At 38.5% G+C, this 144,179-nt stretch overlaps 2 protein-coding genes and 1 pseudogene across 2 annotated transcripts; 1 reads left to right on the top strand and 2 right to left on the bottom strand.

Annotated features, from left to right (window-relative positions):
• Positions 1 to 34,231: 34,231 nt before the first annotated feature.
• On the bottom strand, positions 34,232 to 35,575 carry LOC122004457 (probable receptor-like protein kinase At5g20050). The gene has a single exon (XM_042559343.1). It carries the CDS (start codon positions 35,573 to 35,575, stop codon positions 34,232 to 34,234), a length of 1,344 nt encoding a protein of 447 aa, XP_042415277.1.
• Positions 35,576 to 37,276: 1,701 nt separating this feature from the next.
• Positions 37,277 to 110,979, bottom strand: LOC122004456 (annotated as a pseudogene).
• Positions 110,980 to 112,897: 1,918 nt separating this feature from the next.
• On the top strand, positions 112,898 to 133,886 carry LOC122006063 (ADAMTS-like protein 2). Its single transcript, XM_042561391.1, has 6 exons — positions 112,898 to 113,074; positions 129,258 to 129,416; positions 130,685 to 130,852; positions 131,800 to 131,954; positions 133,044 to 133,210; positions 133,566 to 133,886. Exons 1-6 carry the CDS (start codon positions 112,936 to 112,938, stop codon positions 133,618 to 133,620), a joined length of 843 nt encoding a protein of 280 aa, XP_042417325.1. The 5' UTR covers positions 112,898 to 112,935; the 3' UTR covers positions 133,621 to 133,886.
• Positions 133,887 to 144,179: the final 10,293 nt, after the last annotated feature.

Below are 144,179 nucleotides of genomic sequence, written 5' to 3'. Positions count from 1 at the left end.
ACAAAATGTGCTAAGTAAAGTAATCAAAAAAAAATTGACAATAGGATAATTTTTAGGATTATTTGGGGAAGTTAAAAAAATTATAATCATAAAAGCTTTTCAAAGTGTTTTCAACATAGGTTAAAATACGTCCAAAAATTGTTAAAATACGTTCAAAATAGTTTTGAAAACACTTATCATTTCAAAATGATAAAATATAGAGAACAATTATTAAGAAGCTTAAAAGTGAAAAATAAATTTTGCAAGAGACTTTTCTAAAGCGTTTTCAAAGACATCTTTTAAAGTATATTTCAAAAATTGGAATAGGTTTCAAATTGATTGTTTAAAGACATCTTAAAACAGATTTTAAAACACTCTATATCAGAATTTTCAGAAGGCTAATAAAGTTGAAATTTTCAAAATCTACTAATCTTGTTTAAAAAAAACTTTAAGAGTTTTGAGCATGGAAAAAAAACTATAAAAAAAATTCCAAAAATTTTTTTTGAAAATGCTAGGTTTTGCAACAATGAAACTTTTTCAAGAATAAAAAGCATTTTCCAAGAATAAAATTTATAATACTAAGTGTTGCAACAATTTGTAAAACTTTTCAAAAACATTTTTAAAAACATTTTTTTAAAAAAAATAGTTTAAAGTAGTTTTAAAAAAATTGAAACAGTTGTCAAATTTATTTTTCAAAACCTATGAATTAAGAAATAACAGAGTTTTTCAATACATATTTTCAAAGGTGGATTTATGAAAAGTATAAGTGTGATTTGAAGACAATTTTTTAAAATATTTTAAAAATCAATCCTCCCCTTGAACCTGATATTATTTCAAAATAATCTAATCAACTATAAATTGTCCTTAACTATCTAACTGTTTGTTACTAACTAACTATCAAAAGATAGTAGTATTCACTTGGTTAGTCAGGTTAAGTCTTTTTATCCAGTTAGTATTTGACCAAACTGAATTACTTAACCTGATCACTATAAATTTAGTATTTAATACCCAGACTTATATTGATGCACTGATATAAGCATCTTAAGTTCGAGCAATCTACCTATGCATCTCACCCCTTTCTAAATTTGGCAATGCACAAACAAGGTAGCCCTAATGTATTGGTGAGATGCTCAAGTCCTAAATCCATAGGAACATACTTTCTATAGATTTGATCTAGACTAAGGCTAAAATTAATTTTAAAAATTCTAAAAATAAAGGAATTTTGAGAAAAATGTAAGAAAAAAAATTTTACCCTAGAATTTACAAATTATTTGAAAAATAATTTTAAAAATAGTGGTCCTAGTCTATTAAACACAGTCCTAATTATCTACATAAGTTGCTAAATTCACTTTCAGAGAGGGGTTTGATGAATATGTCAACTAAGTTTGACTTGGACTCAATGTACTTGAGTTCAATGTCGCCTTTAGTGACATGATCCCTGATAAAGTGGTATCTAATTTCGATATGTTTGGTTCTTGAATGATACACATGATTTTTTGTTAAATTAATTGAGCTAATATTGTCAATTAGTACTTTTGTATTTGTAAAGTTTAAATTAAAATCTTTTAGAGTATGCATCATCCATAATAATTGTGCAACACATACTCCTATTGCTATATATTCTGCCTCAGTAGTAGATAAGGCAACACAATGTTGCTTTCTACTAAACCAGCTAACAAGTGATGGTCCAAGTAATTGGTATCCACCACTTGTACTCTTACAGTCTAATTTACATCTAGCATAATCTGAGTCAGAGTAACCTATAAGTTCAAAGTTGAGTGTTCTAGGATACCAAATTCCTACATTCGATGTTCCTTTTAGATATCTGAAAATTCCTTTTACGTTAGTTAAGTGAGATTCTTTAGTACAGGTTTGGTATCTAGCACACATACCAACCATAAATAAAATATCAGTTCGACTTGCGGTTAAGTATAAAAGACTACCTATCGCACTTCTATAGTATTTTAGGTCTACGGGTTTTTCATTTGGGTCATTATCTAAGGTTGTGTTAGTTGCCATTGGTGTTTTTATGTCCTTGGTGTTTTTCATTCCAAATTTTTAAGTAATTCCTTGATATACTTTTGTTGGTAAACATAATTTCCTTCATTAGTTTATTTAATTTGTAAACCTAAAAAATAAGTTAGTTTACCTACTAAACTTATTTTAAACTCTTGTTCCATTAAGGTTATAAATTCTTGTAAAAATTCTGAATTGGTTGAACTAAAGATTATGTCATCTACATATACTTGGGCTATAAAAAATGTCCTAGTTGATTGATTTTACAAATAAAGTTGGATTAATTTATCCTTGGTTGAATCCTTTGAAAATTAGGTAGGAGGTCAACCTTTCATATCAGACCCTAGGTGGTTGTTTAAGACCATACAAGGCTTTCTTAAGTTTAAAGACATGGTCAGGATGATCTAGACTTTCAAACCTAGGTGGTTGACCCACATAAACTTCTTCTTTTATTAGTCCATTTAAAAAGACCAATTTAACATCCATTTAATAAATCTTAAATTCTTTATAGGTTGCATAGCTAAATAGCATTCTAATAGACTCAAGTCTAGCTACTGGGGCATTTGTTTCATCATAGTCAAGTCCTTCTACTTGACTAAACCCTTTAGCCACTACTCTAGCCTTGTTTCTAATAATTTCTCCATTTTTACTTAGTTTATTTCTGAATACCCATTTTGTTTCTATTACCTTTCTATTGTTAGGTGGTGGTACTAAGTCCCAGACTTCGTTTCTTTCAAATTAGGCTAGTTCTTTCTACATGGCTATGATCCAGTCTAGGTCAAGTAAAGATTCTTCTATCATTTTGGGTTCAATTTTTGAGATCAAAGATATTTGACTTAAATTTCTAAAGGATGATCTAGTATGAACTCTTAGGTCTGGGTCACCAATTATTTGGTCAATTGGATTATTTGAGTTAACTCTTACAGTTCTAGTAGGTTCATTTACTTGAGGTTGATCTTCTTCTTCATATTCATGACTTAGGTTTTCACTGGCTCCCCCTTAATTACTGTTACCTCAAACAAAATCAATTGTTTGAATCTGGGTTTATTCTAAGTTTTGATTGGTCTCTTCAAATTTTACATTTGAGGTTTCTTCAATTCTTAGTGTAACTTTGTTATATACTCTGTATCCTCTACTATTTAATGAGTAGCGTACAAAGATTATATTTTCTACTTTTGAGATAAATTTTCCTAAGTATTCTCTTGTGTTTAGTATGTAGGCTAGGCATCTAAATACTTTAAAGTATTTAATATTAGGTTGTTTATTATAATAGAGTTCAAATGATTTTATTATAAGTTTTATTTATTGTAGTTCTGTTTTGTACATAGCAAGTTGTGCTAACAGCTTCTGCCCAAAAATATTTTGATAGTTTATACTCATTTAGCATTGTCCTAGAGGCTTCAAGTAGAGTTCTATTCTTTCTTTCTACTATTCCATTTTGTTAGGGTATTTTAGGGCATGAAAATTTATGAAGATAACCATTTTCAAGGAAGAATTGATTAAATTTGTGATTCCTAAATTCACCTTCATTATCACTTCTGATTCTTTTAATTTTTCTATCTTTTTCATTTTCAATTTGTTTGTAAAAATTACTAAAGACTTCAAATGTTTCATCCTTATTTTTTAAAAATTTTACCCAGATGAATCTAGAGTAATCATCTATTATTACTAGGCAATAAAGGCTCCCATTTATTGATTTGATTCCATAGGAGTCAAATAGGTCCATGTGCAATAGTTCTAGTATAAAATTTGTTTGAAGTGATTAGTTGATTTATGACTTGACTTTGTTTGTTTTCCTTGTTGACAGACATTACAAATTGTTGAGTCTAAGTTTGGTAACTTTCTTAAGCCTTTAACTAATCTGTTTAATTTACGTAGATTTCTAAAGTTTGTGTGTGACATTCTTCTATGTCATAACTAGGTTTCTTCTTTTTGTGTCAAGTGACACTTGAGTGAGGAAGCAGTTAAGTTGATTGCATAGATATTATCCTTCCTAAACCCTGTTAGTTTTATGGTAGGGTTATCTATGTGCTGAATTAAGCATTCATAGGATAGGAACCTAACCTTATATCCAAAATCACACAATTGGCTAATGCTAAGAAGATTGTATTTGAGATTTTCAACAAGTAATACTTCTTAACAATAAAATTAATTTTGAGTTCAATATTACCTATCCCAATTACCTTAAGTTTGTCGTTGTTTCCAAAGGCAACTGTTCCTAAGCTTTTGTATATTAATTGAATGAATTTGGTGTGATCCCTAATCATATGTTTGGAACAACCACTATCCAATATCCACTTAGTTTCCTATAACATGTAGGAGTTAAAATCAATTTAGATTAAGCTTGATTTGAAATTCGATTAGGGTAAATAAGTTAAGTTTAATTTTAAATTTTAGGTTTAAGTTAATTTTTTTTATTTTAGGTTTAATTTTAATTTTTAAAGTTTAGGTTTAATTTAAGTTTAAGTTTAATTTTTGATTTTAGGTCCTTAGTCATCTCACCCGATCTACGTTTTCGATCAGGGAATCCTATAATTTTGTGAGATGGGTTAAGTTTAATTTCAATGTTTGGTTTAACTTTGTGTTAGATTCAGGTTTAGCTTTGGGTTCAATAAACAGGTATTCTTTGGATAAACTTCTAGACTATGGTGAGTCACTTGGACATCATTAGAGTAACCATGTCTTCGAGGTTTTCCAAATAGTCTCATCCACTGAACTTAGTATAAAACCTTGGTCTAACTAGTTATGATTCATAAGGGGTAGCTTCAATTAGTTCCACTAAGCCAATTGTACTAGGTCGAAGTCATATCTTCCAAGACATGCATAGACGGAGTTTTCCTAACCTACTATCATCTAAAACTTCACCAGTGCATTTGTCAAGTTAAACTATTGTCCCTATTTTAGCTAGGCCTAATTACCCAGTCAAGTAAGTTATTATTTTGGAGGTGCCAACTAATTTGGAACCTCCCCCTGAATTGTTGAGTTTGATTTTTTAAGTTTTGGGTTTGTGTCGATTACTTTTATCATTATAGTGGACTTGATGGTAATTTGATTTGTTTGATTTTATTTTATCTTCTAGATTTAGGTTTGATTTTGTTTTGTTTTTAGGTTTAGAATTTAGTTTTAAAGATTTATTTTGGTTTGAATTTAAGGTTTTAATTGGATTTCATTCTTAGGTACATAATATTGGTTAATTCCTACTCGCATGATTAGGCACACTTTTGGAACTCAAGCTTTAGTTTGGGTCTTATTTTGATTAACTAAGGATATAAAGGATTTGTTGGTTGAGCTGGACTTGTATCCGAGTCCAGACTTGTTGTACACAGCTCTTTGTGACCCAAGTATCATGTCAAGGTACTTGGATCTAGTTGTAAATTTTTGTAGTAATTCTTTTAGTTCAATTATTTTATTTTTCAGTCTGAAATTATCCTCCTCAAGTTTTACAACTTGAGTTGGGATTTCAGCTTGAATTGGTTCAGTTGTTGAACTTGATTTTAATTGTTCATTAAGTTTGTTATTTTCTTTTATTAGTTAGTTTATGTAATTTTCAGAGTTAGTTAATTTCTTATTTGAACATGTAATAATTTTAAAAAATCTTTTGCTTAAAGTAAGGTATACCTCATCGGAACCTTCGGAAATGAATGTGTACTTGTAGCTCGATTCGATTTTGGACCTGTCTTCCGATTCGTTCTCTTATTCTAATTCGTAAGCCATCAGTGCGAGGTAGTTGGTGTGCTTCAGTTCTCCACCGTCTGATTCATCTCCGGATGATTCGTCCCACATCACTTTGAGGACCTTCTTTTTCTTCATATTCAGGCAGTCGTTCTTGTAATGCTCCTTTTTGTTGCACTCGAAACATGTAACATTCGTTTTGTTGCTATTTAATGTTGAGTTGATCTTCTGCATACCCCTTTTTTAGACATTCTTCTTTCTCCTGGTGAACATTTTTCTTACCAAGTTTACCAGGTGTTCTTCATCATCTGAGTCTTGGTCAGTCTCAACTTTTGATTTTGGTTTGGTTCTGGTCTTCTCTTTTGGCATTCCTGTAATAAGAGCAATACCTTTCTCGGTTTTGGCGTTAGTCTGTTCGTGTAGCTCTAATTCATAAAATAATTCATCTAATTTTAATTTAGACAAGTTCCTCGAAATCTTATAAGCATCCACAATGGATGCCCACAGTGCATTTCGAGAAAACGCGTTTAGCGAATACCTTATTAAGTCTCGATTCTCCATTTGATGGCTGATTGTATGAAGCCCATTTAGGATATCTTTTATCTTTACATGTAGTTGACTCGCAGATTCTCCTTCCTGCATTTTTATATTAAATAATTTATTCAAATAAAGGCCCCATTTTGTTACCTTTGCATCGTTGGTTCTCTCGTGCAATTCGATGAGTTTATCCCACAACTCCTTCGCATTTTTGTGTCGGCCAATGCGGTTTAGTTCTTTCTTCATTAGCCCACACTGGATTGTGTTGAGAGCCTTGAAGTCGATCTGAGCCTTTTTCTTCATTTCCATATTCCAATGTTCCAGGTCCATTGGAATTCTGGCATTGTCGACGGGAGCCTTGTAGCCTCTGGTGATGCTAAACCACTAGTCAAAGTTGGTCTTCAGGTATACCTCCATCTGCTTCTTCCAGTAATGGAAGTTGTCACCATTGAAGAGGGGAGGACGAACGGTGTTGTATCCCTCATTTTGAGCCATGAATCTTGCACACAAAGAGAAAAAGAGAAAGGAGGTCCCAAGACTTGGTCTTGGATTAGCAGTGTTTGAGATACAAAAAAAATAGAAGAACTAGAGAGGTGTTGCACCAACTTCGAGTTAAAACCAAACGAGCGAAAAAGTTTATCTGAATAGGTAAAGTTTTACCAATTCAGATAGAAAAAAACTGAAAACGTTTTCCCCCGGCTTGATTGGTGGTTGCACCAATTCAGAGCAGAACCTTCTCTGATACCACTTGTTGGATTGATACGCACATGAGATGGGGGGTGCATCATGTGGTTTTCAAAAACTTGTTTTCTCATTTTTAAAATCGTGAGTGTGAACGCATCAGAAAGTAAATAAGATATCAAAAACAAAAACCACAAGAAAACACAGTCAGTTTACTTGGTTTGGAGCCTTCGGCGACTCCTACTCCAAGACCCAGGTCCCACGGACCTACCGATGGGTAATCCAGTAAAAACCTCTTTTGGGACCTCCGAAAGAGGGAACCGAGTACAAAAAAGGATTAGAACAAGTGCAACACACTGCACTTATCCTTTCGCAGAAATTAAGTACACAAACAAAATTCATTACTGACACTTAAGGATCGAAATGGGAGCGCTCGTGTGTCGTTGTTGGTCTACTGGCCTAGATCAGAAGTCCTCGGAACAGTCGTCAGGCGTAGTAACTTTGCAGCAGAGTCGTAGCAGATGCCTGGAGCAGTCAGAAGTTCAAACGGATGCATAGTAGCTCGTATATCAGTGTACTTTCAAAGCCTTCTCGAGACTGCCTTAAATAGGGCTTGGAAGACACCTTCCATAGCTATTGAAGGCACCTTCAACCTGGTAAATTTGATCTTGAGCAGCCCAGCGCTTATCCGAGACTACATCCAAAATTTATCTTGTAGAAGGCACCTTCAGACACTGTTCATCCGAAGGCAAATTTTCTCCTTTGTCCTGCAAAACAATGTTAGTCCAAATAATCTACAACACAAGGACAATAATAATTCATAAAGAGTAGTAATTAGTTCCTGTCCTCCCGGGACCAGGAACTAGTCAAGTTCTCAGTTAGAGATCTCATATTGATCTAAACTGGACCGACGCCTACTGTCCCTCAACAGGGACGCGTCCTCATAAGGTCACTCTCCTCAGTGACTTACCTTAATTTACCAATTTGCCAGACATTAGGTCAGCCCGTCGACCTGTCTGGACTTCATGTCAGCTATCCGATCGACCCGTTGACCTAGCTAGACTTCTCGCCAAATATCTGGTGACCTATCTAGACTTTGTACCAACTATCCGGTTGGCCCATTGACCTAGCTGGATTTCCTGCCAGATATTTGGTCATCCCATCGACCTATCTGGACTTCTCCTGCACACTTAATTAAGTAGTTAGATCACAACAAAATCTAACTCAACTTACTTGTCATTCATCAAAATCCGAATTAGACCGTTAGTGCAAAATGCACCAACACAAACTATGAGGTAAGTGAGGTAGGTGCACTATCTCTCAAGTAGTCTTTTAAATTTATTAAAATACTTTAAAAGAATATAGTATAATTAAAAAAAGACAATGCTAAGTTAAAATTAAACTTAGTAAATTCATACCCTTAGATATGTTTAATAATTTAAATATAAAAAATTAAAAATTAAAAGTATAAATAGAAAATTTAAAAAATGACCATGCATGTTCAAATAATTTTTAAAAATTAAAATTTAAATGTTATGGTAGAATCAACTAGTACATTAGAAATCACTAGGGGCATATCAGGAAAATCATAAAGGATTATGTACCATCAAAATTTTTTATTAACCAAGTAGGACATAATTTATTTTAAGTTCTTAAATCTTTCTTAGGTTATTAACAAATTTTTTTATACATGACTAAATTATCTTAAAATTGAATTTATCTTATTAGCCAAATTAATTAAATATGCATGCCAGAAATTTAATTTACTAGATTTACTCTAATCGATAAAATCAATTATTTTCATCAACTTTCGAATCAAATTTTCTTCTTAAAAGTTTATTTATACAAAATGAAAATATTATCTACAAAGAAAAAAAATCAAAATTTTTTAACAATTAAGTTATTTTCTATGAATTTTCTTGATGAAAATCATATTTTATAAACTAAAAATAGTATTACAGACTTATTTTTGAAAACTTTTTTTTTTATAAAATATGATATCCTTTATCAAAATAAAACTTTTCAATATTTTTCAAATATTATCTGAATAATTACAAATTATTTTCTAAAAAATAAATCTTTAATATTAAAAATTTAACAAAATAGAAATTTAGAAACTTTGGTTTTCATAGTATTAAACTATTACATATCCAAGAAAATTAGCAAAAATTTTAGAGTTGAAAATATATTTTTCAAATTTTATTTAAAAATTAGGTTGTTCTACTAAAATAAATCAGTTCTGTTCAATTAGATAATGTTTTGCTGTGAAAATTTTTTACCGATATAGATTATTTTGTTTAAGTTTGAAAAAAAAAGTTAAGATTTTTCAAAATTGAAAAATAATTTTTAAATTATTTTTGTCAAAATAGACGATTAATTAGTAAAAATAGAGTATTTTTTAAAAATTATTTCTAAAAAATTTTAGCCTACTGGTAATTCTTATTATGTATCATTAGAAAAACATTTAAAACTTTTCTAAATGTTTGTTTTATTTTTTCTTAAATTTTTAATGTGATCAAAGGGGGATAAATAGGTACAACTTAAGGAGGAGTAAGGATATTTTTAGAATTTTTATCCTTCTACTAATTTTACAAAATTCTTAGTTAATTCATTATATTGCAATTTTGTAATTTACTTTATTTAATTATGTTATTACATTATAGTTTAACCCTAACTTTAACTTGGTTAGTTACACATCAAAAAAGAGGAGATTGTAAGTACCTCGTGATAGTTTTGATGTAGTCAACAAGATTAAGTTAAGTCATATTTGTGTTTAATACCTTGTGTCTGAGTGCACAGGAACTTAGAAGTACAAGAAATCGAGCAAAAAATGCAGCGGGTGAGAAAGATGGCACGAGAAAGGAACCGACAAGTTCGGTGCATCTGAGGGACAAGAAGCTGTGGAAGAGTACACCGACAGACGAGAATGATGTGCGCAGCACTTCTGAGGGATGAGAAGTTAGAATAGTTAGAATGGAAGTCTACTCGAAGAAAAGGCCGAAAGATGGGTTCAGGTGAGCCCAATTCCAGATGGACGAAATCACTCATATGAAGTTGCTGGAGTCTGCCAGCGGCTACTGGAGGAAGGCACCTTCCAGCACCTTGAAGGTGTCTTTAGATGATCGTTAGCCGAAGATAAAGTTTTATCATCAGTGATAAAACTTGTCTTGTTGAAGGCGCCTTGGACCACCTTGAAGGCACCTTCAAACTTTTCCAAACATTTCCCAAGAGCTATAAAAAGGCCCTTGGACTTGGGAATTAAAACACAACTTGAACAACAACTACTATAATCTTTCCTAGACTTTTTCTTGAGCTGTCAACGTCTATAAAAGACTACTCTGCCTTCAATGAAGGAGTGTTTCAAGTAGAGTTTTTTGAATGTCTTGGATTAGCAATCACCTAGGTTATAACCAAGTAAATCCAACCTTCTTACTTTCTTTCTTTAGTTGTTCATTTTTATGCACTTCATTTTGCTTATTGTAATTGTATTATCTAACTAAGTTAAAAGAACAAGAAAGGAGTTATTTTTATTTTGCAGGCAATTCGCCCCCCTCTTGCTAGCTGGATGGAACCTACACTAATATCTTGTCTTGGGTGCTACGATCACGATGTGAGACTTCCTCAATCATAACTTGCCTTTCATGACCATAACCATGATGATCATCTATTGGATCTAAGCCTCTAATACCAACTGACGCAGGGGAGAAAACTCTGACTGCAACGTTTGAATAGAAGTTGCAAAGAAAGAGTAGGAAGAAGGGGATTCGCCAACAAAGAGGATCTACCTCTAGGTTTAAATGAAAATAATTTTTTATTTCAAATCAAAACCAAACTCAACATGTTTGACATGGTCCTAACCCTTGTTTAAATGACCTAAGAAATAAGAAAAATTTGCAATAGAAAAAATAAAAAGCAAATGAAAACTAATCTAAAAAAAGATAAAATTGAAATTAACTTTTAAAAAAACTAATCCTAAAAAATTTATAAAAAATAAATGGAAAAGTTAAAAGATAAAATCTAGAGTTTTGGCGACTCAGTTAGCCGATTCCATCTTGTCTTGACTTCAAATAGAGTGCAACTACATCAAGAGGTCACGAGCTAATCATCTTCCTTATCAGTAGTCTTGATCATCCTTCTTCGAGATCCAAAAGAGAGGTTAGTAGCCTCATTTTCTTCTCATCATAGCTCTAAGGGAAACATAGTCATATCAAAGGACATAAATTGGTTATATTACTGGATGCTCCTGCATCATCCTTCCTCTGGTGCTGCCTCGATAAGATCAGCGTTGGCAATTCTGTGCGCCTCCAGTTCTGCCATAGTAAGTTTCATCACCTTGTTCAGCGATGCACTCATCATCGTGTCATCTGTATAAAATAACAAGCCTTCAATTAAATATCAAAACTTGTGATGATGAGAGTTCTTACCAAACAAAGCATCGAGAGGAGCTTATCTTGGGCTTAGTTCGAACATATGCAATAGTCCTTCCTCGATTATGCATTGTTGCTAAACTACAAGGCCAGTATGTGCGGTGCGCTAAAGTAGCTCGACTTCAAGTGGTAGTCTTTCAAAGCTGAGGGTGGGGCAATTCTCGCTACCAGTGAGTTGACGAAGAAATGGAAGTTGGGGGTTTAATAGAGAAGAATTAGGGTTTCCATCCTTTGTGGGATGAAGGAAGCTCTTTAATCAAGTTAATCCCAGATCGGGAGGAAAAGAAGAAGACCACATCCTTCATCTTCTTTGGGTAAAAGAAAAAAAATGAAAGAAGCAAGGAGAAAGTGAATACGATACAAACGAAAAAGGATTACCACCCTTGTCAAGATGCAGAAGGAGTTGGGGCTAAGTTGTGATATGAAATACAAAAATACTATGATACTTCAATGAAGAAAACTAGGATAAGGATGTTGGAGTGTATACTGAGAGCCTAAGCTTTGTAAACATTCATTATGAATAAAGAATCACATTTGGTCTAATTATATACATTTGTTTGTAGTTGTTCATTTAATTTATATTGTAGATAACATAGTATGTGGTGTCACATACAGAAGATGATGTTATCGGTACCTTATAAATTATAAACAGTAGCTCACGACCAGAATGGAAAGGAACAAACCATTAGAAAGTCGTAGTGTAATTAGGTATTAGTTTATCTTGACTATATAATTACACTAGTACACTCAGAGTGTATTGAGTAGGACCATTTGAGGTCGTTCCTTTTATACTGACTTTATAAAGGAACAAAGACCTTAGTTATTATGGAAGTGTGTGCTCTTAATCCTAATATAATAACAAGCACATATGTTTGATATTTATTTCTTTAATTTATCAATGGGTGAGATTTAGTTCGATGAATCAATAAACCCGATAAATTGGGAAATGGTATCACTCATAGTGTGTGTTGTTGATTATAGAAGGAAACTGTGTCCTAGTGATACTAGGTTGATAATGTCCTCAAGAGGAGCTCATAAAGATTGTCATGTTAAACCTTGCAGTGGACTTAGTCCGACATGATAATAAGGTTGAGTGGTACTACTCTTGGACTTAGATATTAATTAAATGAGTTGTCAGTAACTCACTTAATTAGTGGACATTCGATATCTTAAACACAGGGAGACTAACACACTCATAATAAGAAGGAGCCCAAAATGTAATTTGGGATTGGTGCGGTAGTTCAATGATAGTTCTCTAGTGGAATGAATTATCATTGATAAAATTAAGTTGTGTGTTCGGGGCGAACACGGGATGCTTAATTTTATCGGGAGACCAAAACCAATTCCTCCTCTCGGTCTCTATCGTAGCCTCTTATTTATAGAGTACTATACCCACCTATACCCACCTTCTACACCCACCCAAAGGGGGCCGGCCAAGCTAGCTTGGGAATCAAGCTAGGGCCGGCCTAGGTATGATTTTGGGTGGCCGGCCCTAGCTTGAACCCAAGCTAGTAGGGCCGGCCAAATAAAATTAAAAAAGAATTTTAATTTTAATTTTTATTATTATGTGGAAGATATATTTTAAAGAGAATTAAAATTAAAATATCTCTCTTATAAAAAATCTACAAAAGATTAAAGAAAGAGATTAGATCTCTTTCCTTATTTGTAGATTGGAGAGATGTTTTATTTTCTCTTTAAAATTATTCACATGTTAATAAAATTAAAATTATAGATATTTCCTTTTATTAACCATGAAGAGATTTTAAAGAGAAATTTTATTTTTTAAAATTTCCGGAAACAAATTAGGAAGTTTTAATTGTTGATTGAAACTTGTCCTATTTGCCTTCCAATGATGTGGCCGGCCATCACAAATTAATTGGGGAAATTTTATTTTATTTCTCTCAATTAAATCATGACAAGGAAATTAAGGAAAATTTATTTCCTAATTTGCCTAGGCCAAGGAATATAAAAGAAGGGGTGAGGGTGCCTTCACAAAAAACAACCTCTATTGTTTTCTCTCCCTCTTTCCTTGGTGTTGTGGCCGGCCATTACCCTCTCCCTCTCTTCCTCTTGTGGTGGCCGAACCTCTCCCTCTCCCTTGGAGTTCTTGTGGTGGCCGGATACTACTCGGAGAAGAAGAAGAAGAAGGAGAGAAAGCTAGCATCTCTTGGAGCTTGGTTAGTATTTTGTTTTCCTCCTTGGTGAAGTTTCCCTTTGTGGCCGAACCTTGCTTGGGAGAAGAAGGTGGTTGGTGGTTTCTCATCTTGGAAGATCGTTGCCCACACAACGTCCGAGGTTAGAAGAGGAATACGGTAGAAGATCAAGAGGTTTTTCTACAAGGTATAACTAGTAATTTCTATTTCCGCATCATGCTAGTTATTTATGGAAATAATACCAAATACAAGAGGCTTACGTTCTAGTATTTCGAATATGATTTTTCGAAGTTGTGTTCTTTTGTTTCTTTCTTTTCCTTGTGATTTGATTGTTCTCTTTGGTTAACCTAAAGTTATTTTAGGAAATTAAATATTAGCTTTCTATTAAAGGTTTTGTCTAGTCGGTGGTGGTTGCTCCCATATCCAAGAAGGCCATGTGCCTCGCCACGTCAGTACTGGGAACCTTTTATGGAAATTGATATTTAATGGAATTAATAACTTAAGGAGACTTGGGTCGAACGTGTTAAGTTCCGCAGGAGATCCAAGTCAAAACCTAAAAGAACAAATAGATTAAGTTTTGGATCAAACGTGTTAAGTTCCGCAGGAGATCCAAAATTTAATTTAAAAGAACACATGGTAGCTAGGAAAAGGTTCAGACCTTTGTACAAATTTTTGTACAGTGGAACCTATAGGCTTTCCGAGTAGCAACCAACAATTGGTATCAGAGCTAGGGTTTTGCCTCTGTGTATTTGGTATTTAGTTTAATTATGCACATGTCATACATAATTTAGGCAGGATAATAGTAGGATGTGCTAACTTTGTGGATGCAGGATCCAACTATTATGGCTTTTAGTTAATTATGTGTGTGATTGGACCCTTGGACATGTCAAGGGCAATTTATATGTGTGTGCATGATTGTATTAAAATACAGCAGGAGCTGTATTTAGTTTTATTAGGATTTTATTTTGATCTAGATACATGTACATTCCTTTTATGGAATATAGGATCAAAATGTAAATTCTATTTATGTCATGGATCGAATCTTGCAAAGCGTGGAACCTTCTAAGGACCGAGGCGCAGTGGAACTCGGAGCAAGATGGATGCGACAGTCCAGTGGCGGTGGCCAAATATGGCAGCAGCTTGGATGACAACACACGGAGGACAATTAAAGATAAAAGCCATAATAGTTGAAAATTAGATGTTCTATTTATTGCTTTTATATTGTGCGGTGTGTGCATGTTAGTTTACAAGTTTAGTAGGCTAGCATAGTTAAAATTCCTCATTTATAAATAACTAAGTGGGAGAGGGATTTTTAAGTAAATCCCATGGTCTCCATTACTGGTTTGTAAGTGATGCAAACAAGCTTGCGCGTTGGCTCTGAGTGCCTTCCTCCATAACGGATGAGCTTGTTTGCGGATCACTAGAACAGACTTCCATTTTGGATGACTATAGGAAGTTAATTAAGAGCGTGTGATCTTCCCCAACGGAAGGGGCATAATCTTATTAATGGACTTAGTGTCAAGTAATGGTGTACACTTAGACACATCTAATAGTATCCTCCCCAACGAAGTCACTGCTATTATTTGTGTGACCAAATAATACCAACTATTAATTTTATTTGTCAAAAAGTTAGGTTGACAAGATAATAAAATTAATGGGTTAAAACCCTCCTTTTACGAATGTTGAATTTGTATACGTCCACACTAACGTGGCATACAAAATTCACGGTGTTTTAAGGTGTTGGTTAATTTAAAATAGTATTGTTTGAGGAATCAATATTATTCTAAATTTAGAGTTCTGACCAAAAGTTATTTGTGATTCTTAGGATGACTTTCAACCCACTGTCCATCATACTTCAACAAAATAGACTTACTGGACCAAATTACATAGATTGGAAAAGAAACCTGGACATTGTTCTTACTGCTGAAAGCTATAAATTTGTCTGATTGAGCATTGTCCTGATGCACCCACTGGTGAATCTACCCAAGAGGAGATTGAATATCATAGGAAATGGGTAAAAGCATATGAGATGGCGCGGTGTTACATTTTGGCTTCAATGTCAAATGTATTGCAACATCAGCATCAAGATTTACCAACAGCTTATGATATTATAAACAATCTCAAGGAACTCTTTGGTCATCAGGATAGGGCTTCTAGACAAGAAGCTATGAGAAAGATAATGACAGCCACCATGCAAGAGGGTACTCCTGTAAGGGATCATATCCTAAACATGATGGCTTATCTGAACGAAATACAGATCCTTGGAGGAGAAATTGATGGGGAAACCCAGATCGATATGATCCTCCAAACCCTACCTAGAAGTTTTGAGCAGTTCTGCCTGAACTATAATATGAATAAAAGGATCTATTCATTCGGGGAACTCCTGACAGAACTTCAAGCAGCAGAAGGGTTATTTCGTCACAATGCTCAAATTCACTATGTTGAAAATGGTTCTACTTCTAAACCGAAAGGTAAGAAGAAGAAGAAACAAAATGGTTCAGCAAAGAAAGTGAATAAATCTCAGAGTACGGGATTTAAAGCTGGAATGAAGAAGCCGAAGGGCAAGTGCTTCATCTGCAAGCAGGCAGGACATTGGAAGGCGGACTGTCCTCGTAAGAACCAAAACAAAGGTATATCTCATACTCTAGTTGTTGAAACATGTTTAGCGGTGTTATCTACCAGCACCTGGTGTGTAGATACGGGAGCCACTGATCATGTCTGCAATTCCTTGCAGGGGTTCCAGGAAACCCGACGACTATCTGAAGGGGAGATTACTGTCTACATGGGCAATGCTACTAAGGTGGCAGCTGTTGCAGTGGGAGACGTCTACTTATCTTTTAGTAGAAATAGAAATTTGGTTTTAAGAAATTGTCTTTATGTACCCAGTTTTAGAAAGAATTTAATTTCAGTTTCTAAACTGTTTTTAGATGGATATTCAGTTTCTTTCAGTAACGATGTAGTTATTAAAAGAAATAAAGTGATTATCTGTTCTGGTGCATTAGTTGGCAATTTGTATATTTTAAATCCAAATTCTTCCACAAAGCAAAACATGGAAATTTATAATTCATCTTCTAATTCTAATAAGAGAAAAGAACCTTCAGAAATGAATCAAGCATATCTTTGGCATCTAAGGCTTGGTCATATTAACTTAAGTAGGATTCAGAGGCTTATAGCCGATGGACTTTAAGTTCATTAGAGTTGGAAAATTTTCCAACTTGTGAATCTTGCTTAGAAGGTAAAATGACCAAGAGGTCGTTCAAGGCCAAGGGTATAGAGCCAAAGAAGTGTTAGAGTTGGTTCACTCGATTTATGTGGTCCTATGTCCGTCCGTGCAAGAGGAGGTTTTGAATATTTTGTCTCTTTCATGACGATTATTCAAGATATGGATACATTTACCTAATGCGCCGAAGTCCGAGTGCTTTGATAAGTTCAAAGAATACAAGGTCGATGTGGAGAAACGACTAGGTAAAAGTATCAAGACACTACTCGATCGTGGTGGCGAATACCTCTTAGGAGAGTTTAGGAATTACTTATCGAGGTCGGGATTCAATCCCAATTATCTGCACCGAACACCCCAACAGAATGGTGTAGCGTAACGAAGGAATAGGACTCTTATGGAGATGGTTAGATCAATGATGAGTTATTCGATTACAAATTCATTTTGGGATATGCTCTGGAAACAGAACATTCCGAACTTAGTACCTTCTAAATCAGTTTCTTCTACTCCCATAGAATTATGGAATGGGCGAAAACCCAGTCTAAGACATATTCGGATATGGGGTAGTCCAACACATGTGCTGAAACCAGATGTTGATAAGTTAGAATCTCGTACAGAAGTTCGCGTGTTTGTAGGATATCCCAAAGGAACGAAGGTGGTTTATTTTATAGTCCTAAGACCGAAGGTCATTGTTAGCACCAATGCCCGCTTTTAGAAGAGGACTATATAATGGATCACAAGCCCAAGAGTAAAATTGTTTTAGAAGAACTTAGAGAGGACATGTCTACTTCAGTATCAACAAGACAAGATGAAGTACCACAAGAGACGCAACACGTGTCACACATGATACACAACCACGAGACTGTGTCGTAGTGGGAGGGTTGTCAAGCAAAAGATTCATGTTTTGGGAGAGTCTTGGACTTGATCCCTGTAAACATGAACCCGATCCCATATGATGAAGCACTCCAAGATATAGATGCAGATCTTGGCAAAAGGCAATGAATTCAAATAGAGTCTATGTACTCTAATAAGGTCTGGGAGCTTGTAGAACCACCTGATGGTGTAAAAGCCGTTGGATGCAAGTGGATCTACAAAAGGAAAAGAGGGACAGACGGGAAGGTAGAAACCTTCAAAGCTAGGCTTGTTGCGAAAGGGTACACTCAGAAAGAGGGAATCGATTATGAGGAAACCTTTTCACCGGTAGCCATGCTTAAGTCTATCCGGATACTCTTATCCATTGCTGCTCATATGGATTATGAGATTTGGCAAATGGATGTCAAGACAGCTTTCCTTAATGGAAGTCTTGAAGAGAACATCCATATGAAGCAACCAGAAGGATTTATTGAAAAAGGCAAAGAGCATCTAGTGTGCAAGCTCAATCGGTCCATTTATGGACTGAAGCAAGCTTCAAGGTCTTGGAACATCCGGTTTAATGAAGTAATCCAGTCATATGGATTTATTCAAAGTCCGGATGAGTCTTGTGTATATAAGAAGTGTAACGGAAACGTGGTGGTATTTCTTGTACTATACGTAGATGATATTTTGTTAGTTGGCAACAATGTCAAGGTATTATCAGACGTAAGGGTATGGTTGTCCAAACAATTTGATATGAAGGACTTAGGAGAATGTGCACATATTCTTGGGATCAAAGTTATAAGGGATCGCAAGAAAAGAATGTTGTGTCTGTCCCAAGCTTCATATATAGATACAATCCTTGCTCGTTTTAGCATGCAAGACTCCAAGAAAGGTTTCTTACCTTTTAGACATGGAGTAGCTCTATCTAAAGAGATGTCTCCAAAGACATCAAAAGAGATAGAGGACATGAAAGCGGTTTTCGGTTGAGGGAAGCCTAATGTATGCAATGTTATGCGAGACCGATATCTGCTTTCCGTAGGCATGGTCAGATATCGAGTAACCTGGACAAGGACATTGGGAGGTAAAGCATATATTAAAGTACCTGAGAAGGACTAGGGATTATATGCTAGTTTACCAAGCAGATGATTTGCTCCCTGTGGGTTACACGGATTCAGATTTCCAATCAGATAGGGATAACAGTAAGTCTACATCAGGCTATGTGTTTACTTTAGGAGGTGGAGCCATTTCATGGAGGAGTGTTAAGCAGAAATGCGTTTCGGACTCAACCATGGAAGCTGAGTATGTAGCAGCCTCTGAGGCAGCTAAAGAAGCAGTATGGCTCAGGAACTTTCTAATGGACTTAGATGTGATTCCTGGTTTGCCCAAGATCATCACAATTTATTGTGATAATAGCGGTGCAGTTGCAAACTCGAAGGAACCACGAGCTCATAAGGCGAGTAAACATATTGAGCGCAAGTACCACCTGATACGAGATATCGTGAAGCGAGGAGAAGTTGTCATCGCCAAGATTGCATCAGCGGATAACCTGGCAGATCCTTTCACTAAGGCCCTTCCGGCGAAAGCTTTCGATCGGCATGTGGAGGGAATGGGAATCAGATGTATGGTAGAAGATATGGCAGCTTAGTCATTAGTATAAGTGGGAGATTGTTGGAGTGTATACTGAGAGCCTAAGCTTTGTAAACATTCATTATGAATAAAGAATCACATTTGGTCTAATTATATACATTTGTTTGTAGTTGTTCATTTAATTTATATTGTAGATAACATAGTATGTGGTGTCACATATAGAAGATGATGTTATCAGTACCTTATAAATTATAAACAGTAGCTCACGACCAGAATGGAAAGGAACAAACCATTAGAAAGTCGTAGTGTAATTAGGTATTAGTTTATCTTGACTATATAATTACACTAGTACACTCAGAGTGTATTGAGTAGGACCATTTGAGGTCGTTCCTTTTATACTGACTTTATAAAGGAACAAAGACCTTAGTTATTATGGAAGTGTGTGCTCTTAATCCTAATATAATAACAAGCACATATGTTTGATATTTATTTCTTTAATTTATCAATGGGTGAGATTTAGTTCGATGAATCAATAAACCCGATAAATTGGGAAATGGTATCACTCATAGTGTGTGTTGTTGATTATAGAAGGAAACTGTGTCCTAGTGATACTAGGTTGATAATGTCCTCAAGAGGAGCTCATAAAGATTGTCATGTTAACACCTGCAGGTGGACTTAGTCCGACATGATAATAAGGTTGCGTGGTACTACTCTTGGACTTAGATATTAATTAAATGAGTTGTCGAACTCACTTAATTAGTGGACATTCGATATCTTAAACACAGGAGACTAACACACTCATAATAAGAAGGAGCCCAAAAATGTAATTTGGGATTGGTGCGGTAGTTCAATGATAGTTCTCTAGTGGAATGAATTATCATTGATAAAATTAAGTTGTGTGTTCGGGGCGAACACGGGATGCTTAATTTTATCGGGAGACCAAAACCAATTCCTCCTCTCGGTCCCTATCGTAGCCTCTTATTTATAGAGTACTATACCCACCTATACCCACCTTCTACACCCACCAATAGGGGGCCGGCCAAGCTAGCTTGGGAATCAAGCTAGGGCCGGCCTAGGTATGATTTTGGGTGGCCGGCCCTAGCTTGAACCCAAGCTAGTAGGGCCGGCCAAATAAAATTAAAAAAGAATTTTAATTTTAATTTTTATTATTATGTGGAAGATATATTTTAAAGAGAATTAAAATTAAAATATCTCTCTTATAAAAAATCTACAAAAGATTAAAGAAAGAGATTAGATCTCTTTCCTTATTTGTAGATTGGAGAGATGTTTTATTTTCTCTTTAAAATTATTCACATGTTAATAAAATTAAAATTATAGATATTTCCTTTTATTAACCATGAAGAGATTTTAAAGAGAAATTTTATTTTTTAAAATTTCCAGAAACAAATTAGGAAGTTTTAATTGTTGATTGAAACTTGTCCTATTTGCCTTCCAATGATGTGGCCGGCCATCACAAATTAATTGGGGAAATTTTATTTTATTTCTCTCAATTAAATCATGACAAGGAAATTAAGGAAAATTTATTTCCTAATTTGCCTAGGCCAAGGAATATAAAAGAAGGGGTGAGGGTGCCTTCACAAAAAACAACCTCTATTGTTTTCTCTCCCTCTTTCCTTGGTGTTGTGGCCGGCCATTACCCTCTCCCTCTCTTCCTCTTGTGGTGGCCGAACCTCTCCCTCTCCCTTGGAGTTCTTGTGGTGGCCGGATACTACTCGGAGAAGAAGAAGAAGAAGGAGAGAAAGCTAGCATCTCTTGGAGCTTGGTTAGTATTTTGTTTTTCCTCCTTGGTGAAGTTTCCCTTTGTGGCCGAACCTTGCTTGGAGGAGAAGAAGGTGGTTGGTGGTTTCTCATCTTGGAAGATCGTTGCCCACACAACGTCTGAGGTTAGAAGAGGAATACGGTAGAAGATCAAGAGGTTTTTTCTACAAGGTATAACTAGTAATTTCTATTTCCGCATCATGCTAGTTATTTATGGAAATAATACCAAATACAAGAGGCTTACGTTCTAGTATTTCGAATATGATTTTTCGAAGTTGTGTTCTTTTGTTTCTTTCTTTTCCTTGTGATTTGATTGTTCTCTTTGGTTAACCTAAAGTTATTTTAGGAAATTAAATATTAGCTTTCTATTAAAGGTTTTGTCTAGTCGGTGGTGGTTGCTCCCATATCCAAGAAGGCCATGTGCCTCGCCACGTCAGTACTGGGAACCTTTTATGGAAATTGATATTTAATGGAATTAATAACTTAAGGAGACTTGGGTCGAACGTGTTAAGTTCCGCAGGAGATCCAAGTCAAAACCTAAAAGAACAAATAGATTAAGTTTTGGATCAAACGTGTTAAGTTCCGCAGGAGATCCAAAATTTAATTTAAAAGAACACATGGTAGCTAGGAAAAGGTTCAGACCTTTGTACAAAATTTTTGTACAGTGGAACCTATAGGCTTTCCGAGTAGCAACCAACAAAGGAAGCATAGCCCACTCAACATGTGGCTTTCAAAGGTCATAAAACCTGAAAGAGGATGGTCTGGCTGGTCATTGCTGTTTAAAAGCCCTAATAGATGATCGGCTGAAATTTCATAAACCGTCTTCAATCAATCCAAGGATGCATCAGTGAAACTTGAGGCAGTGGATCTATACCAAGGAGCAGAAGAGGATTCTCCGACCATGAAGTGTGCTACCACAGATTGGTGAAAAGAAGAATCATAAAGACAAACTGAAACAACTTATTGGGTGAGAAGGAAAGCTAGAGGATGAAGAAGACAAAGAACGGCTGATCCTATCCGAACGTTGAATCGATGGATGTTGGGCACGTGGCGCTCTCCGAACCGGTGGCGTGGGTCTCTGACTGGCCGTATGGAGCTCCGGCAAACCTATAAAGAAGTCGGGCCGGGAAGGGGTTCCCGGCGACGACCCTCCGACGCTCAAGTCAGGCAAGAGGAAACTATGAAGTGGCTTCGAAGACAAAAGATCGCGTGATTGCCTACCTCCGGCGAAGTCTGAGAGCTCTTATATAGAGCTGCGAAGAGGCTTATGCATACATACCGAGGCGAACACGTGTCCTTTCACCATACCTCAGTATGGGCTTGTCAGAGGAGCTTGCCTGACACCATACTGCTACAGTTCGAGCACGTCTCTGATGGGACAGCAAAACCTTCCATCGTCGGATTCTGCGTATGGCCTGGTCGTCGAACATGCCTGTTGTCAGAAGATGTTCCCCAATGTCCCCTTGTCCTTGTCCTTGTCTCTTTTTCCCCGAGCCGAGCGTCCATCCGCTCTGCAGGCATCGGTCCGACCGGGCATGGATATCGGTCCGACCGACAAGTTTCCACTCCCTCGCGTGCTCAGCTGAGACTGTTCCTTCACATCATTGCTGCTTTACGCCTTGGCCGAGCGGGTTTCCCGCTCGGCCAAGCGACCCTGTTTACTATGAGCGTCGGAAACCTGACTCCCCGTCGGGTTGTCTTTGATTCTGTACTAACCCGTTCGGCCAGTCGACCCACCCCTTTTCCGATCGGCCGGGCCTCGTGCTGGCCCCTTTTGACTTTTGACCTCCACGTGGGGTTGACTCCCCTCCAGAGGGGGTCCCCCGACCTTACCACCGGATCAACGGCGAATGTAGAATCAGCAGTTGTGTGTAGAGATGTTATTATCTAACCTAACATATCTTAACTCGCTCAATGAGAATCGTTAGATTTCTATTATTGCAAGAGCAGGATAAATTTCTCACTATAGGATCAAACGCATGGAACAAATAAAATCCAGGTAATCATTACCTGGTAAGAGGCACTCCATTTTCTCTGTCAAGGATCACATCACATTAAAGGGATATAATCTCGGAGACACATTGGTTCATTCTAAGCTCAAAAATCAAGGCAGATGGCACATGTAGCATGCTTAAATGGAGTGACTACATTTAAAGATATAATGACTGAGACGTACTAACATTTAATGCGTAATCTCTTCAGAAATATGTAAATGGATCTATCACGTGATTTAAATAGTCAAGATAGTTGGAATTATTCTGATCACACAATAGTCCAGTCAGTCGGACTCTTGCCTCCTTCAACTAGACTTGAAAGAGAGATTCATGATCCGTAGGTGATTAGTGGACACCACGTGATAAAAAAAGCTTGATAAACTTGCTAAAGCAATTCCAACAAAGGGGAAGTTGAGTCACCTCCCAACTCCCAGGCCCCTAGCTCTTGGCCTGCCGACTCCCAAGCCCCCGGCTCTCGAGCCTCCCGCTCCCGGGCCTCCCGACTCCTTGGTCTCCTATCTCCTTGTGACTCGACGTGGAATGCAGGGTCATTTCAGGAAAAGGATAATTATCACATAAATCTGATATTATTTTAGGAAAAAGATAATGGCATAAATAAGTCTTGCATTATTTTAGGAATTAAATGATAATAACATGAAGATTGGGGTATGAGAAAAAAGTTTGTTGTCTTTTTATAAAAAATAGTCCTTTCCAGCATCCAAGGTATATATACACATACCTCCATATATCAAACGCCTAATATTCATTTGATTCTTCTTCATTTTCTAATTTGAGTGTCGGAGTGGCTATACCGAGAAGCTCTAACGGTCACTCTAACCCTTTTTTCTTCTTGCTTGTTTTCATCCAAGTTTCTAAAATCACACTATTATCCTTGTTGTCATTTAGCGATTGACAATTAAGTTGACGATAAAATTAACTCATCCATAATTCACTTGTTGATATTCACGGGCAAGATCAGTGATCATATCATAGTATAATTAAACAATGAGTTAGATTTTATAATATTAATAGAATCAGACCTAAAATATTTCCACTTAATGTATTAATATCTAAATTATTATGATTCATTTTAATATAGAAAATTATTGTACTTTTTTATACAAAATATTAATAATAATAATGTATAGTTATTTTCATACCAATGAAATATATATAATAGTATTTATGTATTTTAAAAATATTTACTAATACAACTAAATAACTATTTATTGTTTTTTATATATCCTCAGTCTCATTTATTTGTAATGAAATTTTATAACATAACTTTAATTCTAAATAAATATATTACAAATAAATTTTTTTATCACCCTTCCCTTCGTGTTAGCAAGGTAAAAAGAGAACTTTTTATTATATTTTTCACATTTATTTAATTACATTTAGTTTTTAAATTAGATGTTTTGGATGAAATGTTTGTTATGCATTTTAATATTTTAATTTATTTAAAAATTCTTATTATTTTGATCGTGCTAATATTACTAATATTGTACAAAATACTAAAGATAATTTATATGATATTTATAAATATTATAGTTTAAAATATAAATTATAAGGCAGTGTATCTGAAATAGGATATTAATAGCACTTATAATTTAAAACTCATAAAAACATAACTTTTATTAAGATAAGAGACAAAAGGTCTCTAAAGAGCCTCAAGTTCTAAATAAAAATTTAAAAATTATTTTACAACTTCCAGATGGAAGCCCTAGAAGACTTAAAGTTATCACCTCTTCTCGATCATAGAAAAAATAAATTTTAGCTCGTGTAATATCAACTATTATCGTAGAACAAACATTTAATTCTAATGGTAATATATTGAATTAACCACCATCTATTTTATCTCTTAATTCTTTGGATGCAGAAGTATTACTTGGTGATTGCAACTTTCTGATGACTAAATAGAAGAGCTTGATATAGAAGGAAATAACACTAAGAGAATGACAAATGAAAGTAAGTATACTTTCTAAGATAATAATGGTAAAAAAAATTTAAAAAAAAATATTGTCAATTTTGACTGTCCTATATCTTAAATAAATACATAAGTAATTTAAATAAAAAAACCTTTTTCTTTTATTTTTATTTTCAAAATCTAAAAATATTTTTAAAAACAAAAATAATAATTCTGAACCGCTCATAAATAAGGTGAATAAATATTAAAAAATTTCAATATATCGTACATATCATACCTAGTGGCATAGCCAAGATTTTCAATTAAAGAGGATGAATTCAATAAATTTAAAAGAAATAATACAATACAAAATATATAATAAAAGTCATATATTAACCTCATATATTTTTATAATATCACTCTCGGAGATTTTATACTTTAAAAATGTTAAATAATAATCTCATTATTAATAATATCAAATACCTCTCGCTCAATATATGATATCAAATAATCATTTACCGTATCATCTCTCAGCTGATTACAAAATGATGTTTTGATTATTTTTATTGTTGAAAACACTCTCTACAATTATAAGTGCAATAGGTAATTAATAATAATGTTAATTTCAAAAGTAAATATATCAAAGGATATAGACGATGTTTTTTCAATTGAACTATCCTTTTAGCAAGTTAGTTAATCCCCACAACATCAGAGAATTGATTGTTACTCCGCATATGAACAGTAAAATTAACAAGTTAGTGCGTAAGATGCATTAACTCCATCAGAAAAAAAAATGGATGGATATAAAAACTATGCAAACTGAAGTAATTTTCTCTTATCGATCATAAGAAGAAAATGAATTTGATGGATGAATACAAACCATACATAACAACTCCGTGTTTATCTCGTTAAAATGACTATTCAACTCTTGATGCAAATCAATCCCTTTATAAAATATTTCAACATGATAATCAGGGCATAATTTGTAAAAGCATAAAAATAATCTGTATTACTTCATGTGAGCGATTGTCGCGAGAACCAATGACCGAATCGCATGCCGACGGCTGTGTTTCGTGCTACCAACAATGTCGGAAAGAATTGGTGACTACTACTGACCATGTGTTTACCATGTAAAAATGATCATAAACACTAGCGACCAAGTCAGAAGGATAGCCATCGGTGTCCTTAGCCGGTCGGCTAACGCTAGAAACAGGGTTGGAAGATCGATAGTTGATTATTGTAGCCAGTGTTACCGTGCTCGTGGGTGTGGCTTCAGCGGAAGAAGTAGGCGTGCTTCGGTGTTGGGTAGAAGACGTGAGCAAAGTTTTGTTTATTGTTTGAAAAAATCAAACAGCATAAAAAACGACGTTCAGAGAAATAAAAATAAAAATGAAACTTTAGATTTTGTGAAAAGTAAAAGAACATTTGTTATTGTTGCACTGTTGAATGCATATTAATAAAATATAATTTGTTTTAACGTTTTTTTTTACATGTTAAAAGCAAACGAAACTTTTTTTTTTTTATTGTATGACCCATCAATTAATTAATTGAGCTAAGTTTTAATTAATTAATTGATTTGATTTAAAATGAATCTGGCTCACTAAACTAATATAGTTAATTAGTTTAACAAGATTAATTTTGATCTAATTAGATCGAGTGTTTAAATCATTAATTAATTTAACTATATCAGTTTGATCAAACTAAAATCAATTTGAACTGGTTTGATTAAAAGGGTCTAGGCTAATTATATAATTAGGCTAGTTTGATTTATTAGGTTGGATCTTTTTCAAATTTGATCAAATGAGCTAGATTTATTCTAATACGTCAGATTTGATCAAAATTGGGTCAGATTAGCTAATGGATCAAATTTAATTAAATGAGCTTAGATTAAACAATAATAAAATATAGATACAAAAGATCTCTGTCTAATTAGATTAGTTATAATGAAGATAATGGACTAAGCTCAGGATTTGGATTCCAAATCGACCGGTCTAATGGATTAGTCGACTTAGACTCCTGAAAATCGAGAAGATTTATTTTTCTTGATTAATAACGTTGGTTCTATGTAAGCCAGTTTTGTACTGGTTAATTGGTTTTATATTGACTTATTTAATTTCAATTTACAGATGGCATGAACGATTACCACCTTGACTCATCATGAAGTGCGAAGGAATGAGCTATGGGAGCAGATTAAGGATATAGAATATAACTCTATTTATGGAGTCTACGGACACATTGGACAGCTCAATAGATTATTCTGGAAACTCGAGCGGAAAGAGTATCAGTCCTGGACAATTACAGGATCTGGGCTTTGATGCGTTCATTGTTGGTGTATCCCAAGGTGGTAGCGAACTATGTATGGGGGTGTAGAATGCGTCACATATTCAGAGTTATGTGAGGAACTGCTTCACCATATGAATGAAGAGAATCCTGAAGTGTCCAAAGAGGATCCTAAAGAGTTTGAGGAAGATCCAGAAGAGGATATAATTGTGGATCCAATGGAGAATCCTGAAGTTGGTCTACCTAAGATTGCCCTAGATGAGTCCAGGTTCAACGGGATTTAGTTGATCACTGCACTAGTGTTTGTCCTAGTGGGAGTAGTGTTAGCCTATCTATTTTTTAAAGTTCTGTTGTTGTTACTGTCATTATATACGAATAGTATTAGTCCATTTGGTTTTAAGCCAGGTAATAATTTTTGTCGTTATATACGAATAAAGTTATTTTATAAAAAGTTATGTGTTAACAAACTTGAAAATGATTAATTCATTTCATGATTAGTGCATGTTTAATTAAATGATTAGTTTATTTGTTAGGATATGTGTAATAGTATTGATCAATGTTAATTTGATTGGTCATACGAATGATGAGTGAAAATATAGTTATCACTTGATTTTGTAAACCAATTCAAATTAACATTCAGTCAATCATATATTGCACACATATGAATTACAATAAATACTAAATAATATGTTTATTTATATTATATTATGGCAATTAAAAATATCATAGCTGATCTCAATAAGGAAGAGAAATTTAATGGGGATAACTATAAAATCTGGCACCTCAAGATACAATATATACTTGAGTAACAAAAAGTTCTGGAAGCTGTAAATTAGGTTATAGTAGAACCTGTAGATGGTCCCGTTGCACAGAACAGACGAGATCTTGATGCCTATAAGGCATGGAAGAAAAAAGACTTCACTGCTAAGGGCATATTGATTAGTTCAATAGTTGATGACCTAGCTTTTGAGTATGAGTCATATCTTATGGCTCATGTAGTCTGGGTAGCCCTTAAGGAGAAATACAGTGGACTAAGTTTGAGCAAGTTTCGATAGCTAACGATCAAGTTTGATAGCTACAAAAAGTGTCTAAATGTTTCAATGGTTCAACACCTCAGGGAGATGTCAAATATGATTTAGGAGCTTAAAATTGTTAGTCATGAGTTAACCAATGAACAACAGGTTCAAGCAGTTATTCGTTCCCTTCCAGATTATTAGGAGACCATGAAGTAGGCCCTAACTCACAGTGAGAATATTAAGACTTTCATTGATATCTCACGTTATGTAAAATTCGAAGAGGAGAGAGTAGAATCTGTAAGGATTTCTATACTGGCCTATGTGGTTGTCGGTTCTATTGGATCATTTGGATCCAAGAAAAGGAAATGGTTTAAGAAGGGGAAGGGAAAGAAAAAAGTAGCTGCTAATGTGGGGTAGGCCCAATCAAGAAGAAAGGAAATAAGATTGGAGTGAAACCTAAAAGCAAGTTGACTTGCTTTAACTATGGCAAAAAGGGTCACTTCACTCAAAAGTACACTAAGCCAAAAAAGGTAAATCAAAGTGTGTCTTCTTTGCCTGAGTATTTTGTTGCTAGTTCAGTGTTATTAGTTGATTTTTATCCTTTGTGGATTAAAAATTCTGGAGCAACCAATCATGTAGCTCGGGAGCGGGTTACATTTGTAGAGTATTGTTGGGTACCAGCTGGCAATAAATGGATCTATATAGCAAATGATATAAGACTTGAAGTCAAAGGAGTCGGCACTTGCAAACTCAACCTCTATGGTGGCAGTGTTTTGTTTCTACATGGTATCCTATATACTCCTGAAATTTGATGGAATCTTATTTCTGTTACATATCTTCTTGATTTAGAGTATTGTATTAATTTTTATAGCCAATGTGTTGAACTTAAGATTGACTCAATGTAAATCGGATATAGTTTTTTATCAAATAGTTTTATGGTTCTTGATGTAGAACCATATGTTAATTGTGTAATTGAATGTTGTTTTTCAAATATTATTTTAACTAGTGATAGAGGTATAACTGATAAGGTTTGACATATTAGATTAGGACATATAGGACAAGAACGTATAAATCAGTTAGCTAGAGAGGGTCTATTGGACACTCGGGCTAAGATTCACTTGTCTATATGTGAGCATTGTCTTGTTAAAAAAGTAACTAGGAAACCATTTAGTAGGGCTATTAAATCTAAATCACCATTGCAATTAATTTATTTAGATATTTATGGTCCAATGAATGTGAAGGCTAGACGTAGAGTTTCATATTTCATTACATTTATTGATGATTTCTCTCATTTTGGTCATGTGTATTTGATTTCTCATAAATCTGAAGTATTGGATTGCATCATTTGTTATATAAACGAAGTTGAGAATCAAACGGTAAGTAAAGTTAAGACTTTATGCACCGACCGTAAAGGAGAATGTTTGTCTGATATGTTTAAAATAATATATAATGATAGAGGAATTATTAGACAACTGACAATCCCTGAAACTCCACGGTAAAATAGGATAACTAAAATAAGAAATAGGACTCTTCTTGAAATGGTTAGGTCTATAACGATGCAGGCTAATTTACCGATCTCCTATTGGGGAGATACATTATTAACTATGACTTCAAAGACCCTAGAGGTCAGCTACTTACGTTCATGATAATTCTCACAAGTATGGAAAACTGTAACCTAGAAGTAAGAAATGTATCTTTATTAGATATTATGAGACCTCCAAAGGTTATGTTTTCATAGGTGAGCAACTAGATAGAATCATCTCTGAAATATATTCGAGAGATGCTACTTTTCTCAAAACAGAGTTCCCAACCAGAGGTGATGTTGATAAAAGTGTTCATCTTTTTGAGGAGGATAAGAAATTATCAACAAGAGAGGTGTTAAAAGGGATGTTTGAGTCTAGTCAACCAAGTAAGAGTGATTTGCCAAGTTATGGGTTAACTTCTCAATAGCCCAACTTACGAAAAAGTGTTCATAAAATCAAACCTAAAAATAAATTTGATATTGAGAATGAGGCATTGATGGCACTCCCAGTTGACGATGATGAACCTCAATCTATTGAGGAAGCATTGGGATGTAGAGTTAGAGAAAAGTGAAAAGCTACAATGGTTGAAGAGATAGAGTCTATGAATCATAATCATGTGTGAAACTTAGTCGATCTTCCTCCGGGCTGAAGGGTTATTGGGAATAAGTGGATTCTCAAAATAAAGAGGAAAGCTAATTGATCAATTAACAGATACAAAGCTAGTTTGGTTGCAAAAGGATTTATCTAATTGGAGGGTATTGAATTTGAAGAAATATTTTCTCTCGTAGTAAAATTTATGTCAATACGAGTTATTTTAGCATTTGTGGCACATTATGACTTGGAATTACATCAGATAGATGTAAAAATCGCTTTCCTTAATGGTGAGTCTGACGAGGAAATCTATATGGTTCAGCCATAAGATTTCATTGCTGAATGCCAAGAGGAGAAAGTATGTAAACTTAAAAAATTTATATATAGGCTAAAGCAAGCGTCAAGATAATTAGAGCCGTCAATTTGGGTTGGGTTCGTCAGGTTGGACTGCCCCGCCCCGCCAAACAATTTAAGCGGGTTTGGTTAGAATTTTATCAACCCAAGCCTGCCATGGGTCGACCAGCGCGAGTCGGCCCGCGACCCGCGCGGGTCGGCCCGCGATGGACTTGGGTTGGCCTGAAGGTTGAGAAACATATGTAAGCTAAGTTTTTTGCCAATTTATTATCTTTCTTTGTTATAATTTTGAAATAAAAATAATACTTTTCATCCCACATAACTACTCGTTTGTGTTCATTTATATTTAAAATATATGTTTATAAATATATTTGGTTGATGAAACATTTATGAAGTAAAACATTGAAATTATGAAACATTTTTTGAATATTTTTTTTTAAAAAATGATGGGCTCACAGGTTGGCCCGCCAAACCCGCAACTCGCCTTGGATTGGGTTGGGTTGTAAATTTTCCAACCCGCCAAGTTGACGGGTCGGCCCACCCCGCCCTGCCAAATGGTTGACCCGCCACGGGCTGACCTGTCCCGCCATGGGTTGGCCCATTTGACAGCTCTAAAGATAATGGAACATAAGATTTAACAAAGTCATTTTATCCTATGTTTTCGAGATGATCAATGAGGATCATTGTATTTTCTTGAAAAGAGAAAAAGGAAAGTATGTCATTTTATCATTATATGCTGATGATATGCTAATAGCAGGAAATGGCATAGGGTATATTAATGAATTCAAGAAGTGACTGTCATCACAATTTGATACAACGGATATGGGAGAAGCTGAGTACATCTTAGGGGTGAAGATCATTAGAGATTATTCTAAAATACATTTGGATCTGTCACAAGAGTCTTATATAAATAAGATGTTACATTACTTCAGCATGTCTAATTGTAATGTAGAACATATACCCATTGTGAAAGGTATTATTTTGAGTAAGAGTGTGTGTCCTAAAATTCCTGAGGAAATAACTAAGATGAATAAAAAACCATATGTCAGTGATATTAGTAGTTTAATGTACACTATGTTGTGTACACATCCCGATATCAGTTATGTTGTTGGCTTAGTCAGTTACTTCCAGTTAAACCCAGGATCGAAATACTGAAATGCGGTAAAAGGATATTCATATATATAAAATCAACAATCAATTATTGTCTTTGTTTTTAAGGATCAGATATAAGTCTAAAAGGTTATTCAGATGCAAATTAAGCTGGGGACTTGGATGAGAGAACATCTACATCAGGCTATGTGTTATTGCTGAATGGTGACATCATCTCATGAAACAACAAGAAATAGTCTTGTGTAATTTTATCAACTATGGAAGCTAAATATGTGGTCAGTTCAGCGGCTGTACAAGAAGTAGTCTAATTGAGAAGGTTTCTGAAACATCTAAAGATTACTAAGGACAGTGTGCAAGAAGCAGTTAAGCTACAATAGCTTTTTTCAAGTATCCTAAATATCACAGCAGAAACAAACATATATCTATAAAATATAACTTTGTGAGGGATATTATGGCTAAAAGAAAGATAGTTCTTGAGTATGTCCCTACACGTGTTATGCTTGCAGATCCTTTTGCTAAGCCAATGACTAGAGAGTCATTTAAAGAGCATGTAAAGTCTTTGAGACTTCGTAGAATATAATAATATTGTAATAACAATCAGATACTATGATTTAATTATGTGATTTACCATAATTTATTCAGTGTATATGTTATTTTTGTTACATTCATATAAGATCTCGGTGAGCATGTTGACAAGTTGTAATTAATCCACTCACATTGGCAATCATCTCTATTTATTAGGTATAAATAGAGGTAAGACCGTTACTTATGAGACATCTTATGTAGTTGTGAATAGAGACATATTCATAAGTTAATGTCGCCTTGATAATTGTGTCAAGATGAGATCATTTATGTATTAATAATAATCGAAGTAAATCAACCCACCATTTACTGAACTTGTTGAAGGCCAGATTAGAATTCATATGTTGAATTCAAGATTAGACATTAGGTATGTCTAGATTAAAATCTGTACAATGTTAGATTTGAGAAAAACATGCGCTCTTTTCAGTAAAGAGAATAACATGGTAGCATGTGATTCATACCACATATGCTATAGCGACAATAAGCGTAGTAGGAGAATGGATCCCTATTTCTCTACTATGTGAGACCTTTGAGATTATAAGTTAATCTCAATTTTATCCTAAGTGACTATTTAGTCATTTACTTAAAGTTTTAATCGGTTACTGGTACTTTAGCATGTATCCTATAACTATGGATGACTCGGTCTATGGAACATAACTAGGAAAGCGGCTGATTAGAATGAATAGATTCTAGCTAAAAAAAAAAATTAAATAGATTTGCATCTTTTGATGTTATTCACTAGTCGACCCATTTCTGTTATGTATAGAAACGATTGTGAATATTGAATATGGAACATGCTCTTAACATAATAATCATTTTGAGGGATTAGATATGTTCATATTGATGCAAATGAAGATTATTTAATTTGGGTAAATAGTAAGACATAGATATCTCTAACATAATGGTTGTGTGCCACTAGGAGATTAGATATTTCTTGGATAACAGATATGTACCGCGTAAAAGAGAGACTATATATCATTATGAGAATGTCTCTAATTCATTTGGGAGAGCGACTAAGTATAACAACTTTGTTAGCACTGATTGCTTAGAGAGCGGTTATGTAAGATATAACAATCTTCTTAGCGACTATCATTCAGTGTACTTGCTGTCGCACGAACCATTTTCTCTAAATATAGATTGAATGTTTTGATATGGTATTTGTGATTAAACTCTTATATAGTTTATGTGACTTTTTTAATCTTTGTAACTAACTAGTCTTAATGACTTACCTTCGATAAGTGGGAGATGTAGGAAATGGGAATGTGGGCATGCCCACGTTGCACACTTTCTTTAGGACAAAATGTCCCTTTTATCTAATCAAGAGAATTAAGAACATGAGATCTTAATTAAGAAGGTGAATCAGGGGAATTATACGAATTTTTTTATACATCTTGCTGGCCCTAATAATAAATTGTGAACCCAATCTAATGAACAGTTTAAATTATAAATCATAATTACATTTGAAAGTTAAGATTAAAGATAGATATTTTTTAACTATCAATAATCAACCTTGTTGAACCATTAATTCTGAATGATCTACTACCTAATTAATTAATATATTTTGGTAAAAGGAAAATTTCGAGTGTAACAAAAGTATCAAATTATCATCAATATACTCATGATTCGATTTATAATTATAACATATTTATAAAGATTTTTTTTTAAATAAAGTGTGTAACTATAAGATATTAGATTCATAAAATTTTTGTAAGATCAAATAGATACTCAATTTTTTTTTTTTAAGGAAGATATATTATTATTTAAATGTTTTTACCTAGACGTACTGTATAATAATAATAATAATAATAATAATAATAAATAATAATAATAATAATAATAAATTAAAAAATATATGAGGTTACCAAAACTGTCAAACCATGACGAAATAAGAATTTGTTTAAACATGAAATTTTAGAAAAAAAATAATAATAAATCAAAATTTGAGATAGATCGGCAAGTGGAAGCAGCGTTGCTATCGACCGGACAAAGAGACTTCGATAGAGCCCGGGGCCGACGACGGCGGCCCCAGATCCAGCAGTCCGGCGGCGGCAGCGGCGGCGCGTCTGTCGTCGGTAGCCTCTGCGTCGAGCACGCTGTGCTCCAAGATGTTGTAGATCAGCATCTCGCTCTGTGGTGGTGGTTCGTCGACGTCGATACGCCCCTCGAGCATGTCCACCACCCGCGCCATGCTCGGCCGCTCCTCCGCCTTGTCCCGGATGCACCACAGTGCGACGTGGACCATCGTCCGCAGCTCCGCCTCCGGTGGCGACTCCCCCTCTCTATTGAGCCTTTCGTCGAGCACCTCCAACGCTTTCCCCTGCCAAGCCTTCTCGTGCACGATCTTGGGGAAGTAAGACCATTTCTTATCCTCCGTCGCCTGGATGGCTCGACGGCCGCCGACAATCTCTAGCAGCACCATTCCGTAGCTGTAGATGTCGGATTTGTCGGTCACGCCGGAGCCGATGAGCCACTCGGGCGCGAGGTAGCCGCGGGTGCCGCGTACGGTGGTCACCACGCGGCTCTCGTCCTTGCCCATCAATTTCGAAAGGCCGAAATCGGCGACTAGGGCACGGAAGCCCTCGTCGAGTAGGATGTTCTCCGGCTTAACGTCGAGGTGGAGGACGCGCGCGCGGCAGTCGTGGTGGAGGTAGCTTAGGGCTTTGGCCACGTCGATGGCCACGCGATGGCGCATCGGCCATGGGAGGCAGCGGCCGTTGGCCGCGTCGGCGGCGGCGTCGCGGGAGGGGAAAATCCACCGATCTAGCGATCCGTTGGCGACGAACTCGTAGACGAGGAATCGGGGACCGGGCGTCACGCAGTACCCGAGGAGGCGGACGAGGTTGCGGTGGTGGATGCTGGCGATGGCGGCGACCTCGGTGCGGAACTCTTTGTCCCCGCGCTCCGCAATCGCGTCGATGCGCTTGACCGCGACGGCGGTGCCGTCGTCGAGGACGCCGCGGAAGACGGAGGCGGACGAGCCGCGGCCAAGGAGACAGCGGAAGCCGTCGGTGGCGGCGGCGAGGGATTCGAGGCGGAACTTGATGGGGAGGCCGGCGACCTTGCGGAGGAAACTATACTCGACGCGGTGCTCCTCGCGGTCGGCGATGGAGCGGCGGGCGAAGGAGAGCTGGCGGTGGGAGAGATCGGTGTAGAGCGAAAGGACCCAAGCGAGGACGCCGAGTACGGCGACGAAGGCCACGGCGAGGACGACGAAGAAGGCGACGGTGTGACCGAAGCGGAACAAGAGGACAAGAAGGGGCACCAACAGAGAGAGGACGGTGGCCGCCGCAACGGCCTTCGCTCGCCGTGCCTCCATCAAACTAGAATTGAATCAGAAGACGATGAAGAGGAGCCGCCATGGATTGAAGTGAGATGAAGCTTAAAGTCGGCTTGATTGAAACAGGTTTGACTCGAATACTAGTAAACTATTTCAGTGCGCTGATTTTTTCCTACTAATTCTAGAGAGATGGATAGTTTTTCCTTATTAGCCTTTCAGACAACACTCCATGTCAAAGGTGGAAGTAGTTCCTAAGTTGCCTAACTGGATATACTACCGGAATTAATTTTTGACTCTTTGTATTCTAGGTATTTGATAATCGATTATAAATTGATTCTATTATTTTTTTTCTTTACATAATCTAAGACGGATTATGAAAAACATTTGAGATAAGCGTAAAGTAAAGCCGACTATTGAGAGAATGGACAAGTTCAAATCAGATTAGTTGAGAAATGAAGTGACTCTAAACTTTTGCGTTTATATGGCAGGATTAGGTAGACATAGTTTTCAATCGTTTAATGCTTGTTAGATGGATATAGATATGCACTTGTTAAATTATTAGCTTTGTCATTTATTGCTTAGAATCAATCGAACTATGCCTTGGGGTGACGGCCAAATTTTATAAATCATCAAAAAGCATCTTTAATAATTTGTATAACCATTTTAATAAAATTTAAATAATTTTGATAATAAAAATATTTTAATATAATAGTAATATATATAATAACTTTAATTAAAATTAAACAAATAATTTTTAGATTATAATAATTATCGAATAACTTCTACACGTTATTACTATAACAATTATCGAGCTCTCAATTCAAGCTTGGCTTAAACTTGATTCAAGCTTGACTTGAATTTAGTTCAAGTTTGGCATGAACTTAGTTCAAGTTTGGTTCAAGTATGATTCGTTTAGATATTATCGAGCTCTTAATTTAATATTTTTTTATTGCTTGAAATTTTTACTTGTTTGATTGATTATTGAGCTTGACAATTTAAATTTATTTATTTAATTAATTTTATTATTTATTTATCATATTGATTAGAAATTTATTAATGAACATGATTTATTAACATTGTTTATGAACATTAATAAGCTAAATACATATGTGTTCAAATTTATTTATTTAGTTTAACGGAATATTTAAGTTTGTTTATTTAATTGATCTTGTATGTATTGAATAAATATAAATAAGTTTTTATAAAATTAATACTAAATTTATTCACAAATATTTGATTTATTTACCATCCTAACTGAAATAAAGAGTATTTTGGATATAAAATATATGTTGAGATAACCATTTAACTTTTTTTGAAAGAGAAATGTCCTTTTGATTTGCAAAATTTGAAATGCTCATTTGATTTTTGCCCTATTAGAAATGATAATTCTGTAAAAATTAAAATATTTCTGCGGCCAAACATGAATTATTTATTCCATAGGAAACTCATGGAATATGATACATCTCCAAGAGAGCCAACACACTAGCAAAACCGTTTGTGCTCAAGGAAACAGGGAAAACCCTTCTCCCAGGCGTTAGCACGGAGAACTAGTCCAATGATATGAAAGGCGTCAAAACCAACACAGAATGTTATCCACAGCTTGTGTCGCACATCTAAGTAGAAAACCCCTTGAATCGACTAACGAAAGAAAACGTTGGATCTTCCTCTTAAAACAGCAGACTACGGGGGCTCACTCGGTCGAGCTGGCTAATTATGAAGAAGTACCTTGCACTGGAGCTTCTAATTGAGCGGATCGTTGTCGTCGTCTGGAAGAGGCTGAGCGGTAGCTGCTGCAAGCTCGGGTTCACGTCTGAAGAAAATGCAACAGTTCTATCAGACAGACAAATTCCATTAAGCATCTATTAACTCATAGAATGTCCACACATCTAATGAACTTTTTATCCAGATCATCTACATGCTATATTCCAATTAACACGTTTGAATAGAAAGATGAACTTGCAGCACTAATTCCCACAAAATCATGATTCCCCATTCATGAAATAATTATTGTTTCTCTTATTCTATTTTCCAAATAATTTATACTATTACTCTATTCAACTGTCTATATGTTGATCTGGTGTGCCAGTGACGCCAATTGGGCTTCGGCAGCTCAGGAAGGTCAAATATGCCTAATGAGGGGAATAGATCGAGGGTTGAATAAACATATGCAGCCTAGCAGACCTAGCAACTTGATGAATCGATTGGACCAAACCAAACTGCTGGGCCAAATAGTCTTGAACATGGCAATTTGGCCAAACAGATTAATCGACGGAGACAAAAACTGACCTACATAGGTTGCCCGAATTTGTCAGAATGCATTGTAGGCCAACTAGTTGATTGATCAAGTCGCAAAAAGTGATTACATTCATCCCGGCGCCCCTATCAGTTTACCCCAGGACCAGTTCATGGTAAATGAGTGGCAAGTGTGAGGTGAAATACGGGTTGTAGGAATTTAAGCTCCGCCAATCCCGAGGTTCGACACCGGCCTCATGTGAAAAACTACCAACCACTTACCAACTCAGTTATCTGGGAGCAACTAGTGGATTGATCAAGATTGATAAGGTGGGGGTCAGTCAAATCCAGAGAGCATTATTAAAGAATTAGTTGGCCAATTTAACAGGAGATCAATGTAGATCCATCACAGGCAGACGATGCTACTAGCTACATGAATCGGGCAAAATATATTTCATGTATATATATTGTATCATTGTGAAAATTATTCATTGTTTATTTATGATAACATTCCTATGAACCAAATATATAAGCAAAATCATTTTATTCTATTTCACTAATCAAACAAAGAACATTTATACATAAACTTCTATTCCTTGATCATTCCAGTCACGCGGAATATTTATTATCTATTCTTTCCCAAGAACCAACCGCACCTAAGTGTACTTATAAAATAAGCGTGTAACTAATCATCATAGTAAATGGTCCATGAAATCTCTAAAATATGGAAACTAAGATAGCAATAGGAGCCGATAACCCCATATAGTGAATTGAAGAAAAAAACAATCTAGAAGCAGAAACATATATATTTGCACTTTCTGTTGCTGTGCAGCCAAGTCGATTTGAACTTCTGGAGGTGCCAGTGCAGGCGATTCAACAAAGTGAAGGTTAGGGTCCCTGTCATGGCATTTCTCATTGTTATTATTATTTATAATTGCAGAAATGAATTATCTCCTACATACCCTGCAAGTTTTCTGGCAAGATAAAGGAATGACTTCTCGAAATTCTAGTTACTCTTTGCTGAGATTTCATAATATTGGAGGCTCTTCATCCTGTGGAAGGTAACTTGCTTGGCTTTAACTTGCCTGTTCTTCACATCAACCTTGTTGCCACAAAGAACAATAGGAATATTCTCACAAACCCTGGTTTCATCCAAGTAACAGAATTATTAGATATTCCAAAATGCCCCAATATGCATATTTAGTTCAATGCATTCTACAAAGCAACCTACAGATGTCACGATGCCATGTTGGGGCATTCTTGTAAGTTAACCTCGCAGTTACATCGAACATGATAATGACACAATGACCATTGATGCTGCAAACAAAGATAGCCAAACAAGATAAGAAAAAACAGCAGTTCTGTATAAACATTTAATCCGAGACAAACAAAATGTGGGGAAAATGGGTATTGCTAAGAAACGATATGTTCCATCTTGAAACAAGGACTGTTTCTCACACACACACACAGGTATTACTATTCATTGTTTTTCAACGTTGAAACTTCATCTATTTTCCAAAATCCCATTTAAGCAGTTTGTTTTAGTAAATGCACTCGACACGTACAACAAGCTCATCATATATGATAGAGAACAAATAAAGTTATACGTCAAAATGTTGATCTATGAAGCACCATACTCAAGTTACGAACAAAAGGAAAACCCTGTCTAATAAACACTATTGACTACTGATGCGGTGATGATGAGGGATTCCATCTCGTTATCACGGTGGAGGTCAATAGAGATCAAAGTCAAGACGGTTAACGGACGGATGGGTCTTGGCCGGTCGGGCAAGGCATATTTCGACCGTGGGTTAAGCACTGACCCATCGTCTCCGGCACGAAGTAATCAAACCGACGCTCAAGGGACGCATAGAAGCCGAGCCGAGCGGCTCCCCCACTCAGTCAGACAGCGGACGACACGAACCGAGGACTTTCAACCGAGTGGCTCTCCCGCTCGGCGAGACAGTGGGCTTCCAGTCGAGCGGTCATCCCACTCAGCCCAGCAACAGATAACACTTGGACATAGGACTTTCAGCCGAGCGGCTATCCCGCTTGGTGCGGCAGCAGACGCAAGGATATCAGCCCTGACCGAGAGGTCATTCCGCTCGTCCAAGCAACAGACACAGCAGGATATCCTTCGACATCCTTTTGGGAGCTAGTGCCGCTGACAAGCGGAATGGTCAGACAGAGGATCGTACGGCGGAAGCTTCTACTGTCACTTTAAAGATATGCTCGGCCCGTTAAGGTACTGTGTTAGAGATACTTTACTGGCATGTCTCTTCAGGAAAAGTTCGGAATAACGTGTCTGCTTTCAAAAGCGTGCACACATACTACAGGAGCCCTATATAAAAGGGGGTCCAAGCATCGGCGGAGGTATGCTCGCAATTTCTACTGTTGCGCTACAGTTCTCTTTACTTACTGTTTCGCCGGAGACTAACTTGAGCGTCGGAGGGCTATCGCGGGGGACCACTTCCCTGGCTTGGCACTGACGCTGCTTGTATTATAGGTAGGAGTGAAGTCCACCGAAGGTCAACAAAAACACCACGTCCCCAGCATCCGTCTCTTTCACTTTCGGACAGGATCAACTACAATAAAAATTTCTAACCATGTAAAGATCTTCACTCTTAAATAAATTGTGCATATTAATAAGAAAGCCAATTGATCCCGTCCGGAAGCTAAGTCAGACAGAAGCAAGCGATGCTGGAGTCGGTGTTGACGGAAAGTCACTATGAAGCTTAGTCCTCCTAACACCCGTCGGGAGAGTTGATCCCAATGAATGATGAGGGGTGATGATGAAGATGGAGAAGCGAGGACTCTGCGCACACTCAGACAAACCCACGAGTCGTTAGAGACTGGAAACCAGGGAAAAAGTCCCCGAGTCAGACCCTCCGACGCTCAAGTACTTTTTCCTCAGAACTACAGAGAAAAAACGAAAAGTAAGAAATGAGTGTGTAATGACGAGTGAGCGTACCTGCGTAAATGACAAAGCATTCCTTTTTATACTGCCCCGGGTGTTTCTGGAGTCTGACGGGTGTCAGGGAATGTCGGATGTCAGGCTTTATCTGGCGGTGAATGACACGTGGCATCTTCCCATAGGCCAGCAGAAGAACCGAAGGGGTAATGAGCCTCGACTGTTGGCATATTCTCTGACACTCTGATTATTCTCTGACAGGTGGTTACGATTCCCTTGTTTACTTGTCGTGTAGTGCATTGTCTCCTCAGTCCGTGATCGCTAAGCTAGGTCTTTGCACTTGCTGACCCCAATCTGGTATCGCATCCAGACCTGTACATTTAACCTTGTTCTATGCATCTCATATTGCAAACTCCCGACCAGCCTTGCCTCTTATTGCACTACGTATCGCGCCCTGTATGCCTTAGTTCGGTTCTTTTATCCCGCCTTCAAAGCTATACGTCTGTCTGACTCTGTCTGACCTGACCTGTATGCCTCCATCCAACTCTGCTTATCCTGGGCCTACCTCCGACCTGTACACTCTTGTCCCTATATCTTGTGCTCCAAGATTATTAGTCCCGACCTGTATCCTTGGTTAACACCTCCCGACCTGTACGCTTGTCCATGTATCCTGTGTCGCAAGGCTATAAGTCCTGCATCCAACTCTGCTTATCCTTGATTGGCATATCCCGACCTGTACGCTTCATAGATCCATGTATCCTGAGCCATGAGGCTATAAGTCCTGACCTGTACCCTTGGCTGGCACATCCCGACCTGTACTTTCATCGATCCATGTATCCTGAGCCATAAGGCTATAAGTCCTGACCTGTACCCTTGGCTGGCACATCCCGACCTGTACGCTTCATCGATCCATATATCCTGAGCTATAAGGTTATAAATCCTGACATGTATCCTTGGCTGGCACATCCCGACCTATACGCTTCATCGATCCATGTATCCTAAGCCATGAGGCTATAAGTCCTGACCTGTATCCTTGGCTGGCGCATCCCGACCTATACGCTTCATCATCTATGTATCTTGAGCCATGAGGCTATAAGTCCTGACCTGTACCCTTGGCTGACATATCCTGACCTGTACGCTTCATCGATCCATGTATCCTGAGTCATAAGACTATAAGTCCTGACCTGTATCCTTGGTTGACGCATCCTGACATATACGCTTCATCGATCCATGTATCCTGAGCCATGAGGCTATAAGTCCTGACCTGTATCCTATATCCCGGCCTCGGAGTTCCCACTTGACACATAGCCCTAGCCCCGGACCCCTACTTGCGTCTGACCCCGCCCCTCCTGTAATCGGGCCCTTTCATCTACACGTAGACCAGATTCTGGACCTTCACGTGGGTCAGACTTTTGACCACCACGTAGGCTTAACTTCTGACCGGCACGTAAGCTTGACTTCTGACCGCTACGAGAGCTTGACTTTTGACCATACCGCGGTCTTGACTTCCGACCACGTCATCTCTCCGACCCCACGATCACGCACCGTATCACAAGCCTCCCCCTCAAGTCTAGTCGAAGGAGGCTCTAGTCCGACTGACTAGACTCACTGTTAGTTAGAGCTCTAGAGCCAATCATTTGATGATTGTATGGACTCATTGTATCATATTCTTGTATATTAATAAAGGCATTTGGATTTTGGTTATTATACTTACTTGTATTGGTGCCAAATAAACTAAGTATAATAATGTCCTTGAGTAGATGGTTCTCACCTATATTAATCGATTAGTTGAACCAATAGTGAGATGATATAGGGAACACTACTCTTAATTATTCCTAGTCGAGTATTAACATTCAGGGACAATGTTAATGCAATAAGACTAGCATGTAGGTCAACACGATGACTTGATCTCACAAGTCATGGATATAGAGATATCAAGTTGACACATGGGTATACATTAGAGAATGTATACTGAATGACCCGCCATGAGAAAGTATCATGGATCGTTATATGAGTGTCATATACTTTCTCATGTGGCTATTAGTATAACTATTAGTCCTTAGACCTGAAGTCACCATGGATCCCCTACATAAGGAGTTATGTACTTTGGTTTCGTCAAACGTCACCCGTAACTGGGTGGACTATAAAGGCGATTATTGGGTATGTAACGAATTATGCAGAGGGATGTGAGTGATGTAGATGGGATCTATCCCTCCTATATGACGGGAGTGACATCGATATTCTTGATAGAGTAAGACCACGAAGTGTATGGTCATACCCAAATGAGTCAATATGAGATATTGAGCTCATTTGATTGAGTGAGTCTACTTGGAGTTCAAGATTTAGATTGGTCAGAGGATGACACGGTCTATGCCTCACATTGATCAATCTAGATGTCTAGGATAGAAGGACACTTGTCATATATTGTGAGGAGTCACAATTAATAGTCACAAGGTGATGTTGGATCTCAACATTCTTGTAACTTGGGTAGCAATGATGTATTGCTAGATGCCGCTCATTGCTTATGTTTCTAAAGGAGTTTAGAAACATTGCCAACGTTACAAGAACCTATTAGGTCACACACAAAGAACAAGTGGATGGAGATTAGGTTCATATGATGAACCAATTGGATTAGGTTCATATGATGCACCAAAGATTAGATTCAAATTAGACTTATTGAGTTAGACTCAATTAGATTCAATTGTTGAATGAGTCTAATTTAAATTTGATTCATTGAGTCAATTTATATTAATGAATTGAGATTCATTAAATTGAAATTGACTTGAATCAAAGGTTGGATTTAACTCAACAAGGAAGAAATTGGTCAATTTTGACTTGACCAAATGGAAGTTGAAACATCAAGTTTGACTTGATGCATTGCCACATCATGTAGGTTGACTCATCCTACATGGCATGACACATCCTTGCCACATCATCACCACCTCATAATGGTGTGCCACCTCATGGAGGTTACACACCCATACCACTTAATGTGGCCGGCCACATTAAATGAGGGGGTTACATTGTGTGGCCGGCCACACAAATATGAGGAGGGGTTTTGATTTTGTGGTAATAATGTGTGCATTCATTCCATCTTCTTCCTTGATCTTTTCCTCTTGGTTTTGTTGCTGTTGTCGTGAGCTTCCAAGGGAGGAAAAGGTGGTTGAGTGAATTCCAAGAGCAAAGGAAGAGTGAAGGTCACAAAGGAGGGATACTACATCTTGAGTGTATGACATTCCTTTTTTTGCATCCTCTTTTTCTTCCTTTCCAATCCCATTCGAGAGCTCTAGAAAGTGCTAGCACACTTGGGGCTCTCTTCTCCATCCTTTGAGTGTGAGAGACACTCCTTGTTCGTGTGGATATCATTAGAGGAGTGTCTACGTTGACACTCTCGAGATCCGGCGTACCGTTGGACGAGCAGGATTTGCGAGAGCACGCTTCAAGGGTAAAATTCTTAACATGTAGATCTAGGAGTAGATCTAAAGTTTTTGAAACTCGTACTTGTAATTCATTCGGTTTTTCCTTGCACGGATCTACGGCTTTGGGTGATTCGGGGTTTCCGCGACGCGAAAAACCCAACAGTGGTATCAGAGCCACGTGCAAGGCTTGTACGAGTTTAATTTTTTGGTTTTATGAAAACTAAAGTTTCTGTAATTTTCTGTAAAATTATGATTTTTGGGTTTTTATGAGTATTTTTCTCGAGTAATCGAAGCACAAGTGTTTAGACGCTTGTAGGCTTCGACTACCGGGAAGATTTTTCCAAAACGGTGATGTTTCGACCCAAATCCGTTTGGGACAGCGAGTGAAGGCGCTGTAGGATCGCTTAGGAGCAACTCACGATGGTTAGATCGTGGGTAGGGGCACTTCCCCTAACCCCGCAAGGGGATTTGCTTCGCGATTGCGCCCGAAATTGCTAATCGGGACCGCCGGGAAAATTCTTCTCAAAGGTTTCGTCCCAAATTGTTTTGGGACAGCGGGCTAAGGCACTGTAGGATCGCAAAGAAACCCTCGCGATGGTTAGATCGCGGGTAGGGGCGGTGCCCCTGGCCCCGCAAGGGGATCCGTTCCGCGATTGCGCCCGAAACCGCTAAACGAGACCGCCGGAAAATTTTACTCGTAAAAATTGTAAAAATTAATTTTAAAATTATAGAAAATTATGAAGATATATAATTTTGAATTATATATTAATTTTGTGATAGTCATGGCCCAAAAACCCAATATGATTGGATTGTGTTGTAATTCATAATACGACATGCGTGTTGTTATGTGTTTGCGTGTGTTGTATGTTTTATTTTTCCGCGACCTGCGCGTCGTGCCTTTCTCATATATTCTGGTTGTAAATTAGATTTAGACTCGAATGTAACTCGAGTTTCAAATTGTAATGTACAAATTGGAGCGGTGGAGGGTCCACACGAGACGGAGTTCCGAGGCGGGCACGAGCAACACAAGGTGGTCAAAGGGAGGAGCTTGGAGAAGTTGTTGACCATTCAATCTTCTCATTGGCTTGAGAAGATCGTAGTAGGGCCATGACTAAATCACAAATAGATTAATTAGTTAATTGCTTATGTATATGATGCATGTTTAATAAGTAATTAATTAATTAGTGTCTTACGATTAGATTAGATCTAAGTCGTGCACATGATGCACCCTTGCGATTAGATTAGATCTAAGTCGTGCACAAGATGCATCCTTTTCGATTAGATTAGATCTCGATCGAACCAACTCTAAATGCCTAACCGTGCTGTGATACCTATCACTACCTCGATCACATGTATTGTTGAATCTGCCAAAGCAGAGCAATACATATTATCTTGGTAGGGTACGGAGGGACAATCTTGGTCCCGCCTATCAACGCATGGGTGAATACAAACTCAATTAGATTGAGTATTCCTAGTTGCTCGGTTAGATCGAGTCAACTATAGGCATTCTTCCAACGGTTGGAAAAGATAGGTCAAAATCACATCTATATTAACTCTCGGGCGTATTAGCCAAAGCTAACTCGAGTTTTAATATAAATGCGGATATTGATCTTATAAACAAGAGTTGCATAGAGATGTAATTGGTAATCGTTACCTACCGATCATACTAAGCCTTGGGCGTATTAGCCAAAGCTAACTCAAGGGTTAGTATGATGTAGATCTTGTCCCATAAGAAGTATAGAATTCAGTGGGAGCATCATTTAATTAAAGGTCTAATTAAATGATTTTAAAAGAATATGATATTTATTTTTGCAAATTTTCTGTTGTAGATAACCATGACGTCGAATACTAACTCTTTCTCCCTGCGTTCTATCATTAAGAAGGACAAGCTCAACGGAGCAAATTTCCTGGACTGGTACAGGAACCTGAGACACTACAACAAAAACTGCAAACGACAACACCCATACGACAACGATTTTAAGAGAAAGTGTTGCATATTTGCTCAAAGACAACGGTTTTGGCCAAAACCGTTGTCTTTGAACTCCCCATTAAATATAAAAGACAACGGTTTTGGCAAAACTGTTGTCATTGAGAAATTTTTTTTTAAAACGACAACACTTTTTACAACGGTTTTATAAACCGTTGTCTTTATCCGCGTTTTTAGCGGCTACGACAACAGTTTTGAAAAAAACCGTTGTAATTTAATTTGGTAATTTTCCCCCTCGCTGTTTTCCTTTCCCTCGCTGTTTTCTTTTCGGGGCCGTGTTTTCCTTCGCGCTCCCGACCCTAAGGGAAGTTTCTTTCCCTCTCCTCATCCAATCTCTTCACGCCTCCCCTGGATCTTCCTCCACGACGGTGCGCTCCTCTCGTTTCCTGGTGAGCAGGTTTCTGAGTTCGACGAGGCCCTTTGACCTTCCATTGCTGCTTCTTTCGCTCGTGGAACCTTTTGATCGGACGAGGTGTATTTCTTCGGCAAAGGTTGCACTCCTAGTCCGTCGATTCATAACCTAGGTCTTGTCTTCTTTGGATTTGTGCTAGAGCCATAGTCAAGGTAGATTCATAACCTAGGTCTTGTCTTCGTTCATAAATGTTGTCTCAAAATTAAAACCTACTTTTGATTCCACTAAGCTTGTATCTGCAAGCTCAACATTCTCTTTTCTTCTTATTTTTAGCCTTTTGATTTGTTTCATCATGCCATTTGGCTGCTCATATGTCAAAGTTTGTGGTGTTTGATCTCTGAAGGTGTTGGTTTTAAGCATCGATTTTTGTTTGTTATTCACTTGTATTGGTCGAAATAGTGTGTTCGGATAGGTTTTCTAGGTCTTGCACGGCTTGCCACTTGATGGACGGAGATGGAATTTGGGGGAACAGAAAATTGGTAGAAGGGAAATGAAGAAAGTCCTTCCTTTTTGTTTTGATTACTAATTGAAGTTTATAGTTGTTTCGCACATTGCCCGTTTGATTGTTCTTCCCATTTCCATGAGCTTCTTGGCTTTTTGTTCTGTTCCATGTGAACGGAGTTGGTTTCTTGTGGTAATTGCTCAATGCACTTTTAATTTTGTTTCCTTTGACTCTTTAGACATATGTTGACACTTTTGTATGTTAATGCTCATTTTTAGGTTTTTTTTCTTATCTACTGCAAGTTTATGTTTTTTACATCCTTTACAACTGCACATTGAATTATAGCTTGTTCTCTTATTGAATTTAATAATCTGAAGTTCATTATTTTTTCCTCATTATTTTAATAATTAATTAATGTCATCTTTATTATTTATGCTCATTTAATTTTCTGCCGGAATATTTTTTTTTAAAAAAATTAGATTAGATCAAGACACATGTATTATTTAACATAAACGCAAACATTAGATTAGATCAAGAGTTGAGATAATAACATGACCAAATAAGTTGAGAGGCATGGTAACAACTAGGGTGAGGGTTTGTTAGCCAATAATCTTTCTAATTGATCCTCTTGTATATATGTACACCCAAGATTTGTTAATATCACCATTTATTTATTAATTAGTTCTCACAAAATCACACAACACATTTCTGATTTTTTGGTTTATGTCGTGTATTACTCTATTACCTTGAATGTTTTATTATAGTATTTGGTACTTGAGATTGTGTTTTGAACTTGTTATATGATGTATAGTTGTTTGAAGGTAGGTTTTGACGCGTTTCGGGCTGATAGTTATAAAAAATGGACAAAGATTGGATGTCAAAGAATAGGTTATCACATGAATATGAGGTTGGGGTAGAGTCTTTCTTGCAATTTGCATTACAAAATGCTACTGATCCGAATGAAATACCTTGCCCATGTTCAAGATGTGGTAATCTGCAGAAGAGAAATGTTGACATTATAAGGGCACATTTGTGTTGTAATGGTATAGATTTAACATACCATAAATGGATTTGGCATGGTGAAAAGACTGAATACAATAACTCAATGAAAGATGAACAGAAATCTTTTGGCGATGAACCTATTGATATGGTACATGCTGCATTTGATAGTTATGCAGAGAATCCAAACCAATTTCATAAGCTACTTGAAGATGCTGATAAACCTTTATATCCGGGGTGTGCCAAATTTACAAAGTTATCTGCACTTGTGAAATTGTATAACTTGAAGGCAAAATATAGTTGGAGTGACAAAAGTTTCACAGATTTACTAAGTTTGTTTGGAGAAATGCTTCCTGATGATAATGAATTGCCTTCATCATTGTATGATGCAAAGAAAAGCTTATGTGCATTAGGGATGCATTATATGAAAATTCATGCTTGCCCTAATGATTGTATCTTATACCAGAAGGAGCATGAGAATTTGACTAATTGTCCTATATGTGGGATGTCTAGGTGGAAGTTGGGTAAAAAAGGTATGATAAATGGAGTTCCAGCAAAGGTCCTCTGGTACTTCCCGCCTATTCCAAGATTTCAAAGATTATTTCGGAACAAGGAGATATGTAAGGATTTAACTTGGCATGCTGATAAAAGAGTACTTGACGGTTACTTGCGTCATCCGGCTGATGCGCCCGCTTGGAAAGTAGTGGATCACAAGTGGCCAGATTTTGCTGCTGAACCTAGAAATCTTAGATTGGCCTTATCAGCAGACGGGATCAATCCCCATAGTTTGATGAGTTCTGCATATAGTTGTTGGCCAGTTGTGATGATCACTTACAACCTTCCTCCATGGTTGTGTATGAAGAGAAAATTTATGATGCTGACTTTGTTGATTTCAGGTCCCAAACAACCGGGAAATGATATTGACATTTACTTAGCACCTTTGATCGATGACTTAAAAAGATTATGGGATATAGGTGTTGATGCATATGATGGATGTCGAGAAGAGAAATTCTTACTTAGGGCTGTCTTACTATGGACAATCAATGATTTTCCTGCATATGGGAACATGTCAGGTTGTGTTGTGAAAGGATATTGTGCATGTCCTATTTGTGGTGAAGAAACATATTCGACAAGGTTGAAGCATAGTAGAAAAATGAGTTATACAGGCCATAGAAGATTTCTTCCTACAAATCATCCTTATCGAAGGCAAAAAAAAGCATTTAATGGGAACGCAGAGCTTAACCCTGCACCGAAACCATTAACTGGCCATGAAATTTTGGATCGAGTTGAAAGAATTAATTATCGTTCGGGAAAAGCAAATGGGAAGGTTAAGTTAAAGCAAGGTGAAACTGTATCATGCTGGAAAAAGAAATCTATATTCTTTGAACTTGATTATTGGAAACATCTACATGTTCGGCATGTTCTTGATGTAATGCATATTGAAAAAAATGTATGTGAAAGTCTGATCGGTACTTTGCTTGACATTCCTGGAAAATCAAAGGATGGAGTAGCTGCAAGATTAGACCTTGTGGAGATGAATTTGAGGATTGATTTGGCACCAAAGATGGGGGAGAAGAAAACCTTTTTGCCAGCGGCTTGTTATACACTAAGTAAGGATGAGAAAAGAAAACTTTGCAAATCTTTGTTTGGAATAAAGGTCCCCACAGGATATTCATCCAATGTTAAAAATCTGGTGTCGATGAAAGACTTGAAACTTATTGGCCTTAAGTCACATGACTATCACACTTTGATGCAACAATTACTTTCAGTCGCCATCCGTGATGTCTTGCCTAAACATGTTAGAGATACTATCACTAGATTTTGTGGCTTCTTCAACGTGCTATGTAATAAAGTGATAGATGTCTCGAAGTTGAATGATTTGCAAAGAGAGATTGTGACAGTGTTGTGTTTGCTTGAAAAATATTTTTCCCCATCTTTTTTTGATATAATGATTCATTTAACTGTTCATCTTGTACGGGAGGTCAAATTGTGTGGACCGGTTTGGTATAGGCAAATGTACCCATTTGAAAGATTCATGAAGATCTTGAAAGGGTATGTGCGAAATCACAATCGTCCTGAAGGGTGTATAGCCGAATGTTATATTGCTGAAGAGGCTGTGGAATTTTGCTCGGATTACATGTCTAGTGTGCATACAATTGGGATCCCATCAAGGTATCAGCAAGTACAACTTACTAGGCCTCTATCTAGCTCAATATTACACTCAACTTGTCATGATGAGTTGCATCAAGCACATCGTTATGTCTTGGAAAATGATGTTGACGTTGATCCTTATATCGAGTAATTCTCTTACTTATTTATATTTATTGCACTGTTCTAACATTCTACTAATTAACTTATTAGTATTCCATTAGTTAACTTATCCCTAATCTGTTCATTAGGGAGCACATGGAATTTTTGAACTCAAGCTTTCCTCATAAAGCCAAATCCAAAAAGTGGCTACAAGATGAGCATAACCGGACGTTTATTGGGTGGTTACGTGATCGTGTGAGAGCAGTTGGCAATTCCAGCTCTCAAATATCAGAAAGATTGAAGTGGATAGCGCGTGGACCTAGCAATCAAGTGTTGAAGTACTCTAGTTATTTGATTGATGGAGTTACGTATCATACAAAAGAGCGCGATGATACACGAGCTATTCAAAACTCCGGAGTAAGCTTAGTTGCACAGACAATGCAAGTTGCTAGTGCGAAGGACAAAAATCCAATTGTGTCAGACATGACTTTCTATGGAGTTATTCAAGAAATTTGGGAACTCGATTATCACAATTTTCAAGTTCCGATGTTTAAATGTAATTGGGTTGAGAATAATACTGGTATTAAAGTTGATGACCTTGGTTTCACGTTGGTAAACCTCAACAGAATTGGATTTAAATCTGACTCTTTTATCTTAGGGAGTCAAGCAAAGCAGATATTCTACATTGAAGATCCTCAAGATCCTGCCTGGCATGTTGTACTTGCCACTCCTACTAGGGATCACATGGAATACATAAATGGTGATGAGTTAGAAAATGCTACAATCCACTATCCAAGTTTCACAGGAGGGTTTATATCAATGGAATCAATGGACGTTGACGCCATAGATGAAAATGAACCATCATGCGTTCGTGAAGACTGTGATGGGACATGGATTGACAATAATTAAGTGTAATCTATTGTTTAACATGTGTGTAAATTTTATTTGTTGATCTATTTTGTTAACATATTTATTCTTATTGTAATATAACTATCATTTGTCTTCATTCTCGCTTTATTTTCTCTATAAATTAAATGCCTAACAGGTTGCTGCCTTTTGCAGGAAATAGGGTTCTCATCAGAATTTGGATGTGGACAATATGGCCGCTAATGCAAAGAGATTACTGAGGATTCAGAAGGCTAAAGAAAGTTCTTCTTATTCTGCCACTAACAATAGTTGCGAGGGTCAATCTTCAATGAAATCTACAGAAACGGAGTCAACTAGAACATCGAGGGGGCGTACACGTTTGGATAGGCTTGTTAGGCTAAGGGTCCAAGGAATTAAAAAGGATGTTAGCTTCAATAAAATTGGACAGCCAGTTGGAGAATTTACGGGTGAAATGCAAAGCTACATTGGCGTTCTCGTGCGAGAAAAGATCTCAATAACTTACAAATCATGGAAGCAGGTGCCAAATGATGTTAAAGAGTTAATATGGGAATCGGTGAATGTAAGTTAGAATGCTTTGAGAACTTAAATGAGCGATAGAATGGTTATGCTATATTTAACGTTCTTGTTAATTTTTTATGTGTTTTTACAGCTGACGTACAATATTGACCCAACTTGGAGGAAAGGATGTTTAAATTCAACAAATAATAAATGGCGTCAATATAAAGCTTTTCTCACTCAAAAGTTTGTTTTCAGCAAGCTAGATAAACCTGATGAGTTGAAAGATCCCCCGATTGGCTATGGTATTTCACAAGAGGATTGGAGTTCCTTTGTAATAACTCGCATGTCTCCCGACTTCAAGGTAAGATTCATAATTGATTTTAATTTTTAGAAGATAGTCCTAATGGTCCTTAACTGATGTTCTACAATAGGATCTTTATTTAACATAGTGTGATTCATTTATTCGCTGTCAGTTTTAAAATTTCCAGTTCTCCACCTTCTGAAAAAACCCATACTAGGGGGTTTTTATCTTATGCAAATCTACTCGATGCTAGGGTTCATACTTTTACTCCTTTCTGAAATCTTTACTTTTGTGATAACATAAAGTCGAAGAAACAAGCAATATGTTTTTGATAATGGCTTAGATAACATTATCTCTCTTTTATTTGCTTTGTTTCTTAATAGAAGAGAGAAGTATTGTTATAACAATACTTCTAACAGATAACATTAATTGTTTCCTTGTGTAATTCTAAGACTAAGGGTTCTCTAACTGTTTGTTTCCTTGAACCTTCCATAGATTGCTATTTTTTCTCTACACCACAGACAATTTGCATTAAAGTTCATATATATATATATTTTGAATGTTGATAGTGAACTTAATTGATTTTAATTTTTAAGTAGAGAGTAAGTGATGAACAAAAGAATAGAAGAAGGCAGAATGTATACCCTCATCGACTGTCCCGTAAAGGATATGCACGTTTCGCTGACGAAATTGTGAGTATGTTGAAGCTGGTGGTTTATTTTGAATCTGATTTTGTAGGAACAGGGCGTGATTCATTTTTTTTTGTAGGCATCTGATTATGTAATGATGATGATATAAATCAAGCTATTGTTTGGAAGAGAGGACGAGCCAATAAGGAGGGTGAATTTGAAGGCGATGATCTCAAAATTACAGCAAAAAAGATTGTATGTGATACATGAAAAATAACTATTTTTTATTGATTAATTTTGTTGTTAGTAACTATTTTGTTTGTCTGGGCATGTTAGGATGATTACGTTCAACAAAAAAAGGAGAGGACGCTGCGCTTTGAAGGGGCTAGGAAAGATTTCCTCACAAACGCACTAGATTCTGAAGAACATGCTGGGCGTGTTAGGGGGATTGGAGGTCATATTACTCCAACAATCTATTTTAATGTTTCCAAAATCTGGAATACTACTCTGCAGGATGGTGACTTAATCCTTCATCATCAAAAGGAGTTGTTAGATGCAAAGAAGCTAATCTCAGAACAAAGTGCACGGATAGTAGAACAAGATACACGCATACAGAAACTTGAAGAAATGTTCAAAAAGGGTGGATGCGACTTTGAGTTTGAGGAGAAAGGTAGTTGCTCGGTGAAGTTGCCTACCACGAGTGAGGATAAGATCAAACCAGAGAAGAGTAAAATTTTGAATGATGAGGACATGCAAGTTTTAAGCAAGACTGAGTTTTTGCAGGTATATATGTATTTAATTGTGGATACTTAATATTATTTTCAATAATGAGTCCATCAATGTGTGACATGATTGATTGTCTTCTAGGGTATGCCAGTTGCACTGTCACTGGAATCAAAGTCCAATATTGTGGCCTATGGTACAGTTATTCATGCCAATGGGGATGGAAAATTACTTCATGGTGTCCTGTTACCCATGAATTGCATGCGCGTCTCGATTGATGAGGTTGTGGAGAATTCAGCAAGGTTGCCCTTTCCCATTCCAAATGAATGTGACACCATTGGTGGTGCAATTGGGACCCATGTTGCTTGGCCTGCACGTTGGGTAGTGATGAAAAATGAGGTAACTTTCTGACTCATTCGGCCACCACATTGTGAGTACAAATTTAATTCTTCAGTGGGAATTTTTGAGGAATCATTTCAGCAACCACAAATTTCCAGCTTCTGATTTGGTTACATGTATGGTTTTCTGATTTTTTACTCATTTGCTTGGCATAGTTGTTTAGCTGGATTTTTCCAACCAAACCTTCTTAGCTTTTGATTGAAGGTTGTACGTATTTGTTGGATACAATTTAGTAATACAAGATATATAAGAGCTAGCACACACATGTAATCTGTACATTGAGGTTACATGCATGAACAAGAACATTGATGGTTTTTGAATCCCAATTAAAGGGTTGTTCAGAAAGATGCTGAACATAAGAGATAAAACTTTCTACTAACATATTTACATTTGCAATTTGTAGAAGCCTCAAAGGAAGAAAAGTGTTGCAAAAAGAAGTAATCCTGTCTTGCCATCAAATGTGCCACGGTCCTTACATTTATTGTACTGTTACTCTATGCGTGTTTTGGATAGCCCCGAAAAAACTATATCAATTGTTTTTGATCCTGATTTCTTTGACCATGAGTATGAACTGCTAGTGAACATTGAAGACATCACACCTATTTATGAGTTGGAGCCAATATCTGCTAATTGTCTGGTTGCTTACATGTGGTAAGTTTTCACATCACTCATTTTCTTCATTTTATTTGTATTAACAGGCTAACATTTTTTTGCTTGAATGGAAGGTTTCTCTTCAAAAAGATGAAAAAAGAAAACAAGGTCGATAAGTTCAGATTTGTGGATCCACAAACACTTCCAGTAATGCCATATGTATCTAAACTTGACAAAAATGAAAAGACTGAATACTTGAATAACTGGGCAAGTGTGTTGGCTGATAGGCTGAGTGGTGCAACAAAAAATCAGCTAGTTTTGGCACCTCACAATGTTGGGTAAATAAATATTACAATTTCATTTTTAATAGATTTATTTCAACAATTCTATTGAATTTATGCATTGACTATCTGTTTTGTACATAGTTGTCATTGGATTTTGACTGTCATCGACCCTTATGTGGAGATGGTTTATTTGTTCGATTCACTTAATCATCGCAATCGTTATGAGGACTGGAAATATGTAGTGGATATGTGAGTACATATTTGTTTTTTAATTAAGCATTTAATTTAATTTTGAGGAATTTGTCAACTCTTGTTGTACAAAGGAGCTTGAAATTGTTCAATTCGAACAAGCAAAGGAAAGGGAAAAAGAAGCCTATGTGGGAAGTCGTAAAGGTTTGTATATTTTATAGACACACATATGTTTACTTGTGATTAATTTAAAACTATTTAATTGTGCATTATTCGTTGATAACTTTTTGTTAACATAGGGTCCTCGACAACCTGATGCTAAACAATGTGGGTTTTATGTGATGAAATTTATGAGAGAAATTATTGAAGGAAATGCTACCGGCGAGATGGATTCACTTAGCTCAATGGTAATATTTGACATATTCTCAATTTTCTCGATCAATCCCCATATTTGACTTTGCTTCTTCATTACTGATTTTTTTATTAAATTAATCTGGGTTTGTTAACAGTTCAAGAAAACAATTTACTCCAACGAAGAAATTGACGAAGTGCGATCCGAATGGGCGGATTGCGTACTAGACTATATTCATTACTAGGTATAAATTTCTAGACTTCAAAAGATGGTTGAACACTTTATTTGTGACTCCATGACTTATTGATTGTCATTCCTTACTGCCAATAATTCTGCATTTCTACCATGAGCATAATTAGTTGACATTTTCCTTATTTATTGCCTCTCTTTGTGGTCCAAAATTAATATGGCTGGGTTGTGTGAGTAGCTTATTTAGTTGTGAAAACAATTGCTTCTTATTTGTATTCTCCTTATGGTTTTCGTCTATATGTCATGACTTCATCTTGTTTTTCCTCCTATAATTTATTATTGTTTCTTGTTTACAAGCGCGAATGACAATTATGATGCTTCATCAAGCACAACTATGTTAATCTATATGCATGTTAGTGATTCCTTGAGAATAATGAAATGAAGAGCTTGTAAAGGCATTTCGTGTATGATTCATAGTATATTGATATACAAAACATCTATATACTGTAGTTTGATTTCTTAATAGTTTGCTCTATATACTTTTGCATGGACGAGCAGTGTAAATTGCCTATGCATTGCAATGAGTTTGCAGCTATTTTTTCCAGTTAGATTTTCTTGTTTTGCTCTTTATACTGCAGTTGCAGTTAGATTTTCTCTTTGTATTGATGAAATGGGAATGAAAAATCTATTTTTCCCAGCTGGAATGTAGTGAATATTATAGCTCTTAATCTACACTTATTTGATTGACACTTTGGTTCTTTTAGGTGTCGTATGTAATTATTAAAGCTGTGCGTATGTGATTTCTATTTTGAGGAATTTGTGGAATTGTTTTACCTCTACAAACAATTCACCCTACCATAACTCATCATGATGATCCAATTCTTTTGGTTCAAGTTTTAATTGGATAGGCTTTGCATGTTTTTTACTTTCACTTATGCTTTTGTGATGGGTTTGTTTATTGCAGATCAATTTGCAGCTCCTGGCAACTTGTGACTTGCAAAATGGAAAAGCATATTGTGCCTACCAAGTCTCAAAGGTAATGCAGTTTGGAAAATGGCACAGAAAATTGCATGAATATTTTGTTTCAAGATGTTAATGGATGTAATGCGCTTTGCATGGATTCTATTGATCTTGCATGATAGTTCACTTAAATAATGTTAGCTGCATGTAGTGCTAATTATTTAGTAAACTATGCTAAGCTAGATATCACTGCTCCTAGAAACTTTGGCAGAAATCAACTCCTATGCCACAACAACAATATCTTAGTTCAGTTTCTAAAGGTAATAATACCTTTTCACTATATACATTCTCTGGTACATTTTATGCTGGTTTTAAACTTGCACTATGTTTCATGAAATCATGACCACTATTATAAAGGGTAACTTAAATTTACTCTTTAATAAGGTGCATGGTTTCGATAGTTAGAAACGATGTTTGCCTCACTACTGCATTGCTATGATGTGGAAGTTTAATTCATAATTATAGACACAAAATAATGGTTATATCACATTTGCATACATCTATGGTTGTGGATAGTTCTGATTTCCATTGCTACAAGCTCACTATCTTCCTTCTTCATTCTACTACCACTGTTAGGAGTAATATCTTATCAATGCAGATGATATTTAGTGATCACCAACCAATGCCAAAATCCACTGTCAGTTAAATCTAGGCGTATGAGTGATACTAATCTTTTTTTTTATCATCTTTTTTAGTTGCTAGTTAAATACAATAATAAATTTTTGTAAAATTTTTAAGAGAGACATAGATGACATCATGATAGGTTCCTCATGCATCAGAACTTCCCTAGCAAAAGTCTGAGTTCTCTATTTTTACTTATTAGCATTGTTCATTTTTCTCTTGCAGGTCTGCCAATTCGTGAGACGGCTTGAGTTTTTTTGATGCAAGATGTGAGCTTTGTTAGATGTAGCTTGCCTTGCTATCTTGTAAATTAAAATCCATATGGACAACAGCAAAGGAGAAACATGTGATTTAGTGTAATGGAAAACATGTGTATTTTGATGAGTAACAACTCATTTTGTATATTTTTGTATATGTGGCTACAAGATGAATTATATATGGATGTTTATTTTGGATTTAATGTAGTAAATATTTAGTTTTGTATTGGTGGTTTGCTTATAGTAAAATAAGATTGGTTGTTTGGTATTAATGAACATTAAAGACAACAGTTAAAAATGTTGTAAAAACTAGGTAAACCACAACGAATTGTTTTTGTAAAAAGTGCTAAAAGACAACGGTTTTATCCGTTGTAAAATATATTAAAACTGTTGTTAAAAAAAACAAAACATGTCAAATATTATCTACCACAACAGTGTATATCTGTTGTAAAACGTATCTACCACAACGGTTTATTTCTGTTGTTGAAATTATCTACCACAACGGTTTTAAAACGTTGTCGTATCCTTCGTAGCCAAATTTTGGGCATATAAACAACAACGGATAAAAACCGTTGTCAAATATGTACAAAGACAACGGATTCAAAACCGTTGTCGTAGGGTAATACATTCTACAACACCCTCAGTTACAACGGTTTTTTTACCCTACGACAACGGATAATATCCGTTGTCGTTTGCAGTTTTTGTTGTAGTGAGAATAGTTCTCACTCAGGAACGTAAACTGTACGTTCTGGAGCAGCCCATTCCGGAGGCTCCTCCTGCCACTGCCACGCGAGTTGACCGGGATGCTTACAAGAAGCATCAAGATGACGCATTAGATGTGTCCTGTCTAATGCTCGCAACCATGAACTCTGAGCTTCAGAAGCAACATGAGTTGATGTGTGCTTACGATATGGTTGAACATCTTCGTCAACTATATCAAGGACAAGCAGGGCACTGGAAGAGGAACTTCACAGGAGACCTAGAAGATCTTAACAAGAAGAGAAATAAGATTTCTACTTCAGGTATAAATGTTATAGAAGTCAACCTCTCTATTTCTTCGTCGTGGGTATTAGATACCGGATGTGCTTCGCACATTTGTACTAATGTACAAGCACTAAGAAATAGCAGAGCATTGACAAAGGGCGAGATAGACCTACGAGTAGGCAATGGAGCACGGGTTGCTGCTGTTGCTGTAGGGACTTATTTTCTATCTCTGCCCTCTGGGCTTATACTAGAGTTAGACGATTGTTGTTATGTGCCTGCATTGACTAAGAACATTATATCAGTTTCTTGTTTAGACAAGAAAGGATTCTCGTTTATAATAAAGAACAAATGTTGTTCTGTCTATTTAAACGATATGTTCTATTGTAGTGCACATCTGATGAACGGACTCTACATTCTAGACCTTGAGAGCTCTATCTATAACGTTAGTACCAAGAGGTTCAAATCGAACGATATGAACCACACCTATCTCTGGCACTGTCGCTTAGGTCATATAAATGACAAGCGCTTATCCCAGCTCCATAAGGATGGTATGCTGGACTCATTTGATTTTGAATCATATGAGATATGCGAGTCATGCCTACGAGGCAAGATGACCAAGACTCCCTTTAGTGGGCACAGCGAGAGAGCGACTGATTTGTTAGGACTCATACATAGTGATGTATGTGACCCTTTCAATGTCGCTGCTAGAGGCGGTTATAGATACTTCATCACATTTACTGATGACTTCAGTAGATACGGTTATGTGTACTTGATGACACATAAGTCCGAATCCTTTGAAAAGTTCAAAGAATTCAAGAATGAAGTATAGAACCAGCTTGGCAAGAGTATTAAGATACTTCGATCAGATCGAGGTGGTGAATACTTAAGCCATGAGTTTCGTGACTACCTAACTGAGTGTGGGATTCTATCCCAACTCACTCCTCCTGGAACACCACAGTGGAATGGTGTGTCCGAAAGGAGGAATCGTACCTTATTAGATATGGTACGATCTATGATGAGTCACACAAATCTTCCGACATATCTATGGGGATATGCTCTAGACACGGCAGCTTTCATTCTCAACCGAGTTCCATCCAAGGCCGTGATAAAGACACCATATAGGATATGGACTGGGAGAGATGCCCAGGTGTCTTTCATGAGGATTTGTGGCTGTGAGGCTTACATACGATGTCAAGTCTCAGACAAATTAGGACCCAAATCCGACAAGTGCTATTTCATCGGATATCCCAAGGAAACTAAGGGATATTACTTCTACATTCCCAGTCAGCACAAGGTAGTTGTGGCAAAGACCGGGGTCTTTCTAGAAAGGGACTTTGTTTCTAGAAAGACTAGTGGGAGCGCGTTCGATCTTGAAGAAGTTCAAGATGCGAACAATAGCACTGATCCCTCGATGGAAATTGAACTGGAACCACAAAGTGTTGTGGATGATGTTGTTCCACAAGGAGTTGAGGAACAACAACCGGTTCAAGTAGACATACCTCTTCGCAGGTCTGATAGGGTACGTCGTCAGCCTGAGAGATACTCATTTCTCTTGTCTGACCATGATGACGTTATGCTCATAGAGGATGAGCCTACCACCTATCAGGAAACTATGATGAGACCAGATTCCGAGAAATGGCTAGAGGCCATGAGATCCGAAATGGAATCCATGTACAACAACCAAGTATGGACTTTGGTTGATCCACCTGAAGGGGTAAAACCCATTGGGTGTAAGTAGGTCTTTAAGAGAAAGACTGACATGGATGGACTTATCTATAAGGGTCGCTTAGTAGCTAAAGGTTTCAAGCAGATTCATGGTATTGACTATGATGAGACCTTTTCTCCAATAGCGATGTTTAAGTCCATTCGGATCATGCTTGCTATTGCAGCCTACCATGACTATGAGATATGGCAGATGGATGTCAAAACCGTGTTTCTGAATGGAAACCTGCTCGAGGATGTGTACATGACACAACCTGAGGGTTTTGTAGATCCACAGCATACTAGCAGAGTATGCAAGCTGCATAGGTCCATTTATGGACTAAAGCAAGCTTCTCGGAGCTGGAATCTTCGATTCGATGATGCAATCAAACAGTTTGGTTTCATCAAGAACGAAGATGAGCCTTGTGTCTACAAGAAGGTTGTAGGGGATATAGTTGTCTTCCTCATATTGTATGTGGATGACATACTACTCATTGGGAAGGACATCCCTATGCTTCAGTCTGTCAAGACCTGGCTAGGGAGTTGTTTCTTAATGAAGGACTTAGGTGAGGCATCCCGCATTCTAGGTGTTGATACAGTCTGACCTGGCTGTTGTTTTGATGTTGACACGGATTTAAGTTTGTATCAGATGTTAATTAAACTCGGTTTGATTAATGATCAAGGTTGATCAAGTGGAAGGGAAAAGTCCAAGTTGGAAACTTGGCACGCGAAGTCGGAGAGGGCTCGGTAGCTCGTTCTCCAGACTAGGTCGGAGAGGGCTCGGTAGCTCGTTCTCTGGACCGGACGAAGTCGGAGAGGGCTCGGTAGCTCGTTCTCTGGACTAGGTCAGAGAGGGCTCGGTAGCTCATTCTCTGGACTTGACGAAGTCGGAGAGGGCTCGGTAGCTCGTTCTCCGGACTAGGTCAGAGAGGGCTCGGTAGCTCATTCTCTAGACCTGACGAAGTCGGAGAGGGCTCGGTAGCTCGTTCTCCGGACTAGGTCAGAGAGGGCTAGGTAGCTCGTTCTCTGGACCATACTAGGTCAGAGAGGGCTCGGGAGCTCGTTCTCTGAACCGGACTAGGTCAGAGAGGGCTCAGGAGCTCGTTCTCTGGACCAGATTAGGTCAGAGAGGGCTCGGTAGCTTGTTCTCGGACCAATCCTAGTATCACATAGCGCTTGGATCGGCCAATGCACCGATCCAAAGGATATTGGATGACCGATCGGTCCGCACCGATCTAGTAAGACTATTCTCCGATCGGCCGGTGACCGATCGAAACACTCGAGCACATCGAGTAATCGATCGGTCAGACCGATCAGAAACACTCGAGCACATCGAGTGTAATCTATGCGTAGACCGATCGGGAGAAAATGCCGCAGTAATAGGGTGGTGGATCGGTCTGGACCGATCCATCAATCTGATCGGTCGCCACGACCGATCAGACCATCCTCAGACCGATCAGGCTGTTGTTTGATCGGTCCAAGGATCTGTGATCGGTCAGCTGACCGATCCACAGTTAAGATCATTGTGCATGCGCTTTCTCTGATATTTTCTGATTCACACTTCTTTTTGCCCATATCTGTTTAACCTTCTGCTGTAAGTCTTTTGGAGATACAGGTTGCAGGTACCATATCAGTGCTTAGTTTCAAATTAAGCCTCATCAAAGGAATGAGACAAAGGATCTTTCCACTGCTTTCTCTGCGTCAAATGCATTTGAAGCAGCAACGGCTACAGGTTGCGATTGGCTGTGTTTCTGGCAGTGATCAGGCGGCGATTGGCTTAACTCCTGGTGATTGGTTTGAGCTCAGAGGCACCAGTGAAGACCGTGGTTCTATTGGTGTGAGCTCAGAGAATCAGAAGAGGAAGAGAAGCGATTGGCGACGCCGTAGCTTGCAGCAGGGATTCGGTGCAGGTTGGCAGCGATCCGGTGCAGGCTGATCGAATGCAGAGACATAAGAAGCAGTGTATGCTGGAGAGAAGCAGAGAACGTGAAGCAAGAAAAACGCTGTGTGTTTCGGTTGAGAGCTTGCTGTGTTCTTGGACTCTGTCTTCATCATCTTCGTGGCTGTGAGCTTACTTCGATTTTCTTTGAGCCACTGTGATCTGTAAGTCTTGTGTGCTTCATTTTAAATCTGTTCGAAGACTTTGTTGAGAGGTTTCTCCACCGAGAAGGAGAGCTTCATTAGCCGGAGTCATCCGGGGTGTGATCTACCGAAGATCAAGGACTCGTCCACCTTACGGACACGCCAAGGAGTAGGGGCAAGTTATCCCCGAACCTCGTAAATCTGTGTGTTAGTGTGCTTATTTCCTCTTTGTTTTAGTTTCCTAATTCCGCTGTGCTAACAAGTTTCTTTGTAGAAATTTGTGTTTAAGTTTTTAAGAGGCTATTCACCCCCCCATCTAGCCATCTAAGATCCCAACAAGTGGTATCAGAGTCTGGTGCTCTTCATCTGGACTAACATCCTAAGGAGCAAGAAGATGGCCATGAAGGAAGGATTCAGCACCAACAGACCACCCTTCTTCGATGGAGCAGATTTCCAGTATTGGAAGAGCCGCATGGAGTATTACCTCAAGACTGATATCTCCATGTGGTTCTCGGTCAAGGAAGGATTCACACCACCGAAGGACGAAGAAGATAAGGAACTCGATTCATCAAGGTGGTCTACCGAACAAACTCGTAAAGGGCAAGCCGATGCCAAGGCGGTAGTCACCTTACAATGTGGGATTGCCAAGGACCAACTCGTCAAGGTAGGTCCATTCTCGAGTGCAAAAGATTTATGGAACAAGCTTATCGAGCTCCAAGAAGGAACTCGAGATTCTCGGATAGCCAAGAGGGACCTATTCTTGAATCAACTACAAAATCTCACCATGAAGGAAAATGAAATGGTAAGTGAACTACATGGGAGGTTCAAAGAGATCATCAATGGTCTCCATTCCGTGGATGAACGCGTGGAGAATCGCGATCTTGTAAGGTACGCTCTAAAAGCCTTTCCGAGGAGTGCCTTGTGGTCATCTATGGTAGATGCCTACAAGGTCTCTAAGGATCTTTCAATTATAAAGTTAGATGAATTCTTTTGTGAAATGAAACTTCATGAACTTGCTAACAAAGGTCAAAAGGAGAAAGGTATAGCTTTGGTTGCAGGAGAAAAGAGCAAGGATGGGAGAAGAAAGAAAGAAAAGAAGAAGGAGAAAGAGATTCCTTTATCTTCATCCTCCTCCGAGTCCGATGATGAAGGTGGATCATCATCAAGCGAGATGGCAAATTTTGTGAGGAGGATCATGAGAAGAAGTAGGAGATACAAAGGTAAAACTGTAGATCAAAATATTGATAAGTCTAACGTTACTTGCTATGAGTGTAGCAAGAAAGGACACTATCGGAGCGAGTGTCCAAAGCTAAAAAAGAAGGAGGAAAGAGCCAAGAAGAAGAAAGCTCTCAAGGCCACTTGGGATGAATCTTCCTCAAGCTCATCGGAGGAGGAAGAGAAGAAGGAGAAGAGTACTCGGCAACTGACACTCATGGCAAGGGAGGAGTCCGAGTCCGAGAGTGATGGGGACGCAAGCACTTCAGCCGCGGCTTCATCATCTTCGGATGATGAAGAGGTAACCTCTTCTCACTTAGAAAAATGCTATAAGACTATTACACATTTGTCTACCTTGCTTAAAAAATCAAAAACAGAAAATAAATCATTAAAAGAAGAAGTAGAAAACTTGAGGGCCCTTAGGGAAGATGAGGTTGATGACCTACATCTAGAGGTCCTTGAGGATGAGAACAAGGCCTTGAAGGGTGAGGTTGAGAAACTCAAGAAAATGCTTGAAAAATTCTCAACTAGCTCTAAGACCCTAGACATGATTCTAAATGCCCAAAAGGCGGTCTACAACAAGGCTGGATTAGGATACCAACCTAAGGAGTCTAGCTTTATTTCTTTAGTGTCAAGAACCCAATTTCATAGATCGTATGTTTCTAGGGTTCATGAGACTAGGAAGAAGGTAACAAAGGCATGGGTGCCTAAGTCTTTCATTGTAGATGCATTAGGTCCCAAGATTTGGGTACCTAAAACATCTATCTTTCGTGTCTTGTAGGCATTGGTAAAGGGGGAGCGTCTATCAACTTGGTTTGTTGATAGTGGATGCTCCAAGCACATGACCGGGGACAAGTCACTATTTTCTACCATTCAAAACAAAAATAGAGGTAATGTGTCATTTGGTAACAATGGTAGTCTTAAGGTTATAGGAGTTGGAGACATTCATATATCTGAATATCTCCAAATCAAGAATGTCCTTCTAGTCAAGGGGATGACTTTTAATCTCCTAAGTGGCAGTCAATTGTGTGATACGGGTTACACAATTGAGTTTCATTCAAGTCAATGTCTAGTCAAAAATATTGACACACTTGACACGGTACTAGTAGGCACAAGGGTAGATAACATTTATCAAGTTTCTTTTAAAAGTGCTACTAATGCTCTTGCTAAGTGTTTCATGTCAAAAGAAGAAGAATCGTGGCTTTGGCATAGGAGGTTGGCTCATGTGAACATGAAGAATATCCGGAAGCTGGTCAACAAAGGGTTAGTGCGAGGCTTACCAAGCATCAAGTACCAAAAGACCAAATTGTGTGATGCATGTCAGAAGGGTAAGCAAACTAAAGTGCCTCATAAAGGTAAAAGAGCTGTAAGTACAACTACTGCCTTAGACTTATTACATATGGATTTGTTTGATTGCAGTAGTATTATTTCATTAAATGGAAGTAGATACTGTTTAGTGATTATTGATGACTTTACTAGGTATACATGGACTTTCTTTTTGAAAACTAAGGATCAAACCATAGATATTTTTACTTCCTTTTGTAGAAGAACTGAAAATGAAAAATCAACAACAATTAAAACCATTAGAAGTGATCATGGTGGGGAATTTCAAAATCATAGGTTTTTAGAATTCTGTCAAGAAAAGGGATATAGGCATGAGTTCTCTACTCCAAGGACCCCACAGCAAAATGGAGTTGTGGAGAGAAAGAACCGAGTCTTACAAGAGGCTGCACGAAGTATGCTCAATGAGTACTCACTACCGAGTTACTTATGGGCTGAAGCTGTAAATACAGCTTGCTATGTGCAAAATCGAATCCTGATACATAGGTTTTTAGGGAAGACTCCCCATGAACTTTGGTTTGGAAAACCCCCTACAATTAAACATCTTAGGGTGTTTGGTTGTAAGGTGTTTATCTTGAACACCAAGGACCATCTTGGAAAATTTTCGGCCAAGGCTGATGAAGGGATACTGGTCGGGTACTCACTCACCAGCAAAGTCTATCGAGTCTACAACAATAGGACTAAATTGATTGAAGAGTCCTCTGATGTAGCTTCTGAAGAAATCCCTAACTTAAATGATCAATCAAGGGATGTAGGAGAAATTCAATTTGACCCTGATGACTCTGATGATGATGAGCAAAGGCAACAAAGAACTCAATCTGATCCTTTGCCTGATATTGAGTCCTTGCCTGTGCCTAGTGAGACCATTCATGAGGCACCACCAACACCAAGACAATCTAGGATAGCCACTAGTCATCCCTAAGACCAAATTGTGGGAGACATCCAACAAGGGGTTAGGACTAGGTCATTCTTTAGAAATGAGTCTAATGAGGTCGCCTTGATCTCAGAAATTGAACCAAAAATAGTTGATGAGGCATTGCACGATCCTGATTGGATCATAGCTATGCAAGATGAGTTAGGTCAATTTGAAAGGAGCCAAGTGTGGGACTTAGTTCCTAGACCTAAGAAGACCACCATTATTGGAACTAAATGGGTCTTCAAAAATAAGTTAAACCAAAAGGGAGAAGTCGTAAGAAACAAGGCGAGACTTGTAGCCAAGGGCTATAGTCAAGTCGAAGGCCTCGATTATGATGAGACTTATGCTCCCGTGACACGATTAGAGTCCATTCGTTTAATGCTAGCTTTTGCTGCACATAGAGGTTTTAAGCTCTATCAAATGGACGTTAAATCGGCCTTCTTAAACGGATTCATCCAAGAAGAGGTCTATGTTGAACAACCACCAGGGTTTGTGAATACCGAAGCTCCAAACCACGTGTACAAGCTCAAGAAAGCTCTTTATGGGCTTAAACAAGCACCTCTAGCTTGGTACGAAAGGTTGTCAACTTACCTACTAGAAAAGGGTTTTGTGAGAGGTCAAATAGATCCAACACTATTTCTGCGTAGAGATGGTGAAAATATTTTTGTAGCCCAAGTGTATGTCGATGACATAATTTGTGGCTCAAATAACAAGGGATATTTGAATGAATTTATCACTCACATGGAAAGTGAGTTTGAGATGAGTCTAGTAGGAGAATTGACATTCTTCCTTGGACTTGAAATCAAACAAACTCGAGATGGAATTTATGTCCATCAGACGAAATACACTCAAGAGATGCTCAAAAAATTCAAAATGAGTGACTCTAAGGAAGTATCCACTCCAATGGCGACAAACACTCGTCTTGACAATGATTAGAGTGGGAAACCAGTTGATCTAACGCAATATAGAAGCATGATCGGTAGTCTTCTATATCTCACAGCTAGTCGACCGGACATACTTTTTGCTGTGGGCATGTGCGCTAGATATCAAGTTTGTGCCAAGGAATCTCATTTAACTGCAGTTAAGAGAATTCTAAGATATCTCAAGGGCACAATTAGAGTGGGTCTTTGGTACCCTCGTACTGAGTCTTTTAACTTGATAGGTTATACCGACTCCGATTATGCTGGGTGCAAATTGGATCGGAAAAGCACTAGTGGGGGTTGCCAATTCTTAGGATCATTATTGGTTAGTTGGTCAAGTCGGAAGCAACATTGTGTTGCTCTCTCCACGACCGAGGCTGAATATATTGTCATGGGAGAGAGTGTATCACAATTGTTGTGGATGATTCACACTCTAGAAGATTATGGACTTTCATATAAGGGAGTGCAAGTGTTGTGTGACAACATTAGCACAATAAACCTAACGAAAAATCCAGTCCATCATTCTAGGACCAAACACATTGAAGTGTGTCATCACTTCATTAGAGATCACGTAGCTAGGGGAGACATTGCACTCACATATGTTGAGTCAAAGTCAAACCTAGCCGATATTTTCACCAAACCTCTTCCGGAAAATGAATTTAGTCATTTAAGGAGGGAATTGGGAATGTGTTTGGCTCAATAAGTCATTTTGACCACGTCATGATCAATAAGGACCATTAAAATGACAAGAGAAATTGGGAAATTAATTTGGGCAACTTGGGGACATCTCACACAAACTATAAGGTTTAACAAAATATTTTTGTTTGCTAGAAATAGGGTGAGATGCTAGGATCAACCAAATTATTCAAAATGTATCATGCATCCCTTGAATAATTAGGTTGAAGAGACATAAATTAAGTATGGGGAAGACCATTACATAATTCATGTGTATTTGGTTCCTAGATCTTACTCATATATTCCAACCAAGGAATCTTGGTTGGGCTTTTACCTAGAAATTATCTAATTATGATTGATGGTTGATGTGTTGATTGATATTATTGTTTGATTCATTTCATGACTTTGATTGATAATAAGATAGGTTGTTAAAGGAAATAATAGCAACTTGGATATATTTTGACAAACTTGTAACTACTCATAACAAGGATATATTTTGAACCGATAGCCTGAGTCAGATTTATTACCTTGGTTCACTATAGATCATAGTTTCAGCAAACAAACAAAACAAACTTCTCTGGTTTTGAAACTTTGAGATTCAACACATTTGTTATGAAGTGTCTGAAACTTTCGAGCTCTAAATAATTCTAAATCATTAGAGCTCATCATTAGGAAATATTCATTGGTATCACTGAATATAATCTGTGGGCTCTTGAGATCCTAGGTTCTGAACTTGGAAGTTGTTGAACCAAGTTTCAGAACTTTCGATACTAATTTCTGAGACTAAAATCACTGATTATCAGACACTGATCGGTCCAGGGACCGATCAGGATGATGCCTGATCGGTCTCCACGACCGATCAGGAGAGTTCCAGACTCATTTGACCTCTGTTCGATACCTGATCGGTCTCCACGATCGATCAGGACATTCCCTGACCACAGAAGGCTCACTGATCGATCCAGGGATCGATCAAGAGACACTGGCACGCATCGACCTTACTGATCCACATCTGATCGGTCCAGGGACCGATCAGGAAGCTCCCTGATCGGTCTCCACGACCGATCAGGACACTCCCTGACCGATCAGGACGTTCCCTGATCGGTCAGGATTTCTCCTGATCGGACAGTCGTCCGATCTTATGATCTGATCACCCTTTTTAACTTTCCCTAACCCCTTCGTCCTCTCATTTCACGCCGAAAACCCTAGCCGAACCACTCCTCAGTCCCGACTCTTCTCTCCATCTTCTCCGAAAGCCTCAAATGGCGCCCAGGTAACTCCTTTTTCCTTCCCGAAATCTGTTCATTGTTGGCATTTTGGGTTCATTTCTCACTGAATCTCTGTATATTGTCTCTTGTCTTGGTTCTTGATTGTTTGGGGTTCCCGTGCACTCTCACTTGTCCCGATCATGTCCCATTTTTGGCCTATTTAGGAAGAAATCAGCCGGTGAGGGTACTTCTAAGTCATCTACTGAGAAATCCAAGTCCCAGGCACCCTCCCGACCTCAACCTTCCTCTTCTTCGAGATTCCCGAACCGACAGTTTGAACAAGCGTTTCAACATAGGACATTCAAGATACTCCCATGTCGATCTGTGGATCGAAAGTACATGGATGAGTTTTGTCCCTCTGTATCCGAAACCCTGGCATATTATAAACTTGACTCGTTAGTCTACCTAGAAAGGGACATCAACTGTGACCTAGTATCTGAATTCTACAACAATCTTCATCAGACCAGTGATGGTACTTATAAAACTAGAGTCGCTAAGCGAACTATCGATTTCTCCATCGTAGAATTCTTTGGGTATCTAGGTTGCCGAAGGTGTTCAGGAGATCCTTTTCCCATTTATCCTAATTTACCAGAACAATTACCTCCTCCACTTGATGTATCACCTGACACTATCTATGAGTATTTCTTTGGACACCCTAGACCGGATGGACTGGATGAGTTGGATGTCGAGTTTCCTACTTTTGCAGCTCTGAGACTATCTCCTCCCGACTATATTCTTTTTAAGATAGTCACAAACTGTCTTCTTCCAATCACATCCAAACCTCTAGCAGAGATCCGACCATACCACTGCCTGATGCTTTATGGTTTGCGTCGGCGTCTCGATTTTGATATCATGTCAAGCATCTATTCTTCGATCATCTCATATACTCAGCCTAGCAGCTCCACTGTTTATATGCCTTATGGGCATATAATTACAGATTGGCTCGAGACCCTTCAGATTGATGTCTCTAAGGGTAGGATAGTGAAGATGGTCAAACAGGATTGCAGACTTGGGAAATGGGCATTTTCCAAGTCCGGTATCTTGGGACAGAATGGGACTGTTCGATGGAAGGATGGGAGGGGTCTGGGAGAGTTACCACGGGCACTTCCTCGACAGGTTGCTGCTCCTCCTCTTGCTGCTGATGAGGCCGATCCTGATCTGCGCTGGCAGATCGCTGAGCTAGAGAGCCGCTTCGATCAGCACGATGAGCTGTTGTCTGCTGAGCTCCATGGACTGCGTGTTCGGATCGACCAGCGCTACGATGACTTACGCAGTCAGCAGTTGGTGATGCAACTACCCACCTCCGCAGCATTTCTCGGGTCATCCACCTTCGAGCTCCAGCATGCCGCCTCAGGGTTACGTGCCTCCCGCAGATGATGATGAGGTTCCTCCTGTTGAGGACATTGATTGATACATTCTGTTTGTCACTTTGGCTGTCTGTGTTTTGGATGCTATTTTGTTGGATATTTTTGTATGACCTGGATACATTCTTTATGTGTCATTTCCTATTGGCTATTGATATGCTGTTCATATGCTTTGTCTTGATTGCCTCTTATTTCTTTATTACTGTCTCATAATACACTTAGAGGGAATTCTAGGTGCATTAAGAAAAAGACAGTATGGGTTAAGGGGGAGTCTTTTGAGTCGTATCACCCCATTCGCACCTTTTCAGTGTTTGACAAAGGGGGAGAGGATATCTAAGTTTAGAGATGTATGAAGGTTTGATTTTAGGGGAGGAGATAACGGGGAGGATCTTGATTCCCGTTATTGACTTCCTTACATCGTGGTGTATTCATCTTAGGTGGAGAATCTTGATTCCCCTAAAATTATGAAAATAAGAACATTTCTGATCTAAACTTAAATCGTGTTGTCAAACAACAAAAATGGGGAGATTGTTGATACAGTCTGACCTGGCTGTTGTTTTGATGTTGACACGGATTTAAGTTTGTATCAGATGTTAATTAAACTCGGTTTGATTAATGATCAAGGTTGATCAAGTGGAAGGGAAAAGTCCAAGTTGGAAACTTGGCACGCGAAGTCGGAGAGGGCTCGGTAGCTCGTTCTCCAGACTAGGTCAGAGAGGGCTCGGTAGCTCGTTCTCTGGACCGGACGAAGTCGGAGAGGGCTCGGTAGCTCGTTCTCCGGACTAGGTTAGAGAGGGCTCGAGAGGGCTCGGTAGCTCGTTCTCCGGACTAGGTCAGAGAGGGCTCGGTAGCTCGTTCTCTGGACCATACTAGGTCAGAGAGGGCTCGGGAGCTCGTTCTCTGAACCGGACTAGGTCAGAGAGGGCTCGGGAGCTCGTTCTCTGGACCAGATTAGGTCAGAGATGGCTCGGTAGCTCGTTCTCGGACCAATCCTAGTATCACATAGGCGTTGGATCGGTCAACAGACCGATCCAGTGATACTTTGGATGACTGATCGGTCCGCAGACCGATCTAGTAAGACTAAATTCTCTGATCGGTCTAGTGACCGATCAGGAAACACTCAGTAGCACACTGAGTGCAATCTAATCGGTCTGTAGACCGATCAGGAGAAAATGCCGCAGAAGAAAAAGGGTGGTGGATCGGTCTATAGACCGATCCACATCCAATCTGATCGGTCGCCACGACCGATCAGACCATCCTCAGACCGATCAGGCTGTTGTCTGATCGGTCCAAGGATCTGTGATCGGTCTGCTGACCGATCCACAGTTAAGATCATTGTGCATGCGTTTTCTCTTATATTTTCTGATTCGCACTTCTTTTTGCCCATATCTATTTAACCTTCTGCTGTGAGTCTTTTGGAGATACAGGTTGCAGGTACCATATCAGTGCTTAGTTTCAAATTAAGCCTCATCAAAGGAATGAGACAAAGGATCTTTCCACTGCTTTCTCTGCGTCAAATGCATTTGAAGCAGCAACGGCTACAGGTTGCGATTGGCTGTGTTTCTGGCAGTGATCAGGCAGTGATTGGCTTAACTCCTGGTGATTGGTTCGAGCTCAGAGGCACCAATGAAGACCGTGGTTCTATTGGTGTGAGCTCAGAGAATCAGAAGAGGAAGAGAAGCGATTGGCGACGCCGTAGCTTGCAGCAGGGATTCGGTGCAGGTTGGCAGCGATCCGGTGCAGGCTGATCGAATGTAGAGACATAAGAAGCAGTGTATGCTGGAGAGAAGCAGAGAACGTGAAGCAAGAAAAACGCTGTGTGTTTCGGTTGAGAGCTTGCTGTGTTCTTGGACTCTGTCTTCATCATCTTCGTGGCTGTGAGCTTACTTCGATTTTCTTTGAGCCACTGTGATCTGTAAGTCTTGTGTGCTTCATTTTAAATCTGTTTGAAGACTTTGTTGAGAGGTTTCTTCACCGAGAAGGAGAGCTTCATTAGCCGGAGTCATCCGGGGTGTGATCTACCGAAGATCAAGGACTCGTTCACCTTACGGACACGCCGAGGAGTAGGGGCAAGTTATCCCCGAACCTCGTAAATCTGTGTGTTAGTGTGCTTGTTTCCTCTTTGTTTTAGTTTCCTAATTCCGCTGTGCTAACAAGTTTCTTTGTAGAAATTTGTGTTTAAGTTTTTAAGAGGCTATTCACCCCCCCCTCTAGCCATCTAAGATCCCAACACTAGGGATACAGATCTATAGAGATAGATCTAAGAGATTGCTTGGTCTAAGTCAGAGTACATATATTGACAAGGTACTCCTTCGGTTTGCCATGCAAAACTCCAAGAAGGGATTTCTGCCGATGTCACATGGCATGAGTCTTTCGAAGACTCAAGGTCCCTCTTCTAGAGAGGAGAGAAACCGCATGGATCAGATCCCTTATGCCTCAGCTATAGGATCGATCATGTACGCCATGCTATGTACTCGACCTGATGTCTCGTATGCTTTGAGCATGACGAGCAGATACCAGTCAGATCCAGGTGAAAGTCACTGGATAGCGGTCAAGAATATTCTTAAGTATTTGAGAAGGACTAAAGAATATTTCTTGATATATGGAGGCAGTGATGGGCTAGATGTAAAGGGTTACAGTGATGCTAGCTTCCAGACCGACCAGGATGACTATAGATCGCAGTCGGGGTTCGTATTTTGCATTAATGGTGGTGTCCGGAAGAGTTCAAGCAGATACGAGGTGATTCTACAACAAGTCGAGTATATTGCCGCATCGAGGCAAAAAGGAGGCGCTGATCCGCAAGTTCATCACTGAACTTGGGGTGGTTCCTAGCATCGCTGACCTAGTTGAGCTCTATTGTGACAACAATGGAGCTATAGCACAGGCGAAGGAACCTCGCTTACACCAGCGGACCAAGCACATACTACGGCGCTTCCATCTCATTCGAGAGATTATCGATAGAGGAGATGTGAAGATTTGCAGAGTACCTACAGAGGCTAACATCGCAGATCCCTTGACCAAGGCTTTGGCACAGAGAAAGCATGATGGTCACACTAGGTCATTAGGCCTTAGAGCCAATACTGATTGGCACTAGTGCTAGTGGAAGATTGTTAGTTAGAGCCCTAGAGCCAATCATTTGATGATTGTATGGACTCATTGTATCATATTCTTGTATATTAATAAAGGCATTTGGATTTTGGTTATTATACTTACTTGTATTGGTGCCAAATAAACTAAGTATAATAATGTCCTTGAGTAGATGGTTCTCACCTATATCAATCGGTTAGTTGAACCGATAGTGAGATGATATAGGGAACACTACTCTTAGTCATTCCTAGTCGAGTATTAACATTCAGGGACAATGTTAATGCAATAAGACTAGCATGTAGGTCAACACGATGACTTGATCTCACAAGTCATGGATATAGAGATATCAAGTTGACACATGGGTATACATTAGAGAATGTATACTGAATGACCCGCCATGAGAAAGTATCATGGATCGTTATATGAGTGTCATATACTTTCTCATGTGGCTATTAGTATAACTATTAGTCCTTAGACCTGAAGTCACCATGGATCCCTACATAAGGAGTTATGTACTTTGGTTTCGTCAAACGTCACCCGTAACTGGGTGGACTATAAAGGCGATTATTGGGTATGTAACGAATTATGCAGAGGGATGTGAGTGATGTAGATGGGATCTATCTCTCCTATATGACGGGAGTGACATCGATATTCTTGATAGAGTAAGACCACGAAGTGTATGCCATACCCAAATGAGTCAATATGAGATATTGAGCTCATTTGATTGAGTGAGTCTACTTGGAGTTCAAGATTTAGATTGGTCAGAGGATGACACGGTCTATGCCTCACATTGATCAATCTAGATGTCTAGGATAGAAGGACACTTGTCATATATTGTGAGGAGTCACAATTAATAGTCACAAGGTGATGTTGGATCTCAACATTCTTGTAACTTGGGTAGCAATGATGTATTGCTAGATGCCGCTCATTGCTTATGTTTCTAAAGGAGTTTAGAAATATTGCCAACGTTACAAGAACCTATTGGGTCACACACAAAGAACAAGTGGATGGAGATTAGGTTCATATGATGAACCAATTGGATTAGGTTCATATGATGCACCAAAGATTGGATTCAAATTAGACTTATTGAGTTAGACTCAATTAGATTCAATTGTTGAATGAGTCTAATTTAAATTTGATTCATTGAGTCAATTTATATTAATGAATTGAGATTCATTGAATTGAAATTGACTTGAATCAAAGGTTGGATTTAACTCAACAAGGAAGAAATTGGTCAATTTTGACTTGACCAAATGGAAGTTGAAACATCAAGTTTGACTTGATGCATTGCCACATCATGTAGGTTGACTCATCCTACATGGCATGACACATCCTTGCCACATCATCACCACCTCATAATGGTGTGCCACCTCATGGAGGTTACACACCCATACCACTTAATGTGGCCGGCCACATTAAATGAGGGGGTTACATTGTGTGGCCGACCACACAAATGTGAGGAGGGGTTTTGATTTTGTGGTAATAATGTGTGCATTCATTCCATCTTCTTCCTTGATCTTTTCCTCTTGGTTTTGCTGCTGTTGCCGTGAGCTTCCAAGGGAGGAAAAGGTGGTTGAGTGAATTCCAAGAGCAAAGGAAGAGTGAAGATCACAAAGGAGGGATACTACATCTTGAGTGTATGACATTCCTTTTTTTGCATCCTCTTTTTCTTCCTTTCCAATCCCATTCGAGAGCTCTAGAAAGTGCTAGCACACTTGGGGCTCTCTTCTCCATCCTTTGAGTGTGAGAGACACTCCTTGTTCGTGTGGATATCATTAGAGGAGTGTCTACGTTGACACTCTCGAGATCCGGCGTACCGTTGGACGAGCAGGATTTGCGAGGGCACGCTTCAAGGGTAAAATTCTTAACATGTAGATCTAGGAGTAGATCTAAAGTTTTTGAAACTCGTACTTGTATTTCATTCGGTTTTTCCTTGCACGGATCTACGGCTTTGGGTGATTCAGGGTTTCCGCGACGCGAAAAGCGGTTTTCGCGGCCCGAAAAACCCAACACTCACGTCGTGTAGTTTCCTGACCTAGTCTTCACACTTGACCTGGCATTTGCATCTCTCTACTTGCGGGCCCATCTCCTGAAATCTCATTCGACATTCATTGCCTTCCCTAAAAGATTGGCGGGATTTTATGGTGTGTATTGACTCTTAGGTTTTTGATAACATCCCTTTCTCATAAATGTTGTACATCTTCCCAAGCATCAGTCCATGTTCCGAGGTAATCCCTTCACCTTCTTCTCCCTTATAAGATGATTGTGTATACTTCCACTGTCACACATACTGCCACTCTCCCTTTTTCCAGTTATCCCCTTCAGACTTATAGAGCACGACGAGCTATCTTCTTTACATCACCAGCTTGCTCTTAAAGAAAAAGCCCTGCATGAGATGATACTAAACAGGGATCTTCAGACTTCTCTCCGTAGGGAGATGGAAGAGCTCTGGCAGGCGGCCAAGTATAAAACTCGGGCTGAGGCAGTTCTCAAGATGAAGGCTCATGTGGACTTCCAGACTCAGATCCATCATATCATTTATTTGAAGATGAAACACAAGGACGAGGTGGCCTTCCTGAAGGAGGAGAGCCGGTTAAAGGACGAGACCATTGGCTAACTGCAAAAGTCCCTTAAACTTGTTGAGAAGGACCTAGCCCAAGCAAGGGCTCATTTAGAAAGCAGGGGTCAGGCTTCTGAATCTAGTAGCAATGTAAACCCCTAAAAAATGTTCACCCTTTTAACGAAATAAAATATGTTTCTTGGATTCTGTTTATTATGGTGTAGCACCATGTCCCCTTACTCTGCCTGCGTTCCTCTAACATTTCTAGCAAAAATAATAAGGATAATTTGCATACGTCGCCTTCTTCTTACCTCTCACCAGAAGATCAAAAGGCTTGAGAAGCTAAGACGCTTGAGAATATACCTGCTAGTTTTCATATTTAGCAAAAATAATTGAAATATGGCTTACCAACCGGTTAGGCACGAGAATATGTCTTGTTGTATTTTGTCAAGGCGAATGTAAAGGGTACCGACCGGGAGAGTCGTTTGCATTGACCTGGATGGTCGTTGGGCGTGAGAGCATAGCACACTTATAACTCGCACTGGGGCGAGAGTCTAGGACAGCCGACCAGGAGGCCATTGGGCATGAGAGTCGTGCTTACTTATAACTCGCACTGAGGCGAGAGTCTGGGACAGCCGACCAGGAAGGTCGTTGGACATGAGAGCAATGCTCACTTATAACTCGCACTGAGACGAGAGTCAGGGACAGCCGACCGGGAAGGTCGTTGGGCGTGAGAGTCGTGCTCACTTATAACTCGCAATGAGGCGAGAGTCTGGGACAGCCGATCGGAAAGGTCGTTGGCGTGAGAGTCATGCTAACTTATAACTCGCACTGAGGCGAGAGTCTGGGACAGCCGACCGGGAAGGTCGTTGGGCGTGAGAGTCGTGCTCACTTATAACTCGCACTGAGACGAGAGTCTGGGACAGCCGACCGAGAAGGTCGTTGGGCGTGAGAGTCGCGCTCACTTATAACTTGCACTGAAGCGAGAGTCTGGGACAACCGACCGGGAAGGTCGTTGGGCGTGAGAGTCATGCTCACTTATAACTCGCACTGAGGCGAGAGTCTGGGACAGTCGACCGGGAAGGTTGTTGGGCATGAGAGCCGTGCTCACTTATAACTCGTACTGAGGCGAGAGTCTGGGACATCCGACCAAGAAGGTCATTGGGCGTGAGAGTCGTGCTCACTTATAACTCGCACTGAGGTGAGAGTCTGGGACAGCCGATCGGGAAGGTCATTGGCGTAAGAGTCATGCTCACTTATAACTCGCACTGAGACGAGAGTCTGGGACAGCCGACCGGGAAGGTCGTTGGGCGTGAGATCCGTGCTCACTTATAACTCGCACTGAGACGAGAGTCTGGGACAGCCGACCGGGAAGGTCGTTGGGCGTGAGAGTCATGCTCACTTATAACTCGCACTGAGGCGAGAGTCTGAGACAGCCGACCGGGAAGGTTGTTGGGCATGAGAGTCGTGCTCACTTATAACTCGTACTGAGGCAGAGTCTGGGACAGCCGACCAAGAAGGTCGTTGGGCATGAGAGTCGTGCTCACTTATAACTCGCACTGAGGCGAGAGTCTGGGACAGCCGATCGGAAAGGTCATTGGCGTGAGAGTCATGCTCACTTATAACTCGCACTAAGGCGAGAGTCTGGGATAGCCGACCGAGAAAGTCGTTGGGCGTGAGAGCCGTGCTCACTTATAACTCGCACTGAGACGAGAGTCTGGGACAGCCGACCGGGAAGGTCGTTGGGCGTGAGATCCGTGCTCACTTATAACTCGCACTGAGACGAGAGTCTGGGACAGCCGACCGGGAAGGTCGTTGGGCATGAGAGTCGTGCTCACTTATAACTCGCACTGAGGTGAGAGTATGAGACAACCGACCGGGAAGGTCGTTGGGCGTGAGAGCCGTGCTCAATTATAACTTGCACTGAGGCGAGAGTCTGGGACAGCCGACCGAGAAGGTCGTTGGGTGTGAGAGCCGTCCGTGCTCACTTATAACTTGCACTGAGGCAAGAGTCTGGGACAACCAACCGGGAAGGTCGTTGGGCGTGAGAGTCATGCTCACTTATAACTCGCACTGAGGCGAGAGTCTGGGACAGCCTGTTGGAACCCCAAGGTTGTTTTGGTGTGATCAACAAGTTAAGTTAGGTCCTGTGTGTTTTTAACCTTGTGTCTAAGTGTGCAGGAGTTTAGGAACACAGGTAGTCGAGCGGAAGATACAGCTAGTGAGAAGGACGACAGTCCGAGGGACGAAGTGCTGCGGAAGAGTACACCGGCGGACGAGAAGGAAGCGTGCGGTTGTTCTGAGGGACGAAGGTCGTAGCGGAAGATTGCTCGGGGAGCAAGAGACGCAGCTAGCGAGAAGGACGGCACGCGGTGCGTCCGAGGGACAAAGACTGTGGATGAGTACGCCGGCGGACGAGAAGGAAACACGCGGCGATTCAGAGGGACGAGAAGCCGGAGGGAAGCCCGCTTGAGAAGACCAGAGCTTGGGTTCGAGTGAGCCCTATTCCGGATATTAGAGATCACCCTGTTGGTGCGGGAAGCATCCGACGATCGAACCTAAGTTTTGATAATGGCAAAGGATTCAAAGTTAAGGTGCTTTGTTATCTAACAGCTTTTGCTGAGTGTTTCAGGAAAGTCCTAACTGCGGTTAGGCAAGGTAAAACCCTAGGGGCTGGTAACCCTAGGTCATAGGGGGTGGTAACCCTATGCGGAAAGCCTTGGCAGGTCGATGGCTTCAGGCAAAAGTCCTAGGGGGTGGTAACCCTAGGTGGAAAGTCCTGGTGTCGCGAACCAGGTGAAAGTCTGAATCGCCGAAGCGGATGTTCGTGAGAAAGTCCGAAGCATCGAGTGCCGAGCAAAGTCCAATGATCCGGAGGATCGTCGGCAATGTAAATCTCACGAGTGGAGTAGGTGAGGCGCGTTCCCGTAGAGGGAATAAGGCGTCGGGTCGACCTAGGGTTTCGGTAGGAAACCCGAAGTAGTTCGAATGCTGTCAAAACTTTTATTATTATCATTCATTATGTTTCTATGCTAACTTTGTTTTGCGGGTATGTGTTTGGGACTAACACATTTTGCGAGAACAAGGGCAAGTTACAACTCGGATGAACAGTGTCGAGGCGCCTCCATGGAGCTTGGAGGCGCCTCGAGTACAGACTGGAGGCGCCTTGAATGGAGTTCAAGGCGCCTTGGACCGGAGGTTGAAGGCGCCTTGGATAGGCTGAAGGCGCCTTGAACCAGATAGAGTTCGACTTGGTCCGTGCTGATCCACGCGGGTGACTCGGCTCGTTCAAGGCGCCTTGGTGAACAGTATAAGGCGCCTTGAACCCCCTTTATAAGGGGTCTCGACCAGCAGCTTCAAGATACAACTTCCAAGTTGCTCACGAGACGATTCCAAAGTGCTGTTGCGAGACATCGACGACCCGGAGCTCTGAATCTTCAGATTATGATATTGTCATCGGTATAACTGTATTCTTTTTAATACTTAACTATAATACTTGTACTCTTGTCGAGCTTATAGTTGTTGCCCACGGAAAGCGATCAAGGATCGCGGGCCTTCGAGTAGGAGTCGTCACAGGGTAAAATCCTTGTCTCTGTGTGTTATTTTATTCCGCTGCATTAACTCTTACGTTTACGATTCCGATAATCGAACGATTATAGCCACGAGCGCTATTCACCCCCTCTAGCGCGTCTCGATCCAACAATTGGTATCGCGGAGTCGTTTTGAATTGGTGCAACCACCTTTCAAAACAAATTTTTCATGATTTTTTTTCGGAGTCGAATTAGAATTTAGCCCTATAGCTATATTCTAATTTTTGTTTCCCTCGAATCGACTTTTGCTCGAAGTAGGTGCAACACCACTCGAGTTCGCTTTTTATTATTCTTTATTCCAGCACTACTAATCGAAGACTTAGTCTTGGAACATATTCTGTTGTTTTCGTGTGTTACATATTATAAATGGCCCAACAAGAGGGTTTCAGCACTGTACGTCCCCCGCTATTCTCCGGAGAGGATTTTGGCTACTGGAAGGGAAGAATGGAAACGTATCTAAAGATACAATTCGAAACGTGGATGATCATAAAGACGGGACTGAAACTGCCAATCGATGACGACGGCAAAACTACACCCTGCGAGAAGTGGGACGCTTCTCTAATAAAAAAGGTGGAAACCGACGCCAAAGCTACCTGCACCCTCCAGTGTGGTCTTACCAAGGAAGAACTCAACAGAGTTGGCCCGTTCTCCTCTGCAAAGGAGCTCTAGGAAAAGCTCATCGAACTCCATGAAGGCACTGACGACACTAAGGTAAGTAAAAGAGATCTTTTACTTAATAAATTATATAATCTAAAAATGCAGGAAGGTGAAACGGCGAGTTCTCTTCACGTGAGAATACAAGACATCCTTAACTCTCTTCACGGAATTGGCCAGAAGATAGAAAATGGGGACGTAATAAGGTATGCCCTAAACTCGTTTCCAAGGAATACATTGTGGGCATCAATGGTAGATGCCTACAAAGTTTCCAAGGATTTATCTTCTTTAAAACTAGATGAACTTTTTAGTGAATTTGAACTTCATGAGCAGACTAATGCACAGCCAACCGAGAAAGGTATTGCGTTGGTTGCAGGTACAAGCCGAACCCGGGAACCGAGACCACGACGGAGAACCGAACCAGCATCGGAAGTTGAACCAGATTCTGACAATGAAGAAGGTGACATTACAACCGAGCTGGTAAACCTCGTGAAGAAGCTCTACAAGACGAAAGGATTCGACAAAAGAGATCTAAAGAAGGCAGTAAAATCAAAGGAAGGCCCACAAAATACAAAGATGAAGTTTGAAGTTACATGCTACGGGTGTAACCAAAAAGGGCACATCAAATCCAACTGCCCTAACCTGAAGGAGGTTAAAAAGCAAAGAAGGAAAAAGGTCCTTAAGGCAACATGGGACGAATCTTCATCGGAGGACGACGACGACGAGCTCGAACAAACGAGTCTACTCGCATTAATGGCCCGGGACCAAGTCGTCGAATACGGATGCGAGAGCGAGTCTGAGGCAGAGTCTGAGCAAAGCCACGGATCCGTATCCGTTTCCGAAGGACCAGCTGTAAGTATCTTCCGGTTGAACATTTTAGTTAGCTATTTATTGCGCAAATTAGCTAAGTCAAACCTGAAAGTTAAGTCACTTCTAAAGGAAGTAAGTGTCCTTAAAGAAGTGGCTAACACCAAACCCTTACCTGACCAGAGTCAGACTGAATTTCCAACTCAAGTTCAAAAACTTGAGGAAGAAAATTCAAGTCTAACAAATCAGGTTAAAGATTTAGAAAATACCTTAGAATGGTTTACTTTGGGCTCCAAGAATTTGGACTTGATTCTTGGGACACAAAGAGTCGTCTACAACAGAACTGGGCTGGGATACAAAAGTAAATATAGATCTTATTTATCATTAATAAACAAACAAAGTATTAAATCAGTCCAAGCATGGGTCTCCAAGTCTAACTTGGTCAATCAAGTTGGACTTAGCCAATACTGGGTTCCGAAGGATCAAATATACTACCTCGATAGACCATATCGAGGCCATGATCCAGGGGGAGCAAAAAGAAAAACAATCCTAAAAATTTAAAATTCAAAATTCGAAATTGAAATTAAAATTCAAAATTCGAAATTGAAATTAAAATTAAATTCAAAATTTAAAATTAAATTCAAAATTCAAAATTAAAATCAAAATTCAAAATTCAAAATTGAAATTAAAAATAAAATTCAAAATTCGAAATTAAAATTAAATTCTAAATTCTAAATTGAAATTAAAAATTAAAATCAAAATTCAAAATTAAATTATAAATTTAAAATTCAAAATTAAAATCAACTTCAAAATTTAAAATTAAATTCAAGATTTGAAATTAAATTAAAACTCAAAATAAAGATGGAGGATCCAGACTCGCTGGCACCCCCAACTAAACTACCCGGCAGGGTAACTGAACCTAATCTACCCGAAGTGGGTAAAACAAGAGTAGATTACTCGGCAGGGTAATTAAGGTTAGATTAAAAGGCAAGGATTAACTTGACCCACAGTACTAGTGAAGTTTTGGATGATAGTACGTTAGGGAAACTTGGGCATCGCATGTCTAGGAAGATATGGCTTCGACCTAGTGGAACTGACCGAAGCTACCCTTAAATGGATCCTAACTAGTTAGACCAAGGTTTAGTACTAAGCTCAATGGGTAGGACTATTTGGAAAACCTCGAAGTCATGATTACTTTAATGAGTTCCTTGTGACTCACCATAGCCCAGAAGTTTATCCAAAGAATACTTACTTGTTGAACCCAAAGCTAAACCTGAATCTAACACAAAGTTAACCCAAACCTTAAAATTGAATTATAATTCATCTCACAACAATTATATGATTACCTGATTGAAAATTTAGGTCGGGTGAGATGATTAAGAAATTTAAAATTTAAAAAAAAAACTTCAATTTCAAAATTATTTTAAAAACTTAAATTTCAAAATTATTTTAAAAAACTTAAATTTCAAAATTATTTTAAAAAACTTAAATTTCAAAATTATTTTAAAAACTTAAATTTCAAAATTATTTTAAAAACTTAAATTTCAAAATTATTTTAAAAACTTAAATTTCAAAATTATTTTAAAAAACTTAAATTTCAAAATTATTTTAAAAACTTAAATTTCAAAATTATTTTAAAAACTTAAATTTCAAAATTATTTTAAAACTTAAATTTCAAAATTATTTTAAAACTTAAATTTCAAAATTATTTTAAAACTTAAATTTCAAAATTATTTTAAAAACTTAAATTTCAAAATTATTTTAAAAACTTAAATTTCAAAATTATTTTAAAAACTTAAATTTCAAAATTATTTTAAAAACTTCAATTTCAAAATTATTTTAAAAACTTAAATTTCAAAATTATTTTAAAAAAAAAAACTTCAATTTCAAAATTATTTAAAAAAAAAAAAAACTTAAATTTCAAAATTATTTTAAAAAACTTAAATTTCAAAATTATTTTAAAAACTTAAATTTCAAAATTATTTTAAAAACTTAAATTTCAAAATTATTTTAAAACTTAAATTTCAAAATTATTTTAAAACTTAAATTTCAAAATTATTTTAAAAACTTAAATTTCAAAATTATTTTAAAACTTAAATTTCAAAATTATTCTAACTCAATTTCAAAATTATTTTAAAACTCAATTTCAAACTCAATTTCAAAAAATGTTAAAACTAAACTTCGAAATGAAATTAAACTTCAAAATTATTTCTAAACTAAATTTCAAAAATCTTTCAAAATTTATCTCTAACAAGTTTACTTCAATTTAACTATCGTGAAATCCATTAAAACAATTCAACCACGTCCTATGTAGAAATTGGATCAATGGATGTTGGATAGTGGCTGCTCCAGACACATGACTGGAGATAAATTGAAGTTTACTAAACTCACGTACAAGAACTTAGGATCAGTTGCATTCGGTAACGAAGGTCAACTTTGTTAGGATCTCTTCGTACGGCTAGAGAGGGGGGGTGTGAATAGCCGACCCCAAATCACTCGTTTCTTCCTACAAAACGTGTTAGCGCAGCGGAAAATACAAAGAAACGAAAGAGAAGAAAACCAAACCTTAACACAAGGATGTAACGAGGTTCGGAGATTAGGGCTCCTACTCCTCGGCGTGTCCGTAAGGTGGACGAGTCCAGTCAATCCGTCGGTGGATGAGTCCCCGGAGAACCGGCTAATACAATATACTCCTTGTGGGTGGAGAAACCTCGCCACAAACGTTTGCAACAGCAAACAAAGAGTACAAGAACAGTAAGAAAAGCAATACAATATGAATACAATAGCACTCTACCAATTGCTTGCTTTCTTGTCGACTGGAGGTGAAGCAGCAACTTCACAACCCAAACGCAGCAGCTGGTCGACGACTGGAAGCTCACGCGAAGCTTCGGAGGCGAGCTCAATCAAAGCTCAGTTGAAGCAGAAGCTTCAGCAGCAGAAGAACAGAAGTTCTAGAAGAAAAGAAGAAGTTACAGTGCAGCAGCAGCCCTCGACCCCTTTATACCTGCGAAGAAGACAGCGAAGAAACTAGCCGTTGCGTCACAACGGCTAGAACCCTGATCGGTCTGTGGACCGATCAGGCAACATCCTGATCGGTCTGCAGACCGATCAGGGAAGAAGCCTTCGCTTCTGTTCCGTCCCTGATCGGTCCATGGACCGATCAGGGAACCTCCTGATCGGTCCACAGACCGATCAGGGAACCTCCTGATCGGTCTACGGACCGATCAGGCTTCTCTTCTCCCGAATTCTTTGCACCTCCTGATCGTTGTCTGATCGGTCTCCAGACCGATCAGATAACCTACAGTAGGCTACTGGATGGTTACTGATCGGTCTGGTGACCGATCAGGCTATCCAGTGTATCACTGGATCGGTCTGCAGACCGATCCAAACTCCCCAGCCCTAAACCTCAGGCTTCTACACCAACATCCGGTCAACCTTGATATGTTGGTTCATCATTCCTAGCATCTGGTCACTCCCTTGACCTGCTAGAATTCTCCGCCAAGTGTCCGGTCAATCCCTTTGACCTACTTGGACTTTCCTCAACACCAGATGTCCGATCATCCCTGATCCATCTGGATTTCCCTTGCCCGGCTTCACTCACCAGGACTTCCACACTGCCTAACATCCCAGTTAGGACTTTCTCACTGCCTGGCTTCACTCACCAGGACTTTCACATTGCCTAACATCCCAGTTAGGACTTTCCAACTGCCTAACATCCCAGTTAGGACTTTCCTACTGCCTGGCTTCACTCACCAGGACTTTCACACTGCCTAACATCCCAGTTAGGACTTTCCAACCGCCTAACATCCCAGTTAGGACTTTCCAACCGCCTAACATCCCAGTTAGGACTTTTCCATTGCCTGGCTTCACTCACCAGGACTTTCCAACTGCCTGGCTTCACTCACCAGGACTTTCCCACTGCCTGGCTTCACTCACCAGGACTTATCCGTCTGCCTGGCTTCACTCACCAGGACTTTTCACATCCGATCCAGAGAGCGAGCTACCGAGCCCTCTCTGACCACAGTTCGGAGAACGAGCTACCGAGCCCTCTCCGACTTCCATCCGGTCCAGAGAACGAGCTCCCGAGCCCTCTCTGACCACAATCCAGAGAACGAGCTACCGAGCCCTCTCCGACTTCCATGTGCCAAGCTTCCATACTTGGACTTCTCCGTGCCAAGTCTCCATATTTGGACTTTTCCCGTGCCAAGCTTCCTGCTTGGACTTTTCCGAGTCAGGTCAACTCACCTCGGGTTAACCAGGTCATCCTTGACCACGGGTTGCACCCACAACCTCCCAAGTTTCTGTTCTTGTCAAACATCAAGATAGGTCAACTCACCTCGGGTCAACCAGGTCATCCTTGACCACGGGTTGCACCCACAACCTCCCATCAAAATACAACTCTTTTGTTCTTGTCAAACATCAAAATACAACTCGAGTCAGGTCAACTCGAGTCGGGTCAACCAGGTCAACCTTGACCTAAAATTGCACCAACAATCTCCCCCTTTTTGATGTTTGACAATACCTTTAAGTTAGGCTAATCCAATAGCCTCAACTTTCCTCATGCCACTAGGTAATGAAACATAAGTTACAACCTTACATTCTCCTTCTAAGAAAGCAACCTCCTTCTTAGATAATGAAGGCCTAACTTAAAACCCTTCATTCTCCCCCTATTGGCACACATCAACAAACTCTCCCCCTGAAGAGTAAGTTATCGTTGTTCACAACTTCACTCATCGTGATCAACAAACTCTCCCACTAACTCCAATGTTCTTCCTTGAACATTCTCTAAACATTCTTCCCCTTTTTGACACACATCAAAAGGAGTGAATCAAGGTCAAGGGTTTCTTCCTAATGAAAGTCCCATACCTTTCATTGAAACCCTTAATTTCCCCCTTGACACTAGAGTCAACAATTAACTTAGTGATAATCTCATATCACTTAAGTCTTTTAGGAGTAAAAACTCCCCCTTGACTAATAGGGAAAACTCCCCCTAAAGGTCAACTCCCCCTTGACCATTGCACCAACAATGTCTTGGAGAGTTTCAAACCTTTATAACCTAAAATGCCAACTTCCGGAGCTGAAATTTCAGACAACCAGTCGAAATTCAGCAGGTTGGCACGCCCTGATCGGTCACCGGACCGATCAGGCTCCCTCTGGATCGGTCCAGTGACCGATCCACACAGACCTGGACCGATCAGGGAACCTCCTGATCGGTCCACAACCTCTGATTTCTGATTTCTGAATTTTTCTTCTCCCGAAATTCAGAAACCTCTAGAAAATCACAGAAAATTCCAAAAAATGTAAAATTTTGAGAATACAGTCCTCATAACATATACTATCATGGAAAAATAGTTTTCTATGAAAATAACTTCTATTTTCAAATCTTGATACAAAGTTCGAAAAATTTTGAAATAGCTCAAAGTTTCAAAAACTTTGTATCACTTTGTTCAATGATGAATGCTATCACTAGAAAAGCTTTATCAAGGTTTTTCAAATCAATTTTGAAATGATTTTAAACCCTTTAATTTGGGACCATAATCTTAGGGCTAAATGTACATGACTTGTACACAAGCTTTTCCTATGATCCCCCATTCAGAATTAGGCTCATCTAGGTACAATAACCATGCACCTTGATCCTAACTCATCATCCTAATATCTCACACACATCTTAAGGTGTATCAAACACATTCAAGTCAATTTTGATGTGAGATATGGGTTTAGGTTAGCTTAATCTAAGTTCTCATGCATTTTTCTAAAACAACAACTTGATCTCCATATCAAATTGTGTTGTTTATCCTTAGATCAATTTCATTGATTATAAATGCAAGAAATGATGACATGGCATAAAATGATATCATACATAATAACATGTGCCAATGTCATGATGTCATGGCATAAAGTATGAAACTTAAATAAAGCATGACATATAAACTAGCCTAAGCATTATCATGACATTTCAAATGATAGTAAACTAAATATGATGTCATGGCATGGCATATGGCAACCAATCATGGCAAGTTAGCACAAATAAAATACCTAAATTCCCTATCTAAGTATCCTTAGCCTTAGCTAACTTAAAATCTAACCCTAGATTGCCCATATATCCCTAAGAGAAAACCAAAATCCCAATTATGGTATTTCTCTAGGTTTTCTTAAATTGTGCCAAATAAGATTAAAATCGATATTTTTCAAATATGGCACAATTTACTCTTCAAGGAGTAAATAATAATTCTTTTTCATTTTCAAAGGTTATCAAAACCTTGAAAATGCTCCTTGAGTGTCAATTTCCTCAAAGTTGGGTTAACTACCCTTCTAATTGGAGTTGACACTCTCTAACCCATCTATGGGATAGAGAAGATGCTCCTAGGAACCCAATATCTATGTGAGCTCATTGGGTTCACTAAATATTCACTAGGGATGACTTCCCTAGCAACCCTCCTAATGACCCTCTTAGGCTTTGAAGCCTTGGTCATTTGGGACTCATCAAGATCAACTCTAGGGGTGACTCCTTTAATGACCTTGGTGGTGGTCTTCCTAGCCCTAGGTTTTGTTCCATAATCGAATGGAACACTATGATAAGTGGGCTTGACCACTTGGGACTTAGGTTTGTGACCCAAACCTTTCTTGTCCTTGGACTTGGGTTTTTGACTCTTAAACCCTAGAGATGACTTCTCCATGTTTTTAAGAGACTTTTCTAAATTATCAAGTCTTGACCTCAGGACTTGATTTTCCCTCTCTAATACCTCAAGTGTTAATTTGTCATTTTCTCTTGAGATATTCCTAGGCATGTGTCTAGTCTTCTTGGGATTTCTACCTAGGTTTTCCTTAACTTTAGAAGCGTTAATCCTAGGGTTGGTATTTCTAGTGTTATCCTTACCTAGGCTAACATGTTTAGCTCCTAAGCACATGTATTGGTTCCTAAAGTTAACATGCTTATCATTATTAACAATTGCAACAAAACTACTAGCATGAGTTTTATTAGAATTGCAATAATGAACCTTAGAGATTACCTTAGGGTTTGCCTTAGCCCCCTATTGATGTGCTTGGTTTCTTGTCCTTGTGAGGTTGCCTCCCCCTCGGACATTGGCTCCTATAGTGTCCCCTTCGCTTGCATTGGAAGCACACCACGTGCTCCTTGCCTTTGCGTATCGGGCCTCCGGCTTCCTTGACCTTAGGCGCCGGTGGAGTCTTCCTAACTCTCTTTGGACATTTGCTCTTGTAATGTCCATACTCCCTACACTCAAAGCATAATATATGTAATTTGCTCGAAATTAAAGTGTTTGAGTTACCTAGGTTTGTGGATGGAGATGAGCTTTCTTCTTCATCCCTTCCGGAGGTAGATGCCTCTTCTTGCTCCGATCTTGAACAAGAGCTCTCCTCCTCTTCTTCCTTGGATGTTGAGTAGCCCTCAACTTCCAATTCGCTTCCTCCATGATGTGAGCTACTTGGCTCACTAGGCTCCTTTTCATGGAATTTTGCCAAATTGTTCCACAATTCCTTGGCGTTGTTGTACCTATCTATCTTGCACAAAACATTATTAGGCAAAGCAAATTCAATAATTTTTGTTACCTCGTCATTGATTTCGGATTGTCGGATTTGCTCTTTCGTCCACTCCTTCTTCTTGATAGGTTTTCCTTCCTCATCCATCGGAGGGGAAAACCCTTCTTGTACACAAAACCAATGTAACATATTAGTTCTAAGAAAATACATCATCCTTACCTTCCAATATGTGAAGTTGTCATGAGACTCGTAGAAGGGTTGAATCGTGACATCTTCTCCATAGAGATCCATCTCTAGCCCGTGCTCCCCCGGGTGTTGATCCGTCGAAGAGCGGCCTCGCTCTGATACCACTTGTTAGGATCTCTTCGTACGGCTAGAGAGGGGGGGTGTGAATAGCCGACCCCAAATCACTCGTTTCTTCCTACAAAACGTGTTAGCGCAGCGGAAAATACAAAGAAACGAAAGAGAAGAAAACCAAACCTTAACACAAGGATGTACCGAGGTTCGGAGATTAGGGCTCCTACTCCTCGGCGTGTCCGTAAGGTGGACGAGTCCAGTCAATCCGTCGGTGGATGAGTCCCCGGAGAACCGGCTAATACAATATACTCCTTGTGGGTGGAGAAACCTCGCCACAAACGTTTGCAACAGCAAACAAAGAGTACAAGAACAGTAAGAAAAGCAATACAATATGAATACAATAGCACTCTACCAATTGCTTGCTTTCTTGTCGACTGGAGGTGAAGCAGCAACTTCACAACCCAAACGCAGCAGCTGGTCGACGACTGGAAGCTCACGCGAAGCTTCGGAGGCGAGCTCAATCAAAGCTCAGTTGAAGCAGAAGCTTCAGCAGCAGAAGAACAGAAGTTCTAGAAGAAAAGAAGATCGAGAGTAATTGCACAGAAGATGCCCTCGTCTTCTTATACCTGCGAAGAAGAAACAGCGAAGAAACTAGCCGTTGCGTCACAACGGCTAGAACCCTGATCGGTCTGTGGACCGATCAGGCAACATCCTGATCGGTCTGCAGACCGATCAGGAGGTTCCCCGATCGGTCCATGGACCGATCGAGGAACCTCTGATCGGTCCACACCGATCGAGGAACCTCTGATCGGTCTGAACCGATCGGGCTTCTCTCTCCGAATTCTTTGCACCTCACGATGGTTGCGATCGGTCTCGGGCCGTCGGATAACTCTGATAAACTCTTGGATGGTTACTGATCGGTCTGGTGACCGATCAGGCTATCCAGTGTATCACTGGATCGGTCTGCAGACCGATCCAAACTCCCCAGCCCTAAACCTTAGGCTTCTACACCAACATCCGGTCAACCTTGATCTGTTGGTTCATCATTCCTAGCATCTGGTCACTCCCTTGACCTGCTAGAATTCTCCGCCAAGTGTCCGGTCAATCCCTTTGACCTACTTGGACTTTCCTCAACACCAGATGTCCGATCATCCCTGATCCATCTGGATTTCCCTTGCCCGGCTTCACTCACCAGGACTTCCACACTGCCTAACATCCCAGTTAGGACTTTCTCACTGCCTGGCTTCACTCACCAGGACTTTCACATTGCCTAACATCCCAGTTAGGACTTTCCAACTGCCTAACATCCCAGTTAGGACTTTCCTACTGCCTGGCTTCACTCACCAGGACTTTCACACTGCCTAACATCCCAGTTAGGACTTTCCAACCGCCTAACATCCCAGTTAGGACTTTTCCATTGCCTGGCTTCACTCACCAGGACTTTCCAACTGCCTGGCTTCACTCACCAGGACTTTCCCACTGCCTGGCTTCACTCACCAGGACTTATCCGTCTGCCTGGCTTCACTCACCAGGACTTTTCACATCCGATCCAGAGAGCGAGCTACCAAGCCCTCTCTGACCACAGTTCGGAGAACGAGCTACTGAGCCCTCTCCGACTTCCATCCGGTCCAGAGAACGAGCTCCCGAGCCCTCTCTGACCACAGTCCAGAGAACGAGCTACCGAGCCCTCTCCGACTTCCATGTGCCAAGCTTCCATACTTGGACTTCTCCGTGCCAAGTCTCCATATTTGGACTTTTCCCGTGCCAAGCTTCCTGCTTGGACTTTTCCGAGTCAGGTCAACTCACCTCGGGTTAACCAGGTCATCCTTGACCACGGGTTGCACCCACAACCTCCCAAGTTTCTGTTCTTGTCAAACATCAAGATAGGTCAACTCACCTCGGGTCAACCAGGTCATCCTTGACCACGGGTTGCACCCACAACCTCCCATCAAAATACAACTCTTTTGTTCTTGTCAAACATCAAAATACAACTCGAGTCAGGTCAACTCGAGTCGGGTCAACCAGGTCAACCTTGACCTAAAATTGCACCAACAAACTTAAGGTAATCGGAAGAGGTAATATCGAACTCAACTCCGATTTTATTATTCGAAAAGTCCTTTTAGTTGAAAATTTCAAGTTTAATTTACTAAGTATAAGCCAATTGTGTGATAGCGGATACTTAGTAACTTTTGACAAAACCAAGTGTTTAGTTAAAAACATTGAAAATCCTGAAATCTTACTTAAAGGACTTAGGATAAATAATATGTATTCAATTAATCTACCGACATCCTCAACAAAGTGTTTTCTAACACAAGAAGAGGAAACTGATTTGTGGCACAGAAGATTGTGTCACACTCACACTAGACTCATTTCAAAAATGAGTCATAATGGTCTAGTTAGAGGTTTGCCCAAATTAAAATTTATTGAAAACTCAATCTGTAATGCTTGTCAACAAGGAAAACAAACCAAGTCAACCCATAAGTCAACCAATCTAGAAAGAACTAACACTTTACTTGAGCTCCTTCACCTTGACCTATTTGATTCACATGGAGCCAAGTCACTAAACAAAAACCAGTATTGTTTAGTGGTAATTGATGACTACTCTAGGTTCACATGGGTAAAATTTCTAAAAACAAAAGATGAAACCTATGAAATATTCAGTAATTTTTGCAAATTAGTAGAAAATGAAAAAGACACTAAAATTAAATGAATAAGAAGTGATCATGGGGGAGAATTTGAAAATCATAGGTTTACCCAACTTTTTAAAATAAATGGATATCAACATGAATTTTCATGTCCTAAAACCCCCCAACAAAATGGTCTAGTGGAACGTAAAAATAGAACACTACAAGAAGCCGCTAGAACCATGCTAAATGAATATAATTTAAATCACCAATTTTGGGCTGAAGCAATAAATACTGCAAATCATATTCAAAACAGAATCTTGATCAACAAATTTCACAAGAAAACTCCTTATGAACTATATTATCATAAAATTCCTAACTTAAATTATTTAAAAGTATTTGGATGTAAAGTTCACATTTTAAATACTAAAGATTATTTAAGAAAATTCACACCCAAATCTAACAAAGGAATATTTTTAGGATACTCCTCAAACAGTCGAGCCTATAGAGTCTACAATCAAAACACCCTAAAAGTTGAAGAAACAACTAATATAATATTTGATGAAGAAAATAATCTACCAAATATAAATGAGAATGTTGATATTGATCCAAGAAATATAGAAGATGATGAAATTCAACCAAATCTTAATAAACCAGAGGAACCAGCCCCTGACCCACTTATAAGACCAACTAGGGCCAGTACCTCTCACCCATCTGATCAAATTTTGGGTGATCCAAACCTAGGAGTCAGAACTAGATCCTCCTATAGAATCCACAGTCAGATTGCCCTAATTTCTAAAATCGAACCAAAAACAATAGAAGAAGCACTACCTGACCCGGACTGGATCATAGCTATGCAGGAAGAGTTAGCCCAATTTGAGAGAAATCAAGTCTGGGAACTTGTATCTAAACCCTCAAATAAATCAATAATCGATACAAAATGGGTATTTAGAAACAAGCTAGATGATCAAGGCGAAATAATTAGAAATAAGGCTAGGCTTGTAGCTAAAGGATTTAGCCAAGTTGAAGGTTTGGACTATGATGAAACCTATGCCCCAGTAGCTAGACTCGAATCCATTAGAATGTTATTAGCCTATGCAGCAAACAAAGGATTTAAACTATACCAAATGGATGTCAAGTCAGCATTCTTAAATGGATTTATTAAGGAGAAAGTATATGTAAGCCAACCCCCAGGATTTGAGGACTTAGGATATCCTAATCATGTATTTAAGTTAAAAAAGGCCTTGTACGGACTTAAACAAGCCCCTAGGGCATGGTATGAACGATTATCAAATCACTTAATATCCAAAGGTTTCAACCAAGGTCAAATAGATCCAACTCTATTTGTAAAAACTGTAGAAAAAGACATCTTCATAGCTCAAATCTATGTTGATGATATAATTTTTGGATCAAATAACTCTAAATTTTTAAAAGAATTTATTAGATTAATGGAAAATGAATTTGAAATGAGTATGGTTGGTGAACTTAATTTTTTCTTAGGCTTACAAATAAAACAAACTAAAGATGGAATATACATTTATCAAACTAAATATGCAAAGGAATTAATTAAAAAATTCTGCATGGAAAATTCAAAAATAATAAATACTCCAATGGCAACCAACATTAACATAGACTCTGACCCTGAAGGAAAACCAGTAGATCCAAAGTACTATAGGAGTGCCATAGGAAGCTTGCTTTACCTAACTGTAAGCCGACCCGACATATTATTTGCGGTTGGTATGTGCGCAAGATACCAATCTTGTGCAAAAGAGTCACATTTAACCTATGTTAAAAGAATACTTATGTACATTAAAGGTACTCTAAATATAGGACTCTGGTACCCTAGAACTTGCACCTTTGACCTTCTTGGCTATTCTGACTCGGATTACGCCGGATGCAAGTTAGATAGAAAAAGCACAAGTGGTAGTTGTCAATTTCTAGGACAATGCCTAGTAAGTTGGTCAAGTAGAAAGCAACATTGTGTTGCTTTATCTACCACTGAAGCTGAATATATAGCCTTAGGTGAATGCACATCTCAATTGCTTTGGATGATGCACACTCTTAAAGACTATCAACTGAACTATCATAACACAAAATTCTCAATTGATAATATAAGTTCCATAAATTTAACAAAAAACTCAATTCATCACTCAAGGACTAAACATATAGAAGTGAAGCACCATTTTGTAAGAGATCATGTAGCTAAGGGTGATATTATACTCAACTATGTTGAGTCAAAATCAAATCTAGCTGACATCTTCACAAAATCCTTACCTGAACTTGAGTTCAGCTCACTTAGAAGACAAATAGAAATGTGTTGGGTAGAATAGACAATGTTTTTTAAATTGGTTATCATTTGCTTTTAAAATTTCTAGGAAAATACTTATTTCAAAATTCCAATTTCTTAGAATTTTCAAAAATTTGGATTACGCCTAGGTTTCCCCCTAGAAATCATGTTCCTCTAGCTTTAAGCCAGAGCATCTCACAAACACCTAGGTCTACCTTGCTTGTGTTTTGAAAAACTTAGAAAGGCGTGAGATGCATAGGGTATTGCCTGGACTCAAGAATGCTTATATCTATGCATCAATATGAGTCTGGGCGTTAAATATGCAATAAACATTAATCAAGTTAAGTTCTCCAGCTCTAGTCAAGTCTACCTGGATCAAAATAACTCAACTTGACTAACCATGTGAAAGCTACTGCCCTCTAGGCAATCAGCAAGTAGCTAAAGGTTAGACAATTGGGAAAAGTGTGTTTCAATTTTTTGTTTAAGCATGATTGTACTTTAAGGTTCTAATCAAATTACTTTACCTGATTATTTTAAGGCTCTGATACTTAATCAAATTAAACTCAATAATTTAATTTGACTCATGCTTGGACTAGAAAACAAACTACTGCTACTCCCTATGTCCTAAAACTAAATATTTTTCTTTAATATCAAATTTTCTTCAAAATGAGTATTCAAAACTTAATTACAGTTTTTCAAAAAAAAAAAACTTGTCCATGTAATTGAGTATTCAAATATTTTCAAATCTAGTCAACTTTTTATAACGTTTTAAAGTTATTTTTTTCAAGTGACCTCATATTTTCATTCAAGTGACCTCATATTTTATAACTTCTAAGCAAATCCTTTTATTGAAAATTTTTCTTCAGAAAAATATAAATCTACTTTCAAACTGGTTTGTTTTTTATATATGGCAAAGGGGGAGAGTAGGTAAATTAAAGTTAAAGGAAAATTCAAAGTATTTAATAAACGGAGGGCTTTTATTAAGGGGGAGTCTAATATTACAAAGTTAAAAGTTCCAGCTTAACTGTTATTGCATTTGAAGTTTATTTACTTAAGCTTGGTTAACTTTATGCAGTTATTACATATGTTGTTTTTCTTAACTTTGAATTACGTGTTGCCATAATCAAAAAGGGGGAGATTGTTGGTGCGGGAAGCATCCGACGATCGAACCTAAGTTTTGATAATGGCAAAGGATTCAAAGTTAAGGTGCTTTGTTATCTGACAGCTTTTGCTGAGTGTTTCAGGAAAGTCCTAACTGCGGTTAGGTAAGGTAAAACCCTAGGGGGTGGTAACCCTAGGTCATAGGGGGTGGTAACCCTATGCGGAAAGCCTTGGCAGGTCGATGGCTTCAGGAAAAATTCCTAGGGGGTGGTAACCCTAGGTGGAAAGTCCTGGTGTCGCGAACCAGGTGAAAGTCTGAACTGGCCGGTGAAGCGGATGTTCAGCAGAAAGTCCGGAAGCATCGAGTGCCGAGCAAAAGTCCAGTCGATCTGGAGGATCGTACTGGCAACAGGTAAATCTCCTGAGTAGAGTAGGTGAGGACGCGTTCCCCGTAGAGGGAACAGTAGGCGTCGGGTCGACCTAGGGTTTCCGGTAGGAAACCTGAAGTCAAACCCGGACAGTTCGAATGCTGTCAAAACTTTTAGTATTATCATTCATTATGTTTCTGTGCTAACTTTGTTTTGCAGGGTATGTGTTTGGGACTAACACATTTTGCAGGAACAAAGGGGCAAGTTACAACTCGGATGAACAGTGTCCGAGGCGCCTCCATGGAGCTTGGAGGCGCCTCGGGTGCGAGCCAGGAAAAGGCCAGCGCAGCAGACTGGAGGCGCCTTGAATGGAGTTCAAGGCGCCTTGGACCGGAGGTTGAAGGCGCCTTGGATAGGCTGAAGGCACCTTGAACCAGATAGAGTTTGACCAGGTCCGTGCTGATCCACGCGGGTGACTCGGCTCGTTCAAGGCGCCTTGGTGAACAATATAAGGCGCCTTGAACCCCCTTTATAAGGGGTCTCGACCAGCAGCTTCAAACAACAACTGTCAAGTGATCTTACTGCTACAAGCTGCTCACGAGACGATTCCAAAGTGCTGTTGCGAGACATCGACGACCCGGAGCTCTGAATCTTCAGATTACGATATTGTCATCGGTATAACTGTATTCTTTTTAATACTTAACTGTAATACTTGTACTCTTGTCGAGCTTATAGTTGTTGCCCATGGAAAGTGATCAAGGATCGCGGGCCTTCGAGTAGGAGTCGTCACAGGCTCCGAACGAAGTAAAAATCCCTTGTCTCTCTGTGTTATTTTATTCCGCTGCATTAACTCTTACGTTTTACGATTCCGATAATCGAACGATTATAGCCACGAGCGCTATTCACCCCCCCTCTAGTGCGTCTCGATCCAACACACCCAATCAAGCGGATCCGGAGCAGAGGACCCGGACGAAAGTCAACCAGAGTTGACTCAACATCCGGGGCGCCCGGAACTGTCTGGGGCGCCCGGACAAGCTCGGGGCGCCCGGACAAGCCCGGGGCGCCCGGAAGTCAGTTTTTGACCATATTGAGCTTTGACTCGATCTGAACATTGGGGGATAAAATTTATCCCTCCCAGGGCACCCGGAACCCTTCCAAGCGCCCCGACCAAGGCTATAAATATGGCCTTGGTCCAGAAGCTCAAAATCAACTCAGAAATTTACATTCTAAACACTTGTGCGCTCTTGTTCTAGTTTAGCTTTTGTCTTTTGTGCTTTCACTGCTGTAAGAGGCTTCTCCGCCTGAAGGAGATATTTTAGTGCACGTTCATTCCTTGGATTAACAATCTCCTTGGTTGTAACCAAGTCAAGTTGTGAGCCTCTTCTTTCTGTTTTATTTACTGCTAATTTACTTTATGCAAGTGTCAACTTAAGAGTTCGAGAAGGGTTGCTCGTTTTGATTTTACAGGCTATCCAACCCCCCATTCTAGCCGGTCGCAACGGTCCTACACAGCCGACCGGGAAGGTCGTTGGGCGTGAGAGCCGTGCTCACTTATAACTCGCACTGAGGCTAGAGTCTGGGACAGCCGACCGAGAAGGTCGTTGGGTGTGAGAGTCGTGCTCACTTATAACTCGCACTGAGGCGAGAGTCTGGGACAGCCGACCGGGAAGGTCATTGGGCGTGAGAGTCGTGCTCACTTATAACTCGTACTGAGGTGTGAGTCTGGGACAGCCGACCGGGAAGGTCGTTGGGCGTGAGAGTCGTGCTCACTTATAACTCGCACTGAGGTGTGAGTCTGGGACAGCCGACCGGGAAGGTCGTTGGGCGTGAGAGTCGTGCTCACTTATAACTAACTCGCAATGAGGCGAGAGTTTGGGACAGCCGACCGGGAAGGTCGTTGGGCGTGAGAGTCGTGCTCACATATAACTCGCACTAAGGCTAGAGTCTGGGACAGCCGACTGGGAAGGTCGTTGGGCGTGAGAGTTGTGCTCACTTATAACTAGCACTGAGGCGAGAGTCTGGGACAGCCGACCAGGAAGGTCGTTGAGCGTGAGAGTCGTGCTCACTTATAACTCGCACTGAGGCGAGAGTCTGGGATAACCGATCGGGAAGGTCGTTGGCGTGAGAGTCATGCTCACTTATAACTTGCACTGAGGCGAGAGTCTGGGACAGCCGACCGGGAAGGTCGTTGAGCGTGAGAGCCGTGCTCACTTATAATTCGCACTGAGACGAGAGTCTTTGACAACCGACCGAGAAGGTCATTGGGCGTGAGAGTCGCGCTCACTTATAACTCTAGGGCGAGAGTCTAGGGCAGCCGACCGGGAAAGTCGTTGGGCGTGAGAGCATGCTCACTTATAACTTGCACCGGGGCGAGAGTCTGGGACAGCCGACCGAGAAGGTCGTTGGGCGTGAGAGCATGCTCACTTATAACTCGCACTGAGGCAAGAGTCTGGAATGCCTGACCGAGACGTCGTTGGCGATACTCCGATCTGAGACCGGTGTTGATACTCCGATCCGAGACCGGTGACGATACTCTGGTCCGAGACCGGTGGCGATACTCCAATCCAACACCGGTGGCGATACTCCGGTTCGACACCGGTGGCGATACTGTGGTCCGAGACTGGTGGCGATACTCTGGTCCGAGACCAGTGGCGATACTCCGGTCCGAGACCGGTTGCGATAATCTGGTCCGAGACCAATGACGATACTCCGGTCCGAAACCAGTGGCGATACTCTGGTCCGAGACCAGTGGCGATACTCCGAGACAGGTGGCGATTATTTCAACCCCGAACGGGGAGGTAAGAAAGTCGATAAGCTGGTCTGAGACCAATGAAGACTGCTCAACCCTAAACAAGGGAGATAAGCCCTGAAGTCTGTAGAAGCGGGGCCCGTAGCAATATGAGGGAGCAAAGCCTTTATTATATCTGATCACAGAGTGATGTCGACCGACTGAGGATCTATCTCGGCTCCTCAACTCTCGAATACCCGTGGAGTGAGGGAAGATAATAATCTGAGCCCTGACCGTCAAAAGGAGTGAAGGCAATATACAGAAGCAGAATCCATAGTCAAAGAAGAAAGCAGAGCACCGTGGGTAAAGGGAGCAGAACCTAATCGGGGAGCTGGGCCCTTGGTCCCTGATTGGAGAGTAAGGCCCCAAGCCTGTAATCAAAGAGTAAGGCCCCTAGATCCTGATCGGGAAGTCGTACTGCGAGTCAATGATCGGGGAGTTGTGTCCCTAGTGTAAGAGCGGGGAGCTAGACCCCTAGTGTCCAATCAAAAATCGAAGGGCCTAGTCTTTGACCAAGTACTAGGATCTTACTCTCTTATCAGGGAGCTATAGCAGCTCCTATAACCGTAAACAGGGAGCAGAGCTGGTAACGTACCTGATTGGGGAGTCGTGCCAACCAGCTAAGGGTTGGTCTCAATCCCTAACTCCCAAATACCCGTGGAGTCAGGAAAAAAATGTAATGGAAAAACTAACATGTCGGCCAGATGATACTCCAACTCAATTCCTCGACTCCCGAATACCCGTGGAGTGAGTGTAGAAGATAATATGTCTGTTGTGATCCTCCGGGACTGTGATAATGGAAGAGAACCTCCCGACGTCGTCCATCTTCACGTTCCAGAACAGGTGAAGGAGATTCCCACAGACGGCGCCAAATTGATCCCGTCCGAAAGCTGAGTCAGACAGAGGCAGGCGATGCTGGAGTCGGTGTTGACGGAAAGTCGCTATGAAGCCTAGTCCTCCTGACACCCGCCGGGAGAGTTGATCCAAATGAATGACGAGGGGTGCTGACGAAGATGGAGAAGCAAGGACTCTGCGCACACTCAGACGAACCCACGAGTCATTAGAGGCCGGAAACCAGGGAAAAAGTCCCCGGGTAAGGTCCTCCGACGCTCAAGTCAGGTACTTTTTTCCCAGAAGTACAGAGAAAAAACGAAAAGTAAGAAACGAGTGTGTAATGACGAGTGAGCGTACCTGCGTAAGAGAAAAAACATCCCTTTTTATACTGCCCCGGGTGTTTCTGGAGTCTGACGGGTGTCAGGAAATGTCGGATGTCAGGCTTTGTCTGGCGGTTAATGACATGTGACATCTTCCCATATCCGGCGGAAGAACTGAAGGGGTAATGAGCCTCGACTGTTGGTATATTCCTTGACACTCTGATTATTCTCTAACAGGTGTTACGATTCCCTTGTTTACTTGTCATGTAGTGCATGGTCTCCTCAGTCCGTGATCGCTAAGCTGGGTCTTTGCACTTGTTAACCCCGATCTGGTATCGCCTCCAGACCTGCACATCTAACCTTGTTATATGCATCTCATATTGCAAACTCCCGACCAGCCTTGCCTCTTATTACACTACGCATCGCGCCCTGTATGCCTTAGTTCGGTTCTTTTATCCCGCCTTCAAAGCTATATGTTTGTCTGACCTTTCCTGTATGCCTCCATCCAACTCTGCTTATCCTGGGCCTGCCTTCGACCTGTACACTTTTGTCCCTCTATCTTGTGCTCCAAGATTATCAGCCCTGACCTGTATCCTTGGTTAGCACCTCCCGACCTGTACGTCTGTCCATGTATCCTGTGCCGCTAGGCTATAAGTCCTGCATCCAACTCTACTTATCCTTGATTGACATATTGATAACCATGATTTAGCTATATTATTTTGATTCATAATGTATATTTTTGATGGTCTATTCATAGCTTAAATTCACATATACATTACATTTTGTAATTGCATTTGATTTTGGACTTAATTGCAAATTAGCTTATTTTCATGGTATTTGGTGCTAATATTTGATTCTCATTTTGTAGGCATCAAAAGGGTCTTGGACCCGATCAGATTGGACCACATTTGGGCTCAAATCTAGGGCTAAACGAAGCAATCAAGTCTTGGAGTGTTTTGGACCATTCATTGAAGATCAAGCAAATCTGGGCCATCCGTTGAAGATCCGACTCATCCAACCTAATGAGGAGTAGATCTGGACCATAGAGGAATATCAGTACTGTTTGATCATATTTTGGGCTATTTTTCACCGTTGATTGAGTCTTGATCATTCTCAGCCGTCCGATTAGTTTTGACGAGGTTTAAAGCTTCGTGAGAAGCTACAGTGCAGCTGGGCTCGGCGTGTTCGCGATTTTTCTACAGTGCATCTTCTTCTTCCTTGCGGCGCTGTTGCTCCCATTCCATAATCCAGATCCGGTGGCTTTTTCTTCTTCACCGACGACGATCTCCAGCTGCCGGCGTTCATCTTCCGAGGGCAGAGAGCTTGAAAGGAGGTCTCCCGATTGCGTTTTGGGTTCTGCTTCATCGCCGCATACCCGGTTGAGGAGGTTTCCCGATCGGCGTTATTCGCTTCCACCAAAGCTTGAAGAGAGGTCTCTCAGATGTCTCTGATCCTATTCCGATTTCCATATCGCAGCAAATCTCAGTCGATTTGGCCGGTTGATTTGGTTTGCAACGTAACAGAACCTGAGCTCTGTTCTTCGGCTGATGAGGTTATCAGAGGAATGTGAGTTGAAAGGAGGTTTCCTGGAGCTATGATCATTCTCTGGTAATAGCTGTAAGCTTCGGGATTGTTGTTGAATGCTTATAGGGGTCCCGAGAGCATTTCTGCTTCACGGCAGATTGAGAGGAGTTGAGTTACGGTTTTGGGATGTGGAATGTCATTTAGGTTTTGTTTTCTTTATCTTGTCCTTGAATTGTTCATCAATTTGCTCAGATCTTAAGATCTGATACTTTCTCTTGCAATTTCAATTTCGTTTGAGTTTTTATATTACAGATTTTGATTTTGTGCTTACAAATCCAGATTTTACTAACCCATTAGAATTGATTTAGGTTCTATTATGTTTCTGAAAATCTATTACTGCTTGTTTATAGGTTAGGTAAATTTGTTAGCAATTCCTTGCTCTATACAATCAATCTTGTTACTGTGATCTTGTTTTCATGTTAAATGCTACTTGAGTTTCCGATTATTACCTCTATTTCGCATTATGTTGTTGAAGATTGAATGTTTAAGTTGATTGAAATTGTGAATTGATTGTTGATTTTGTCCAATAACATTGTGTTTGAACTCTTGAGATTAATTGTTGATTGTGATTGAGAATTGAAGATTTGGAAGTGAGATGAGTATAGAATTGGATTATAATGGTGAATGCAATGTTGATTTCGGTTCACAATTGTCTTTAGTTCTTGAGTTTAATGGCTACTGTGAATTTGAATGCTTTGTTATTGTGAATTGAAATGGTATGTGTATTAATTAACTCATTTAATGAGATGATACTTAAGAATCTAAATTCAATTTCGTTTATCTGATGAGAAGGCAATGGATCATGTTTAGATGAGAGTTATCTTTCTTTGATACTATTCTTGATCAAGTTGAGATTAGATTTTGATTGGAACCAATAATATGATTCATACACACTTACTAGTTATCCTTGGAAAAATACGACTTGGGACTTCTTACTACACGTGTTTCATTTAGTTTATGTGAGTTCCAATCTTTATCAATTTGGTGAGCCTTGTGACATGCAAAAAGGCCGACTACCAAATTTTGGCGCCGTTGCCGGGGACGTAACTAGCAATGTGTGTTTATTTTAGATTGATCATTGAGTGATTTTATTGGTTAGCATTTTTCTTGATTGATATGATTGCTATTTCTCTTTTGTATTTTCATGTTGGTTTATTCTTGAAATGTTTAGTGATTCTACTGTTCATGTTTTCATTAGATTGAAACTTTATGCTCTTGAATCTTCTAACATTTATTTTTAGTGTTGAATTGTAAGAACAGGAGATTTCTTTAGCATGGATCCATATTTTCAGAATTTTGGAGGTGGAATGGAGAATTATCATTTTCAGCCTGAGTATCAATATTACCCAAACATGGATCAACAAAATAGGTATGAGTCATTTTCAAATGGTTTTAATTCTAATTGGATGGATAATTCACGTTTCAGGTATGAAAGTGCACAAGGACAATTGGTTGAGCCATTTCCAACCTACCAGAGTTCATATGGGTTTCAAGAGGTTTCAACAAATTTTTTGCCACAATCTTTTCAACAAAACGAACCTCAGATGGATGAGTCAACATGGAAACTCAAGGAGATGATGCAACAAATGATCGAACATCAAGAGCAATAATTTTCAAGGATTCAGAACATACAGATTCAATTAGATCAAATTACATCATCTATTAATCAGTCGCAAGCACAAAACTCCAGTGGAGAGATGGAAAGTAGCGATTCTGTCAGGCCTGACCCTACTTCCATTAATTCACATGATTTTTCTAATATTTTTTGTGATGATTATGTAATTATGCAAATTTCTGATCCTAATGATTTTGTTGTTGAAGATGTTGTTAGTGATTCAGGTTCTGAACATGTTTTTGAAGATGAACTAAGTGTAGGGGAATGCTTACTGGAAGCATTACCTCAAGAATCACCAAGAGTTGAAGATGTAAGTGTAGGGACTTGTGCTATGGAGCCAAGCACCCAAGAATCACTACATGAGGATGAACATTCACAAGAACAAGAGCTAGAGCCATATCATGATGAAAAAGAGGTAACAATCACCACTCCAGGTACCTTTCAAGATGAAAAGGTGAGTATTATTTGTGATTCATCAGAAAATTTAATAGAGGTACCATTTATTGATTTTATTAGTTGTGATTCATTCCTTGCTAAATTTTCTACCCACACTAATATTCTCCTATTTTCTTTTTACCCCACATGCGTGTGGGAGTTGTTTTCCTTTATTGATGTTGTAGGAGAATACAAGCTTCCAGAGTGGATGCTTGAACTGAATCGCCTAAGACCTCCAGAAAGAATTTGCAATGGAAAAATGGTCAATAAAAAGAAATTGATGACAACCAAAAGTACTCCATTCCCGGTGTGGATTTTGTTGGTAAATCTTCTTCGACCACCGGAATTAAAGGGGAGTTGGTTCTAATTTCACTTTATTTTGCATTTTAATTCATGCTTTGTTAATAAATTCTTTTTATACATTCCTTTAGTTTCATTTTCCTATACTTTGCAATTGCATTTTATTTCCGCACTTTGCTTACATACTTTGCATTTTGTTTGGTATACATAGCATTTCAATTTGAATAAAATTCTCCATGAAAATTTTCTAAGTAATGCTTTTAAGATGGTAAAGGTCTCTTAAATTTGATCATCAATTTTAGGTCACTTGACATGATTGGATGCTTTTCTTACATGATATTGGTTAAAATGGTAGTGAATTCCAATTTGATTGATTAAGCTTGTTTGCATGAATACTACCTAGTGAGGTCCACTTTAAGCCTATATCTTATTATTTCCTCTTGTGTGGCATGTACTTACAACAATTGAAACTCTAGAACTTGCTTAGTTTCTTTTTAAAGTCACAATAGCATATGTATGCATGGAAATGAAGGATTTTTGTTATTCTTGTTCCCTCATACTTTCTAATTTCTTCTTCCACAATTTTCTTAAAACATTTTCCTCTTGCATTTTTGACCTTTGATTACCTTTGCTTGGTCTATTTCATTGAGGGTTTTGGTTGAATATCTTGATGAGTTAGATTGTTTGATGATGGACAAAGTTTTAAGTGTGGGGGAAAATTAGTTTATGCTCAAGAATTTTGAAGAATAGGGATGGTTTCATAAGTACTGAATTGTGATTTTTGAGAGTGATGTGGGAATCTCAAATATGGACCTTGATTATGGTTACTTGATATAATGTGCAGTAATTGGAGTCCTTATTTGAGTTTCTATTTTTGGCTTGGTTTAGAAGCTACTTTTGGTTTGTATGTGCTGCTATTAAGAATCCAGGGAGCTGACATTTGATATTGCTGATTTTGCTCGTCCTGTTGGTGAAGTTTTGCATCAAATAGTTCAGTCCTAACCACTTAAACCTTGAATTTTTCTACTGAAATTGTTGGAAATCTGAAACTGAATGAAAACCACAAGAAAAAAAAAACAGAGACAGAGCAAAGGAAACAGAATTCTGCAGAAAGAGAAGAGCAGAGCTAAAAAGTTTGTATCAGTTTTGTATCAAGAATTAGAATGTAATATCCAAACGAGTGGAAGCTTAGTTGGATTTAAAAGTATGCTGAAGACAAATGGAATGTTTATCTTTCATGGCTTCTGCAAAATATGGAAGGATGATTTCAGCACAGTATGATTACAGCATAGAATCTTTAAAAATGCCAGACCAAGTGAGCTATTAAAATCTGATTACAATGGACTATAATGGGGAATTCAATTGGTGATTATTATTTCATCAATGAAGCAATTGAAGAAAAGCATTATTTACTTTGGAAAATTGAAGAGAATGGCAACAATTGATTCTCAAAACAGTGAGGTGAAGGGGAAAAAGCAGAATTGAATTTGAAATGTGGTATCAAGTTTCCTGTGCAAGATTAAATCTGAATGGTTTCTCTAGAAGATTAGTTTTAAATTAATTAGAAGAGTACTACTAGTTATGAATGAAAGTCTAAGTGTTTAAGCTGGAACTGGAACAAAACAGAAATAATAATGAAAAGTTGAAGGATACTGAAAAGTGCTTACTGCACAGAAGCTATATCAACTTCGAATTACCTCTCAGATAACAAATGCCTATTGCAGAGAATTCAATCAGAAGTTGATCAATAACTACAAAGAAATCAGTAACCATCTTGCATCAAAGTGCTGTAATTTCCAGAACTTATCAAATCTGTGTAACATGTTTGCTGGGATATGATTTGTGCCAATTGTTGATGATCAGCTTTGTAGTTGTTTCATAGCTGAAGAATTCTCCAGGATATGAGATGAAACTATCTTAACTGTTAAGACCTGGAACTTGAATCAGGAAGCTATGTCTTTTCTTGCTGCTGAAATTCTGGAATCCAGCCATGCAAATTTTGAGGCTGCTGAAGAGCACTGATTTCTGGAAGAGTAGTATCTGTATTGTTCTTGTTGCTGCTGTAAAGAGTTCCCTTGGTGTGTTCTATTGGAAATGTAGCTCCTGCCATTTCATTGCTAATTGACACCCTTACCTTTGAATTCCTGATTCTGAACTGAGTCACAGATTTTAGAATTCAGCAATGTATGTTGGAATTGATCCTTTGAATGCTGATTCCTTTGTCTAAATTTCTGATTAATGGGATTTCAAGTGGAATTCTGTTAAGATATGTTCCTTACTCCATTCTAATACTTCAATGATTTGAATTGAGATCACACCAAATGCAGAAACTATAAGCAAGAAACTGCTGGAAACTGTGAGTTCGGTTGAGTTGTAAAGATGAAGTTGATCAGGAACTAATCCATTAAATCAGAAACCTGCAGATGATACTTAAGTCTATGAGGTTTGAACAAGAAGTAAACAACAAAATTGAAACACAAAATGTGAATTGAAAGTGAGTGTAGTTGCTGCAAGTTGGAAACTTCAGAAAAGATTTTGAATTGAGAGTATCAATTATGTGCCAAGCTCTTCTTCCAACTCTCTAGTCCGTAAATGATGCAAATGAAGACCTTTATTCCTCACTGACAAATGGTATGTAAGTTTTAATGGCTGAAAATCTGGCTGCATGGAATCAAAGGCAAAAACAAAACCAATCAAGCTAGGAATGAATGTATCAATTGGAGTCTCTAGTGTGCCAAGTTTTTGTTGTACATTGCTGGTCAAAACTAATAGTTTTTCTTTGAACTTGACTTCCAGAATTGTTTAAGTTGAGAATCTGAATGATGTTACTGCTCATGGTTGTTGAATTCCGGAATCAGTTTTATTTTTGAATCTGGTCACTAGAGCAGAAAGGTATCTGTCTTCATCAGTAATTCTGCAGATTCAAATTTATGTTCCCTTTGTGATCAAAGCTGCAATTTGTGGTTAATGGAATTTGATTTGGTTTTCTGCAAATGCAATAGAGATGTACATCTTTATTGAATCTGCCAATGAAAGAAACAGAGAACAAAATCTGCAGCAGCAGAAACAACCTCTTGCTGAAACTCCTTAATTACTGAAGAATTATAGTAGAGTTTTGATTACTCATTGTTGGTTAGTGTTTTTCCCTTCCCGATTTATCTATGCTTCAAAACTTGCAAGCCATTAAGTGGTAACTGAATCAATTTAAAAAAAAAAAAAGTTTGAAGGCAAACAGAATTGTGGTCCTGAGTTTGGAGTTTCTTTTGGATCTGAATAGTTGATACATTCAGTGTTAGCTGGTTAGCATTTCTTAAGCTAGGAAGCATTGAGCATTAGCTACAGAGAAAATCAGATTCTTTAGTATCTGATTTCTGTATCAGATACCTTGTGCAGAGACAGTAATCTGATGTTTGATTCTGCTGTAGGAAAGAAATTTAAAAGTGACAACATCTAAACTAACACAAATGTGGATCAAATTAAGATGCAAATTGAAATTTGATTCAGAAACTCTGGAATTCAGGAGTTGTATGAGTTAGAGTTCTGAATTAGATGATTGAGTTGCTGAACTTAAGGTCAGAACCTATTCTGTGCACCAAATTGTTGAGGTTGTTTTTCATCAACATTATTCGGAATTCAACTGCTGACCAATGTATTGCTATATGAAATTCTTCTGCAAGTTTAATTCCTCAATGTCAAGGCAAGATTTCATAACTCTGAATTCTCAAACGTGGAAAACTATCTCTACCTAGTGCCAATTCTGAATATGTTTTTGAACAGCTTCCAACCAAGACAGTTTTGAATCAAACACTGGAAACACTTGGGGAGCTAAGTAATGAACAAAATTGAGCCTACAGAATTAAGGAATATAATTATTCGCTGAATTTTGTGTTAAATAAGGTCTATTTTGTGCGAATTCTTCATGCTGATTTTTACCAGCAACAACATGAAATTGTTCTCCTGTCATTATAGTGTTGAATGAGACCTTTCACCGATTCCAAATCTTCATTAACACAGTTGGAATCTGATCTCAAAAGCTACAGTTGAATCAAATGGTGTTTTCAATTATAATGTAGGAGCAAAATTAGAAGAGATGAGTTCAATTGCATGTACACAAAGTGTGAAATTGACAGAACTGTGCAGAATTTGCAGGAACATTCTTGGATTCAGCTAGTAGTTTGAGTGCTTCACATCAGTGCAATCATTGCCCGAGACGGCCAATATTTTAAGTGTGGGGGAGGGAATTCTTCACAAGTTGAAGTGATATTATTTGAGCTTTCAAAGTGATGGAATGAAGTGGAAAAACAGTGAAGAAAGGAAAAAATGGCACATTCAAGAGAGTATCAAAGTTGGAGATAGAGTATCAAGATTCTATGTTTGCATTCAAATTGAAGGAGAGGTTAGCTTGATACTTTGAAGTGGTAATAACAAATGGTATTCATCTCTTTTCACATCAAATGGTCAACTCATCAAGTATATTCCTCCCACACTCTCATTCTCTCATTTTCTTCATTGAATTCTTTGCTTTTGCCATTTTCATTCACTTTCCTTGTTCTTTTTGCTTCCATTTCAATTATTCATGATAAATTCCTTTTAATTCATGTATGCTATGTCTTATAGTGGTGGAGAAGTAGAAAATAAGCAAGCTTATGGTAGTAAAATGTTGTGAGTTGCATTGAGTGAGCTCCACTAATACATGTTTTGAGTGTGAGGGCTAGAATAGGTGAATACCACCTACCTTGTGAGCTTGCAACTTGCTTAATTCTTCAATTGGATTGAAACAACCATACCTACTGATTATTGTTTGGATTGTATTCATGATTGTTTGTGATCTTTAAGATGACCTTAATTAATTACTTTTTTCTATCTTCTAGGTATTGCTAGGGAACTTGTGTGGAGATGATTTTTAGTTTTCTTGACTTGAACGGGACGTCCAAGACTAAGTGTGGGGATTTGATAACCATGATTTAGCTATATTATTTTGATTCATAATGCATATTTTTGATGGTCTATTCATAGCTTAAATTCACATATACATTACATTTTGTAATTGCATTTGATTTTGGACTTAATTGCAAATTAGCTTATTTTCATGGTATTTGGTGCTAATATTTGATTCTTATTTTGTAGGCATCAAAAGGGTCTTGGACCCGATCAGATTGGACCATATTTGGGCTCAAATCTAGGGCTAAACGAAGCAATCAAGTCTTGGAGTGTTTTGGACCATTCATTGAAGATCAAGCAAATCTGGGCCATCCGTTGAAGATCCGACTCATCCAACCTAATGAGGAGTAGATCTGGACCATAGAGGAATATCAGTACTGTTGGATCATATTTTGGGCTATTTTTCACCGTTGATTGAGTCTTGATCATTCTCAGCCGTCCGATCAGTTTTGACGAGGTTTAAAAGCTTCGTGAGAAGCTACAGTGCAGCTGGGCTCGGTGTGTTCGCGATTTTTCTACAGTGCATCTTCTTCTTCCTTGCGGCGCTGTTGCTCCCATTCCATAATCCAGATCCGGTGGCTTTTTCTTCTTCACCGACGACGATCTCCAGCTGCCGGCGTTCATCTTCCGAGGGCAGAGAGCTTGAAAGGAGGTCTCCCGATTGCGTTTTGGGTTCTGCTTCATCGCCGCATACCCGGTTGAGGAGGTTTCCCGATCGGCGTTATTCGCTTCCACCAGAGCTTGAAGAGAGGTCTCTCAGATGTCTCTGATCCTATTCCGATTTCCATACCGCAGCAAATCTCAGTCGATTTGGCCGGTTGATTTGGTTTGCAACGTAACAGAACCTGAGCTCTGTTCTTCGGCTGATGAGGTTATCAGAGGAATGTGAGTTGAAAGGAGGTTTCCTGGAGCTATGATCATTCTCTGGTAATAGCTGTAAGCTTCGGGATTGTTGTTGAATGCTTATAGGGGTCCCGAGAGCATTTCTGCTTCACGGCAGATTGAGAGGAGTTGAGTTACGATTTTGGGATGTGGAATGTCATTTAGGTTTTGTTTTCTTTATCTTGTCCTTGAATTGTTCATCAATTTGCTCAGATCTTAAGATCTGATACTTTCTCTTGCAATTTCAATTTCGTTTGAGTTTTTATATTACAGATTTTGATTTTGTGCTTACAAATCCAGATTTTACTAACCCATTAGAATTGATTTAGGTTCTATTATGTTTCTGAAAATCTATTACTGCTTGTTTATAGGTTAGGTAAATTTGTTAGCAATTCCTTGCTCTATACAATCAATCTTGTTACTGTGATCTTGTTTTCATGTTAAATGCTACTTGAGTTTCCGATTATTACCTCTATTTCGCATTATGTTGTTGAAGATTGAATGTTTAAGTTGATTGAAATTGTGAATTGATTGTTGATTTTGTCCAATAACATTGTGTTTGAACTCTTGAGATTAATTGTTGATTGTGATTGAGAATTAAAGATTTGGAAGTGAGATGAGTATAGAATTGGATTATAATGGTGAATGCAATGTTGATTTCGGTTCACAATTGTCTTTAGTTCTTGAGTTTAATGGCTACTGTGAATTTGAATGCTTTGTTATTGTGAATTGAAATGGTATGTGTATTAATTAACTCATTTGATGAGATGATACTTAAGAATCTAAATTCAATTTCGTTTATCTGATGAGAAGGCAATGGATCATGTTTAGATGAGAGTTATCTTTCTTTGATACTATTCTTGATCAAGTTGAGATTAGATTTTGATTGGAACCAATAATATGATTCATACACACTTACTAGTTATCCTTGGAAAAATACGACTTGGGACTTCTTACTACACGTGTTTCATTTAGTTTATGTGAGTTCCAATCTTTATCAATTTGGTGAGCCTTGTGACATGCAAAAAGGCCGACTACCAAATTTTGCCCGACCTGTACGCTTCATATATCCATGTATCCTGAGCCATGAGGCTATAAGTCCTGATCTGTACCCTTGGCTGGCACATCCCGACCTGTACGCTTCATCGATCCATGTATCCTGAGTCATAAGGCTATAAGTCCTGACCTGTACCCTTGGCTGGCACATCCCGACCTGTACGCTTCGTCGATCCATGTATCCTGAGTCATAAGGCTATAAGTCCTGACCTGTATCCTTGGCTGGCACATCCCGACCTATACGCTTCATCGATCCATGTATCCTGAGTCATGAGGCTATAAGTCCTGACCTGTATCCTTGGCTGGCACATCCCGACCTGTACGCTTCATCGATCCATGTATCCTGAGTCATGAGGCTATAAGTCCTCACCTGTATCCTTAGCTGGCACATCCCGACCTGTACGCTTCATCGATCCATGTATCCTGAGTCATGAGGCTATAAGTCCTGACATGTACCCTTGGCTGGCACATCCCGACCTGTACGCTTCATCGATCTATGTATCCTGAGCCATAAGGCTATAAGTCTTGACCTATATCATTGGCTGGCGCATCCCGACCTGTACGCTTCATCGATCCATGTATCCTGAGCCATGAGGCTATAAGTCCTGACCTGTATCCTGTATCTTGGCCTCGGAGTTCCCACTTGACACGTAGCCCTAGCCCCGGACCCCTACTTGCGTCTGACCCCACCCCTCCTGTAACCGGGCACTTTCATCTACACGTAGACCGGATTCTGGACCTTCATGTGGGTCAGACTTTTGACCACCACGTAGGCTTAACTTCTGATTGGCACGCAAGCTTGACTTCTGACCGTCACGAGAGCTTGACTTTTGACCATACTGCGATCTCGACTTCCAACCACGTCCATCCCTCAGACCACCAAATTTCTTTTGACCACCTGTATCCCAGCAATTAAATCTAATCTTCCCACAATTTGTGAAGAAATACAAGGGGCGGACCTCAACGCCAATAGTAGCTGAAAAGCCCCCAAGATAATATGATGCATATATTACCCATCAAAACAAATAAAAATTTCAAATTAACATGATACTCACGCTCATACTTCTCCTCGAATTCACCAGTCAAATGTCTCTTCACAAATGTTGTCTTTCCTGCATCACATAGAAAAATATGGATATAGGTGCAGACGTACAAATGAAAGGACTCATTTTCTTCACAAAAAAGAAAGGGGGGAAAACGACCTAGAAGCACTTCAAGTGAGGTGTTATGTTGCTCTAAAGCAAACAGAAATTGAATGGAAAAAAAAAAGATGAAAGAAAATTTTGTACATTCCGTCATTACACATTCAGGAATCGCCCAGCATTGAATGCTTAATCAACATAAACAAATATTAATTCAATACCACTGATTTGTAAACTAAATCATGCTGGCAAAGATGACGACTTGCGCCAGGAAAGAGGGGAAAAAAAGGACGAAATCAGAACTATGTTACATGTACACCATCACTGACAAGAACAAGCTTAAAGCTCGGGTAGTCCACCGTTTGCTAATTCGGCAACGCCTGAGAGCGACATAATCGTAAAATAGAAAATCAAACACCCCAAAACTCCGAGAAGAACAAGAGGCAAGTGGATCAGGGTCTAGGGACGTCACCATTGGATTGACTTCAGAGAGGCGGGATGATAAAGATGTGGAAGTAGGGCCTGCAATTTCAAAGGGCGACGGCGACTAGCGAACCCACCCCGTACGGCTACGAGTTGGCGTCGTTTCCCCTCCCGTGCAAAGCCCTGCTTCATGGGAACGCGACTCGCTCAGCCGTCGGATTCCTCTATCGACGACGTGATCCTTGATTTGGACCTGATGCTCTATACTGTGATTCGGGCCATTAGTGAAGTGGTCAGTCAAAATTAATCGTTAAAATGATTATTAAAATTTAATTTAGATGGCTTTTGGTTCTTAAAAATAATATTAGCAAAAAAAAAATGATGAGAGATAAAATATGATAAAAAAATATATATAATAAGAAAAATGAAGAGATGATGAAAGAAAATGAGAAAAAAAATATGATGAGAATTTTTAAATTTTATTTTTTAAATTTTAATTTTATTCCTATTAATTAAACATAAAATTTGAGAATAAATCTATTCCCTTATTCTTAAATCTCTAAACCAAATGTCATCTTAAAAAAAATATATATATATATATATATATATATATATATATATATATATATATATATATATATATATATATTTAATGAGTTTAAGTCTGATTCCTTTAAGTTTATTGAGTTCTTAATGTAAATTTATTTAATTGTTTAAAATTTTAAATATTGAATATAAACTTATTTATTGATTTTTATTTTTTTTAATATTGATAATTTTTTTATTAACTAACATAGTTGGCGATATAAATATATTTATATTTATATTTATTTATTTAATTTAATGAGTTATTTAAGTTGGTTTAATTAATTAATATTATATATATTAAATGAATATAAATAAATTTTACTAAATTAAATACTAAATTTATTTATGAATATTTGAGATAAATTTTGATTTGCTCCCTAAATTTATATGATTATTCTTCGGCTCGTAGTTTCCAAACGTTTTTCTCTCTCCCCATAAAATTAAATTGGAAAATTATTGTGTCTGTCAAGAGAAAAACAAGAGTGGGATATTTTGGGTTTATATAAAATAATCTGAAAATGTATCCTTAGAAAATCAAATCGAAAAAATATTTTATTTTTTTTAGTTTTTATTAACTGAATCGACATTGTTACAATAGTTAAAATTATTTCAATATTAGTTAAAATTATAAAAAAAAAATATGTTACATAATATTAAACCGTTCAAGGAAAAAAATTAGAAAAAAAATAAAATACTCTTAAGATATACAAAAATAAATTAGAAAGTTTTTTTTTTAAAAATCACTCTTTATTATGTCTTAAGCAACCTTTTAACCATTTTTTTTTTTTTTACTGCATGTGAGAAAGAGAAGAGAAACTTAAAATTTAAGAACCTTTTAACCATTTTTTTTTTTTTTACTGCATGTGAGAAAGAGAAGAGAAACTTAAAATTTTATTTAGGAGGAAGTGAATCACGGGATGAGAGGTAAGAAAAGATTAGTTTATTTAGGAGAAAGTTATTTAAGATGTAAGGAAGATTTATGAGAACTAAAAAATTTATATTCAAATTTTATCTCTATTTTATTATATTAATTTAAAAAATTATTATTTTATATATTCTATATGTTATAATGGAAAATACTCATATCGTCCAACGTTTGCAGTCCATCAATGTTGACTTTGATGTTGATGTCAATGCCGATATTGAATTTGATTTCGACTTTGATACAAACACCGACACCGATATCGATAGTGACTTTAACAAATGACTTATAATTACTTAAATATATATATCTTGATCAATAATATTTACTAGATATACTAGGTTTTTTAACACGTAAATCTTTCTTATATATTTAATGTTCAGTATCTTTACTTTTGCCCTAAATATGAAAACAGATATTACATCAATGAATCTTTCTTCCGTTAAGGACTCGCCACATCTAAACAGATGGTTAGGTATTCGGTCCTTTTTAACCCGGTCCACAAAATTATTTAGTAAAATTCGCAGTTAACCTTTAAATTTACTGTTATACGATCGGTGAGACGCTAGGTGGGCCCTGCTTGTAATTGTGATAAATCAATGGAGCCGTCGGTGACTTTTCTTCTAACAGAAGAGGCGATGGTAGACCGTTGCGGAGGCGAGATGCCAGAGGCGATGCTGCTTTCTCACCTCCATCGCCGCCTCCTGTTCCTCCTTCCCTCCCTCCTCATAATCCCTCAAGTCGCACCGGCGATCGTAGAAGAACTTGCTTTCCATGGTAATTGCCCCTAACCCTGCTTAAATCCCTTGTGAACCCTCATTCCGAGTTAGTTATCTCATCTTGATTTGGAATTGAGGGGTCTTGTCGTTGCAGATGAAATCTTTCTGTTTCCTTATTTCCTATGCTCGTCTGATTATTAATTTTGTCTACCATTGGGTGTGTGTACTTGCCAGGTTTCTTGCATTTGTAAACTAACGTGTTTTGTTCTAGTCTCCATTGGTTACATGATAGGAATCCGTGGGCATATCACGTGAAAAAAAAAATCGAAAGAGAAAAATCTAAGGGATAGGATGATCACTTCAAGGGGATCGGCCTCCAATAATCAAATGAAATTGATTAACTAAAAAGGAAATTACTCGTCCTCTAAAATTACATAACGTCTCCTTAAATAGAGACCTAAACTACCTTTTCAAAAGTAAAGGCCTAAAATAAAAATAAAATAAAAATACATTTTCAAGAGAAAATGTCTTATTAAAACTTATCTTAGAAAAGGAAAAGGTCTAAAACTTATTTTAAAAAAGGAAATACAGTTAAAGGATTTATTTGAATAGATCAATTAAAGGATCCTATCATTCCACCGCCCTTCAAAACAACCTTGCCCTCAAGGTTGTTTATCAATAAACTCTGAAAATTTTTCTTGAATGGTATCATATAATTCCCATGTTGTATCATCGATAGATAAATTGTCCCACTGAATTAATAACTCAACTGTCGCTTGATTGTTCTTCTTCACAAGTCTCCTTTCTAAAATAGCATAAGGTTGAAATTTAACTTCACCATCTAAATTCACTTCAGGAAGGTGTTGTTGAGGAATAAATTTGTCGCCTAATTTCTTCTTTAAATAAGACACATGAAATACATGGTGTTTTTTAGAATCTTGTGGAATCTCCAAGCGATAAGCAATAGGTCTAATACGCTCTATCACTTTATAAGAGCCATAAAATTTCGGTGACAACTTCATAGTGGTTGAAGGACGAATTGAAACTTGTTTGTATGGTTGAAGTCTTAGAAAAACCCAATCTCCTATTGCAAATTCTCTTTCTAAACGATACTTTTCGGCCAGTTGCTTCATTCTTGCTTGTGCATTGCATAAGTTGTTTTTCAAAAGTTGCAATATTTGGTCCCTTGTTCGTAGGTTTTGGTCGACTTGATGCACATTTGTTAATCCACGTGTGTATGAGCTAACTGAGGGTGGTACACATCCATAAATGGCCTCAAATGGGGTAATCTTAGTAGTTGAGTGGTAGGTCATATTGTACCACTATTCTGCCCATGGAAGCCAACGAACCCACTCCTTGGGTATATCACCAGTTAAGCAACGTAAATAATTCTCTAAACATCGATTAACCACCTCGGTTTATCCATTAGACCGTGGGTGGTAGGATGTGCTAAAATTAGGTTTAGTGTCTTGCAATTGGAGTAATTCTCTCCAAAATTTACTTGTGAATATCGGATCTCTATCAGTGACAATAGATCTTGATAGACCATGTAGTTTGATTATATGGTCAACAAATGCTTGAGCAACACAGACAACTGTATAAGGATGCGATAATGAACAAAAATGGACATATTTTGTGAGATGATCAACGACCACCATGATAGTAGTTTGTCCTTGTGAAGTGGGTAACCCATCTACGAAATCCATGGAAATATCGGTCCATATTTGTTCAAGTATGGGAAGGGTTTGAAGAAGACTTGGTCTTGCTACATTTTCTCCTTTGTTTCTTTGACATACATCACATTTAGCAACAAAGTTTTTGGTGTCTTTCTTCATTCCCTTCCAATAGAAAGCTCTTGAAATCCGTTTATACGTGCGTAGGAAGCCAGAATGCTCTACAATTGGTGAACAATGAAATTCCTCCAGTATTACTTCTTTTTCAATTGAGTTTGTTGGAAGGAAGATTCTATTTTTATATCGTAAAATTTCTCCATCCCAAGAATGGTGGGGTTCTGGCGATGAATTTTGTAATATGTTTTGGATGAGAGCCCGTGCCATTGAATTTTCCTTTTGCTCTCTTTTTATGTTGTCCAAGTTTTTGCAAGTTACTAAAGATATAGCAGCAAACTCTATTTGGTTAGGAAGGCGAGATAAAGCATCAGCTACTGTATTTTCCGTTCCCTTCTAGTAAACGATTTCATAATCATATCCTAAGAGTCTCTTGATCCATTTTTGTTGATCCATATTTGAGATACGTTGATCCAAGATGAACTTAAGACTCTTATGGTCAGTTCGTATTTGAAAGCATCGGGCAAGAAGATAGGGTAACGACATGTATGATAGCCAACATTTCCTTGTCATAAATTGACATTTGTTGATGTAGAGGAGATAGTGCTTTGCTAGTAAAAACTAATGATTGTCTTTCTTGCATAAGTACTGCACCGATTCCAACTCCAGATGCATCGGCTTCAATGACAAATTACTTATTGAAATTAGGTAGTGCAAGAACTGGTGTTGTCATCATAGTCTCCTTTAAATTCTGAAATGTCTTTTCTACTTTAGGGCACCATCTAAATGCATCTTTCTTTAACAAAGCTGTTAGTGGAGCACTAATCATTCCATAATTTTTTACAAATTTACGATAATAACATGTGAGACTCAAAAAACCACGTAATGCCTTGATATTCTTTGGGGTGGGTCACTCCTTCATAACTAGCACCTTTGAGGGATCAGTAGCTACTCCTTTTTGACTTACAATATGACCAAGGTATTCCACCTTAGTTGTCCTAAAGCTGTACTTAGATCTTTACACAAAAAAAGAATACTCATGCAAAAGAGTGAGTACTTTATAAAGGTGATGCAAATGATCTTTAAATGATGAACTATAAACAAGGATGTCATCAAAGAAAATCAAAACAGACTTACGGAAGTAAGGCCTGAAGATATCGTTCATCAAACTTTGGAATGTAGAAGGTGCATTAGTTAAACCGAAAGGCATGACTAAAAATTCATAATGACCATCATGAGTCCGAAAGACTGTTTTTGGAATATCTGGCTGATAGATCCTTATCTGATGAAAGCCTGACCGAAGATCCAACTTTGAGAAGAATGAGGAACCTCTTAATTCATCAATGATGGGGATGGGGTACTTGTCTTTCACTATAATTTTATTGAGTGCCCGGTAATCTACACACATTCATCAACTTCCATCTTTCTTTCGCACAAGCAGTATTGAAGATGAATATGGGCTTACACTTGGGTGAACGATACTAGCTTGAAGCATCTCTTGTACAATCTTCTCAATTACCTCCTTCTGTATGTAAGGGTAGCGATAAGGCCTAACATTTACTGGTGCACTCCCTGGTATTAGAGGTAGACGATGATCATGTGAACGTGATGGAGAAAGTCCCTTTGGCTCAATATCATAGAAAATTTTGAAAGAAGTGCCTCTAATTCTTGAGGGGTATGTGATGTGCCTTTAGGATCCTTTTTGATGGAGAGTTGCATGAGAAAAATAGAGCAATCTTTCATTAATAACCGCTCTACCTGACAACTGCTGATTGATATGATAGTATCTTATCTCTTGCCTCTGATGCAAACTTCTTTTCCTTGATCTTGGAATCGCATTGTTAGTTGAGAGAAATTCCATATTATGTCACCTAATGTTCTCAACCATTGTGCTCCAAGTACAACATCACATCCATCTAGGGGTAGAAGAAAGAGATCTGTGATTAATTCATAATTTGGTAAGAAAATTTTAATACCATCACACTTTCCTGGACTTGTAAGTGATCTTCCATCCGCCATCTTAACATCAAATGTAGATGCTTGCTCTATCTTTTGTTTAAGCCTTCTTGCCAAGGTTGAGTCTAAAAAATTATTGGTGCTTCCTGAATCTATAAGTATCATTACTGGTTGTTTTTTAATGAATCCTTTTGCCTTCATCGTTTGCGGAGTTTGTAGTCCTTCTAAGGCATGAACTGATATTGCCATAGAGTCATCTTGTATTTCATTGATATTATCTTGTGTTTCACCTTCATCGAAATCATTTTCTTCCTCAGAGTTCTCTATTGGTTCAATCATCAGTATCCTCTTTTGCTTGCATTGATGACCACAGTGCCACTTTTCATCGCAATGTCAGCATAATCCCTTTGTCATTCTTTCTTTGATCTCTTCTTTTGTCAATCTACGGGGTGTTGAATAATGTGATATGTTTTCACGAATTACCTTGTTATTTCTTCTTCCTTCCTCATTGATTTTCTCTTCTTGTAGTCGTACAAAGGATAAGGCAGCCTTCATGGTGCGGGGTTGATTCATTTTTACTTCTCGTCGTATATCAAGGTGAAGTCCTTCAATAAAAGTGCCCAGTAATTGCTTTTCTGATCAATTACGAATTCGATTAAAGAGTCGCTCGAATCGTCCTTGGTACGTTTTAGTCTGTCGAATTTTGGCTAATTCTCCATCAACATTCTGATAACCGAAGGGACCAAATCGATTGATGAGTTCTTCTTTGAATTCCTCCTATTTTGGAGGCCCATGGCATGCTTCAAGCAAGTCATACCATTGGATGGCATCGCCTTCGAGGATTATAGATGCTAGCTCTACCTTTGCATTGTCCGATGTGTTGTGGAAGCAAAAATATTTTTCAGCCCTTGAAATCCATCCAATCGGATCGTTGTTCTCCCAGCAAGAAAATTCCACCTTCATACGTGGAAGGTTGTGCTCTCGATCTTCATTTGAGTTCGCTCTATGGTCATATTATTGTTGTCGAGACTGCTGATTTATTCCCCTTTTGATTAGTATGCTTGAGTTGGAATCTGCTTCTAAACAATCCTTCAATTCTTGTACTATTGTGACCAATGATGCCACAGTTTTTTCGAGTTTATCCATCCTTGTCTCATGCTTAGCTTCAAATTCCAGAGCCCATTTGGCGTCAGGATGAGATCCTCCGGTCGTCATGTCAGAGTGGATTTTGTTGGATCGAGACGCGCTAGAGGGGGGGGTGAATAACGCTCACGGCTATTTCGTTCGATTCGTAAAACTATCGGAGTTAAAACACGCAGCGGACTAAAAAACAGACACAGGAGAATTTACTTCGTTCGGAGCCTAGATCGACTCCTACTCGAAAACCCGCGATCCTTGTTCGCTTTCCGTGGGCAACAACTATATTTCGGAAATGTGTTACAAACTAATTACAATAAAAGCTGTTAAATTTACCAACAACAAGAGAAATAGTAGATGCAGAGCTCCGGGTTGTCGGTGTCAAGTCACAGCACTTCGGGATCGTCTCGTAGGCAGCTTGTATCAGAAGGATTGCTTGGAATCAGATATTCTGAGCTGCTGGTCGAAATCCTCTTATAAAGGGTGTTCAAGGCGCCTTGAAAGTCATTCAAGGCGACTCCATGCTGGCCGAGTCACACGCTGCGATAAGGGCTGAACTGGTCGAACCTTATCAGGCTCAAGGCGCCTTCATGCTTCCTCAAGGCACCTTCATCCTCCAGTCCAAGGCGCCTTGAGCCTCCTTCAAGGCGCCTCCAAGCCTGCTTCGCAGCCAGCTCATCTTTTACACCCGAGACGCCTCCAAGCTCCATAGAGGCGCCTCGGACACTGTTCATCCGAGGTAAACTTGTGCTCCTTTGCACCTGCAAAAGTGTTAGTCCCAAACACATACCCTGCAACACAAAGTTAGCACAAAACAACGGTAAATATGATAACATTATATAATGACAGTCTCCGGACTGTCCGAGTCTGACTTCGGATTTCCAACCGGAAACCCTAGGTCGACCCGACGCCTACTGTTCCCTCTACGGGGAACGCGTCATCACCTACTCCACTCAGGAGATTTACCTGTTGCCAGTGCGATCCTCCAGATCGACTGGACTTTTGCTCGGTGCTCGATGCTCGATGCTTCCGGACTTTCTGCTGGACTTCCGCTTCCCGGCTGGTCCAGTCTTTCACCTGGTTCGCGACACCAGGACTTTCCACCTAGGGTTACCCCCTAGGACTTTTGCCTGAAGCACTCGACCCACCAAGACTTTCCGCATAGAGTTACCACCCCCTATGACCTAGGGTTACCACCCCTAAGGTTTTTACCTTGCCTAACCACAGTTAGGGCTTTTGCCTAAGTACACTTAGGACTTTCCTGCAATCTCATTCAAACCGTTAGATCACCACACATCTTAACTTTGAATCCTTTGCCATTATCAAAACTTAGGTTCGATCGTCGGATGCTTCCCGCACCAACAATCTCCCCCTTTTTGATTATGGTAACCCAAATTCAAAGTTAAGTAAAACAAAGGCATAAGTATTTAAAGTGAGCAAGCTTAAGTATATAAATTCAAATAAAAGCATAACTTAAGCTAACACTTAAACTTTTGTGAAGCTCCCCCTTAATTCAGGGTTTCCTTTTTGAATTTTTACTTTTGAATTTCTTACTCTCCCCCTTTGTCATTTATCAAAAAAATAAGCCAGTTTTAAGCAATTTTTAATTTTTCTTATTGAAAGACAGATTATGCTTGAAAGACTGGATAAAAGCTAAATTGACTTTTGAAAAGAATTTTCACCTAAGTTTTAAAAGGCTAATATATAGTAGACTCTGAAGGACGATTTTAGCCACTTTTGAAACTTAGTTGTTTTTGAAATATACTTAGCTAAATTTTGAAAATCTTAAAGAAAATTGAAGTCTCTTTTTACTTAGCAAAAGAAATATTTTGAAAGTAGTGATTTTTAATACTTTTAGGTAAGTAAAAGTAGCTTAGTAAGAATTTATAAAAACTAAGTTTGAAAAAGTTGGAAGGTTTCTATATGAACTACTTAGCTTAGTCTTTTGCAAACATTGAATTTTGAAAATAGAGCTTAAGTTAAAAAGACACTTAGCTTAATTTGAATAAAATAATACTTATTGTTGAAAACATAGGAGTAAGAACTTTTTAATTTTTAGAAAGAAAAGGGAGAAACTAAATATTTAGTTTAGTTAATCAAATTGGTTGGTCCTTAAGTCCAAGCATGAGTCAAAATTTGTTTTGATCAGGTATCAGAGCCCTAAACTACAAGCATGCTTAATCTTAATATTTCCTTCACCAACTGTCTAACCTTTAGTTACTTGTTGATTGCCTAGAGGGCAGCAGCTTTCACTTGGTTAGTCGAGTTAAGTCCTTTAGTCCAGTTAGATTTGACTAGAGCTGGAAGACTTGACTTGATTACTGTTAATAAAGTATTTAACGCCCAGACTCATATTGATGCACAGAACTAAGCATTCTTGAGTCCAGGCTGTACCCTATGCATCTCACACCATTCTATATTTTTTTCAAACACAAGCAAGGTATACCTAGGTGTTTGTGAGATGCTCTGGCTTAAATCTAGGGGAACAGGATTTCTAGGGTAGAGCCTAAGCTAAGTCCAATTTTTTGAAAATTCTAAGAAAATGGGATTTTAAAATCATTATTTTTCCTAGAATTTTTAAAATAAATTTTTGAAAAGAACAGGATAATTAAGTAAGACAATAAGTTTGAAAATCAACATCTATTCTATCCAGCACATTCCTATTTGTCTTCTAAGTGTACTGAACTCAAGTTCAGGTAAGAGTTTTGTGAAAATGTCAGCTAGGTTTGATTTGGACTCAACATAGTTGAGTGCAAGTTCACCTTTAGCGACGTGATCCCTTACAAAGTGGTGCTTTACCTCTATGTGTTTAGTCCTAGAGTGGTGAATTGGATTTTTAGTTAGATTAATTGAGCTTATATTATCAATTAAGATTTTTATATTTTTGTATTCTAATTGATAGTCTTTTAAGGTATGCATCATCCACAAAAGTTGAGAGACACACTCTCCTAGGGCTATGTATTCAGCTTCAGTGGTTGACAGAGCAACACAATGTTGCTTTCTGCTTGACCAACTTACTAGGCACTGACCTAAGATTTGACAACTACCACTTGTACTTTTTCTGTCTAATTTGCACCCGGCATAGTCTGAGTCAGAATAGCTAAACAGGTCAAAAGTGCTAGTTCTAGGGTATCAAAGTCCTATATTGAGGGTGCCTTTTATATATCTAGGTATTCTTTTAACATATGTTAAATGTAATTCTTTTGCACAAGACTGGTATCTTGCGCACATACCAACTGCAAAAATTATATCTGGTCGACTTGCAGTTAGGTAGAGTAGGCTTCCTATTATACTTCTATAGTACTTTGGGTCTACTGATTTTCCTTCTGGGTCCGAGTCAATGTTGATGTTAGTGGCCATTGGGGTATTTATGATTTTAGAATGTTCCATGCCAAATTTTTTAATTAGTTCTTTAGCATATTTAGTTTGGTAAATGTAGATTCCATCTTTTGTTTGTTTAATTTGTAAACCTAAGAAGAAATTTAGTTCTCCAACCATACTCATTTCAAACTCATTTTCCATTAATTTAACAAATTCTTTTAGAAATTTAGAATTGGTTGAGCCGAAAATTATATCATCAACATAGATTTGGGCTATGAAGATGTCTTTTTCAATCGTTTTTACAAATAGGGTTGGATCTATGTGACATTGGTTAAAACCTTTGGATGTTAAGTAATTGGATAATCGTTCATACCATGCTCTAGGAGCTTGTTTAAGTCCATATAAGACCTTTTTCAATTTAAATACATGATTAGGGTAGTCTAAGTCCTCAAATCCTGGGGGTTGGTTTACATAGACCTCTTCTTTAATTAACCCATTTAGGAACGCGGATTTTACATTCATTTGGTACAACTTAAACCCTTTATGTGCTGCATAGGCTAGCAGCATCCTAATGGATTCGAGTCTAGCTACTGGTGCATAGGTTTCGTCATAATCTAAACCTTCAACCTGAGTGAATCCTTTGGCTACTAGTCTGGCCTTGTTTCTGACTATTTCACCTGATCATCCAATTTGTTCCTAAATACCCATTTGGTGTCAATTATGGACTTATCTATGGGTTTAGGTACAAGTTCCCAGACTTGGTTTCTTTCAAATTGTGCTAGCTCTTCCTGCATAGCAATGATCCAGTCTGGGTCGGGTAGGGCTTCTTCTATAGTCTTAGGCTCAATCTTTGAAATAAGGGCAATCTGACTCAGGTTCCTATACGAGGATCTGGTTCTGACTCCTAGGTTTGGATCACCCAAAATTTGGTCAGGTGGGTGAGAAGTCCTTAGTCTAGTTGGTCTTATGTTTGGGTTAGAAATTGGTTCCTCTGGTTTACTAGTGTTAGGTTGAATTTCATCATCTTCATCAGTTTTTGGATTAATGTCAATATTTTCATCTATATTTGGTAGATTATTTTCTTCATCAAATATTACATTAGTTGTTTCTTCAACTTTTAGGGTATTTTGATTATAGACTCTATATGCCCTACTTGTTGTAGAGTACCATAAAAAGATTCCTTGGTTTGATTTGGGTGTAAATTTTCCTAAGTAATCTTTAGTGTTTAAAATGTGAACTTTACACCCGAAAACTTTTAAATAGTTTAAGTTAGGAATTTTATTATAATATATTTCATAAGAGGTTTTATTGTGAAGTTTGTTAATTAGAATTCGGTTTTGGATATAGTTTGCAGTATTAATTGCTTCGGCCCAAAATTGATGATTTAAATTATATTCATTTAACATAGTCCTAGCGGCTTCTTGTAGGGTTCGGTTTTTACGTTCTACTAGGCCGTTTTGTTGGGGGGTCCTAGGGCAAGAATATTCATGTTTATACCCATTGATTCTACAGAATTGGGTAAACCTATGATTTTCAAATTCCCCCCGTGATCACTTCTTATTCTTTTAATTTTAGTATCTTTTCATTTTCTATTAAATTGCAAAAATTACTAAATACTTCAAAGGTTTCATCTTTCGTTTTTAGAAATTTTACCCAAGTGAACCTAGAATAGTCATCAATTATAACTAAGCAATACTGGTTCTTGCTTAGTGACTTGGCTCCATGTGAATCAAATAGGTCTAGATGTAGGAGCTCAAGTAAGGAGTTGGTTCTATCTAGATAAGTTGACTTGTGGGTTGACTTAGTTTGTTTTCCTTGTTGACAAGCATTACAGATTGAGTTTTCAATAAATTTTAGTTTGGGTAAACCTCTAACTAGACCATTTTGACTCATTTTTGAAATGAGTCTAGTGTGAGTGTGACCCAATCTTCTGTGTCACAGATCAGTTTCCTCTTGTTTGTTAGAAAACACTTTGTAGAGGATGTGGGTAGGTCAATTGTGTAGATGTTATTTTTCCTAAGCCCCTTAAGAGTGATTTCAGGGTTTTCAATATTTTTAACTACACACCTAGATTTGTCAAAGGTAACTAAGTATCCACTATCACACAATTGACTTATACTTAGAAGATTAAAATTGAAATTTTCAACTAGTAGAACTTTTCGAATAATAAAATCGGAACTAAGTTCGATATTACCTTTTCCGATTACCTTAAGTTTACCGTTGTTGCCGAATGTAACTGATCCTAGGTTCTTTAGTTTGAGTTTAGTAAACTTCAATCTATCTTCAGTCATATGTCTGGAGCATCCACTATCCAATATCCATTGATCCAATTCCTACACATAAAGTAGTTAAATTATTTTTTTTTTTTAAATAGATTGATAGATAGCTCAATTGAGAAAGGCTCCCTAGTTTTCCACCTCACCCAATCTAAATTGACAATCAGTTAATCCTGGGTGATTGTGAGATGGTTGAATTTTAGGTTAATTCATCTTGAAAGTAATTTTAAGTTAATTAAGTTTAAAAAGAATTTTAAGTTAATTTAAAAATAATTTAAATTTAATTAATTTTGAAAAATAATTTTAAAGACTTTTTCAGATTAAGTTTTTAAAAGATTTTTCGAATGATTTTGAAATTAAGTTTTAATAGAAATTAAGTTTTAAAAGATTTTTAAAATAAATTTGAAAGTAATTTTGAAATTAAGTTTTTAAAAGTTTTTTTTTAAAATCATTTTGAAAGTAATTTTGAAATTAAGTTTTTAAAATATTTTTTAAAATCATTTTGAAAGTAATTTTGAAATTAAGTTTTTTAAAAGATTTTTAAAATGATTTTTAAATGATTTTTCAAATTTTGAAATTAAGTTTTATTTGAAAAAATAATATTAATTATGAATCTAATTTTTGAATTTGAATTTTAAATTCCTTAGTCATATCACCCGATCTAAATTTTCAATCAGGGAATCCTATAATTTTTGTGAGATGAATTGAGGTTCAATTTAAGGGTTTAGTTTAACTTTGTGTTAGATTCAGGTTTAGCTTTGGGTTCAACAAGTAGGCATTCTTTGGATAAACTTCTGGGCAATGGTGAGTCACAAGGAACTCATTAAAGTAACCATGCCTTCGAGGTTTTCCAAATAGTCCTACCCATTGAACTTAATACTAAACCTTGGTCTAACTAGTTAGGATCCATTTAAGGTAAGCTTCAGTCAGTTCCACTTGGCCAAATGCACCAGGCCGAAGCCATATCTTCCTAGACATGCGATGCCCAAGCTTCCCTAACATACTATCATCCAAAAACTTCACCAGTACCGTGGGTCAAGTTAAACCTAGCCCATTTTATCTAACCTTAATTATCCTGTCGGGTAGTCTATTCTTGTTTACCCATTTCGGGTAGATTAAGTTCGGTTACCGAGTCGGGTAGTTTAGTTGCGGGTGCCAGCTATTCTGGATCCTCCTTCTATTTTTAATTGATTTTAGAATTTTAAATTTAATTTCGAATTTTTTAATTGAATTTTGAATTTTAATTTAATTTCGAATTTTGAATTTTGAGTTTAATTTCGAATTTTAAATTTAATTTCGAATTTTTTAATTGAATTTTGAATTTTAATTTAATTTCGAATTTTGAATTTTGAGTTTTAATTTTGAATTTTTAATTTATTTTCGAATTTTGAATTTCGAATTTTAAAATTTAATTTTAATTTTTAATTTTTTAAAATTTATTTTCGAATTCTTAATTTAATTTCGAATTTTTAAATTATTTTGAATTTTTAATTAAATTTTGAATTTTAAATTTTAAAATTATGTTCGTTTTATTAATATTGTTTTCCTTTTTGCTCCCCTGGATCATAGTCTCGATATGGTCTATCGAGGTAGTGTATTTGATCCTTCGGGATCCAATATTGACCAAGTCCAAGTTGATTAATCAATTTGGACTTGGGGACCCATGCTTGGACTGTTTTTCTATTTGTTCTTTCTACAAGAGATAAGTATGATTTGTATTTCTTTTTTGGTTTAAATCCTAGACCAGTTCTATTGTAAACGGCTCTTTGTGTCCCAAAAATTAGGTCAAGATTCTTGGAACCTAAAGGAAATTGTTCTAGTGTTTTCTCTAGATCCTTGACTTGAGTTTTCAGGCTGGAATTCTCTTCCTCAAGTTTTTGGACTTGAGTTGAGTTTCCAGCCTGAACTAGTTCAGTCAGAGATTTGGAGTTAGTCGCTTCTTTAAGGACTTCTACTTCCTTTAGAAGGGACTTAACTCTAAGGTTCGACTTAGCTAATTTTCGCAATAAGTAATTAACTAGATTATTAAGGCGAGGGATACTTACAGAGGGATTAGGCCCTTCGGAAACGGATACGGATCCGTGGCTTCGCTCGGACTCAGCCTCCGACTCGGTCTCGCTCTCGGATTCGTCGATCTGGTCCCGAGCCATCAGTGCGAGTAAACTCGTCTGATCGAGTTCATCGTCGGTATCTTCTTCTGAGGATTCGTCCCACGTCGCCTTTAGGGTCTTCTTCTTTCTTTGCTTCTTCGCATCCTTTTGATTATGGCAGTTGGCCTTGATGTGCCCCTTCTGGTTGCACCCGTAGCAGATCACTTCGAACTTTACCTTAGAACTTGGTTGGGCCTCCTTGGATTGGACTGTCTTCTTTAGGTCCTTCTTGTTGAAGCCTTTCTTCTTCTTGTAGAGTCTCTTCACAAGGTTCATGAGCTCCGTTGTTAGTTCTTCATCTTCATCATCTGAGTCGGGTTCTTCTTCTGACTCTGGTTCAGTTCTTCGTCGTGATCTCGGTTCGTGCGTTCGACTGGTACCTGCAACCAAAGCAACCCCCTTCTCGGTTGGCTGTGCATTAGTCTGCTCATGTAATTCAAACTCACAGAATAATTCATCTAACTTTATTGAAGATAAATCCTTGGAGACTTTGTAAGCATCTACCATTGATGCTCACAATGTGCTCCTCGGAAACGAATTTAGTGCGTACCTTATGACGTCCCGATTCTCTACCTTTTGCCCTATTCCGTGGAGAGAGTTGAGGATGTCTTGAATTCTTGCGTGTAGAGAACTTGCCATCTCACCTTCCTGCATTTTCAGATTATATAGTTTATTAAGTAAAAGATCTCTTTTACTTACCTTGGTGTCGGAGGTGCCCTCGTGGAGTTCTATCAGTTTCTCCCACAGCTCCTTTGCGGTTGAAAATGGACCGACTCTGTTGAGCTCCTCCTTGGTAAGGCCACACTGGAGGGTGCAGGTAGCTTTGGCGTCGGCTTCCACCTTCTTGATTAGGGATGGCTCCCAGTTCTCGCAGGGTGTAGGCTTGCCGTCTTTATCCGTTGGCAGATCTAAACCAGTCTTGATTATCATCCAGGTTTCGAATTGGATTTTCAGGTAGGTTTCCATTCGTCCCTTCCAGTACCCGAAATTTTCTCCGGAGAAGAGGGGGGGGGACGAACGATGCTGAAACCCTCTTGTTGGGCTATTGAGAGAATATGCAAAAGAAATAAAAAATATGTCCCAAGACTAAGTCTTGGATTAGTAGTGCGGGAGTAAAGAATTGAAAAAGAACTAACTCGAGTGGTGTTGCACTAACCTCGAGCGAGATCGATACGAACGAAAAAAAAACTGGAATATAGTAATAATACTAATTTCAGTTGACTCCGAAAAATTTAAAACACCGCGAAAAAATTGCGTGATTGGTGGTTGCACCAAATCAACGCGACCCCACTCTGATACCAATTGTTGGATCGAGACGCGCTAGAGGGGGGGGTGAATAGCGCTCGCGGCTATTTCGTTCGATTCGTAAAACTATCGGAGTTAAAACACGCAGCGGAATAAAGAAACAAACACAGAGACACAGGAGAATTTACTTCGTTCGGAGCCTAGATCGACTCCTACTCGAAGGCCCGCGATCCTTGATCGCTTTCCATGGGCAACAACTATATTTCGGAAATGTGTTACAAACTAATTACAATAAAAGTTGTTAAATTTACCAACAACAAGAGAAATAGTAGATGCAGAGCTCCGGGTTGTCGGTGTCAAGTCGCAGCACTTCGGGATCGTCTCGTAGGCAGCTTGTATCAGAAGGATTGCTTGGAATCAGATATTCTGAGCTGCTGGTCGAAACCCTCTTATAAAGGGTGTTCAAGGCGCCTTGAAAGTCATCCAAAGCGCCTCCATGCTGGCCGAGTCACACGCTGCGATAAGGGCTGAACTGGTCGAACCTTATCAGGCTCAAGGTGCCTTCATGCTTCCTCAAGGCGCCTTCATCCTCCAGTCCAAGGCGCCTCCAAGCCTGCTTCGCAGCCAGCTCATCTTTTACACCCGAGGCGCCTCCAAGCTCCATGGAGGCGCCTCGGACACTGTTCATCCGAGGTAAACTTGTGCTCCTTTGCACCTGCAAAAGTGTTAGTCCTAAACACATACCCTGCAACACAAAGTTAGCACAAAACAACAGTAAATATGATAACATAATATAATGACAGTCTCCGGACTGTCCTGGTCTGACTTCGGATTTCCAACCGGAAACCCTAGGTCGACCCGACGCCTACTGTTCCCTCTACGGGGAACGCGTCCTCACCTACTCCACTCAGGAGATTTACCTGTTGCCAGTGCGATCCTCCAGATCGACTGGACTTTTGCTCGGTGCTCGATGCTTCCGGACTTTCTACTGGACTTCCGCTTCCCGGCTGGTCCAGTCTTTCACCTGGTTCGCGACACCAGGACTTTCCACCTAGGGTTATCCCCTTAGGACTTTTGCCTGAAGCACTCGACCCACCAAGACTTTCTGCATAGGGTTACCATCCCCTATGACCTAGGGTTACCACCCCCTAGGGTTTTTACCTTGCCTAACCACAGTTAGGGCTTTTGCCTAAATACACTTAGGACTTTCCTGCAATCTCATTCAGACCGTTAGATCACCACACATCTTAACTTTGAATCCTTTGTCATTATCAAAACTTAGGTTCGATCGCCGGATGCTTCCCGCACCAACAGATTTTCTTCTCTTGAAGTCGGGTTAAGACCATGCGCTTGTTGGTGGAGGGCTTGGGGTGTTAAAGTTGTTGCGGGATATTATAGGGCGATGATGAAGTGAACGTGCTCTGATACCAAGTTGATAGGAAGCTATACCAAGTTGATAGGAACCCGGGGGCATATCACGTGAAAAAAATCGAAAGAGAAAAATGTAAAGGGGGATAGAGTGATCACTTCGAGGGGATTGACCTTCAATAATCAAATGAAATTGATTAACTAAAAGGGAAATTACTTGTCCTCCAAAATTACATAACGTCGCTTTAAATAGAGACTTAAACTACCTTTTCAAAAGAAAAAGTCTAAAAGAAAAATAAAATAAAAATACATTTTCAAGAGAAAATATCTTATTAAAACTTATCTTAGAAAAGGAAAAGGTCTAAAACTTATTTTAGAAAAGGAAATAAAGTTAAAGGATTTATTTGAATAGATCCATTAAAGGATTCTATCATTATCTGAATAGGCTGCTGTACTTATCAATTTGTTTTTGACAACGTTCTAGTATCCATCAAGTGTGATAGGTTTTGCGAGTATTGTTTCTAAATCACTTTTGTTTCTCAGAAGGCTTCTGAAATGTTTTTTTTTTCAATTTTCTCTTTAAGTTGTTTTTTTAAAACATAAAATGTTTTTTTTGTGTTTGCATTTTATATATCTGAGGCTGGTGTTATGGTATAGAAACTGAAGTCTGGCCTAAAAGGATAACACCAAGTTCCTCTACAGCTAACTTGATTCCCTTTTATGTACTGGAAATTAAGGTTTTGGCAATAGGTAGCTAAGTTACCTGATGGTAGTTTTAAACGTTAAAATCATTATTGTTATTTTCAACTTCCTTACATAGAGCTCAATTGGTGGGTAATATTTATGTAGCCGATCCCAAAGAGTTTTGGATGAATATGACATGATAATGATGATGATTTTCAGCTCTCTATGTGGCATAATATTATCTTTGAGTTGGTTGAATGTACTGGTGAGTGGATGATGCAAGTGCTTTTTATCATAGATTTATGTATAATTTGCAGGGTGTCAGTGGACAGAATCTTGTCAAAGCAAATGGCTTGGTGGTTGTGGCGCTGGGTTTGTGGTAGCTGATCAGTCAGAGAACTGCAATGGTCTTTGTGGAGAGTCGAGTTACCCTCCATGCCTTCCCTTCTACACACACTTCCATTGTTGTAAACCCGGTATTACTATTCTCCATTTTCTTCATGCATCAATTATATCTTATATATGGTACTTATCTTATTCATGCATGAGTTACTATTATCCACTGTTCTAATGCATTGTTCAGTACGATTAATAAGAGTTTGTGTAAATTCCCATTTAAAAAGTGTTTTATCATCTTCAATGGAAGACAAAAATATGGATGTTGTGGCCTTTTGTTCTCGTTCTCTCTTCTTAAATTTTATTTTGCAAGAATGTCAAGACTAAGTACTTTGTATTACACTAAGTGAAAGGGAGCATTCATGTTAGTGTGCCTTGTTTTGGACAATGTTTGACCCCCTAGTTTACTCTAAACATCTCTGGTTTAATTATATTCTTGCTAGCAAAAATTGAGAAGTAGCACGTTTTATTAGTGAAATTACTATCATGCTTAACACTCCAAATTGATCCTTATATTTCATAAATGATTTAGATTTTAGTAAGATGGGGATAATTTCAAAGTGGATGCCTTTGTCTTTCCAGAAAAAAAATTGTCTTGCTTATGTAGCAATAGTCACTTAAGTCATGATACTCAAAGAAGCAAAGTGAAAAATTCTTTGTCTAAGATGATGTTCCTCCTATGTCGTCAAATTTATTTGTTGAGGTTGATGAGGATGTGTATTTATGTGGATAACAATTAAGTTCTATATTTTTAATGTTTAATCAACTCAAGAAAGCGTTCAACTCCAATGTTCTCAATTATTTAATGAAAGTATGGATGCAGTTGATCTAGTTGTTCAAACTTGAAAAGAGTAGGAAAGGTTCAAACTTAGAAAGATATCTTCTTTCAATAAACAGTTTGAGAAATTGATGAATTATTTTGTAGAGCCCTCCCATTTAAAGGCTCTGATTTTATGAATCTCAACAAGTTAAGATTTACTCCATCCATTGTTTTAACAAGTTAATAAGATTTTCAAGACAAATAATTTCAACAAGTTAAGCTTAATTAAATTCTATATGATTCTAGTACAATGCTTCTTATATCTCTAGTTGATCTCCGTCATGGTGTTATGTTTTCTCTAATTTTAAATCATCTCTTTGATATCTGACACACTACTGTAGGTATGTGGACATTATGTTCTTTAATGCAAATTCACCCTGTTGCATGACCTCATTGAAAAAAAATTGTCTAGTGATTTAGATGTAGATGAGATTTATAGAATTTGGTATTCTTGGTTCATATGGGACTAATATTTTTGTTGAATTTTATAAAATTTAGTGAAGTAAGCTTCCCTTCACCTATTTGCAGAGCGCCCAAGGGTAACAAACAAGTGCTCAAGATGCAACAACAAGCTAGACTTTGGTGACGAGTATGTATGTTGCACTGATTGTTCAGATCCTTATCTAATGGATAAGAGCAGCAAATTTGGTTTCTGCAAAACTGGTGCAGAGCTTGCTATCCAATTAAAACCACAAGGTAACTATATTTATGAACTTTGTAAACCTTGCTACTCAAATCTCAATGTACTGGTTTTTACAAACAGGCAAATGTAGTGAGGCTTCCCATGGGATACAAATAAGACTCTCATGGTTTACAAACTTGAGTAGATATACAAATTGGGCCTCTAATGTTGAAAAATGTTAATAACCAAATTCTTCGATTCATGAATGTCAAAAATCAAGCCTTTTCTAATAAAACACCAAGTTGTTTCGATGATCAGGTGGTTTGGTGAAACAACATGATGCAAAACTGGACAAGGTCCATTTATGGCTAAATATATATTTTTAAGTTTATAAAGGTGCAAAATTAATCAATTTCATTCCATTTAGCTATTTGGTGAAATATCCTGATGGATTGAATTTAGCAAAATTAAATTAATGTTGCCCTTTTAAAAAATATGATTACTCGATAAATTATATAGACATTTGCCTGTTTTCCCCATTTTTATGAATTATTTCAGTTTAGCAGGTTGTTTGACAAAATTATTTGATAACTGAAATTCACAAAACTATATTAATTTTGCTCATCTTTTTTTTTCAATATTTTTTTGACAAATATGCATTAAATTAAATGGGGGATATTACCATTTGTAAAAGGTTTTGAATGATTTAAATTTGACATACGATCTGAAACAATTTTTTGAATAAATTATTCTGTTTCCTGTTTCTCAAAAAAAAAGTCTCATTAAATTAAGAAGTATTGTCTATTTTAGTTTTTCTTTTAAAAACTAAAATTGTTTCATCAAATAGTTTGGCAATCAAGCCCTTTTGGTTGGTAAAATGGAAGAAACTTAATGTGGGTATTATTTGAACAGTTTGATGTGCCCATATTCCAATTTGGATATCTTCTGTTTAAACATAATATTGAGTAGAGGTCTTAGTGTCTTTTCTAAAGTTGCAACTCAATGCCTCTACAAATGTCAGAAATTTTTAAGTGGGTTGCTGGGCCATGGATGAAGTGCTCTTCTCCTTGTGATGGTGGAATTCGCTATAGAGATGTTGGCTGTTATGGAGGTATCACTGATTCATCCATCAAGCACTACCCGGTGGATGATAGTAGGTGTCCAGGCCAAGAAATGGTGAGTTAAAGAAACATTTTCTTGATGACGTTTGTGAACATGCTTAAATAATTCAGTATCAAAACTGGTAACAAATATATATTTTTATCGGTGTCAGGTTGGCGCCATGTTTTAGTTGCAGCAGTTAATAGTCAATCATTAATAGACACGTTAGATTTTACAGTTATGACTTGTATGCAATCATTTCTGGATTATGAAAACGTAATTTTTTCATGCAACTCTATGGAAAATCTTTGCAAACAAAAATCCTTGAGCTCAAGATTTGAATTCTTTTTGTTGCTCTTTTTATGGAATTAACATCGGATGCCATCTGTAGTGAAAACTTGAATTTGTTAGGCAAATCAGCATGAATTTGTTGCTCCCCCAAGTTATATACTTCATGCTACACGCTCAAGATATAGTTGACGTTGATGATGATTCACAAGATATCGATCAGATGCATTTTATCTTTCCTACCATACCTGAACATTTTAGACCTCTACAACTAAAGATTTGATACAACAATTCATAACAGAGGAATATGCAATGAGTTGTATTTGTTGTTGCATCCAGTATTTTGAAAACTCATTTCTTTTTTATTCTATCAAGCCTCTAAATAAATGCCACACCGCCACCTGCACATATAGAGCAATTTCAGAGTGAAAGGTTCTTTGTTTGGGTTTCTAATTTCTGTATTTTTTCTATTTAATTCAAAAGTGTTGAGCTTAGGTCATTCTCATCATTTCAGATGCAATAGGAAGTCTATATACCATATATTTAAATCCTGTTTTACTTACTAAGTTGAGCCTACGCTTTGGCTGTCGCCAATCATTTTGAGTGAATGATTGGAATCATTGACAATCTTAGGTTGAAACTCGCCAAGATATTAGTTTGCTGATTTTGGTTGAAAAATATGATATTCAACCAGACCTGAAATGGTTATTGCCAAGATGGTTGGCTGAGGCCAAAGTGAATTATGCATCTTGACAGCATTGTTTCTGCAGAGAAGCAGTGAAGATTAGACGGTCGGCCTGAATCACAAAGCTTTGAATGCTACTAATTCCAGATGATTTTTTTTTAACACTAGTTCTTCCACTTGATTGTTTGCAGCCTGCTAGGCAGGAGGTTTGTAATCTGCAAAGTTGTATAGATTTGAGCGCCAGTGATTCAAATGAGAAGTCAAGCGGGATGTTGGGATGGTTGGTTGCTTTTCTTGTTCTTGTTGTGCTTGTGGCCATAGGAGCGGTTGGTTTTGCTGGCTACGTTTACTACAAGAGGTAAGGATCCTATTACCATCTTTAATTTCTGATGCTTCTATTAATTGTGACGACTCTAGGCCAGCTCTAAGGACCGCAGGTCTCACTTAGTGAATCCTGTAGATTTCATTAAAGCTGTTGCAACCTCCTGTGTTTTTAGAATGAAATGCAAAACAAACCTTCCACCTAAAAAATAAATTCATTTCAATAGAAGCATGTCCGAGGATTTTGGTTTCCTACCTCTGCAGCAGTTATTTGACTTGGGAAAACATGAGAAGATCTACTTGTAGATTCTGGCTGACAAAGTTTGAGCATATCCTACTAGAATGTCTGTAGACTGCAGCTCGATTTACTTATTTCTTGCTTTTACCTACAGGAGATCCTCAGCGCCAAGTGGCTTTGTCTATATCATGCTGGAAGGATATTCTTGAACAGGACTGATCCCTGTGGCAGTATTTGTCTTGATAGGAAATTTCATCTTGTCCTAATGTAGCAAGTATCGTCGCTTGTATATCTTCTCTAATGCTTGTGATTGTGTGTTTCAGTTGTTCCAGTCCATTTATTTTGCAGATTTATCACACATTGTCGTGATTCTTCAATATGAGGTGATGGTCACTTGCACAAGATGACCGTACAGATTGTTCCAGTTATGTGCTTGTGATTCAGGCAACTAAAAACTTACATGGTATTTCCCTCACGCCTCCTACTCAAAAGCTCTTCAGTGTGTGGAACAATGTGATTATGGGTAACTAAGTTTTTTAATGCTATTTTGATTATTGGTAACTAGAGTTGTAGATGAGTTAAGAGCCTTAGCTTAATGGTGAAGTTATTACTATGATAAAGTTATTACTGTGTGACTTGAATATCACAGATTCGAATGACGGAAATAATCTCTCTTTAGAGTCGTAGATGAGTTGAGTAAATTTTATATAATTATGTCAAATTTAAAATGAATTAAATATTTAAAATAGATATTTATTATTATTATTATTATTTTATGAGTTTCAATTTGATAAAGTTTGTATTGTATTTAGTTATTTTGATGTTATTAAACTCCTAATTAAATTTATTTGATAATTTAAAATTTATTTAATTGATTAATAAATTTAATATTATAAATTTATTTGACTTTTTAATTTTAACAATTACGATTTTGAGTGGATAAAATTATATTAGTAAGTAGATGGATTTCAATTTTTATAAGGGGAAATTGTTTTAAAATCTCTATGCAAATCTAAACATTTGCATTTAATTTTGGCGTTAGAATTTTTTTTCCTTTTTATATTGGATCAAACTGATTTATTTATTTTAACATCCTAATTCATATACAATTATCAAACTTGTCCTCATATTAAATTAAAATTCTTAAATACTGTTTATTTTTCTCTTAACTGTCGACGTACTCCCTCCTCTTACTTTGAGCTTCTGCGACTCCATGCCATCAGCGGTGCAGTCCTCGATTTCCCCTCTAAACTATCGGCTACGACCTAACCTCCCCATATTTCGAGCTTAAAGCATCTCTATCGACGTTGAAGGCAGAAATCAGAAAATTGACAGAATCCTACTTTTATCTTCAACCCAAGAATCATTGATAAGTTATAATTTTCTGCTTTATATTTCAACTAATTTGTTATTCTTGTGCAAAAAAATCGAAGCTTTAGGTCATAGGTGTTTTAGTTCATGAATGTTTTTGATTTTGTGAGGTTGAAGTTAAATAAAACTTGATTTCTATTTTGGAATTGTAAATTTATGAATGAGTTTATATTACATCTTCTTCAATTTAAGTAAAGAATGAGATATGTGGACATTTTGTAGTGATTATCAATAAATAGAGTATTGTACCTAATTTAAGTAGTATGATGCTTAAAGTTTATGAGGTCGAATAAAATTGGGTTTGTGAACAAGATAAGATTTGGGATTTAGTTTTTTGGCTGGGTTTATATTATTTAGAGAAGAATTAATGGAACATTTTTATTGTTTAATTTTTAAATAAAAAAATCTTAAATCATTAAGAAATATCTGAAAACAAAAATATTGAATTGTATATGAATGAAACTTTGATCTTTAGTTTTTATATAATTGAATCGAATATTATGTTTTTGTGGATTAGGTTAAAATGGATTCTTAAATTGGATTTTGCAACCTTACATTTTTGGGTAGTTATGTTTTTGTGGATTAGGTTAAAATGGATTCTTGAATTGGATTTTGCAACCTTACATTTTTGGGTAGTTGTAAGTGCAAGAATCAATTGTTTGTAATTTTAATTTTCAGTAGTTATAGTTTAATGGATATATATGCGAGTCTTGACAGAAAATGTGCGAAGATTACTCCTAAATCTATAATTCTACAATACCTAGCTCTGCAGCAGAAGATGTATGTGACTTAAAGTTGTGTATGCTCCATCTTTGCAAGAGCACGAACAATATATAAACAATATCATCGACTTCATGCTACTGGCTAGAGGATTTATTGTACAATCTCATCCTCAAAGTTGGGCAAATGCTTTGTTAATTTCATGATGATAGATGGGGTGTTACGAATAATAATATAGTCGAGTGTTGAAATAATTGGGTTAAACCCGCTTATTATCTCCCTATTGTGGCTATGGTGGACCACATACGCATGCAGATCATGAATATAATACATCGACGACATGAATCAACATTGGCGATGGTTAAGGAATTAAGTACGAGAAAAGGAGAAGCCTATTGCTAGAGTATATCTTGAATCCCGAAATTTGAGAGTATATTGTGTTGGTGCAACCTTAGGTCAAGGTTGACCTGGTTGACCCGACTCGAGTTGACTTGACTCGAGTTGTATTTTGATGTTTGACTTGGGAAGATTGTTGATGCAACTTTAGGTCAAGGTTGACCTAGTTGAGTTGCATGTTGATGTTTGACACTCGTGAGAGAGTTCTATTCTTGATGTGAGACAAGAATAGATGTTTGGGGGATTGTAGGTGCAACCGTAGGTCAAGGTTGACCTGGTTGACCTGATTCGGGAAAAAGTCCAAGTATAGAGACTTGGCAACGGAAAAGTCCAAGCAGGGAGCCTGGCACTGGAAAAGTCCAAGTATGGAGACTTGGCACTGGAAAAGTCCAAGTATGGAGACTTGGCACTGGAAAAGTCCAAGCAGGGAGCTTGGCACGTGGGAAAGTCCTAACTGGGATGTTAGGGGGTGTGGAAAGTCCTGGAGAGTGGCCAGCGGTGGGAAAGTCCTAACTGGGATGTTATGCAGTGGGAAAGTCCTAACTGGGATGTTAGGCAGTGGGAAAGTCCTAACTGGGATGTTAGGCAGTTGGAAAGTCCTGGTGAGTGAAACCAGGCAAGGGAAAATCCAGATGGATCAGGGATGATCGGACTTCTGGTGTTGGAAAATCCAGATGGATCAGGGATGATCGGACTTCTGGTGTTGGAAAGTCCAAGTAGGTCAAGGGAGTGATCGGATACTTGGCACGAAGAGGAAAATCCAGATGGATCAGGGATGATCGGACATCTGGTGTAGAAAAGTCCAAGTGGGTCAAAGAGATTGACCAGACACTTGGTGGGGAGTCTTAGCAGGTCAAGGGAGTGACCGGATGCTAAGCATGATGTACCAATAGGTCAAGGTTGACCAGATATTGGTTTGGAAGGTTTGGGACTTGGTTTGGGCAAAAACCAAGCTCTGGATCGGTCTGCAGACCGATCCAGTGATACTCGATGTTTCCTGATCGGTCCGGTGACCGATCAGATTCCACTCAGTAGCATACTGTGGAGTTCCTGATCGGTCCACAGACCGATCGAGAACGATCGAGCGGAGAAAAAGCTCTGATCGGTCCGAGGACCGATCAGGTGTATCTGATCGGCCGCACGACCGATCGTGAGACGAATCGCGATTCTCATGCGTGAGAGGCGGAGATCGGTGCGGGACCGATCAGAGACTGATCGGTCCGCACCGATCGAGATCGATCGCGACACTGATCGGTGCGGGACCGATCGGTGTCGAATGAGGCTCTTGCGCCTAGGCCGATCGGCGTGGACCGATCGAGTTCTAGCTGCGGCTAGTTCTCTTGTTTCTTCTTCGCAGTATAAAGGGGTCGAGCTTCAGGAAAACAACTCTTCTTCCTCCTTCCTGTTGCTAAGTGTTGTGCTTGAGTTTTGTTGAGCTCGTCCAAAGCTTCGCGTGAGCTTCACCGGCTGGTTAGAGTTTAAGCTGCTGCTTCATCCGGACTCCAGTCGACGAGAAAGCAAGATTGGTAGAGTGCTTGTGTATTCTTATTGTATTTCTTGCTTACTCTTTGTTCTTGTACTCTTTGTTTGTTGTTGCAAACGTTTGTGGCGAGGTTTCTCCACCCACAAGGAGTATATTGTATTAGCCGGTTCTCCGGGGACTCATCCACCGACGGATTGACTGGACTCGTCCACCTTACGGACACGCCGAGGAGTAGGAGCCCTAATCTCCGAACCTCGTTACATCCTCGTGTTAAGGTTTGGTTTTCTTCTTTTACGTTTCTTTGTATTTTCCGCTGCGCTAACGAATTGTAGGAAGAAACTCGAGAGATTTGGGGTCGGCTATTCACACCCCCCTCTCTAGCCGTACGAAGGATCCTAACATATTGATCATGGAATTGGAGGTTTGAGGTAGTTGATGGTGAAAAATCCTTTGTTAGTTAGAGCCCTAGAGTCAATCATACGATGATTGTTGTAAGGACTCGATGTATCATATTCCTATATATTTATAAAGACATTTCTTTATGGTTATTATACTTACTTGTATTGGTGTCAAATAACTAAGTATAATAGCGTCCTTGAGTAGAAGGTTCTTATCTATATCAATCGATTGGTTGAATCGATAGTGAGATGATATAAAAACACTACTCTTAATCATTCATAGTCAAGTATTAACATTCATGGACAATGTTAATGCGACGAGACTAGCATGTAGGTCAACTCGATGACTTGATCTCACAAGTCATGGATATAGAGATATCAAGTTGACACATGGGTATGCATTGGAGAATGTATGCTGAATGACCCGCCATGAGAAAGTATCATGGATCGTTATATGAGTGTCATATACTTTCTCATGTGAACTATTAGTATGACTATTAGTCCTTGGACCTGAAGTCACTATGGTTCCCTATATGAGGAGTTGCATACTTTGACTTCGTCAAACGTCACCCATAACTGGGTGAACTATAAAGGCGATTACTGTATATGTAACAAATTATGCGGAGGGATGTGAGTGATGTAGATGGGATCTATCCCTCCTATATGACGGGAGTGACATCATTATTCTTGATAGAGTGAGATCACTAAGTGCATGACCATGCCCAAATGAGTCAATATGAGATATTGAGCTCATTTGATTAGAGTGAGTCTACTTGGAGTTCAAGATTTAGATTGATTAGAGGATGACACGGTGTATGCCTCAAATTGATTAATCTAGATGTCAAGGATAGAAGGACATTATCATATATTGTGATGGTCACAATTAGTAGTCACAAGGTGATGTTGGATCTCAACATTCTTGTAACTTAGGTAGTAATGATGTGTTGCTAGATACCGCTCATTGCTTATGCTTCTAAATGAGTTTAGGAGTATTGTCAACGTTACAAGAACCTACAGGGTCATACACAAAGGACAATTAGATGGAGAATATGTTTATATGATGAACCAAGAGGATAAGGTTCATGTGATAAACCAAATTGGATTAAGAGTAATCCAAAAATTAAACTAATTGAGTTGGACTCAATTTGATTCATGTGTCCAATGAGTCTAATTAAGATTATGACTCATTGAATCAATTTAATTTATTGAATAGAGATTCATTAAATTAAATTGACTTGAATCTATGGTTAGTTTGACCAACCATGGGGGATTTAAGTCAAGTTTGACTTGACATGAGAGGGAAAATGAAGAGTCAAGTTTGACTTGACCTTGACTTGACCAAATGTCATGTCATTGTGACTTGGCATAGGGCTGGCCAATAATGGTGTTCCACATCATCATGGCTACATCAAGAGTGTGCCACCTCATGAGGAATACCAAGAGTCATGACTCTTGGTATTACATGGAGGTATAATAACCTCTTAATGTGGGCGACCACATAAGTGCAAGAGTTAGTAATTTTTTGTGTGTTCATTCACTTAATCATCTTCCTCCTCTCTTCTTTCTTGCTCTCCCTCTCATCCTTGCCGAGACTCCTTGGGGTGCTAGCACACTCTAAGGTTTCCTCTCCATCTCTTGTTCGTGTGGATACTTCTAGAGGTGTGTACACTTGAACACACTTGAGATCCAAAGAACCTTGGACGAGTGGGATTTGCGAAGGGCTTCGCTTCAAAGGTATACTCACTTTCTTGTAGATCTAGTGTAGATCTAGGATAGGAAACATGTACATGTAAAATTTTTATATCTTCGCACGGATCCGTGGCAAGACTTCGGGGTTTCCGCAACGCAAAAAGCGGTTTTTGCGGCTCGAAAGTCCCAACAGTGGTATCAGAGCCACGTGCGAAGCGTGTACATGTTTCATTTGTATTTTTATGAAAAATATCAGATCTGTAAGTTTCTGTAAATTTACTATTTTTATGTATTTTATGAATATTTTTCTCGTAGAGGCGATGCAACAAGTGCTTGGACACTTGTAGGCTTCGACTACCGAGAAAAACCTTCCGAAACGGCAAGGTCTCGCCCAAATTGTTTTGGGACAGCGGCTTAAGTCACTGTAAGATCGTAGTAAGACACTCGTGAGACTTATTTCGCGAGAAGGGGCGCTGCCCCTAACCCCGCAAGGGGCATTGTCCCGCGATCGCGCCCGAAAATCGCTAAACGGGACCGTCGGAAAATTTTAACTCATAAAATTGTAAAAATAGTAGTAAAATTACAGAAATTTATGTAAAATACACAATTTAGAATTATATATGATTTTGTCATGGTCATGACCCAAAAACCCAATTTGATTGGACAAAGTGTGTTGTAATTCATAATATGGCCCGCGCGTCATTTTGTGTGATGTGGGTGTTGTATATCTTATGCGACCTGCATGTCGTGCCTCCCTCATTTTATATTCCTGTTGTAAAATAGATTTTTAGACTCGAATGTAACTCGAGTTTCATATTTGTAATGTACAAAATAAAGCGATGGAAGGTCCACTCGAGAAGGAACGACGAGGAGGGTGCGAGTAACACATAGGCGGTCAAAGGGAGGAGCTTGAAGAAGTTGTTGACCCTAGGTTGACCGTCCGATCTTCTCATTGGCTTGAGAAGATCGTAGTAGTAAGGTCATGACCTAATCAAAATTTAATTAATTGCTTGTGTATGTGATGCATGACAATGTAGAGTAATTAATTAGTGTCTTGATGCGTATAAGATACGAATCCATGATTAGATTAGATCTTAATCAACTCAACTCGAAATGCCTACCAAGTTCTGATACTCATCACTACCTCGATCATTTGTTGTTGTTGAATCTGCCAAAGCAGAGCAACACATTTTATCTTGGTAGGGTGCGGAGGGACAATCTTGGTCCCGCCTATCAAAGCTTGGGTGAGTACAAACTTAATTGGATTAAGTATAACTAGTTAACTCAATTGGATCGAGTATAACTATATGCATTTTTCCAACGGTTGGAAAATATGATAAAATCACATTTATACTAAATCTTGGGCGATTTAGCCAAAGCTAACTCAAGGTTTTTTATAAATGAGGATTTTGATCATATAAACAAGAGTTACATAGAGATGTAATTGATAATTAGTTATCTACCGATTATACTAAGTCTTGGGCGATTTAGCCAAAACTAACTCAAGGCGTAGTATGATGTGGATCTTGTCCCGCATGAATTATAGCTCATTGGTTAGAATCTAGTAAGTGTGGTTTGACCACATTCATGACTTGATTCTACAAAATGTTCTATAATTCAGTGGGAGCATCATTTAATCAAATGCCTAATTAAATGATTAGTGGAATATGATATTTATTTTCTGAATTTTTCTGTTGTAGATTTCCATGTCGACAAACACGAACTCCTTCTCCCTGCGTTCTGTCCTTGACAAGGACAAGCTCAATGGAGCTAATTTTCTGGACTGGTACAGAAATCTGAGAATTGTTCTCACACAAGAACGAAAATTGTACGTCCTGGAGTAACCCATTCCGGAGGCACCTCCTGCCACTGCCACGCGAGCTGACCGAGATGCTTATAAGAAGCATCTAGATGATGCATTAGATGTGTCATGCCTCATGCTCGCGACCATGAACTCTGAGTTTCAGAAGCAACACGAGTTGATGGGTGCTTATGATATGGTTGAACATCTTCGTCAACTATATCAAGGACAAGCAAGGCACGAGAGATTCGAGATCTCTAGGGCACTGTTTCAGTGCAAGATGCAAGATGGGACTCCCGTAGGACCATATGTGCTCAAGATGATTGGGTACATAGAAAACCTACAGAGGTTGGGATTCCCACTTGGCCAAGAGCTGACCACTGACTTGATCTTGCAATCCTTGCCAGAGAGCTACAGTCAATTTGTCATGAACTACAACATGAATGAAATTGATAAGCCACTACCCGAGCTGCTTAGCATGTTGAGAACTACTGAGCTCAACCTTAAGGAGGTTAAGCCCAACTCCATTTTGATGGTACAAAAGCATAAGGGTAAGGGTAAGTCTAAAGGCAAAGGAAAGTCTTAAGCCAAAGGCAAAGGCAAGGCACTAAAACCCAAAGGAGGGGTTGCCAAGGATGCTACCTACTTCCACTGCGGTCAGACCGGGCACTGGAAGAGGAACTGTAAAGTTTACCTAGAAGATCTTAAGAAGAAGAGAAGTGAGACTTCTACTTTAGGTATATATATGTTATAGAAGTTAATCTCTCTATTTCTTCATCATGGGTATTAGATATCGGATATGCTTCTCACATTTGTACTAATGTGCAGGCATTGAGAAATAGCAGGGCATTGACGAAGGGTGAGGTGCACCTACGAGTAGGCAATGGAGTATGGGTTGCTGCTGTTGCTGTAGGGACTTACTTTCTATCTCTGCCCTCTGGGCTTGTACTAGAATTAGATGAATGTTGTTATGTGTCTGCTCTTACTAAGAACACAATTTCAATTTCTTGTTTGGACAAGAAAGGCTTTTCGTTTATCATAAAGAACAAATATTATTTCGTCTATTTAAACGATCTGTTCTATTGTAGTGCACCTCTGATGAATGGACTCTATATTCTAGACTTAGAGAACCTTAACTATAACATAAATACCAAAAGGTTCAAGTCAAATGAAATGAACTAAACCTATCTCTGGCATTGTCGCTTAGGTCATATAAATGATAAATGCTTATCCTAGCTCCATAAAGACGGTTTGCTGGACTTGTTGGTTGCTACTCGAAAAACCTAACGGTTCCACTATACAAAAATTTTGTACAAAGGTCTGAACCTTTTCCTAACTACCATGTGTTCTTTTAAATTAAACTTGGATCGCCTACGGAACTTAACACGTTTGATCCTAAGTTTAATTTATTTGTTCTTTTAGGTTTAGACTTGGATCTCCTGCGGAACTTAACACGTTCGATCCAAATCACCTAGGTCACGAAGACAATTAAATATCTATTTCCAAAATTGGCTTCCAGTACTGCATGGCGAGGCACATGGCCTTCTTGGATATGGGAGCAACCACCACCAACTAGACAAAGCCTTTTAAGGAAATTAAATATTTAACCTTCCTATAGTGACCCTAGGTTAACCTCTAAGAACAATCAAATCACAAGGAAAAGAAAAAACGAAAGAACACAATTTCGAAAACTAATTCGAAAAACTAGAATCGTATGCCTCTTGTATTTGGTATTTTTACATGGAGATAAAACTAACATGATGCGGAAAACAATATTAGTTATACCTTACTTAGTAGATAATGACCTCTTGATCTTCTACCGTATTCCTCTTCTAATCTCGGACGTTGTGTGGGCAACGATCTTCCGAGACGAGGACCTCCTAGCACCTTCTTCTTCTTCCTTCAAGTTTCAGCCAAGCAAGACTTCCAAAGGATGAAGATCTTTTTCCACCAACCAAGCTCCAAGGGATGCAAGCTTTCTCTCCTTCTTCACCAAGCTAGGATCCGGCCACCACTTGATCTCCAAGAGAGAAGAGAGTTTCGGCCACAAGGATGGAGAGAAGAGAAAGGGAAGAGAGTTTCGGCCACACCAAGGAAGAAAAGAGGGAGAAAAATAATAGAGGTTGTTGACCTTGAAGGCACCCAAAACCCCCTCTTTTATAATCCTTAGTTTTGGAAAATAAGGAAATTTAATTACAATAAAATTTCTTTAACTTTCCTTGACATGAATTAATTAAGAAAAATTAAATAAAATTTCCTAATTACCCATGTCATGGCCGGCCACCTCATGGAAGAACAAATAAGACAATTTTCAATCAACCAATTTAAATTCCTTATTTGTATCCGAAAATTTTAAAAAATAAAATTTCCCTTTAAAATCCCTTCATGGTTGATAAAAAGAAATTTCTATAATTTTAATTTTTCAACATGTGAATAATTTATAAAGAAGAAAAATAAAATATCCTTTCAATCTACAAATAAGGAAAGAGATTTAATCTCTTTTCTTAATCTTTTGTAGAAACTTAAAAGAGATATTTTAATTTTTAATCTCTCTAATAAATTATATCTTCCACATAAGAAAAATTTAAAATTAAAATTCTTTTCTAATTTAATAGGGTCAGCCACCTAAGCTTGGGTTCAAGCTAGGGCCGGTCACCCATGGATCAAGGCTTGGCCGACCCTAGCTTGGTCCTCAAGCTAGCTTGGTCGGCCCCTACAACATGGGTATGAAGGTGGGTATAGTACTCTATAAATAAGAGGCTACGATAGAGACCGAGAGGGGGAATTGGTTTTGGTCTCCCGATAAAATTAAGCATCCCGTGTTCGCCCCGAACACACAACTTAATTTTATCAATAATAATTCATTCCACTAGAGAACTATTATTGAACTACCGCACCAATCCCAAATTA

Source organism: Zingiber officinale, chromosome 7B (assembly GCF_018446385.1).
Source record: "Zingiber officinale cultivar Zhangliang chromosome 7B, Zo_v1.1, whole genome shotgun sequence".
NCBI lineage: Eukaryota > Viridiplantae > Streptophyta > Magnoliopsida > Zingiberales > Zingiberaceae > Zingiber > Zingiber officinale.
Note: the sequence above shows the minus strand (reverse complement) of the source record. Positions and strands in the feature narration are given on the sequence as shown.

What these genes read in the sequence shown, in the direction of transcription:
- LOC122004457 (XM_042559343.1), bottom strand. Translation starts at nt 35,575, where the DNA reads ATGGAGGCACGGCGAGCGAAGGCCGTTGCGGCGGCCACCGTCCTCTCT.
- LOC122006063 (XM_042561391.1), top strand. Translation starts at nt 112,936, where the DNA reads ATGGTAGACCGTTGCGGAGGCGAGATGCCAGAGGCGATGCTGCTTTCT. An exon ending in AGAAGAACTTGCTTTCCATG is followed by an intron (nt 113,075 to 129,257) that starts GTAATTGCCCCT and finishes TATAATTTGCAG; the next exon opens with GGTGTCAGTGGACAGAATCT. An exon ending in GGTGTCCAGGCCAAGAAATG is followed by an intron (nt 131,955 to 133,043) that starts GTGAGTTAAAGA and finishes GATTGTTTGCAG; the next exon opens with CCTGCTAGGCAGGAGGTTTG.